Below are 102,022 nucleotides of genomic sequence, written 5' to 3'. Positions count from 1 at the left end.
TGAGTTCCTTGTATCGGTTGAAACATTTTATGAATGTTTTTACGAGCTTGTGATATAGAAAACCTTGATGTAGTCATTTCTCTGTTATATAAAGGTTCCTTTCGTTAAAATCCGAAACATTGTTACAAATACGAGCAAATCGAACCAACTGTGATATGATGGTGAAAAATATGATTGTATGTGCTAACAATTATATTAATAGTTGTTTTTTTTTTTTCAAGTTATTACAATAGACCATAGACAATTTAATTTGCACAAACACATTTACAGTAAATGATTATGGCATGAACAAAAACAGTACAATGTAATATACATTACATATAAACTAAATTTATGACCATGGTACGACAGTGGTGTAAATCTGATCAAAATAGATTAATCTATAGTTTGAACGTTATATATTAATATAGTTTCTGTTAAATTGAATTGACCTTCGATTCCAATATTCATTTATGAATTTGATAGTTATTTTTATCAATTTAGATCGAAGATATAACAGTCGCCAGAGCCTTTAGATTTGTTAAGCCTGTTAGCATCTGAAATTATCTTATACTGCCGCAGGAAAATAGTCCCAGTGGAATACCCAATTAAGGTTTAAATGCAGGTAGTTACGTTCACTTTTTAGGTATTTCCAATACATCATATTTAATTATAAGCTATTTACGTCAATAAACAACTTTTACTGCGAACTTAATATTTAATTTTGTGTGTATTAACAAAGATCCAGTTTTAAAAAAATCTCTAACCTCTACAGTATCATCCGTTCATTATATTATATTCAATACGTCGATATATTTAAGTTGCCTACAAATGCAATATTCTTAAACGCATAATAAATAATGATGTTTAGCTTGAAGTGAAAACCCTTCGAGATTATAAATAGTCATCGTTCGACCATAGAAATGAAAAAGAGCAATGCTGAGTGCCAAATTTAAGAGCCGTCTTCAGATATTTCTTGCAGGGCCTGGCGGATCCATATATTTACAAAACGGGACAGTGGTTCCAATCAAGAAACTTATATAAAGAAGGAGGTTCCAAGTTAATATGTTGCCGCTCATTTTTGCTAAACTTTTAAAAAAGGGTAACATAATCCCTGGAATCATCTATCACCCATTGTATCGTGTATTTTAATAACGTAAGCCCGAAAATGACACATAAAAATAAAAATTTGCTTATAGACGATGTCAGGAATTTCGATAATGGATTTCTAAGGAATGGTGTCAGTCTATGCTCTGGTGATATTGCTGTTTGTAATAATAATTCTATTTGGCTATTAGGCCATATGTTATAACGGTAGAGCCGTAGATGCTTCAGGGCCTTAAAAGTGCATGGCGAGTATTTCCTGCACAAGACATGCTTGTTGAAATTTGATTCTAAGACTGATGTTTACGTTAATGTAGGTATCTCTGGAATTAGGTGCCCAGAAACTAAGCGCTTTTACACGACACACAGGTGTCTATGTGATAACGTATACTTATCAACTGAGAAATGTAGTTAGTTGAGAGGGACATGCATCTAAGGGCAGGCTTTATTTCAATATAGACAGTTTCGACCTGAGATCTTTAAATTATACTTTGACTTGAAAATTTAGAAACTGGGAACTACAAACTAGTAGTTTGTAGTTCAATTATGCAGTATGTTGGATGTTTTATGTTATTAGTAATTCATATCTAGGTGTTCCATGGAAACCAACATCGAACCTGAATACTTCGCAAACTGGCGCACTGTATGCTACGATGTATCGCAAACTTTGTTGTGTGTTTATTAAATGTCCTTCGTAATCAAAATAGTGAATTTAAAAATTATCAGTAGAGTTCAATATTGACTAACGTTTGAAAATTAGCGTAAATATGATCAAAACTGCCAATACAAGACAAAAAAATCCAAATAAAACAAAAAATAAATGAATAAATAAAAGTGCGCCAATACGGGCTTTAGCCGTACATTGCGTCTTTACCCATCCAATACGGGATTTAGTCGCCTAATACGGCTTTTACCCTTCCAATAGGTCATATTGACCTGGTAAAGATCAATATTAGCCTAGGCCAATATGACGTACTGGACTAGTTAAAAGGTACAACTGCGTAAGGTTTTCTATATTAGCTGAGTTATTGATTCTCGGCTAGTCGTATTGGACTTCGTCTACGCCTCGGTACAATATTGTAACGTTTACCGGGCTTGATAATTTGGTGTACAGTTAATGTGCCGCCACCAGATGTGTTTAAAAGGTACACAGGGACCTCATAGTAAGCTAGTAAGCTAGTACTCACAGAAGAAACGATCACGGTTTCTCAGATTTGTAACAAAGTGAATCTGTTCAGTTTTCAGAGTGTAATTTAATAGGGAAATGATTGTATTATTGATAAATGATACTCTGTTTAACTACAAAAGAGCGTAAAGGCGATTTGCTTGCGGTTTGGATCTCTTTACTAGTAAGACTCTCGTGTAAGTGTCAACTCACCGGTATATACGTGTGTTTTGTGATGTACTACATTCACGAGGAAGCTAAATATGTATTCGGATCCATCTCACCAGCAAATGAATGTTATTTTCAGACGATTAGATAGATTTTTGTGTTCAGTTTGGGATGCTATTCTCTCGTGTGACGATTCCTAGGATTAACTACCATGGAACGACAAAGCCAGACCAACCAGACAACTGTATAGGGCAATATAAAATCTACATAAATATGGAGCAGAATATATCTATTAATTTGAGATCAATATTCAATAACAGGACAATACATTTTTCTACTATGTCTTCAATATATAAATGATAACAACACAATCTATGGTCAAAATACATGTATCATAGTGCCACGTGTTCAACCAGCCAACTTAACTGTAAAACCTACTTATAATGATTATTTAGTCATTTAATATCGTGTTACTCTTAATTAATTGTAATAAAGAATAAATAGTGATGAAATCAGTACTTCCTAGATTATCTTAGGAAATACAAGTTTTCCTTATTTATGATATGATTAATTTATCCCTAATATACCGGAGTTGGAATTCCTTATTTAAATGCACCTTTAATACTGTCAAAAGACAAATATCATCCAAGGTCACACAGTTGAACAACCCTTACTAGGACTGGACGGGGTAAGGTCAGGCATAATTGTAATTTATTTCAAGAGAATGGGTATTAGCAATTTAAGCATTTTACAACATGGAAACCCAATGTAATAGCATTAGCTAAACAAAGTTTGAGTCTGCATGTCTTAGAATCACCAGAAACATTTTATTTATGTTCTTTACTACAAGTATAGTCAAGAAACATCACAGTTCTAAACTGTAAAAGCGAGTGTAATTAAGTAAATCTGAATATAAATAAATAGCCAAAATATCTAACTATAGTTTCCACAATGTATGGAAAATCATTTCAAAAGGCAAGTTTAAACTAACCGAAAATATTAACTTCAGCACATCTAACCAGGAACTTCCACACTCAAAAGAAAAGGAAACCCCGGAATTCAGTCCGTGTTCAGTTATATACTATGATATCGGGACAACTACCGATTTCCAATAGGCCTATTGGAGAAACCCTATAAAGTGGAAAAATAATCCCCGATAGTCATAAATTATCGGTAAAAACTTCACAAAAATATGTTCACGGAACTATTATATCTTAGAAGTGCAGTGAAATAATAATATCTGATATTTTAGTACAACAATAAAGAGAAAGTCTATATGTAAAATTACTTTGTCATTCATACGCGCGTTCTCTATTTTATAGCTGACTTTATAGCTGATCTGATCAGAAAGAAAGAATATTGTTTGGCTAGATCCTTCAATCTCAGTTTCCGCTATATAGATGACGTATTATCTTTAAACAATCCTAATTTCGGGGATTTGATACATCGCATCTACCCAAAAGAACTTGAGAAAAAGGATACTACAGACACTGTGAAGTCAGCCTCATATCTTGACCTACACTTAGAAATCGATGGTATAGGAAAACTATTGACCAAACTTTACGACAAACGTGATGATTTTTCATTCAGAATTGTCAACTTTCCTTTCATCTGTGGCAACATCCCTTCGGCTCCTGCGTATGGAGTGTTCATATCACAACACGCAGACTTTTTGTATCACGCTAGAACTCTAACAAATAGGCTTCTGGAACAGGGTTATGTTGCTACAAGATTGAAGTCATCACTACAGAAGTTTTATGGTCGTCATCATGAACTCGTGGGTCGTTATGGTGTATCCATCAGCACCATGAAAACTGATTTATTCAACGGGTCGTAGTTTTCCTCTCCTCGTTTGTCTACCCCGGACTTGATTTTTTATGAGCAACTCGGCGGGTGTTTCTAGAAAAGCAGAGGACGCTTACCCTACCGGTGCACCTGGTCCTTGCTCCCAGTTTTTAGTGGAGTCCGAGTTGCTCATTTACTTTTGTTTTTTTTTGTATGTATAATTTTAGTTACTTTATGTTCTTTGTTGTGTATGTCTGTTTTCCATGTCTGGTCTTTGTCCCTGGATTACATTCCTTTGATTACCGCTATAACCTTGGTTCCCTTGATTACTCTTTATCTATGTTTGACTACAACAAAGTCAAGGTCACTCACTATCTCATAAATGTTCATAATGTTTACGCCGTCAAAACAAAAGGCGGCTCCACAATAGCTAAATTACACACAGACAAAAATGAAAGCGAACATGTGGTTTAACTACACGAGAAAACTACGGATGGTTGAACCATACTAGGATGATTTTAGTATTCGGGAGACACTGGACACAGTACCAGGACTTTAAATAAAAGGGTAAATAATCTGAAAAGATAATTCCAAGCGAGAAAACAACTTTGTTTCCCCTATTTCTGAACCGACAGGTGGCAGTAAAAATTCTAAAATTACGAGACATTTTGTCGCGGGTTGCAATATTACTAGCCTCAGACCAATAACTAAGCCAATATGGAAAACCTTACATGCACTGTAATATTGTAATATCAATCATTTACAACAAAAAGCTTGTGTTTAGATAAATACGTTTGAATTCGATCCCCGGTGTGTAGTGGGTGCACATCGAGAAGAAATGATATTCATTCTCTATATTCCCACTATCACATGATTTACAAATACGTTTTTTTCTCTATATATTTTTTGTACCGACCCCTTTCTATTTGTAGTGCATTAGCACTCAAACGAAATTTACTGATGATAGATCTTTCTATTTTAGATTTACATAAATCAGTATAGGGGGGTCTTTTAGACGGAATAAATATTATACGGAAAAATGACAGTTTATCACTCATAGCAAGTGAGCCTATTAAATTTTGCTTAAACTGATCGTGTAGTCGTTGTTCGATGCTTTTGATATAGAATTGAAAGTTATTGAGTTGTAAGTTAAGATGACAGAACCCCAATTTATTTAGTATATTTTTTTTACATGGAACATCCACAAGTTGTTTTTAACTTCTCTGAACATTTCGTCAACTAGTGTATCAGGGGAGTTAAGGATATGGTTTAAAAATTTAATCGTATTCAATTGAAGTTTTAGATGTAGAGATGTTCAGTTCAGTTCTGCTAAGCATGCAATGTTTGTAGTTTTACTATTTACTCCAAGGATTTCCTTTATGAATTTCAAAATGTAAGTTTTCATGTGGGTCAGAGTCACTGTTGAGTGATTGGTCCATTTATTATACCAAATATTCGTATGAAGGATAGCGAGTTTGAGTCTGATAGTTTAATCCAACATCTCGTGAAGGCGGTTACATTATTCATATCAGAGATTTATCTAATTTCTTAGAAGGCAATGGGGGTAAAGCTTGGTCGTAATTTCCGTGATTTTTTTCGACTTCGAATGGAATTAATCCGTTAAAATTCCATTTATAGAAAGGTCCAATCATGGCCTCACGAATGAACTAATGGACTGACAACAAAGTTTTTAATCCGTTTATGACACATGGGTTACACAAATTGCGGACCTTTGATTCAATAAAAAGTGTTTTATGGTAACAATCAGAAACCAAAATGTACAAAAATTGGTAATCGCATTTTAAAATATGAACTTCAAACACATAAACAATAACAATGACTTTATTTTCATTAAACATGATATACATGGAAAACAGAATTTTCCGGTTCTGAAATTCCGGTTAGGGTTTGGGCTACACCAATCTTAACTCCTCAGCCTTTCTTGCTACACCTTAGTCTCTCTAGTTACACAGAAAAAAAACATCGGAGGCACTAGGCGGAAAATCTGTCCGGAATTTGACCGATCCGATTCTAAAATTATAGTTTTACCGGTTGAAATTTTTACCATTACTTTTTTCTTAACTTCGCGTTCGCTTCGCGTTAAAATTCTTGGCAGGGTTATTGTTCTTTATTTCTAGTTATATCTAATTTTGCAGCGCCACCTGGCGGATAGAACTACTTTGAGTCGCGTATGACTACAATTCCGGCAATTTTTTGAAGAAGAAAATCTCCTTTCTGCATCCGAGGTTATTTTTTATTCTAACATGACGTCAAATCGCGAAACAGTATATGTCGGTACAATGCCACCCTTAGCACCTGCACATTGTCTCTTTTCTTTGGCTGTTGCTTCGAGACAAAACACTCATTTAAAAACGTTTACGCGGTGATTTAACGGCTGAGAGGTTATCTAATTGAAATCGATTATACACACATTTCTAATATGACGTCTTCATATCGTCAAACAGTATATGTCGGTACAACCCCACTTTTGGCACCTGCGCACTGTCTCTTTTCTTTCGCTGTCGCTTCATACAATACAATACAAAAGCTTTATTTAACGACGATATTTTAAACAATACCAGGGGCTTAGCTGCCTATACGCAGTTGCGTACTTCCGGAGTAACAAAAATAAAAACACATTTTAAAGATGAAATTACGGTTATTTATCACATATGCATACCATGAACGTAGTATAGGCTCTGAAAAACTGGCACCAAAATCACTAAAACAGGCCTAGCTACGCCCCTGAATACAACATAAGCTCCTTGGAGCTTTTAAAATCGACATACATGCACTACAATAGATAACATTTACATCACAAGTACAATACATGGTAACTATCTAGTCCTTTTCAAATCATTAGTCAATATAGAAGGCAAATAGTAGCAAATGTAAAATAGGATTAAAATGAAAGAGCAGCACTATAAATAGTCAACAATGTAAAAGCATAAAGCAGAGCTGTTATGAATAGCCAGCAGAACAATGACATGACCTGCCCTTCCATGAGTTTAGAAGATTCTTAAATTGAGTAAAAGATGATTCTTTACGAAAGTGGTCTGGCAGGTCATTCCAGATTTTTGCAGCAAAATATTTAAAGGAATTTAACCCATACCTTGATGTTCTGACGTTGGGTAGTTTTGCTGTGTTCTGATATCTGAAATTATATTTATTTTTCAATTTATATTTCGATTAAGTCATGTAGATGTACTGGGCTCTGTCCATTTATTATCTTGAAAGTTTCAACTGCAATACTACTAATTCTTCTTTCTTTCAGGGATGGCATTTTTGATTTTAACAAAAGCTCCTCATATGTGCTAGTATAGTCGTTATAGATATATATAAGAGCCTTTCTTGAATTTTTTCCATTTTATTAGTATTAGTCTCACTACAGAAGTGCCGAGTGACAGGACAATAGTTAAAATTGGACAAAATTAATAAAAGAGTGGGAAATTGTTAACCTTCCAAGTTTATTTAAGTGTTTCCCTATCCTTTTTAGAACATTTAACTGTTTTGAGGCCTTTTTGCAAATGTTGGCTGTATGAGTATCATATTTCAACTGGTAATCTATTGTTACTCCTTAAAGTTTTACTTCATCCTCACATTTTATAGTATTATCGCCAAGATCAAAATGAATGTTTTTATCATAAGTTTTTCGGCCAAAGGCAAGTGCCTGAAATTTACCAGGGTTTGCTTTAATCTAATTCACTGCAAACCAATCTATCTATTCGAGACAAAACACTCATTTAAAAACGTTCACGCGATAATTTAACGACCGAGATGTTATTGAAATACAAATTTAATCCAACTTCGATACGGGGGAGGTTAAACGGAACAGCCGTTATTTGGCTACGCGTAGGCAAATATTTATCACAAAAATTACAGAATTTGTCATATTAGAAAATAAATAATTCCTTCCGATTGTAGATTTGTACTCATTTTAACATGGGTACGGCATTTATATTCTCATTTAAATAATTGAATATAAATGCCACACCCACGTTTAAATGTACAAATCTACCCCCTCCACAAATTATTTCTTAATTGTAGCGGAAATTGTCGAGTAGTTCCGATTGGGCTACACAAAATATCGACACCAGGGCATTCGGAAACCACCAACCAACAGAAAATGGGTAACTTTCACTTTCATTTATACAATGTTGTCTACTGCCCACCTTTTCCATATTTATTACAGGATCAAGTGATTGCTGAGAGTAAATAGTGAACTTTTCGATTTATTTGAAAAAAATTGAGTGGAAGTTAGGCACCCCCAAATCTGGGATCATCCTTGTGTGGGTTCTGTATATGAAAATATCCGATGAAAACATGAAAGATCATAAACATAAAATGCGTGGTTTTATGTTTTAAGACTATGTATATATTAGTGGGGCAAAGGATTTGATTGTGGGAGCAAGCCCACGTGCTAATACTGTAACAGTACAGAACGATGTACTCAACATAACAGCTGGGAGTCGAAACCTGCACTTTCGACCATGTGCACCCTGGAACCGGTACTACGAATCACCGGAATGACCCGTAATCACCGAAATGCCCCTACAAATCACCGGAATGCCACCGAAATGCCCCTTATTTTGTTGTAAAACTATTAAAATTTTATAAATATTGATTCTATGAGATGTTATGAGGTATATCTACATAATAAAATTTTGATATTTTTACACGAAGATTTTTTATTGAAAGAAATAAATATTAGCATCAAAGAAAGATAACTCTCGCTTATTGAAACATGAATGTACTCTGCATAATAACCGATTACATACAGAAAACGATGCAAGTTTTTATCTGTTTAATAAATTATTTGCCAATCAATTGTATAACAAATAATAATTTATTTATTTTTTGTAAAAAAGGACAATTGAAAAATTGCCCTTTTTTTAATCTTGCCGATAATAAGTTCTACCGCTCGTCGTTCAAGGGTCATTTACATAATTATACAAGCTAATTATAAATCAGATCTGAGAATTTAATAATTATCACCAAAATGCAATCTTAATTAGTTAATTTCTAATGAAGAGACAATAATTGTTGACACTAGTTTTTTTTATGATCTTAAACTTGTATTTGATCTTCCGCTTCTCATCATTAAAAAATAAAAATGTATATAAGGTTAAATATATTTATGTTCTACAATCATACCACATTCTGATATTCAGTATGGCTGGGTTATACCCCTGCACTGAATGCAAAAATGAATGTGGTGAAGGCACCATACAATGTAATTTGTGCACCCGATGGTTGCATGTTCAATGTGTACCCATGTCCGATGTGCAGCTCAAGTCATGGTCGCAACCCATGCTGACCTTCCTCTGCCGCAAATGCTGCTTTGTGAATGGCGAGTTTGACCTGCAGAAATCCTTGCAAAGGTAAAATTTCATTTATATATTTTTTTTAAATCCGGGTTCATATATTTATTTATCAAGTCTATCATAATTAGTACCATACTGAATTTTTCCCCACGGAGAATTACACTGTACATAGCTTTAAAGCATAAAGTCTATTCAGTTCTAATTGCTATGAGTAATATTCACTCAGAGTGTCTGATTTTAGATGAATAATTGATGAGTTATGTTCAGCTAAATGTCAAATTATTAGTTAGGTAGGAGTGTAAATGTATCTGAACAACCGATTGTTACTCTCATGTGGACACAAATGATTTTTTCAGGTCATTCATTTTCTCATGGAAATTCTAAAAGAAAAACAGAGTATGTCCGAACGCCCGCCTTTGTTATGAACGAAATGTCCGATTTACTTAAAAACGGCAAACCAACCGAGGTTTATAACAAACTCTCCATTAAATACGACGAATTAAGTGGGCCAACAAGCAAACGACAGGTTTATGACAAAAAATTAAACGACTCAAAGAAAGACAGACGGAATGAGGACGGACATGTGGTTAATAGGCGAAATATAGCTGACCACATAAGCGAGATTGACAAATTAGTTGCAAATGGCACATCAATCGTGAAATCAATTGTTAGGGATCAGGGTAAGGCACCATGCCTTATCTTGTATACAGACGAACAGATGACGGACATTAAAAACTTGTGTTGTACAGGCCAATCAATTTTAGGAATTGATAAGACCTTCAATCTGTGTGATATGCATGTAACAGCCACATGCTACAAGCAAGTTAGCGTAGTTTCTGACAATACGGGGGATGCACCAATTTTTCTAGGCCCATTATTTATACATGACAATAGCGACTTTGAATCATATAGCAATTTCTTCAATCATCTTCGTACAAAACTAGCAGGGACAGACAAATCAAATCTTGTTTTTGGGTCAGACGAAGAACAAGCCCTTGTGAACGCAGTTATCACAGCATTTCCCGAATCTACACATCTGCTCTGCAAACGTCATCTATATCAAAATACAAAGCAGAAGCTGATTGATGACTGCGTTGACAAGGCCGATAGGCAAAGGATCTTAGACATGATTTTTGGAAATGACGGACTAATTAATGCTGACGAAAGTATCTGCTTCGACGCAAAATCTGATGACATAGAAGACGCATCTAGAGAGTTGTCAGGCAAATTTCACAGGTACTTTCAAAACAAATTGAAATCAAATTTGAAAGAAAAAGTCAACAAACCATTATGTACCGGGTTAGTAGAAAACGCATGGACTAACAATAATTCAGAATCTCTCAATCACATCTTAAAGCAAGCTATAAATTGGAAATCGAAACCCCTCTTAGACCTTGTCAACATCCTGACAACTCTCATAGAGGCCCAATTTAAAGACATTAGGAAGGCAATCGTTGGCACAGGACAGTTTAGGCTTGCAAAGACCTACGAACACTTTGGGGTGACAAGGACTGTTTGGGTATCAAAAACGACAGAGGAGCGTGACAGACACTACAAGCGTTTAAGACAATTTATTCCCAAAGACAAAATGACTGTTACTTCTACGGACGGTAAAATGACTGTAGTTCAGCCCAGGTCACTAGGCAAAAAGATTGGTCAGCACAAACGAAAAATTAACGAGAGGACAAAGACATTCAAAAAAACGAAAACAAAGTAAATGTTCAGCTAAGTGAATGTTCAGCTGTTTGATATTAACAGTGCGTACGCCGTATCTTGTTGTTGAGATGCCCAGAAATGGGTAGGACTCCACTGTTACTATTAAACCTCTTCGCATGGACATCTAAATTATTTTTTTCAGTTTATTGTTTGTTTGTATTATATTATATATTATATTATCGTCTTTATTATCAATCAGATGAATTTTAATCATGTTATGTGATTTAAAATAGTAGCTATATGTCATATGCCTGAGACGCTTCTTAAATAGTTGCTGAATGATTTTACATGCTTATTATCATTTATATTTTTATGATGTGTTAATCCTTACATTTTTTTAATAGTAGCTTCATATATTCTGTGTTTTGTAAGAATTTGCTATCTGCTTTGCTGACATATTATTGACTGTGTACCAATAAATAAATATTATGAACTAATTTCAGCATTTAGTTATCAATTAAAGTCTATGAAGTATAAATCATATTGAGTTTCCACCTGATTACTGGTAATTACTAGAGATTGCGCAACATAGTCTTTATCTCCAAGAGTTATCGCTCTTTGAACTAATTGACGCTTCGAGAAACAACACTTTAAAATTAAAATATTTAATTATGGTAGGAATTATGCATTTATGAAAATATTAAGCATTAATCTTTATGAAATTCATCATATAAAGTCATTTGAAGGGGCATTTCGGTGATTTCAATGGGCATTCCGGTGATTTGTAGGGGCATTTCGGTGATTACGGGGCATTCCGGTGATTCGTGTTACCCCCCTGGAACGGTTGGGTAACGATACAAGTCGTTTCGGTCATACTACCATCTCGGCTATAATTCATATTTCAGTTATGAATTATCTAGATCACATCTATTCTTCTGAAGGTACATTGCTATGTCAAATTTTCAATGTAACTAAAAATCACAATCCTTGTGTAAAAAACACTTAAGAATTACTAAATAGACTTTGATATTCATTTATTTTCACTAAGAATATGACTTTCGAAAAAGAAATTAAAAGTGTAAAACAAAGAATGATAAATCAAAATTTGCAAGTACAAAACTCTAAAATACTTCAATCTTCAAAATTAGACTTTTTCAGTACCACTTGTAAGATGAGACAAAGACCAACATATGTAGATACTGTTGTAAACGTTTCAGAATCTGCAGCCATTTAAAAAATGCAGAGAAGCTCCCATTATCTTATGATGGAAAATGGTCTCTGTTTGTACCTGTTTCAGAACGTTTGTGTAGGGTATGCAATTTAAGTCATGTTGAAAATGAAGAACATTTCTTACTTCATTGTCCTTATTATGAACAAGAAAGACAGAAATTAATCTGTAAAGTAAATACTTTGGTTCCTGGATTTACAGATTACAGATTACAATACTAAATCCGAATTCAATATTCCTTTAAATAGTAAAGCACAAAATATTTTGAGAATGTCCTCCATATTTATACTGAATTGCTTTAAAATTAGTGAAAATGACAGATATTTTAAGCAATTATAATGTTTTATCTTAAATTTATCATGTTTCATTGTAATGTACATTTATTGTTGTACATGTAATAGGCCATAACCATGTGCTGTAATTGAGTTGGTGTCAATAAATAATTGAGTTTGTGCCAATAAAGTATTTGTAGCCATAGTCATTTCAGCCATACTTATCTCGGCCACAGTATATTTCGTCCACGCATTTTAAATTATTGTCCCCTGTTTTAAATATTACAATTACAAGATACATGTATTGTGATTTTATTTTATATTAAGTATATGTTTTGTTGATGTTTTGATTTCGTAAACAATTTTTACATTGTGGTTTTAGAGTTATATATATTTATAGTTATATATAGTTATATTTATGAATGATCAATTATGTGACACTGTATAAACTAATTATTTATTTATTCATTATGACACCAATTTGAATATATAAACTCATTTAAGTAAAAAAAAAACAGTATAATAATAGATAATGAGCAGATTTATTATCACTAATTTTCATTTATGTCTTTGATGAACATTAACAAATAGTTAATGAATTATTATAAACTAATGTGGAAACACCAATTATATTAATGAAACAACACAGAAAATTTATGGAATAATAGGGTATGTAAGTCTCGTCACATGACTTCTTGATTTCATGAGGATGGGTCCTCATCATCTCCCATTCAAATGCATAGAGATTTGTCATTAACATAGCATTGAGTTTAATGTTAAAAGCAAAATATATTTTTTTGTGAAAAAATACTGATAAAAAATGACAAATATCTAGTTCTTCTGAATAAAAATGTCAAGAAAAGCATAGAAATAGAAGATTTTGCACAGTGATACAGTGTTTTCATTTCCCGGAAGTGAACAATAAAATGCAGACCGGCCTTCAGATTTCAATACATTCTACATCTAAAATTCTGGAAGGGAAACTGAAAGAGACTTACAAACCCTATAAAGGTTACAGACCACCAATTCAACCAATGAGCATTTGGAAAGTATGCAAATAGTCCTACGCAGAAATTACCCCTGTTCCTCATAGTGCTGTGAAAAAAGTTCTCATCTTATTTAAAAAAATTAAACAGTTCCTGAAAGGAAAAACATTTCTGTACAATTTATAGGTGCATTTTGCTTCTTGTGATGTGAAGCTTAATCTCCATAACGATTTCTATATATACCCCTATCTTGTGAAAACACTGGGATTTCCCATGCTATTTATAGACCCTTCACTTCCGGTGACCAGTACTGCACTGCAAGTCTGCTAACAACACATGCCATTCTGAGGATTTTGAGCTGACATATGTAGAATCATGCTGGTATATAGTTCTCTGCAGGTTAAAGTTAAGGTAAAGTCCACAGAAGCCATTGAATATTGTGAACTTAGCATAGAAGCCTATGGGAAGTTGAATTAGTGGTTTCTAGCCTAAATACCCAAGAAGTGTACCCAGCCTGATATCTAGATGACAAAAAGGGAGGCAAGATATGAAAATTATTGTTACTACACATGCTGCTTGAGTAATGCTTTATAGTTCTGACCAAGCAACATAAAAAGGATCCCAACAATCAATAAAAAATTAACATACAGTCCTAATAAGAATGTGCAATAGATATATTATTTTGCTCCACATATCATTCTTAATAAAGATTTGCCATTTGTATATCAGCCATTCTGTATAACACAAGACATTTTTAACTTTAATAAAACTACTTTACCACCCAAAAAAATGATGACAATGATAAATATATTACAAAGTGAAACCAATAAATTGTTAATTTACCTATGCTATATTAATTGTATACATAATGAAATCCACGGCCGAAACGACTATGGCCGAGATGAACTATGGCTGAAAAGTACTGTGGTCTATGGCCAAGATGACTAGAAAGCATTTTTTGGCTAACTCCGAAAACAGCGGCGATGCTGCAATGCAAACTTACATAAGTTGCACTTAGCCAAAGCATAAAAGATGTCACCACTGATTCGGAGTTTGCTCTTTTGGAAGGCTTTCTTGCAATCTGGGCCATAGAACGTTTTTGCCATAGTACTTTTCAACCATAGCCCATCTCCGCCATAGTCATTTTAGCCACAGTTTTCAACATGCAATCAATAAATAATTTATTTTGTAAAAAAAGTTGCATTTGATTCATCATTTAATTTATTAATCATTATCAGCACGCTTCTTTTGTGGTAAAACAGTTTTATTAGAGTAAAAAATGTTGTTTTGTGTTAGTTTAGCCATTCAAAGTGAATGAAAACACACAAATAACATGGATGAAAAATGGATTAGCATTTTGGGACTCTTCTTATGTTACTTGAAAGAAACTTAAAACAATTACTTCTAAGACAGCTTATAAAGAAGAAGAACAGCACAGAGCAAAAATGCATGTAATTCAGGTGTACTGTTAATAGTTATGATAGTATTATAAGTCCTAATAAAGTAATAGCAGTTTTCTGATCTTACCATCCATTCAGCTTGAGTATATGGCTTGGGTAATTGTTCAAGTTGTTCCATAAACTATCTTCGTTATTTCTTAAGTACAGCTGTGCCTAAAAACCAGGCAGAGGCTTAAAATGGGTGTTTTATGCATTTCTTAATCCCAATTATTTTTTATTCCAAGTCCTTCTGTAGGCCCAATAGAAACAGTATTAGGAAATAAAAGTGCAAATAAAAATTGCCCACTGGAGATATTAGCAGATAGATTTTTGTTATGTTCTTAGCTTCTTCTACAGAAAAGGTATGGGAAAACACCTGTCAGAACTTTTACACTATAACCAGTCAAAAATTGTTCATGATAAATAGCAGATCCAAGGACATGAACATAGGAGGAGTTGATTTTAGGACCTAACAAATGTATTATACAGTTTCAATGATTATTTTAAGGTATGATGAATCACCTTTGCCTGGTTTTTAGGCAGAACCATACTTAAATATAAACTGGTGTTTTCTCCCTCAGTAGTTTTTAACAATGAAGTATTTATGTTCATCAATTTATTTGTCATTTTTCCTTCTTTTGTAAATTTCACTTTTTTAAATAAATTGTTATTATCTTTCTTTTTTCTTTGTTGTTGTCAGAATTTACATACTTTGTTTCTATTATTTTTGTTATGACCATTTACTGTAAATGTGTTAGAACAAATAAAAATATTGAAAATATTGAAAAATATTTTTTCATAAGTTTACCACAGCCATCCATCTTTTTTAAAAATAAATACTAATTAATTTAATATTTATAACTGTATACAATATTTAAAAAATGTATTGGCAAAATATACTGTGGTCGTGATAACTATGGCTGAAGTGACTATGGCCAAGGTTGTAGTGTGACTGAAACAACTTGCATCTTTTGGAAGTCTGTGTTTGAGATATATTTGTGTGGGAAACAGACAAAAAATAAAAATATCTCCAGCTCCAAATCCCAAAAGGAATTATTTACACATCATAACAAAAAAATAAAATAAATATGATTAGTAGATTTTTTCCATTTTTAAACTCTAGTGGTCAACAAGTACCCTTGCTGGCAGATAATCATGTCTTTCACTGAGGAATTTTTAAAATCTTACATTTATGCAAAATTAGCCTCCTTGGACGGCATAATTATTTGGACAAACCAGCAAGTAATTCTCCCTATTGTTTGTATTCTATATCAATCTCAAGAGTTAAATCCCAATGCAACAGGTTTCTTACAGTTTATTTTATTGTTGTATTTTCCCACCACTGTACCTGGTTAGGGAGTCGGTTGTTTATTATGTCACTTGACTTCAGGACAGGATGTGATTTTCTGTTCTTTGCAAGTTCTAGATTCTGGGAAGTTAACATCTGAGATGATATAATATGACTTCAAATCCATAAATATTATTTAATATCACATCTATCTAATTTTAAGTGAATTTTCGACTTAATAATCTGAAGAACTCTCATTGAAAGCAATTTGTACCTGCTCTGCACATAAAAAAATGTCGGCTGAGATATTTTCAACTTCACAAAATGGTTTCAAGTTTATTGTCTCTTTACTGCATTGTAATGTGTAATTTTTGTTGTTGATATAACCACATATTTCCAATGATGTGTGATGCTGGGTGATTGTAGGGATTAGTAGGTGGATTTTAAACAGGATAGATTTCTATTAAAATAGTACATTGTACATACAAAATAAATCATTGTTCTGTCTTGTCCAAAATTTTGATGTTTAGTTGTAATATGGAACTCTTTTCTTATATTTGATTACCTGTAAATATGATTTGCATAATTCCTTCAACAATTTTCTTTTACCTATAATGATATGTACCTATATATATGTACTGTAAACATACTCAGTTTTGCGGTGTACCATACTAACTTCTGTATTTTCACAGTGGACAGAAAACTGCGAAAAATAGTACACACGAAACTGATTTTCAACACTATATAATGCTAATCATTTTTTTTGAAACTGCAAAAACTGATACCCAGTAATATGTTCACTTGACAGAATCTGCAAAAATTAGCAATCGGGGAAAATTAATACATTTATAGATATATATATATCATTTTAGCATTGCTAAGACAACTGTTGTGTAGAAAATCGACAATACAACATGGGTTTAGATGTATGTCATCAATGTTGGATGTTGGACTTGATCAGCAATCAGGTTAGTGATGGATGTCATTATGGTCAGATTTTGGATTTGATGAACAATCAGATAAGATGAATGTGTCATAAGGGTTTGATGTTGGACTTGATCAGCCATCAGGTGAGAGTTACAGTACAGAGACATGCCATGACTAATCACCATGATAGTGGTAACCACTAACAGAGTTGACATTGAATTACTATTTAACTATTAGAGATATTTTCATTTTTTTTCAGCATTAAGAGTGGTAGGGCATATTGATTTGAATGTTCATGTGTATCTTGGTGGATTTCATCAGGGTTTTATGTTTTACTTCAAGTAAGATAAATAAGTCATCAGGGTTCAATGTTGGTCTTTACTGGGTGGCATTTGGCCTTTTCACATAAATACAAGTAAGCTTTGTAAACTTCAAAGAGTACAAAATTTTGATATTTAAGGACATAAGAAAATGCAGAGAATTACAAAATATTAACCTTGACATTAACATAGTTTAAACAAGTGTCAAGAACAGTAAACAGAAATTGAAATACTTATGGTTTAATTACTATGCATATGTACATATAATTCCAAAATGTAAACAGAAACTTAGTGTGAAAATTTATTCTGTCACACATCTTTGATTGACCTCAAGGTTAAAAATCGACAAGGTATTGTTTGAATTTGTAAATTTTGGGATATAAGATAAAAGGAAACAAAATGATTTATAAAAAAAAACAAAAAACAATGGGATAGGTTATATCAATCATTTTTAACAAACAATGAGATTTTCTGAATTCTAGAATTATTCAAAATTTATTTTGTTGATGTAAAATTTTAAAGATTGTATTCTGAATGTTATCAGGTTTCTTTCATTGTTGTAGGAATTGCAGTATTAAAAATGAGACGACCACCAGTAAATAGTCTGACTTTAGAATTTTTACAAGAAATTAATCAGGCTTTGGTGACCTTAGAACAAGACAAGTCATGTAAAGGCCTTATCTTAACCTCGGTAAGAATAATGAATAATGTAGGAATAGTAAAGGCTTCATCTTAGCCTGAGCAAGGATAATAAATAATGTCAGAATAATCAAGGCTTCATCTAAACCTCTGTAAATCTTAGCCTCAGAAAGGAAAATGAATATTGTCAGGATAGTAAAGGCTTCATCTAATCCTCAGTAAATCTTAGCCTCAGTAAGGATAATGAATAATGTCAGGATAGTAAAGGTTTCATCTAAACCTCACTAAATCTTGGCATCAGTAAGGATAATGAATAATGTTAAGAAGCTTCATTGAGGTTCATGGATAATGTCAGGGTTGTTTAGGCTGTTCCTTAGATACATGTATGGTACAGATAATGTTAAAAGTCAAGTTTGATAAAAAAAAGGAAGGAAATAAAAATTAAAAAAAGACTATTCATAAAGCAAAATTAAAGCGTCACAATTCCCATTGTTTAGTTTTTGAAGGAAAAAAGAAAATTTTACCACAAATGATATTTTATTGAAGTACATTGTATTGTATAAGAAGTATAAATGTTTAGTATGAAAAACTGTATGTTTCAGGATGTTCCCAAAATATTTTCTGCTGGTTTAGATATCTTAGAGATGTTCCAGCCTAAGGAAGAGAGACTACATGATTTCTGGAGAACACTGCAGAACATGTGGCTACAATTATATATGTCACCTCTACCCATTGTAGCTGCTGTTAATGTAAATCTTCATTGTACAGCTTATATTGTAATCTAAAGAAACTTATTGTCCTATCTACATGTAACAAACTTTGTTGAAAGTACAGAGGAGATAAATTAGTTCTTATCCTTCTATCTGTCTATTAAACCAAACCAAAGATGTCTATGCTTCCATCTGTATATTAAACACTTCCCGGTCACGTCATTATGGGAGATTTGTCCATCATTGAAAACAAATCTCTGCGTAATATCCTTTCTAAAGGTCCCAAGTTCCATGAACCACGCTCCATAAATTGGTATTATATCTTTAAAGTTCTTATGGATGCGGTGGAGGACTATGCAAGAAAATGGATAAAACGAGAACAAGAAGACATTCATTCTCTGTCAGAGTGGTTAAAGGTGATGAGGTCCTTAATTTTGAAACAAATGAATGTTTTAAGTAGGTCAATGAGTGCCAATGCTACATCAGTTTTCAAGGACCCTGATGTAGCAAAAACATTGTCTACTGTACATGACAAATATGTTGTCGTATGGGCAGGCAAAGCCCAAAACAACATTGTTTTTGTCAGCAAAACGTTTTACATCCAATGTTTATTATCAGAGGTAGACATAGAAAATAATAGCAGTAGTAAGACCTATACTGCTACCACACTTTCCAAAGAAATTGTGGAAAACCATAAATCTGTGCTTTCCTCTTTTGGTCTCTCTACCAAGGACGATGACTGTGATTAACTGTCTATGGAATGGATTCCTAAACTCCACAAGAATCCATACAAACAATGTTACAAAGCTGGATCTGCAAAATGTACCACCAAACCTCCTTCAAAACTTTTGACTTCTATACTCACAGCTGTCAAAGATGGTTTGCAGTCCTACCACAACACTTGTTACTCCCGTAGTGGTATCAATTCAATGTGGATCCTAAAAAATTTGAAAGATCTTTGCAGACAATCAGTTCAAAGACTATTATCAGAATGTAATAGCATTAAAACCTATGATTTTTCAACACTGTATACTTCTATTCCACATACTCAGTTAAAATCCAGACTTAAAAACATTATACATCATTGTTTTTCCAAAAAAGATGGTACACCTAGATACAAATATATTTTTCTTGGTAGAGATTCCTCATACTTTGTAAGAAATCATTCCAAATCATCTTCCAAATATACAGAAGAAGATGTTTACAAAATGCTGGAATTTTTAATCGACAACATATTTGTCCAGTGTGATGGATGCGTTTTTCAACAAACGGTCAGCATTCCAATGGGAACAAATTGTGCTCCTCTACTTGCTGACCTTTTCCTTCACCATTATGAGGCTGACTTTATAGCTGATCTGATCCGAAAGAAAGAATATTGTTTAGCTAGATCCTTTAATCTCAGTTTTCGCTATATAGATGACGTATTATCTTTAAACAATCCTAATTTTGGGGATTTGATACATCACATCTATCTCAAAGAACTTGAGATAAAGGATACTACAGACACTGTGAGGTCAGCCTCATATCTTGACCTACACTTAGAAATCGATGGTAAAGGAAAACTATTGACCAAACTTTATGACAAACGTGATGACTTTTCATTCAAAATTGTCAACTTTCCTTTCATCTGTGGCAACATCCCTTCAGCACCTGCCTATGGAGTGTTCATATCACAACTCATACCTTATACCAGAGCTTGCTGAGACTACGCAGACTTTTTGTATCACGCTAGAATTCTAACAAATAGGCTTCTGGAGCAGGGTTATGTTGCTACAAGAATGAAGTCATCACTACAAAAGTTTTATGGTCATCATCATGGATCGTTACGGTGTGTCCATCTGCGCCATGAAAACTGATTTGTTCAACGTTACAGTTTTCCTTTCCTCTTTCGTCTACCCCAGGCTTGACGTTTTATGAGCAACTCGGTGGGTGTTCCTAGAAAAGCAGGGGATGCTTACCCTACTGGTGCATCTGGTCCATGCTTCCAGTTTTTAGTGGAGTCCGAGTTGCTCATTTGCTTTTGTTACTTTGTATGTATGATTTTAGTTACTCTATGTTCTTTGTTGTATATGTCTGTTTTCCATGTCTGGTCTCTGTCCCTGGATTACCATTATAACCTTGGTTCCCTTGATTACTCTTCTCCAACCAAAGATGTCTATCCTTCCGTCTGTGTATCAAACACTTCCATAACCAAAGATGTCTATCCTTCTGTCTTGTATATTAAACACTTCCCAAACCAAAGATGTCTATCGTTCCATCCATGTATTAAACACATCCCAAACCAAAGATGTCTATCCTTCTGTCTGTATATTAAACACTTCCAAAACTAAAGATGTCTACCCATCCATCTGTGTATTAAACACTTCCTTAACAAAAGATGTCAATCCATCCATCCATGTATTAAATATTTCCCAAACAAAGGATGTCAATCCATCCATCTGTGTATTAAGCACTTCCCCAACCAAAGATGTCTATCATTACAGTAGGTCTCAGGACTCCTGTGTCCACTTGTGTTCATTAGACCAACACACACATGTGGACACAGGAGCCCTGACATTGTGAGGATGAGTAGGTCTAGGACCTATAAATCCTTTGATATCTCAGTGAACACTCTGGATTCAACATACATGATTCACTTTAATTATTTTGTCCAAACATGGTGCATAGTCTTTATACAGATTTGGAACATTAATGGCTTTCAAGGTCAAGGGTCATGAAGTAAGACACCAGAGCCAGAGGTGTGAAACAAATAGTTGTTAACTTTTAATATTGATCCCATGTTCTGTTTAAAATATTTTTCAAGAGTAAAAGTAGGTCTTATATATATTAAAAATATTAAAAGTTCAATACACCACAGCTTCTACAAAATTGCTTTATAATAATGTGATCATATGTGGTCATATAAGCCCCTCAAACATGGCCAAAATTAGAAAAAAAAACTGAAAAAATGCTAAAAAATACCTAATTTTGTACAGTTTTAAGCTGCAACAGTGTACACTCTCAAGCTGCTTATATTTTGTGTATAATTGTTAATAACTCATGCAAATATATAGATTGAACGCATGTGTGGCTTCTTCCATTCCATATGAAAACCATCTTAAAAATTGCAGTTTAAAAGTTAAAATTTTTTAAAGTTTGGCTAAGAAAGTAGCTTGTATTTGGTATTTGCAACCTTTTTACTATATTACTACTACTAAAAATAGGCTTTATTCATATTTAAAAAAAATGCAAATAATTCGAGGCCATAAAAAGGTCCTTCCTCCTTTGGAAAACCTGATTTATCACATCTTATGCATGATTATCTGTAGGGCCATAGTCCAGCTGGAGGTTGTTTATTGGCTTTGTCCTGTGATTATAGAATCATGGCACCAAATTACACAATTGGTTTAAATGAGACATTACTGGTAAGTACTTAAAAGTTTTGTTGGAAAAAACTAATTGTTGATACAATTATGATGCTTTCTTACAATTATGTCTAACCCCATCAAACAGTGAAACTTCCATGACACTGAGAAGGTTGATAAACCAACAAGTTCATGAATTCAAAATTACACCAACTACATAGAAATGCAATGTTGACAAATCAAGGCAAAAATCTTTACCCTTAAAAATTAGACCCTTGAAGTTTAATAGTACAATTTTTTACCTAAATTAATCATTATTGACATTGTGTTTATTTATTTATTTTTTTTTTCATTGTTAAAATATTAAAAATGATATAGGCACATGAATCCACATTTAGAGAAAAGTAATGTTATCTAGTCATCATAACCTAAATCACAAAAACAATAACTTCAGTTTAATGATTAGATAATCCATCCTTGTCATGGTTGTCAGTCAATGGGAAAAAGCTTATATCCCCAAGTCAGTCAGTGGGAGAAAGCTAATATCCCATTGTCAGCATGGGAAAATCTTATATCTCATGGTCTCAGTGGGAAAAAGCTTAATTATATCATGGAAAGATGTACATCTTGTTATCATGGGGAAAAGCTCACACCCCTTTGTAACAGTGAGAGAAAGCTGATATACCTTTGTCATTGTGGGAGAAGGCTGATATCCTTTTGTCATCATGGGAGAAGGCTGATATACCTTTTGTTATCAGACTGAAGACTGACATACGTTTGTCACAGTGGGAGAAGGCTGATGTACCTTTGTCATCATGGGGAAAATGCTCATATCTCTTTGTCACAGTGAGAGAAAGCTAATGTATCTTTGTCATCGTGGAAGAAGGCAGATATACCTTTCTCATTGTGGGAAAATGCTCATATCTCTTTGTCACGGTAGGAGAAAACGCATATCTCTTGTCATCATTGAAAAAACTCATATTTCTTTGTCACGATGGGAGAAGGCTGATATCCCTTTGTTATCGTGGGAAAAATGCTCATATCTCTTTGTCACAGTAGGAGAAAGCTTATATCTCAATTTGATGGTGGGAGATAGCTCATACATCCTTGTAAAGTGTTTTAGATAGTTTGTATGCCCTGTGGGAGAAAGCTGAAACTCTTAGGTCCCATCTCATGGTTGGATTTAGCTCATACCTCCTTGTCACAACCTAAGAGGAAGCTGTTATCCCATTTCAGAGTGAGAGAAATTTTATATCCCTCTTAACTGGGAGAAATTTATATCTTCTTTTCACAGAGCGAGAAAACCTATACTGCCATGTCTATGTTGGAGATAGCTCTTACTCCCTGGTCACAATGGAGAAAACTTAAATCCCGTTTCCACTGTCGGAGAAAGCTTATATCCCCTTTTGATGTTTTGAGAATTGTTTATACCCCTTTTCATAGTTGAGAAAGTTTATGTCCATTTGTCACTATTTAAGAAAGCTTGTATCCCTTTGTCACAGTGGGAGAACACCTATCTATATACCTATGTCACATTGGGAGAACACCTATATACCTATCTTACAGTGAGAGAACACCTATATACCTATGTCACATTGGGAGAACACCTATATACCTATGTCACATTGGGAGAACACCTATATACCTATGTTACTGTGGGAGAACACCTATATACCTATGTAACAGTGGGAGAACACCTATATACCTATGTCACAGTGAGAGAACACCTATATACCTTTGTCACATTGAGAGAACACCTAAGTATCTATGTTACAGAGGGAGAACACCTATATACCTATGTTACTGTGAGAGAACACCTATATACCTATGTTACAGTGGGAGAACACCTATATACCTATGTCACAGTGTGAGAACACCCATATATCTATGTTACTGTGAGAGAACACCTATATACCTATATTACAGTGGGAGAACACCTATATACCTATGTCACAGTGAGAGAACACCCATATACCTATGTTACTGTGAGAGAACACCTACATACCTATGTCACATTGAGAGAAATATTTATACCCCTTGTCATAACACTGTCTGAGAAAGCTTATATCCTTTACCACAGTGTTTTTAGATTTAGATTTCCTTGTCACGGTAAAAGTATTATCTCTTTACTTTGTTTTGGAATTTAAGATTTAATAGTTAGGGGATGGCCATTTGATTCTGAGTGGGGGGCTGGCAAAATTTGTGGGATCAGAATATTTATTTTTGAAATTATATTGTTTCATAAACTTATTTTCAACTACATTTGGGCAAGATTATTTATTTCAATTTCAGTGTATGAAGCAGCTGGACTGGTTTCAGAAAATTTATTTCTAGGAGCTGGTGTAGACCAGAATATTTATTTTCAACTTTTCCATGGACAAAATATTTATTTCCAAAAACTGCCAGGCCCTTCAGAACCAAATGGTCGTCCTTTTAACGGAAGTATCAGAATTACCAATAACTTTTATCGTTATACTGATCTATGTTCACTCTGTATCACAATCTGGTACCCGACGAAATGCCAATATCTTATGTACATGGAATCTACATTTTTAACACTTGCTTTTTATATTTTAGGGCATAGTGGCACCATTCTGGTAAGATTAATCTGTGATATCTCAGCCTCCCTTTTATGATATTTTAACCTCCTCCTAAAGATAAACAAACCCACCTCCCCTCAGACCCCTGCTGCAATATTTTAGATCCCCTTTTCAATAAATTAACTGTCCCCTGCTGCAATAACCTCCTCCAATGATAAATCTATTCCTTCTAGGGGGTATGTTAGAACAACTTGGGGGTTAATATTTTATGCAATTTACTGACCTTGGGGTTTTACTGTTTCAGGTTCCATGAACTAATGTCTATCACTATAGGGCACAGAAATACGGAACTTGCCCTGTCATTAGGCACATTATTTTCCACAGAAGAGGCATTACAGACAGGACTTGTTGACCAGGTTGTAGCTAGGGATGAAATAATAACTGCAGCACAGACTCAGTTGACAAAGTTCATTAAAATTCCAAGTAAGATTAATGGTTTCTGTTGAGAATTTTTGTCAAAAAATTTGTAGTAGTCTTCACAGTTAAATATTCTATACCAGAAAGTTGTCCTAGTTGAGTATGGTCTCACTAACCACTTCTAACGTTTCCATTACTTTACATGTTAAAAAAGTAATTTTCAAAGTTTCACTGTGAATTCCCAGGACAAACGACATCTTAAAGTTGCATACTGTTGCAAAGCTTGGAAAATGAGGCTTCCAAAATCATTATGCTAATGGTACAATGATTGTAGAAATTCATCACAAAACTTACTTGAATAAATAATACAGAAAATCCTCATTTTTACCGGTTCTGCTAACTGACAGCATGGAGGCAAATTACTCGCAGATGTAAATATTATTCATACACTTTTGTAGTTAATTACATATATGATTTTAAAGTACACATTCTCAGCTTTATTTTGACTACTTTTAATCATAATACACACAAATAATGCACTTACAATGCATATGTCTAGGTTCAGTGTGTTTTTGGTACTACATAGGGTGTTGGCCATTTGACCCAGAAGTGGTTAGTGAGACCTTAAAAACATTTTATGAGTTTTTATGTTTTTCTTTTTTTTACATTTTATGAAAGATTGTGGTATTGTGAGCCTAATAAGACCAAAACTATCAAAATCAGGCATAGGACTACAATGAAATGGTCATTTTTATATCATGCCCCTTAGTGATATTTTGCCTAAATCACTAAAAAATTACAATTTTAACTAACTTGTCACCCCAAATTGATACCTATAATAATTCAAGAAGTTGTAATAGTAAATATCATTTATCATTATGAAAAAAGAAGAGATTTCAACAATTTATATCATACCTATTTCATTACTGTGTGATTCTAAGTCTGTGCTGTGTGACTATTTGAGTACTTTGAAAATCCCAAGCAGTGACGTTATGTATTTCATGGATGACGTCAAGTTATGAATCACTGTTATTGATAAAAATCTTGTTGCTATGTTGTTTTTTAAAATACCTTGCACAATGCACCTCTTAAAATATAGCCAGATTACCAATTTCACTATACTGATTTTATGGGAAAATGGAAATAATGACCGGGATAGGCAATTTTCCTCAAATTATGCATTTCTCTGAAATATGCCATAATTTAGTTTATGGTCTCACTAACCACTTCTAACGTTTCCATTACTTTACATGTTAAAAAAGTAATTTTCAAAGTTTCACTCTGAATTCCCAGGACAAACGACATCTTAAAGTTGCATACCATTGCAAAGCTTGGAAAATAAGGCTTCCAAAATCATTATGCTAATGGTACAATGATTGTAGAAATTCTTCACAAAATTTACTTGAATAAATAATACTGAAAATCCTCATTTTTACCGGTTCTGCTAACTGACAGCATGGAGGCAAATTACTCGCAGATGTAAACATTATTCATACACTTTTGTAGTTAATTACATATATGATTTTAAAGTACACATTCTCAGCTTTATTTTGACTATTTTTAATCATAATACACAAAAATTATGCACTTACAATGCATATGTCTAGGTTCAGTGTGTTTTTGGTACTACATAGGGTGTGGCCATTTGATCCGGAAGTGGTTAGTGAGACCTATGGTTCAGATGGTGTGATCCCCCTTCCCCACTTGAGTCCAGCGTACACTCTAAAAATGACAGTGAGTGTGTGTATATATATGGCCTTAATTTAAGAAATCTTTTGCGTCCGGTACTCGCATACAGGAGTACTGCATGCAGTTTAAAAATGTGGCCAATACTCGCATACGAAAAGGGGGGTTATACCCTCATGTTACTTTTGTATGTAATGGTTAGAGTATATTTTCTAAGTGAATTCCTAATGGTTTGGGTGGGGGAGAGGGGTGAGTGACAGAAGGTAGCTAGTCTCCCTCTGAGCCACTAAGAATATCTGACAAGACTTGATTTTTATACAGGTCTGTCCTTCTGTCCATCTGACCAAACTATTTTTGTAAGTAAGTTTGCAATATAGTTATCTAACTTTTTGGGATCTTACCACATGGAGATGTGCATATTGTCCGGAATTTATGTTTGGACGAAAGTTGAAGAATGACGGCTGTTGGACTGAAGCATTTTCTGGCAAAACTTGGTCTGATGTGTTACCCACAACTTCTCTTTTATGATCTGCAGGATTATTATGAAACTCAAAGGAGTGTTAGATTACCATATGGAGGTATGCATATTGTCAGGAATTTATAGTCATATTTGCTGTTGTGTTGTCAACAAAATTGTACTAATTGCTGTTTGGAGTAGGGTGTTTTAGAAATGGCAGAAAATTGTGTGTCAAAAGTGCTTAATCTGTCCACCATAAAAATTGTGTTCAATGTGAATGGTATTTCCATATTGGTCCCTAAATGTACAGGGTTCAACAGACTGTGGGGGGGGTTTAAGTCCAGTTAGGGGGAATGTCTAGTTTCAATTAAGCCTGTCTTGGATTTACCTTATTGTTCATCTTGGATGTTTTTAATCATAAATCATTGTCCCACCTTTTTATTCCAAATTTGATTCTAGCCGCCCCTCCCCTAAAAATCAAATGACTGTTCCCTTACGAGTAGAAATATTCATAAGAACTTTTTTTTCTAAAATCGTGCTGTATATTCCATTTAGAGGATATTGGCATTACTGCCATTTAATAATGTGGTGCACAGTTTTAGTTTTAACCATTACAAAACACATCCTATGATGTAACTAACATGTCTGACTGTTTCATCCAATGAAAAACTAGGCTATAATCTAAGCTGGTTTGAGAATATTAGGTGAATTATACCCAAAACAAATTTCAGGGCACAAAATTTGATCCTGCCCTCCCTCCTAGACACATACACCCCATAAAAATCAAATGGCTGCTCCCTAAGCCTGTAGTTTTGGACAAGTTCAGCCTCAATGGTATTTCAGAAGAAAAAGTTTTGTTCACCTATGAAGTAACTTGCCTCCATATTTCAACAAGATGATTAGCTGGGACAATTGTATTCTATTTGCCATGCAATTTGAGATTAAAGGAAGCATTGTGATCCAGAGAGAGGATCCAGAAATTGATAGCAGTCGGTTCGGTCATGATATTTATTTAAAGTGTAGGGAAGCTATCATTTGCTTATTTATTGTCTGAATTTGATTCTAAACAAACAAAATGTACAAGAAGATGGGGATTGGACCTATCCCATGGATCCATCATCAGTATGTTTGGTGTGGTTCTCTAAATTGTACACCTTGGGCCTATGTAACAATATTCTACAATTATGGGGAGAGCTTTGGGTTTTCATGGAGTTAACTTACAGAGCAGATCAAAATTGGATTTGATTAAATTTTTTTGCATGAAATTGGTTGGAATAAAAAGGTATATCGCTACTTTTGTCATTTTCTTGGCAATGTCAAAAAGTTTTCTGATTTTCTGTTTTTCATTTACAATGTCATGATTTTAATTTTAAGCAGCCAGTCACAGCGATCATGTGATGTCTGTCTGCTTAACCTCAAATTCAATGAATAAGTGAGTTTCTTAATGGTTTACTTATTGAACTCTGATTGGTAAATCAGACTTGGTTATAATCTAAATATATATTCATACTGTTGTGCGCTTATTCACATTGCCTACACTACTGGGCTCTGCTGGCACTGTTGTGCACTGATTCACAGTGCCTACACTACTGGGTTCTAGCTCTGCTGGAACTGTTGTTCACTGATTCACATTGCCTACACTACTGGGCTCTGCTGGTACTGTTGTGCATTGATTCACAGTGCCTATACTACTGGGTTCTAGCTCTGCTGGCACTGTTGTGCACTGATTTACAGTGCCTACACTACTGGGTTCTAGCTCTGCTGGAACTGTTGTGCACTGATTCACATTGCCTACACTACTGGTCTCTGCTGGTACTGTTGTGCATTGATTCAGAGTGCCTACACTACTGGGTTCTAGCTCTGCTGGAACTGTTGTGCACTGATTCACATTGCCTACACTACTGGGCTCTGCTGGTACTGTTGTGCATTGATTCACAGTGCCTATACTACTGGGTTCTAGCTCTGCTGGCACTGTTGTGCACTGATTCAAATTGCCTACACTACAGGGTTCTAGCTCTCATTGTTGTGAAATGAGTCATGGTGCCTGGGCTCATGGGCTCAGACTCTGCTGTAAGTGATATATGAAATGAGTCATGGTGCCTGGTCTCATGGGCTCAGACTCTGCGCTGTAAGTGATATGTGAAATGATTCTCAGTGCCAGGGCTTCTTGGTTCTAATTTCGTTGGTACTGTTTTACATGCAATAATTTATAGTGCCAGGGCTCAAAGATCCACACCTTCTTGGTACTGTTTTACATGCAATAATTCACAGTGCAAGCCTTCTAGATTCAAACCTTGTTGGGTCTCTTTTACATGCAATGATTCTCAGAGCCAGTACTTCTGGGTTCAAACCGTGTTGGTACTGTTTTACATGCAATGATTTACAGTGCCAGGGCTCCTAGGTTCAAACTTTTGTAATGATTTACAGTGCCAGGTCTTCTTGGTTTAGGCATTGCTAGTATTTTGTCAAGTGCATCATGGTCTGCTTTGTTAAATACATCTACAACTGGTACATGTATATGTATATTGAATTACACTGGTATTTTTCCTGTTTTAGAGTTTGCTCGAGTAGCTAGTAAACACCAGTCTCGACAGATGTATGCTGATAGACTGAAGAAACAACAGGACAGTGATATTCAGAACTTTGTTCAATTTATATGCCAAGATAAAGTCCAGGCTGCTCTTGGCTTTTACCTTGAACAGTTAAAGAAAAAGAAGTCAAAGTAGTTTGGATCTTTGAACCATGTTTAAATGAATATTTTTGTGCTATTATTTTTTGTTGAAATAAAGTAAATAGTATTTATTAACAGGAATTAACAATTTAGAGCAATTCCATTTGATAACCTCATTTAGCATACAATGTTGTCTGTTACATTATACAAAAACTTACTTCTCAGAAACTCTTTGTCTAGTGAAGCTGTTGTTTAATTACAATTATCTTTAATGTACATGTACATAGTTTCAAAATTGTATCTGTCAAAAACATAGTCTGAACAAAATGACCACTGTGGCTAATAAAATGCTCTGCAGGGCACAGCTTGATACAACTGTAGAGGTCAAACCCTGAACAGTTGGGTTAAGTATGGCCTCACCATTCAAACTTGATACAGCTTTGAATTTGGATTATTTTAGATATTTGTCAGGGGATAACAATATGACCTGAATCCTTTTACTCAAGTAATTATCCAGAAATCAGAAAAAAATACTTGTTTCTATTCCCTTTTTGGCCCCTTATTCTTACTTTTCTTACCTGGCCCAAGTCACAACCTAAAAATCAAACTCAGTCGTCCTTTTGTGGTATGATACCATGTAGTAAAATTTATATATACGATCCATACTAAAGTTATTAACCTGACAGCAGGAAAATGCTTGTTTCAGGACCCATTTTAGCCCCTTTATTCCAAAAAGGTTAAAGACTTAACCCTCAATATCAATCTGTGCCTTCCTTTGGTGGTATGGCACCTTGTAACACAAATTTCAATGAGATCCATTCACTAAAAGTCAAGTTATTGTCTTGACGTCAGGAAAATGAGTGTTTCTGCCCCCCCCCCCACCCTTTTGGACCGTAATTTCTAAAATGTCAAGTCTTAACCCCCAACATCAATATCAGTATGACCATTATGGTATTGAATATTATGAAACATTATCATAGACATTTTTAAGCTTTTACTGGGGTTATATAGTTGATTTCTATGCATTGCTTGTTTGTGGTCCCTTTTTGGTCCCTTATTCTAAAACGGTTGTGGCCACCCATAATTAAATACCATTGTGGTTTGAAACCTTGTTTCTTTATTTTTTTAATGATCAACCAACTAATATTCAAGATAGCACAAGAAAACTAAGTGCCTACAGACAACGACGACATTTGACTATGACGATAGCGTCATACCATTATACGACCGTATTTTTTTGTTGTTGAAAAAAATAAAACACAAGAAAAAATTTGGGTCAGCTATATTACTTAATCAATAGAATTGACTTTGTGCGTCACTATTTCTTTTTTCACATGATATAGACAAATTCTTTGATAGCTTTTTTTTCACATGACTTCATGTTTGATAGATCTTCTTTGGGGTATTTTGGGTAAAAAATGTGAAATCAGGGTAACAACAAAATTAATGAACACCACTCCAATCCATAATCAAAGTCCAATCTAAATTCAATCTGACAAAATAGATATAACACTACCAAAAGACAAGATTGAAACTCCCTTCTAACATTGATTTATTAGCATCATGTCCAGATTCGAGTTTTTTACTGTCATAGATATCGTATTAAAGCTTTTTGCAAATGAGAAATCCACTGAGGACCAGTTTAGAAATGAAACAATTTACCTTAACTGCCTGATTATGTAAATGCAATGCATGTTTATTTTTCGAAAAGTACTTGTATTATTATCATGCCGATTTCACCGACTTAAAAACACAAAAAAGTTAATACAGAAGTCAGATTGATTTATTGCTTGTTGGGGTTTAACGCCCGAGCAGCAATGTTTCAGCTATATTCAGGCGATGAACATGAAATGATGATGAAATGAAAAATGGGATGGTACACAGGGACAATAGGTTCGACGAATTTTGATTGCCACTCGAAATAGGGAGAGATGGGTAGGGTCGGGCAATTTAGCCTCCTGTGGCGGAGCCCTATGGTTCCTACTCCGGGAGAATACCACAGTAGGGTTTTTTAACGTGCGAGGAACGTGGCATCTTTTCCAAAACACTGCACCACTATGGTTTGCAGTCAGGTTTTCCGTATTACAGCCTGACAACCCCAGCATGTAACATACCAGGGGTACCCCATTCCACCACCTGGAGCACACAACCCAGTTGCTCTGTGGGCAGAGCGCCCAAGCCCCCGGCTAGGGTTCTGAACACTATTTAGTCACCTTTTACGACAATCTTAGCGCTGCTGCAGACCTACTCTTTTGACCTGCACGGGTCGAAAGGATATCGGAAAATGTCATAAATACACAGCACATCAACCATAGCAACAACATTCATCATTTAATGTTACTTGTTTTTTGGATAAAAAAAAACATATAAAACGCTGCTCTTGTTCTAATAAAGGTCGAAATGATTAAGAATACAATATTATCAAAAATATTTTGTGTGTTTCCTCCCGAGGCAAACTTTCAACAGCTGAAAGAATAAAGCAATGGAAATTAAAGAAAATGGAAAAGAGGAGAAACTCAAACAGAAAATATTATCAAAAAGAAAATGAATGGGACACCGACACGAATATCTTAAACCTGCCTTTAGAAAAAGAAGGGAAATAGGAATATATTACAAATACAAAAAGGCACTTACATTAATCATTAAATTAAATATATATATACAATAACAATAGCGTATAATGTTTATTTATTTCAAGAAGATTACTAATGATAACTTTGCTTTCTTGTGTATATATTTTTTTTTCGTGGTTATTTATCAGACAGTTGTTGTCAAAGAAAAATGACGTCCACATTTCCTCTGACCCCCCCCCCAAAAAAAAACAAAAAAAAAAAAAAAAAACACCGCGCGTAACGTCTTGGCAATTCTCTACCCTGACTTACATGTGGGACAATTAAGAAATAACCACGGAAACTCCATTTTATCATTGTGTTACCACAGGCTGACCATTTATGCCGCACTATTTTACCCCGAGCGAAAGCTGTCATACAGAATACTGTCATTTCCTTGGAACTACATTAAGGATTTCTATTTTATCTACCATTCCATGTACATATATGTGGGGTAATTAAAGTACAGAAAAAATAGGACTTGTTACCAAAGAACCAACAATTCATTAACTCGTACGTCGAACAGTTCTACTTCCACTTGTTCGGCATGCTTTAGTAGAGGTCGTTTCAGGGCCGGATCCAGACACTTTGAAAAGGAGGGGATGACAGCCGAGGTTCCTCGGAAAAAGAGGGTGCTAGAACGTTATTTGCCATTTTTTTTTGTTTTTCGACGGATCAAAAATCCTCACACCTGCTCTTTGAAGAATACCATAACGGCCTAAGAAACATTAATACCAAATTTGATTCCGATTGGTCAAGTAATGGCAGGGAGAAGACTTTTGAGAAAAAAACCATTAAAAAGAGCTAAAACAAAACAAACGTTGAAAAGGGACAATAACTCTAACATGGTTTAACAGATTAAATTGAAAAATTGACAACAGATAGATATCATTACACTGAGCTATTTTACCCTAGTCAGATTTTGTAAACTTAACGGTTTTGGAGATGTATGCGAAAAACTTCTTTTTTCTATTTTAAGTGTGGCCATGTTTTTTCGACGGGTCAAAAAAAACCACATCAGTTCTATGAAGAACACACTAAGGAACATTGATACCAAGTTATGTTCTGACTGGTCTAGTAGTTTCATAGAAAAGTCTTGAAATTCAGAAGTGTTTACGACGACGACGACGCCGCCAAGTGACGGCAATAGCTCGTCTACCCTGGACTTTACTTTAAATGAGCGGCTCGGCGGGTGTTTCTAGAAAAGTAGAGGACTCTAACCCTACAGGTGTACCTGGTCCATGCTCCCAGTATTTAGTGGAATCCGTGTTGCCTATTTATGTTACTTTATATTATTTTGGTTATATTATGTTAATTGTTGTGTATGTCTTTGTCCCTGAATTACATTCTTTTGATTTCCGTTAGAATCTTGGTTGCCTTGATTACTCTCACAAGACCCTTAAAATCCAGGAGAGCTAAAAGGTAGAATGTTGCTCATCAAGCCAGATGAGCGCTCCGGGCTCTTTGGATAATCTTGTTAATGAAGTCGCATAACTCACCAGGTTCCAAAAATTTTAAGACGAGCATTTATCAGAATAAATAAGCAATTCACCTAAGTTCCTTGCAGATTGCTGCCAGGAATTGTCTGAAAACCATACCATTTTTTTTCAGGAATCAAGTCCTACTGTTCAAAACGAAGATTGGATAAAAAAAAAACGATATTCACCAGTTTCACGAAAAGTTTGCAGCATTTTCGAGTTGTAGCCTGAACGACGTACCAACTCTGGTTAACCTGAATATTTTCAAGACAGAAGTACATAGTTGCTATTCTAACGCAAGGATTTGTTATGTTTCTGTGGAGTTCTTTTCAAGGTGCATTTATAATTTTACAGTTGACCGATTCCGCAAGAATAAGGTCGGGCATTTTCTAAAGGAACTTGAAGCAAATGCAAGGAGATATATTTGAAATATGAAGTTAAATGTTCAATTATCGCCTTTGGAGCCCTCCGACAACGCACATTTACATATGAATTTCAACCTTCCTACCGAAATTCTTGAAAATCCCTTGAGCAGCCAGGGTGTTTCACTATCAAGATTTAAGATGCAAAATCCTCAAGTGGGATTATCTCCCATCGCGTCATCGAAAGTTATCAACCTTCCTGTAAAAATTTCATCAATATCCCTTGTACAATTCAGGAGCTGTGCTTACAGGACATTTAGAGTGTTATTCCTGTGTGTGTGTGGGTATAATATAAGGACTTGTATTTTAGTATCCTCAAAACATTTCCTCTTTGTGTGTACAGTGTATCTTTTTGTTCAATGTCACATGTCATTCTCCACTTAGAACAGAAACATTATGTAAAGGAAATGGAGGCTTTGAGCCAAGACATCCGAAAAATGTCAACTCTAAATAACACTACATGATTTTTATTGAAATGTCTTTCTATCACATATGTATAAAAGTACATATTCCAAAGCAAGAGAAAGAGACAGTTCTGCCAATGTACAATTTTATTTGAAAAAGCTGACAATACTTTTTATCCATTAACCTTGAATTGATACACAACAACTGAATATTAGAAATAAAATTTGGAGAATGTCACAATCATTTTACATAAAATCTTGGACTAATCAAGCTAAACTGATCCTTAAGTTGTCCTTTCTGACTAATCTCTCCATATTTGGTCATAAAATATTAAGTAGTATTTACATTAAAACTGCACAGATAAAACACATAGGATTTCAGTATTTGGTTTGAACACACCTGCAATCAGAAATATCAGCAGCCAGAAACAGCACAAAAACCTCCAACCAGTTTTAATATTCTGGTAAAAATTTCAAACCAATGCCAACACAGACATTTATTCCAACCTAGTAACCCCTGAATCTAAAATTATATGGCAAGTAATTTTCATAGTTCAAAATGATTGCAATGTAACATGCCAAACATGTATTAGAAAATAAATATATAAATCACACACTTCTTTAAAATTACATTCAGTTGAGCACTTGAAATATTGACTATAGATCACAAAAAAAAAAAAAAAAACATTCAACTGAAAACTACCTGCCATACATTTAACAAAGACACACAGATAGCAACCATCATGACAAAAACTTAACAGTTAATGATCTTCAAAAGGTTATAAATATCAGAACGACTTGTCTTTTTCCTCCAATACACCCTACAACAGAACTTTGGGGTCAAAATACACACTGAACACAAAGAGATCGTGATTCTATACACTTCCAGCTGCAGGTGTGCGATTATGATGAACACAGTGGTCATGGAATGCTTAATATAACACGTCAGAAAGTCAAACTTCTTCAACAGAATCTCTAGCTTAGGCCAAATAAAAAACTTCAGTGTTTCTTTTTTAAGTACTGACCGATCTGCTCAAGGCAATTCCTTATTTTATTAACTAGTGCCATCAAACAAATCATTGTCGTCAGTAAGGAAAAATTTCCTAAATACAAAATTTTATGAAAAAGTAAGAAAATTTGACTAACTACAAACCTTTATTCTCAATATCATGATAACAAAAACACAAGATTTTTTATTTGGCCTTTTACAACTACAAATACTCATTTTGGATGATCAATTATTGTAATACATTTCAAAGCATGCTACGAGCACAAATATGTATGTCATGTCAAAAATGGATCACTTCATTGATAAAAGCTGCCCATCCTCTTACTACTACACTTTGGCAATCTTTAACATGATAATTGGTCAATTAAAAGCTGGAAAATATATAAATGGAATTACAAAGTGTTCACATGGTTAATCTGCTATCACTGTACCCTAGCTGGTACAATCACAATATGCTATAACACAACGTGTTGCCATTAATAAGATCCTTATCACAATGTACAAAATAGTTTTAAAATGCTGCGACAAATTTTCTGGCAGAGCTCCAGATCCTACATTTTGATATAATGCCTCAACAATTATGCTCAAGATATGGAAACGACCTGACAGCAGTTAGCGAGACTGATCCTCGTAAACTGAGGTAGGCACAGTGTCGTTAGGGAGTGGGCGTCTAGCACTACACGTGGAATCACAGTCACCCACTAAAAATAGAATGAATGGTGGACAATATCACAGTAGTTTGTTTACACATCTTAAAAATAAACATCAATATACTTATATCTATTTTCATTTTTATAATTTTTTTTGTGATTTTTTTTACATTTTAATATTACACATGGCATTTGAGAAGTTTGACATTAAATAAAACAATGAGGTTGTGTGCACACTGTTACACCCTTCAATAAATTAAGAGTTGTTAGGTGGAGGTTATCTAGACCAAGCCCACCTGACAAGAACAAGGAATTATGAAAGACTAAACATACTTCATTGGAAGTAATGAAAAAAAAAAAAAAAATAAAATGTGCTCTGCTTCTTGGAAGCATTGAGCACCAAAGTATTTGCATCATTGGGGGCTGGTCTGCATCTCTGACCTAACAACTCAGAACACATTGGTTAACAAATGGAATACTGAATCCGCCCCACAATTAACCCGCTTTAACATGGAGATCACGAGGAAGTCACATGGACTCTCCCATTATATTGCCGAGCAGAGAGTTGGCATTGTGGTCATCCCCACCCCCCCAAAGACCACTACCGCCATTCCCCCACATTCCCCCCGAATTGTAGTTATTGGCCATATGGTTAGCCTGAGCTGGTTGGTTCCATGAATCATTGCAAACACCCATGCTGTTTTGGCGATACGCAGAATTATTTGGCTGCTGCGACTGCCACTGACTAGATGATTGGGCGGTCATTGCAAATCTTGCCGCTTCATTGTCGGACACAAACTCAGCCACAATGGTTGTATTTCCAAGGACACACGTATTCAAAGATTTCTGCGCTTTAAATGCTTCCTCTTTGGAGTGGTATCTGACTAAGGCCTGACCATTGTTGAGACTCAGATAGAACCAAACAAGAGGACCATGCTGCATACATAGTGTTCTCAGAGTAGACCCATCAATCTAAAAAGATAAATCATTCACTCATTTCTAACACAAAAAAGCTAGTACAAAAATAAGCGCATGGTGTAAAAATATTGATTGCTTACAGCCTTTTAAATTTTTAAGTTTCCAGAAAATAATACTGAGATAATTAAACTTGGGTAAGGTTTTATTAATTTTTCTGTATAACCCTGAAAATTGACCAAGCTTCAAACTATAATTTATCAATTGGTTATCATGACATCCATCTTATAATCGAACTAGTGTTAAGCAATCCACTAAATTATGATTCTTCTTAACATCAAGAAAATACTGTATTTTGGTGTGTATAATACGCATTTATGTATTGTGCACAGTGCAATTTTGAAGGTCTAAATGTTTGAAAAAAGTTTTTTTAGACATATATTGCAGTAAAATTTTGTAAGACAAAAGATAGATATCTTGCTCTTCATCAGTCAATTAACCTTGATGCGATATTTCCTGCGAAAATGTGAAGGAAAGAAAGTTATATGCAGACTAAAACATCGTGTGAAGATCGGTAGCTACGTAAATTGGATAATTTTAATTTCAAAGCTTGATAAAATTCACACAGGTTGTATGAAATAGCTTATAAAACAAGATTGAAAGTCGAAAAATTTGGACATGTCAGGTTTCTGTTGTAACTTAAATTTCACAATTCTTCATTTAAAAACATACTTTTAAGAAAGAAAATTGCAAGAAACAATCAAAATAATCATATTACGCTGCAAAAGCATTTGATAAAGAGGGTTTGTCCAAAAAAAAAAAAAAATACATTGTTACTATTTGGTTTTTAGTTGTTTCATTTTAATCTCTAACCATGTTTTATAAGAAGGGAATATTGTACAACAGTTGTTTGAAACATGTTATTTAGAAATTTGCACATGATTTGATGAAAAAATCACTAAAAATTCAATACTCAAAGATGTATTTGATAATTAAATAGAATTTTTCTGTAAAATTTCGCTTCCAGTTTGTTTGTCAACATTATACAATGTCTTTTCTTGTACCAAAATCTTTTATTACTGACAAATCTTACATATTGATGCATAATACGTACGCCCCACCCTCCCAAGTCAGGGTTTCGAGTCCAGCCTCGAGTACACACCAAAATATAGTAAACAACATTATCTTAGATCTGGAAAAATCAACTAAGAACTCAACAACTGGCCTGTATATGGCATGCTCATAATCTTTGTGTCATTCTTGAATGGTTGTCAATTGAGAATTTCACCAGGAAAAACACACAGAATATCATTATTCATTCTAGTTATCTAACTATAGGCTCTAATGAGCCTGAATTGTTCAGCTCTTCAAAAACAGTCCTTAAAGCCTTCTCAAGCAACAACTCAAAATGGGACTCTTGACCCATCTGTACTTTTGTCATATGAATCATTAAAAAAATAATAAAAGCCTCCCTACGGCATCAATTTTTTTTTTAAAAGTGGCCCATGAACCTAGGCATTTTTTTTGTATAGCCTAACGGCAGCCACCTTTTTTTTTTAGATAAAAAAAAAACTAAGGACAGTGTGGGAGACCACTGCTCGCGAGCTCGCCAAATAAAGTTAACCAGCCAACAGGTTATTTAGTAAAATGTCCCTTAACATCATACATTAAAATTATGTTCCCTACATTTTAAGAAGTTTAGCTTGAATAGTCGAGTGAATTTTGGCATAAGGTCAATTTTATTGACTTGTAAATCAGTGTTTACGATCTGCCATTTTGATTTCCGGTAAACTGGATGTGCCAAAACCTAAGCGACAGTCCAGATCTTGTATTAGTATTCAAACGAAATTATCTTGGTAATTTAAGATATGTTACCTTAAAAATTACTTGTCAAAATGAACAGGAACAGGAAGTATATGATAAACATTTTCTTGTTTCATAATGATGAATCCGTTGAAATGTAATTTTATTTTTAAAATATGAGTTCAGAAATGGAGTACTTACTTTGTTTCTGTAAAAAGGGCATAACCTAAGCAGCGAAATGGAGATTTAAGTTGCCAAAAATTAAAAAAAAAAGTTATATGTCACCAGCTCGTATTCCTTTAAGTGATGTTGTTGTGAAATTTGACCAAAGAGAGATAACTCTAGCTCTTTCGGGTAATAAACAACCAAAATGGCCGCAATTTTTGTAATGAAGAGAAAACTTAAATTGGCAGCAGTTCACTTAATTTTCATCAGTTCTAAGCAATCCAGGGAATATTTCACCCCTTCTCGAGACTTGGATAATGGATAAAACCAGCTAAACTTATTTGAATGAAACATATTCAACTTATTGAGTTCAAAATCACAGGAAAACAATCACAAAAGGTAAGGTACATATATATTTCCTGTTCCTTGATTAAATATGTAATTTGATGACAACAATTAATTTATCTACTCTATCAGAGATTCTTACAGTGATTTTAATGGTTTTAAAAGACAATAGTTGGTAGGTTCAGCTTGGATAACAGTTATATGTATAAGTGCATGTGGGTTTGAAATGACATTTTGTTTTGATAAGGCAAAAATTAAGATAATTAAGCTAACTATTATCAATTATAAAAAAATCAGGGAAATTTATTAGATAATAGACTGCCATTATGGCATATCAAGATGCAGTCATTCATTTATCAATCTAAATTATAACTCAATTATTTAAAAAAAAATCCCACTAAACAATGTACATTACATGTAAGCACACATGTACATGCATGTCTGTACAGGTTGATTTGTGCCTTGTATCAAATACAATACAATTGTACTCATCATAATGTCCAACAGAGATGAATTTACATGAATTGTCTTTTTCTTTTTTCAGGAAGAGACCACATGAGGGCACAGTCCATTATTTGACTTAAAGAACATGTTATTAAAAGAAACAACTTCTCAATGACAACCTCATCACTTACAATATTCAATTAAAGTTATTTATCATGCATGTACTTATTCATTTGCAAGTGTAGAAAATGGAATTACAGTATTAAACTTCTCATTTGTTTATTATTTATTAGAATACATGTCCTTGAGATACAACTTCATATCAATGCGAAAAAAATATTCTAGCGGTGAAGTATGATTTCTCCCCATTCCAAACTCGCTTCTACCTATCACAACTGTAAGGGAGAAGTCACTTCTCCTATTCACTGAATCCTAGATTATGCCCTGGTAAAGTACATGGAAAACTTCAATGAGAGGGAATATTCGAAAATGGAAAAGTTTTTGATAAATTTAAAAACAAATGAAAAGACAGTTGAAGAAAGAAAAACAAAGGGAGAAGAGAGTCAAATCCAAGAGAAAACAGATGATAGTACAGAAAAAAAAAATATGAAGAGTGTTGAAATTTTTTGAATGAATGGAAAATAGAAAGTGGCTAGTTGAATTTCTATTTGGCTTGCAAGACCAATATTCCACTAGCCAGAATGGCATGTTTGTAAAAAAAATGGTTTCCCACACTGTAAGGAACAATCATGCCAACTTCCAGTAAATTTTGCTAAGAAGATTTTTAATATAAATATATTTGAAATAAAAAGACTAAGAAGAAAAAGGGCAATAACTCAAACAGATTTTCATGTAAATTGGTATATATGTAAATCTCACCATGCTGAACATTTTTAGCCTCTGTCAGAATCTGACTAACCTAACAGTTTTGGTGATAGTTGCAAAAAATATACGGACTCCTACATTCTACTTTCAGTAACTGCTACCATGCTTTTCCATAGATCAAAACACCCAACGGTCAATTCGTGCAATCATGCCAAGTTTGGTTCCAATCAGTCCAATAGTTTAAGAAGACAAGAATTTTGAAAACTATAACATCAAAGATTGAAAAATAATATGAAAAAAGAAAATTATACCTAAATCAGTCAATGGATATATCTCATCATGCTGTACAAATTCATCTGATTGGAATTTGGCTAAACCTTACGGTTTTGAAGATGTTTGCAGAAACTACTGTTTGACCCCATGTTCAATTTTTAGTAATGGCGACCATATTTTTTTCAGATTAAAAAACCCAATAGTCAATTTGTAAATAATACCCTAAGGAACGATCATACCAGTTTTGCTCCCAATCCGTCCAGTAGTTTCAGGACAAAATTTTTGAAAATGTGTCCACAGACGATGGATGCCAAGTGATGGCATTAGCTCACTTAGCCTTTGTAAACATACCTGAGGCGTGAGATTTTTCAGGATCAAACATGGAGTTATATTATTGGACATCCTTGAATCCCAGTTTGATATGTTCCCTGTAAAAAAGTTGTAGATAATTCAAGTCAACTTTCATAACATTCCTTGATTTTATATTCTACATTTTGGAATAATTAAAATAAAACAAAGCTGAGAACAGTTGTTGTAAGTCCATAGTTTCCCATCAAATGTTCAAATTGTTCTTTAACTGACCAAAATATTAAAAGACAAACATTTGCCCCACTTGTGTTACACTGAATCTTCATTACCAACTAAATACCCTCACATTTAAATACCTGAATTGAAAGAAGCAGGGTCAGTTCTGGTTCCTGCCCAGGAATGTTGACGATTAACACCAGACCAGTTGTTTGGCTTCAGACCTGGAGGTGGTCGTGAAGTTTGTTGCTGTATGGCACTGTTCTTCAATGGCACACCCCACACTTCATTTGAGAAAGATGTTGGTGTCATGGAATCACCAGCCATCCACGATTTCTGGGACATATTCTTAGTATTGTTGGCAGCCCATGAAAGGGACTCACTTGGACTGGTTTTGGTCATTAAAGACCCAAGAGAATCATCCTTAATTGTATTGACGCTCAGACTAAGTGATCGAGAAAAGCTTCCCGGCGTGATATGTGGGTCATCCTCAACACTCTTCTGTGTTATTCCTGGCCAAGGCTTTCCAGGCACAAATTCTGGTATTGCATCATTTATAGTAAGAGATGATGAAGTAGATGCAGGCTGAGATTCTTTGTTCTCCTTGCCATTTTCTTCATTTGAAATTGTAGAATTTCCAGTAGTAGTGGCTATTGTTGGCCAGTTTTGTCCACCAGACGTTGTTGCTGGCATGTTAGACCAAGTTGAATCCCCTCCTAACTGTGTCAAGCCAAGACCACCATACTGTAGACTGGATTGTGATGATGATGGCTGGCTTGCTTTTGATGAACCAGGAGCCTTGTTTAAAGCACTTGGATCAGAAATATTAGCACCAGATTCAGGACTTGATTCTTTCTCTGTGGACTTTTTCCACTGACTTAGTTTGGATTGTTGAGGTTGAGTGTTGGTTATATTGAGACTGGATAAACTGGACTCTATTGTGGAGATGGTCTCCTCTGTTGTCGATGATTGTGCAGTAGTTGTTGTAGGTTGAGGTTTTATCAAGTGACGTTGAGCATCATGGATTTGACGTTGGAAGTTGAGAATTTGTTGCTTTATGGTATTGATCTTTATGTTGACCTGTTCAAGTTGCTGGCGTTGTACCATTGGATTCATTGAGACACTATTTTTCTGTAGAACTTGTTGGGTAGTAATTAACTGTTGAAGACATTGTTGATGCTGTAGTAGTTGTTGTAGTAGAACTAAGACATATGGAGGGAGCTGCTGGTTTAGAAGCTGTGGGCTGATAAGCCCAGCCTTAACGGCAAGATGCAACTGCTGGAGGATTTGTTGTTGGGCCATTTGTTGTGTAACTGTGGCACGACCAGTGGCAGCGGGAGGCTTCTTGTTCTGTTGCGGTGGAATAATACTTGTTTGACTAGAGACTGGCTGACTAGGTCCCTTGAACGCTTGAGCATTTGGTGTTTGAAAAGGAGTATTTGGATTAGGCACAAATGGATTGTTTTCCTGCTGAGTATCTGATATGTCATTATCACCCATCATTTTGGACTTGGCACTATCAAGTAATACATCATCTCTGTAAGTAGCACCTTTTTGCTTGTAAAGTTCAGCTGTAAAGACAAACATCAACATATAGATGTCTTTCAAATTGGCATTTTCTAATGTTATAATTGAAACAAAAAAATTCCAATTTATACTGATAGACTTCCCTAAAAATTCAATTTTTTTCATAATGTTTACTTCTTGTTCCCAGAAGAGATCATTACAGTTAATCAGTGTCCAACACTACAGACTGCAATACGTCAATATCACCTAAGCATGTTTCTGTATAAGTTTTTTTTTTAAATACACAACATTAACATGTTGTTAAACATTCACCATGAAAATGTTTAAGATATTGTACATGTATTTAATTTGAAAGGTCTACTAAGGTAAGACATTTGATCAATTATTAAAACTGACTAGCATTTGCCAGTCTAGTAAATATGAGGATGGTATCAAGTTCACCATTCAACAATAACACTTCAACTCTTGTCTAAGTTTTGTGGCCTATATTGGAGTAGTTAACTCAGCACAGTAGATCATGTTGATGCTGCTTATCTCAATTCCAACAACTTAAAAATAAAAACCATTGCAAAGTACTTAATCCAAATATTTTATAAATAGGGTCACACAGTATAAAAACTTTCCAATTAGAAGCCATTCTTCTTTAACAAAACATACCGAGAGCACTTTGATAATTCATGTTGTTGTTAATCAATGCTTGACCAGCTTCATCTTTCTGAAATCAAATTAAAAAGCATGAATACTCAATTAAATAGATCAGTTCTGGTTCAATCCAATCTTCTTCAACCTCTATTCAAGTTTTTTTTATGCCTACCACATCTATTTTTAGTTTTCTTGAATTTACTGGCAGAATGCTTGATCCACTTAGGTTTTTAAACTCATGGTTATAAAAAATACTAAAATATGTAAATGATACACAACAAATAAAACATAGTTTAATTTAGAAAAAAAGGGTGGTAAACAAGAAAAGATCTCATTCAGAAATGTATTCCTTAAAAAAAGTTAAATGTTTATCAGCCATTCTAAAAGATTACTTAGATATATGTCATCATTTATTCTGCAGGTCATATCTGGCAGTAACCAGAATTTTGTTAATATAATGTTAATTAAACAAGCCTCCATTATAATCACCTTTGAACTAGAATGATTTTTTGTATTTGCTTTGAAGATGTTTTTACAGTAAGGTTTCATATCGAAGTTTCAGAATTAAAATTATCCAAAAATCCATGATTTAAGCAATCAGAGCTGAGGAAGTATTGAAGAAATTCTCTGATTATGTTCACACACACACAGTGGTTTCATTTAATTTCATGGGTTTCAATTTTCATGGCTTGAGGAAAGTACATTCCATTGAATACTTTAAATTGTGATTCATTAGTACATGAAATTAAAAAAAAAAATTCCATGAATTGTCTGCATTCCAGTAAAAGATCAATCAAGGCATAGCTTTTTTTTATATAAAGTTTAAAAAAGAAGAAAAAAAAACAGAATTATTGTAAGTTCCATCAAGCTTCCCCTGCAGATACATGTTTCTTAACATTTACAATTGAGACAGACTAAACTTTGATTACAAAAAGTTGTTACATATATGATAAATCCTGTTAGTAGTTTTCATTTCCGTAATTATGAGTTAAAAGTTCCGATCATTTAAAAACATTAATGAAAAATTTAGGGCAGCATTGCAACATCTTGATTGAAGAGAGATGGTTAGTTTACTGAATGCCACTTTTACAACAACCTGATGGATGTGGGAAGATGGTAAAATCCAAAAATAAAAAATGTAATACCAATGAAACATTCATGGCTAAACTCATGTAGCCCAAGGCTATTCAGCTCTAATAAACAATTGACTTTAAGGGATGACAGCATGATATGGCTTTGTTCTCTAAGACACATGAAACAATGTTGAAGCAAGAACATTTTAAATCTTTAGCAATTGGAAAAAGAGAGATTCACTTTGTCAAAAGACATTTTTTATATAGTCAAAGATGACTTCATTGATTAAGCAACACCTGCAGCCTGCCCCTTAAAGTTCAAACATCCACCTAAGACAAAATGTTTTTTGTATAAAGACATTGCTGATGCACTGTCCCTAGTAAGTTCATATTCCTGGCATTTAAAGTACAACATAGTTGTAACTAAGGAAACTTAAAATAGTAAATTTAACAGTAAAGATTTTGTCAAAAGAACTGTAGTGTATCATCTAGCCTTCAACATCTTCTATCTTACCTGAAAGCCAAGCTCCATCAACTGTTGAATCATTCGACTTCTCATCTGAGGCTGATTCCCACCAGGAAATCTGCTAGCACCCTAAAAATAGAACAACTATGTGTAACATTCACAGAAACACAGAACTTGACAACAAATTGACAAACAAGCTACAGATCTCATCCTTAACCTTTTCTTTACCTTGATTATGTTTTTCTTGCCTCTGTTCCATCCAGAGGCACTGCTCCATGTGGAGTTATTTTCCTGGGTCTCGTCCACCCATGTTCCCATATCTGTATCTTCCCAACTTGAGCTCTTGTCCTCATTCCAGAACATGTCATCCTGCAACAAGACACCAAGAGCCTGCAAGATAGGCTGTAAGTAAAAACCATCCCATCCCTTGGAACTGGAGACGTTGTGAGGAGGAAGATACCTGCAATAACACTTGACAATCCCTTCCCCCAAAAGACACAGGGCATTTTTATTTTATCTTTATCTCTTCCTCAATCGCTTGAAGATCTTCCAAATTTAGAGACAAAATAGTAGTAAATGAACATTTTATCTTTAATACATATGTATTCAGCTTTATAATTGATTCCTTTCATTAATTCAGAATCCTAGTAACATTTCTAGATCATTCTTTCTATCAGTTGACTTCTAAACAAAGCAGGTAAGAAATTCAATTACTTTGCTTAATACTTATATCATAAAAGGGCATAGTTGCAGCAACATGAAACCCAGATAATTTAGATAACTTTGTGCCAAAGAGAGAGGTGCTGAACATGTTAAAACTGTGGAATATTAAAAATGTGGTTTGAAGAGGACATCCATGGTTAGTGAAATTTCAATGCCATTCACATCACTCAAGAACTTTCACCTGTCTGAAACAAGTCAATAGCAATTACTTTGCTTTAACACGGCTTTCCTAAACCAGAAAAAAATGTAAGTTAGATCCATATATTATTACACATTAGAATAAAACATTGTGGAGACTGCAGCTTGTTTGTCAACATTTAAACAACAACAAACACAGAGATTAATGAGCATGCATCCTCCTCCCCAGGGCTTCTTTGGACAACTGTGGTGATTTCATGCAGCGAACGGCGGTGATCTTACCTTATTGTAATCTGAAGTATTCCAGACCATGTCGGCTTCACCCCAGTTGAAGGTACTTTTAGGGTTGGGTCCCTGGTCAGGTGGGTGATTCCAAAACTTGTCCCCAGCTGGCCCCATTTGGGAGGAGGAGACGGTACCCACACCAACAACAGGGTTTCCCAGCCTTACCTTAGTACTGGGGTCCTCAGACCATGATGGTGTCTTTGGTTTTTGTCCTATTGGTGGATTCCATTGGTTATTAGTTTCTCCCCAACCAGCTGCTTGAGCCTGCAACATTACAAAAACATAATAAATGTAATATAAATAATATACATTACTAACAGTCCATTGCAACTAAACAAGATAGTTAAATCAACTATTCACATTCAGCAATATCTTAATTCTAAAATCGTTTTGCAATATAACTATGAAATAGGTTTTTGTAGTCATGAATTTTTTTCTTAAATGTAATTAGTAGTTTTATCAAGTTTTTAAGTGTCTTTTTTCAGCACTATAATAACGGAACTTCACATGTTCACGAGTTGACAATCCTGAAATAATTGAGAAAAAATATTACACAATAAGCAGCTCAAAATACTGCTGAAATGAAACTAAAATTAATTGTTATGGCAGCTACTACAAAAGCACAAATGAAATATTTTCGAATGAAAACTCATTTAAAATTATAATTAATATATATAGTTAAGTTTAAGTATCTTACATATCAAGTATTCGTGTCTTCTTTCATGAAAGAAATCAATAAAGATATATAATCTGGCTCTAATATATTAGTTTAGCCAGAAACAAAACATAAGTTTAGGAGTTCAATACAGGATAAAAAAAGTTTACCTGTTTAGGGGATCCAGCAGCCCAAAGACAAGTTCCATCATCTACTTTAGATTGAGGAGGAGCAGGAGGTTGACCCCAACCAGCCGGCTGTGTTGGAGGTGGTGCTTGATTCCAGTTAGGTCGTTGTGGTGGGGCAGAAGTAGGTGGCTGGTTCCAGTTGGCAGGTTTCCCACCAGGATTGCCCCATAGAGCAGTACCATCATTAACTTCTTGTTTACCTGACTCACCCCACTGTCCTGGACGTTCACTGGGCCAAGACCCTGTTTCAGTCTTACCCCCCCACTGACTTGATGTAGTCCCCGGAGGATTTGTCCAAGTATTGGGATCTTTAGACTGAGAATCTTCCCACTGAGATGCATTACCTGCTGGAGCACTTGTCCAAGAAGTAGTTTGTTGAGGTTCCTTGGCAGACTCCCAGATCCCTGTTCCATTGTTATTGTTCCACATATTGCTATTCATATTTGGATTAGCAGCAGCAGCAGCTGCAGGTTTCTCTGGATTTGCTGCAGCACCTGGTGGGGGAAATTTCCTTTTAGCTTTAGGAGTAGTTTCCACATTCTCCCAGGCTGTGTCTTGTCTTATTGGTTTTTGACCCCAACCATCATGACTATCTATACACATGCGAAATTCACTAGGAACATCTGACTGTGATATGCTTTGAGATTGTGCATTTTGATTTGACACTGGATTGGAGGGACTAGTTGAAAGGCCTTTACCGGCCGCCTGAGCCCAGGATGTTGGTTGAGGTTGGAGGCCTTGTTTGGAATCAGTGGGCCATTGTTGCTTTGTAGAAGCCATGGATATTGGTGTAGCGCCATCTCCCCATTCAGAAGCACCAATAGCTGTGGTGGGTGGAGGATTTACAGGCCATCCAACTTCGGATGTCTGATCTGGTTTTACTTGAGCACTATTGCCATTGCCCTTGCCTGCTACATCACTGGGTATAGTACCAACGGCACCCCAAGAATCACCTACAGGCTTGAACGCTGAAGTATATGCACCATAAGAAGCCTGATTAGAGACGGAATTAGACGATTGCATACTTTCTGCTGCTGACTGTGGTATTTGCACTGAATTTTGTGGCCTATTCCCTCCCTGTACTTGTCCAAGTCCCTGGGGGAGGGTTCCAGGGACATTACCCCAACCTCTGGAAGGATCACTAGAACCAGCTACACTAGTTATTCCTTGCATATTATTTGAAAGACTTTGCGGATATGAGGAGCCCCAAGTGGAACTGCTGGGATTGGAATCCCAAGTGTTTGATTCAAGTCCATTGAGAGTGCTGCCCCAGAGGGCAGAATGGTCCTGACTGGACGTTGATATCACAGATCCTGATTTAACGGAGGCACTATCTTCACCATTGTCCGAAGTGGTCTCAGAATTGTCACCTCCAATAGAAGGCCAAGCCTCCTTATCATTTCGGTCGACTATTACATTCGGCTTCCAATCCCCTCCTGGTCCTTGCCAAGAAGGAGCTTCTCCATTGCTAGAGGAAAGACCACCTATAAAACACAAACTAAACAGTAAAATAAAATGAAGAGAGATATTTACAAAGAAAAGGACAGATGTTGATTCTATAAAACTTCCATTCAATTATCTAGAAATCATTACATCCACCAACTTTACATCCTAATGCTACATTATCATGATTTAACATGTAGAAAGAGAGCAACAAGAAAAAACAATACTGGAAACATTTTGAAGTTGACTCACTGTTCAATCATTGTTAAATTCAAGACATGATCTGAAAAAAATAGTTTAAGCAAGTAATAATTGTTTTCATTAATGACAGAAATGTACTACTTGCCCATCCATCCACTACCAACACCAGGTGGTCCCATTCCCCATCCACCATCATCTTCATCAACACTGGCGCCTCCAGTTGGAACACTACTGGCTCCCCAACCACTATTCAATTGATTATTTACTGGTTTTGCAGCTATCAATCAAAAGAAAAAATCCCAGTCTGACTTCATTGGTATTAATCCTTGTGAAAGAATTACTTTGAGAAAACAAAGATACACAAAAGTGAAATAGCTAAGCCTTGTTAAATGGTTTTTGATCCCACTCCCACCAGTAAGGTTATTATCTAAAAATCAAACAAACTCTTCTTTTGGTGGCATCTAATTAAGTGGCACACAACAGAAATCCATTAAATTTTATTCATGCCAGAAATAAATGGTCTCTAACTCATTAACAGGTCAGGTGACATACCTACATAGGTCAAACCTTTGTGGTAAAGAACAATGAGATGAAATTTTAAAGAGATCCATACACATATACTCGAGATACATACATAGAAGCCAAAATTTAATGCTAACCTTCTGAATGTGATATGGAACATTGTTAAATACTTTTTTGAAGATCCATTAATAATCTAAATACATGTATGACATAGATGACACCAGCAACTTACCATAAGTTTAATGAAAATATAACAACAAAATTGGAGTGGGTGTTTTAAACTGGATACCTATCATAATCAATTATAATCTCAAAACTCTTCCCGTATTTTTAAGCACTGGCATTAAAATTACCTTGCTGCATTTTGTCCTTTGGCACAGGTTATTTAAAACAAATGATATTTTCTTAAAACAGCACTTTTTTGTTCTGGATTAACCTGCAATAGTCAACAACATTCTTTATTAAAACATAGACACCATCAGAATACTATAAATATTAACAAAAAATATAAATGCAAGAGAGCTCACCCCCCCCCCCACAAAAAAACCTTATCACCCAACTCCAAAAAGCAATCAGTACTTTTTTGGTCAACAACATAATAACAGAATACAACTAATTCCTGAAAATATGCACATCTTTATATGGTAATCTAACACTCCATTGAGTTTCATAACAATCCTTTAAGTCTTTTAGGAAAAGTTGTGGACAATGCATCAGACCAAGTTTTGCTGAAAAATGTGCAAGTTCCAACTGTCATCATTTCTACATTTTTTGTTCTAACAAGAATTCATGACAATATGCACATCCCAATATGGTAATCTAACACCCCATTTAGTTTTATAACAATCCTGCAAGTCATTGAGGAGCAGTTGCAAACAATGTATCAGACCTTATTTTGCTGAAAAAATGCCAATTTCCATTTGTCACCTCTTTGAGGGTTGGTGTTTTTTTTTTTTAATCAACTTGCAAGGTTGGCTAGAAATATTGCTTAATCCTGAAAAAGACGAAAGCCCAAGTGTTCAATGAAAATATTATTTAGAAAACTGATCACGAAAAGTAATAAACTAGAGGCTCAAGAGAGCCTGAATCGCTCAACTGGTTAACCATATGCTTATTTGAAAAACTTTAGGAATGAGACACACTAAGTTAAAATCAACTAAATTGTCAAATGCAAGAAATGCTTTTCATAGCATATTCATGACCTGAACCAGAATTTTGCTAAAGGCAACAATTTTTTATTTTTTTTTTTCAAAAACCTGCCTTATGACCCCCAAATTCCAGTTATAGTATAGGCAGCCATATCTATTCATGAATTAAAAATCACAAGTCATTTTGAGAACAACACACTGAAGAACCATTATGCTTATTTCATTCAATGATCTTAAATGGTTTTAGAGAAGAAGATTTTCAAAGTTGTACATGTGAAAAAAAAAACTGTTTCAGGAGTGGCAACTCCTACATCAGTCGACCAATCATTTTGAAAATTTTAGCATAGGTCCATCTCATGATGCTGAACATTATTACCAAATGGCAGAAATTTGCTTAAGGCAACGGTTTTTGAGTTATTTGCAAAAAACTGCAATCTGACCCCTATGTTCTATTTTTAGTAACTGCGACCATGTTTTTTTTTTTCATGGATAAAAAATCCTTACGGTCATTTTTTGCAGAAAATCCTAAGGAACAATCATGCCAAGTTTAAAACCTGTCAGTCCAGTAGTTTCAGAGGAGAAGATCTTTTAAAATTTGTCCACGACGACGACAACGGAAGCCAAGTGATGGCATAAGCTCACTTGGCCTTTGGACAGGTGAGATAAAAAAAAATCAATGAAGCACAATAGGCTGTAAATTTACGGCTTTCAGTTGTCTCATGGCTTCAGCTTGCAATGCGCAGCCATTGTTGTTTACTATCGTAAATTCCGAATCCGTTCCAGTGATGTAACAAAAAAATTCTAATTACCAGAAGAGGGTTGGATCTGTCATTTTTTTTAAAATTTCATTTTGGCAAAAAAGTCCTTGTTGGTCAGGCAGGAACCACACATACCTTTTTATTACCTAAAAAACTTAATTGCCGACTTGATTAACTCTAGGCAATAGGCAAAAAAGAAAAGACTCTGTCAAAAATGGAAATGTCAAAGTAAAAGCAAGAAATATAAATACAACCGCCATAGTACTGACTTGGTACAGGCATTTCAAACAGAAATTATGTTTGAAGATTCCCATAAATTTTATTTAAACCATCTGAGCAGTTTAGAAGATACAAATGTATCTACAGCATTTATACAAAACTGATGTCATTTTCTGGCTCTATCAGAACTAAAAATACATATTTGAATCACACTTACCAATAAAAGAACATCAACATTTAACAAATAAATACATGGCAGCACAACCAACATAACAACAACAGTCTGAAAGATAAAAAATTATAGTTATATGCCATTTCTCCATTTCTCATCAGGTCAAATAACAAGAGGCTCCCAGGAGCCTGAATCGCTCACCTTTTTGAATTTTGCCTTTCAAAGGCAATAAATTAAACAAGAAGTTGTTGAACAATTTTGACTAAAGTCTTAAGTAGGACTATCACAAGATCTTTTCAACAATTGAAAGTTTCTTTTAATCCATCATAGTTATCAAGATATTGACTGAAAACTATAAAAAAAAAAATCATTTTTCCCCTTTCAAGGGCAATAACTCTTACAAAGAGTCTGAAGACTTTTGTATTTCTAATAATATGGATCATTTCAGCTATTGAAAGAATTTGGATAACGGATTAGGAGATATATGTGAAAAACTACTGCCTGACCCCTGTGTTCTATTTTTACAAACGGCAGCAATGTTTTTTTCCGACAAATCAAAAATCCCCACATCAGTTCTAAGCAGTATACCCAAAGGAACATTCATACCAAGTTTGGTTTCAATTGGTGAAGTAGTGTCCACGGAGAAGAGTTTGGAAAGAAATAACATTAAAAATAGCAAAAATTGTTGAAAAAGGGCAATAACTCCAAAATGGCTTAAAGGATTAAAACCAAAATTTGACCAGAGATAGACCTCATCATGCTGAACACTTTTACCCAAGTCAGAATTTGGCTAAACGTAACGGTTTTGGAGATATATGCGAAAAACTACTGTCTGACCCCTATGTTTTATTTTTAGTAACGGCGACCATGTTTTTTGACGAATCAAGAATCCCCACATCAGTTCTATGCAGGATACCCCAAGGAACATTCATACCAAGTTTGGTTCTAATTAGTCAAGCAGTTTCAGAGGAGAAGAGTATTTTTTTAAAGGCAAATTGCCGACCCTAGCATTTTTTTCTGCAAAGATTGGAAATTCCGGAGTTACTCAGATCTTGTTCTGGCATTTTTATACATGGACTGCGCTGGGCTTCACCAATATTTACCCGAATAATCAAGTCATTATATTACATTCCATACGATTACTCTATTGGCATTGAAACGGATACAGAGAAGGGTTATGCCGATGTTGCAATCTGCGATTTTTATTAGATCTGGTCACAAAAATAACCTGTTGGCAATTTCCTCTATGCCTAGGTTTTGTATATTAAAAATAAAACCAACAGAAAGTTTGACAGCAAGGGATATTCTCTCTAATTAAACAATTGTGTTGACACCTGGTACAAGTTGAATGACCATAAAAAATTTACGACTGAAACCAATCAAATGTAATTAGACCAGGAGATCCTGACTCACAATATCATCATGGGAGATGTCAATCAGAAGTAAATATATCATTGAGCCAATCAAAACTTATAATCTGGTCTAAGGTAAACACAATCATGACCATGTGCACATGGCTACATACAGGCGTCACAGCCCTTTTAAACCGTACAATACAATCAGAATCAAATTTATCTTATAACAGAATAAATTAAATCCAAATAACAATAACTATCCTATCAGGAAGTGTGTAAAACACTTCGAAACGAAACGCAAGAATTGATAAAAGAAAATGGATGACATTTGTTTACATTTTTATGGTGGGAAAATCGGTAAACAAACTGAATAGGGATTCCCAAAATTTATTTAAAGAAATACTGGCGGCATTCAGTAATAATGATTCTAGAATCTAGTAGGAGTACAAGGGTTAATTTAAAAGGAACATAATGGCCCATAGTAGCTTGCTAGAAATTTTATCACTTGAAAAAAGAATCCCGTTTGTTGAAAATTTATAGATAAAAAATCAAAACATAATTTTAGATAATTTTAATTAGCCCACAAAGGATAAGGGTCAACATGTCTATATGTGCATAGTAATAAAAAGTCCTTGATAGAAACAAACCACCTGTTTCTGGAGTAGCACTTCATCATTTTGCATGTAAAAAGTGACTAATGGCTTTAGATCCTGACTAAGAGTAGAGCTAAAAACCTGCTTAAAACATGCATCAAGAGCGAATCTTGGGTATATGTATGACATGAATGAAGGGGATATTATGTACATGAATACATGTAGACAAAAATAACTCACCAGTGGAATAACTAAGTGTCATATCTTAAAAAATACAACCAATTTTTTTTGTCAATGGGGTCGACAAACCGTGATTGCCACTGGAAATAGGGAGAAGTGGGGAGGGTCTGGTAATTAGGCCTCCTGTGGTGGAGCCCTATGGTTCCTACTCCGGGAGAATACCACAGCAGGGTTCTTTATCGTGTGATTAACGTGGCATCTTTCCCAACACAGTGCACCACTATGGTTTGCAGTCAGGTTTTCTGTATTATAGCCTGACAACCCCAGCATGTAACATGCCAGTGGTACCCCATTCCACCACCTGGGGCACACAACCAAGATGCTCTGTGGGCAGAGCGCCTAGCCCCTGGCTAGGTTTCTGAGCACTATTTAGTCGCCTCATACAACAAGCTTAGCGCTGCTGCTGGCCTATTCTTTTAACACCCAGACCTGTAAAGGGCTTTTGCCACTGGAAATACACTTACTTTGGATTAAAAGCAGATCAGGCAGTGAGTCAGATTTGGTCAAGTACTAACATGGAACTATCCTGAAATTGAAGAACATTTTTATTACATTAATATTGCATATGCATACATCAAGGTGTATACATTAATCAAGTGCATTAATTATACTAGTTTGTCATAATGTCACCAAATTTTCAGTTAAGACTGAAATACATAACAGAAAATATGTAGTAAGCAAACATAATTTTTATCAAATCTGCCTATTCCATGCCATTGCATGACAGTTTACCCTCTCACTTACTCACTTATTTGATTTCAAGGTAGGATGTAACAGCCTGCCCAAAGGAACCCCAAATGCTGAGTGATCAAAATTTAAATCGAAGTAATCAGCAGTCAACATTTTGCTGATTTAGGAATTTCCCAGTAATTTTTTATCAAGTTCTAGGTTCTTACTTATTCCTAATGGAACAGTGATCACAGCAATTAATTTTCCTGTGTATTTTATAATTTGCTTGAGCTTTTTCACTATGGAATATGGTAAGTTGATGTTTTGCAAATCTTATTTTGAAATACATTTTTGTGTATTATATGCACTACAACTAAAAATAAAAAGTGTATTTCATCTTCAATGTTTTCACAATTACAAACTGGACGTAATCTATTATTTCTAGGAATGTCTTCCTTTTTCAATCATTAAATGACGTGCACTAATTCTACGTTAGCATAGATGGGTCTTATACCCATTTCATCGACTCTTTGGAAAAATGACAATTTGGAAGAGCTCTATATTCCGGAATTTTGTTCTTGGGTACACAGGTCAATAATTGTACGAAAAGTAAAAGATTTTGATACCCAATTTTAATATACATTTCACTTCTACAATTATTAAGACTGCTTCATACTGTTTTCACAAGGAAACAGAGAATACAAAGAAGATGTATGAAATTTTATTGATGTGTAAATACATTTGTACTCCTTCCAAAGTTTTTGGCTACATTTCCAAAGTCTTTTGAATGTGTACTTCAAATCATTTGTGAACATTTCAAACCTTCTGACAATATATTTTTGCCTAGGTAAATACATCAGAACCCATGCCACATTTGATCTTATTGTCACTGATCAGTTGGGGTTATTAGTTGGAGAATCACATTTGTATTGTGTCCTACGTATGACTGGATGTCAGCATCTTATTGTTATAATGTGTTTTAATAATGGTTTCATTGGTAGGTGAAATGATCTTGTTAAAAAGCTGCAGCTGAGATGTGCAGTGTTGTCCATCAATCTTTGATTAATGTAATTTGATAGTTAAATTTAAAAAAGGTCTGTGTTGTTTACAATAATGACATGTACATTTACTAAAATGACCAGTAACCATTAGCTTAGCTGTCCATGCCAGATAAAATAGTAATTTATAGGCAAGATGTTTACCCACAGTATATACATGTGATTCCTTTAATTTATCCATCGAGGATAATCTTATCTCTTGGTTGTTAGATAGGAGCGTTTTCATAATAAGATGATTATTTTGAATTTGCAATTGGTATTGAAATGGTTGGTTACATCAGTATCAATTGCAGGTGTTATGTTGGATGACTCTTGCTTTGCAAAATGAAAATAATTTATGTGCAGAACGTTTTTACTGTGTTACGAGATATACTGAGATTCAGACTTAACTTTCAAGCTAATAATGCCCCCTTGTGTGTTGGGCAGTATGGGAGAATATTGTTTGGTTAATAAGCATTTAATTCATACTAATGGAGTTAAATATATCATTAATCCTTGTATAATAAAAATGTTCGTGGGACCATGGCAGGACACCTTTGTTATGACAACTGCAGCTTTCTCATCGACAATCTCATCAATTATTTTGTTGATGGATAGATTCACCTTTCTGTATTCCCCAAAAATAATGAGTTTGAAATAATTGTAGGCCGACCCTCCATCCATCGTGTCGTTGTTGTGGTCGGCCATTGACTTTCAGTGTTTTTCATTAATTAATGATAAATGCCGAGAGCTTCCTGATTGGTTGCTTCCTTTTTACTCGTCCAATGAAAACTTGCGATCTAATTTCTTTTATTTTTAGCATGGGATTTTCTCACAAATATTTCAACAGTCGGCGAAATTTACAAAAATACAAGGACATTCACACTTTTTTTTTGTGTGGCTAAAATAGGGTTGGCGGTCACGTAAACAGATTATTAAAAAAATGTTGGCCTTAGGCATTTTTTTAAAACTTGAGCCAAATCATCCAAAATAAACAGGATAATTTCATTCATACTCCTATCATATTAACTCCTCCAAAATGGCAAATATTTTAATTTCAAAAGGAATTTTACCTGAATTTAACTATAATATGTTAAAGACTGGACAGCAAAATGTAAAAAATTCACTAATGTATCACAATGCTGTAGATCCTGAAGTTGATTCAAGAAATGAACGAACAATTCTGACCCGAACAAAAAATAATATGAGAAGAAACACTAACAGAAATAAACCATATTTATCGTATTATTGGCGGTCAGGTTTCCTGTATTATGACCTGATGATCCCAGCATGTAACATGCCAGGGTTACCCCATTCCACCACCTGGAACCTGTGGGCAGAACGACTTAACCCCATTTTCCATAACCAATCATTTTAACTACAAATCCATGGTTTTATACAATTATTCCAAATTTCCCAATAAAAAAAGGACGAGGTGTTTTGAAAAAGGCAAACAATATCATCGCTTGTACATATGAAAATAAAAATTTGCCTAATCTTAAAAGCAGTGAACTAAAGGAACCCATGTCTTCCAGGCCTATGTTTTGAATGTCACATCCGCTGTATAATTAAAGTAAAATTTGGGTCAATTCAGAGAAAACTTGCTAAGTCACTACGGAAAAATCAACTGGTAAAGACATTTTCTTATAACTTTATTGATAAAAATACTTTGATTTTTAATTTGAACAAAATGAACTATTGAAATAATTCTTTTATTCATGTCTGCATATAATTTAAGTGCGGAATCATTGGATACTTCTGAAGTTAACGAAACAAGGTCATGGCTTAGTAAATAATAAATAAACTGGCTTCGTTCTGTATGTTTATGGAACTAAACACATTAATGTACCATATCTCAACTTTAATTTGATGTTTCAAATTTAAAGTCCTTTATCTGTAACACTATTCTGTTAAGCATTTATGACAAAACTGCATGGACACCCCATCCAGGTCTTTAACATTACTGATATTCAAACCTACTAAACAGAAAGTGCACCTCATTTGTATCCAATCATCAAGCAGATCTTTACACTGCTACAAGGCAGTTCTAGCTTCTGTACTAATTGACATAAAAATTAAATCAGTTCCCATTCAATGTCTTTTATGTTCCTATTGTGCTCTTAAAATTGTTTTTTCTGCTCAAGGGTACAATATAGGAAAATTAATGGGTACAGCTCATCCTTAGTTAAACATACTAACAAAAACCTAAATAACACACCCCCCCCAAAGAATAAACAATAATAAAGGACATCCATAGCCTACAAGGAAACTCTAACCAACCTTGTAACCATTTGCAAGATATTAATGTATCAAGACAATGTCATCCAAGTATTTCTCTGCTTTATTTTAAATAATAGAACTATAGGGTGAATATGGTCTATTTCTGGCAACAATATTTATCACTCGTCATCAGGATATGGAAAATCGCCAAGTTGGGTCTATGCAAGGACAAGCCACCATTTTGAATTTATAATGTCGCCGGCAGCCATTCCACAGATTCATACAAGATGGCCGACGTCTGCTTTGCGATTCTAACAGACGCGAACTGAACCACAGTTTCTACGCAGCCATAAATACTGCGATAAATACGTGAAAATAAAAAGTTGAACGCTAATTACCAATGGGCACAAATTCAATTTGCATTCCATGTATCCAAGATGAACAAATCAATATTTAAAAATTACCCCTTGACCACAACCCCACTATTACCGTCTGCAAACATTTCGACCAACTTCACGTTCTCATAACGACATTAACATTTCATTATCCTAGATTTTTTTCGGCTCACATCATACCAAAATTACCTATACACAATAACTCCGTGATACAAACTAACCAACATACCTTGTATGGAATGAATATGTGAAGGCGACTTCTTCAAATACCCTGTCGAGATTGCACAAATATCACAGAAATTCGAGGAAATTACAAATCAAATGTCACGAATTTTTATACACATAAATAGCACCGGTAATGAGACATAATTATTGCTAAGGAAAAGTCAATAATATCCTAGTAAAATTTGTTTTCGCTCGACAAGGGCAATCTGTCTCGCAGCCCCATGGCGAGCTACATTAAGTTGATACACAATACGCATGCGCTGAAATCACATGACAAACAACACAGTGCCCCACACAAAAAATAAAACCTGAAAGAATATAATTCCACTTAGTAAAGTTTATGAAAATAACTTCTAATAAGTAAAATAAATCTGGTCAATAATCTAAATATATGTCAACATATAATACAATATATATGTACATCAAAACATCACGATTTACGTGAGGCTCAAAACAGGTAAAATACAGTATGCACAAACATACACAGAACATATAAAAGGGGCCCTTTACTGGGACTTCCCAATAAATGGTTCACTTAAAGCAGGATTCCTCCCATTCTATCATAAATAGAATCACCTCATAAATTAACAGTGCACCATGATACAGAGCTTGTGTGTAAAATTAATCTTATATGACCTTTAATATACTCTGTGTGTGTATATATATATTCCCAACAATGTTAGAACTGCCAAAAATTTTTTGGTCGTTCTTTTATATAGCCTAGCTGGCCGATATGAAAAATATGAAAAGTCCCATAACTCTGAAACCAACAATAAAATTTTCACCAAAAAATATACTGACCATTATAATAACAAACAGTAGTGTACAGTTTGTTGTTTATTGTACCAGGGGTACTCAAGGTGCAACAAATGAAAAAAAAACTACAAAATTTGAAAGAATCAATAGCTGCAAAAAAAGGAAATAATGAATTTCACCAAAACATAATACAGACCTTCAAGCCATTGCAACAAATAACAGTGAATAGTTAGAAGTAGTATTGGATGACTTAAATCTTGTCCCCCTCTTTTTAAACAAAAATCTCAAAGTTGGAAACTAAATCTGGAATTTTCTCTAAAAAGTATACAGACCATAAGACCACCAAGTTATCAATTCCACAATATGGGATGATACAATTTTTATTGCAATTAAATATTAGGATAACAGGATAAGAATTTAACCAGATTTTTGGCTTCTTATTCATAAACAGTTCAAGTCAATCCCAGCCTTCCTTCCAAGGTACGGCCTTTGTGGTACAACTTTAAAGATCCAATCATCCAATCACTGAAAGTCAAGTTATTGTCCAGAAAACATAAAATAAACTTGTACTTTATCCTTTTTGGATCCTTATTCCTCATTTAGTCCCCAAAACAGTTCCAGCCTTCATTTTGTAGTATGGCACTTTGTGGTACAATTTCTAAGAGATTCATTCATTTACAGACAAATTGTTGTCTGCACATCACAGAAATGGCCAAAAGTTTCATTGAAATTGCAGAACAGACATTTGAGTTATAACTGAAAAACAGATAATTACCCAATTTCTGAATGTATAAAGTTCAATAATTCAGATACAATAAAAGTGCTGTTGCACTGGAGGTTTTTTAATCTTCTCAAAGATTATATGACATAAAACAAGAAAAACTGTAAACAAAGGTAACTTGGTAATACCCTGGGCAACCCTCCCCAGAAACCATATACTGACTGAAGGCATTCAGATGGAAACTAGGAAAACAGTGAGCAATGATCACTAACTTGATACCACTCATCCTCATTAGATAACATGCACCTTTCCACCTCCATATTGATTTGGATCAAAATCTAAAATAGGAGGTGCACAATCGTAATATGTAATAAAGATTCTGTGAAAGTTTCATTCAATTCCATTCAATGCAATTGAAAGACAAGATGGCAGCTGATATTGATGGTCGGGATGTGTTGACCGGAGTGAATAGTTTAGATTTATATGATTTAAGCCAGTTGACTGGACATGGAAATGTAGTAAATGGAAACGATAGCATTTATACACTCAATGAAGACATTTTCACGGAGTATTCCCCGAAAATAGCCAAATAATTGGCATTCTAACTGAACTGAATACCCTGGGCCGAAATGTAAACAATGACAAAAACAGAACCTATGGAGGTCCAAGTTCTCCTGATATGCATTCTTCCTAATTGTCTGATTGTGTCCCAAACCAAGAGTTCATGTCAACGCTTGATAAAGAATTAGATCAATTGCCAAAAGATTCCTACATTGAGAAACTTGCTGAATTAACTCGCAATTCAGAAAATTTAATAACATGGTATCGAACTGTTTTGGTCAATAGATATAACAGTGTCAATGGGTGTCCTCTGGGTAGACTGTATACATGTAAAAATACTGGTAGAGGTTCCGCTACAACGATGTACGCTCAAGATTGCTACATGGTATATATGTTCCTAAATGGAGACAACAGTTCTATTGATGAGGTTTTCAGAAAGGATGACAAATCTACTAGTGAGCCCCCCAATATGTTGTCAGGTGTTGGTATGACAGACCTTAGAGTGACATTACAGTCCGCAATTGAAAGGATTACTGAACTTGAGAAAAACGACCAAGAAAATTCTAAGATTATAATTAGTCTTAAACCAGAAAACACAAAAAAACTTAGGATGTTAAAATTCGCCCAATATGACTCGTCACATAAATTAACAAATCAAAAAACAAAAGCTATTGGTGAATTTTACTTCAACATCTATAGGGAATGTATGCATAACATATTAAATGAAGTTGACTGTCATAATAAACTTCTTAATGCAATGCAGAAAAATGTAAATGACATTAAAACAAATTGTATGAAATCAAATGCCGAAAAAGCTTCCCCTGATAGAGCCTCACAGGGTCCATCCAACACAACTAGTGTTCACAACAATCAAAGCCTGCAGTCAAGTATTAGTACCTCGTGTGAAGTGAATAACGGTACAAGTGAAGGTCAATCAGAACAATCTAACGGAACTAACAATAGCAGTAACAATAAAAAACAATCGGTTGATGCTGGTAATGCAATTACGAAAAATGAAACTGTTCATACAATACCAGTGTGTGTTACGAGCGGTACAACCCCTAATACATCAAATAAGCATAACAATGACAATTATGATGAGGGAGGGTTCTGCGGCGTCTATAGACAGAAAACCTCTTGCTATTACTTAGCAGGAATAGACCCTAAATCTTCACAAGAGGCAATCATTCACTATTTATAGAATAAAGGTGTACACGCTACATATATTAGACTATTCCACAAAGAAAATGCTCGATGCATGCCTGCAAAACTGAATATCAAGTGACTGTGCATCGCTTGTTGAACAAGAGGGTTCTGGCCTAAAAGAGTGTATTGTCGCCAATGGTGAAGCAACAGAAAGTGGTATGAGGGTTTCCCCAGTGAACCAGAGAATCAAACAATCATTATCATGATTAACATTGCTAATATTTATAATATCATTTTTACAATACCTGTACTTTTTATGGTATTAGCCGGTAGTTATAATTTTAAGATTGTTATCTCCTCCACAGTTTGTATAAATGACTTGATTGGTAAAACCAAATGTGACATTTCTGTAATTTCGGAACACAAACTGAAACCAGAATCTCTATCGCCTCAGTCAAGCTTAGAATCTGGTTATAACTGTATAGCAAAAGCTGACAAATTAGCTCATAATTATAAGGCTTTTCATGGCAAAGGGGGTGTATGCATTCTATGTAAATCATCTCTACAATTTGAATTAAAAGAAATATATAATATGAATTCTGATAGAATTGTTGGCATCGAGATAAAAGATCAGTCAGTTGGGTCTATCTTTATTTTTGGTGTTTATTTACATTTTGACAAAAATATTGAATTGTACAGGGATGAGATAAATGCATTAGATGTTTTGTGTAGTTATTATGAGAATTACAGCCATGTTATAGTCGCCGGTGATATGAACGCAAGTTGTTTATAAAATGATATAAATTTTTTCGAATAAATATAAATCTAAAGAATTAAAGAGATTTTGTCAAAAGGTGTAATTTAGTGGTTACAAATGTAAATTTTTGTAATAAAGGTCCTAATTATACTTTTGTTCCCAAACGAAGTATGTAAGATTATATCATATTTAATGAGTGTTTATATAGACAAATGTTGTCCTATTAAATCCTTGCTGAAGGGTCTGTAAGTTCAATCTCAGACCATCTCCCTATTTTTGTCACAATTAAATTAAAACAAAATCCCCATACTACTATTTCACCTGATCATAAACCTCCAGCGTGAACAACATTTACAAGATAATCAGAATAGCATCCAGAAGCCTATTATAGACAATATGAACAATGGTTTAAGTGACATTGATGAATTATTATTATTGTTTCAGCAGATAAGACTATTCCAAAGTGTAGTTATAACACCCATACAAAACAATATTGGACTGCGAATGTGAAAAGTGCCCATGAACTACAACGTGCTATGCACAAATTGTGGATTCAAAATGGACAACCTAGAGGAATGAATCATGAGTCTTACCACAATTATAAGCGGGAAAAATATGCCTTTAGAGACACTCAGCAGGCAGCTTTCGAATCTTGTATCCAGAAAAGTTATGATGACATAAACAATGCATCTGAATGTGACATTCGGTTGTTCTGGAAGCTAATCAAGCAATTTAAACCTACTGAAAGAGTAATCAAGGGAACCAAGGCTATAGTGGTAATCAAAAGAATGTAATCTAGGGACAAAGACCAGACATGGAAAACAGACATACACTACAAAGAACATAAAGTAACCAAAACCATACATACAAAGCAACAAAAGTAAATGAGCAACTCGGACTCCACTAAAAACTAGGAGCATGGACCAGGAGCACCTGAAGGTAGAATACATCCAGAAACAGTGTATAATAATGTAACATGTAATTCGCCTGAATCGGTTGCTAATGCATTCTCAAGCTTTTATAGTGAAATGTACATAGTGAAAATCCATTGTCCAAACAAAGATAAAAAAGAACAGGTTGACAGTTGCTATAACGAAATACTAAGAAACTGTTTTGAAAAAGACAACAACTTACCTGGAGTGAAATAACCGAGATGGAGTTACGTGAAGCTTATAAACAATTAAAGAAATGTAAAGATGGTGGTCATGATAAAGTCATAAATGAACATTTATTGTATGGCAGTAACGTTCTGAAGAAGTGCTTGACTAAATTTTTTAATTTAGTGGTTGACGTTGGACGTTGCCTGGAAGCTGGAAATATGGACTTATCCTGCCTTTGTACAAAGGAAACAACAAACCTAAAACATCAACAGACAGCTATCGTCCATTTAGTCTTCTTTCGTGTATATTAAAACTTTTTGAACATTTAGTAAAATCCAGATTAATGTCACATGTATCAGATTCTGAAAAATTTCCCAATAGACAACAGCAAGAATTTCAGAGGCATTTAGGTTGTACCACTGCTTCTTTCAACTTACATGAATCAATATATCTAGCAATGAGTATGTAGCTTTCCTTGATAGTCGTAAGGCATTTGATATGGTCTGGAGAAGGGGTCTCATGGTTAAATTGCATAAATTGGGTGTTAAAGGGAAAATATGGTCTTTCATCAATGACTACTATATTGATACAAAGAGTGCAGTAATTGTTAATCCATATAAATCTGACTTCCTCCGTAGATGAAGGAATTTGTCAAGGGGTATTTTATCAGGGTTATTGTATATTGTATTTATAAATGACCTTATTTGTGAGTTAGAAAATGTATGTTGAAACAGTGGCAGGTTCAACGTGACCAGTTGTGCCCCTCCCCCCCTGCAAACGATATAGCATGTATTAGCACATCTCCTTTGCATCTGCAAATGATGCTTGATATCTGTTATGAATACCCTGAACTTTAATGCAAGCAAATCGAATATTATGCAATTTTCACATAATTTGTCTAAAGGATTGGTGCAGTTTTCATGGCGTATAGGTGAAGAACTTGTACCTTTTGCAGAAAGTTATACTCACTTAGGGATTGGCATAAACTCAAAATTCAAATTGATTGATAGAACACAGAATGCATGTGGGAAGGGAAGAAACGCATACTTTACCTTGCCTTATCAGCTAAAACTACGAATCCGTATGTACTTATAAATTTATATAAAACTGTTGTTCTGTCGACTGTATTGTGTGGCTGCGAAATGTGGTCTAAAATGAGATTTAATGATGTTTCTGAACTAAACAGGTTTCGACACTTCATAGTAAAACGTATTCTGAATCTTTCCACATTAACTCGTTCTGATATGTGTCAAAGTATTCTAGAAATATAGGCAATAGAGACGTACATACATAAGCAGAAATTAATGTTCTTTCAAAAACTCTGTAATATGGATACAACTTATTTATCAAAAATAATATTCATGACAAAACTTTTGGTTTCTAGATGATAATAAGCATAGACAATTTTGGATTTATACCAGACATTGTAGACATACTGTCGAAATATGATCTAAAGCAGAATCTCCTGGACTACATTTCAGATGGACACTTTCCAAAGCTATATGGAAATCGTTAGTTCAAAATGCATAAACATGAAACAATCCTCCGAATGGCATGATTGTATGAGTAACGATAGTGACTGACAGATTTTGGTGTTTGCATAAATCAATACAAATAGCCTCTTTCTGGAAGTTTTCCAAAAATTTTACTGAAATTAACAGATCATTTTTCATTACAAAACTATGAACAGTTACACCATACTCTACACCTGGTGCTTGTACTATATGTGATAGACCATTTACTGATGTGTATGTTCATGCATGCTGCTCTTGTACATTAAGAGAAAATTTATGTAATGCATTATGGAACATTATGATAGAAAATTATGATTTGTACTTATATTGTGAACTCTTGCAGTATGATGATGAAATTCTTTATCAGACATTATTTGGACATGAACAGACAACCGCTCTGGAAGCTAGAGAGCAAGTTGTACTTATGAAACTGTGCCATGCACATATTATTCAATGTCTTTCTACTTATAACAGATTCCTGTTGTAGATGTGGCAATACATGCTATGTCGTGTGCAAGCAACCTTGCTATATTTGACGGTATTTATTGATAGTATTTATTAATGTATATTGATGTATATACTTTTTGTATTCAGTTCGTATACTTATATGTTGTATTTAATGTAATTTAACCAATATAATTGTATTCATAAATCTCTTCATAAGGAAATAAAGATATGAATGAATGAATGGTAGGGAAATTATTTTTACATTCAGTGACTGTGGAAGCAATCCAGATTTTAACAGTGCTGGTGCCAAAATGGTCTAAAATGATTAGGTAGACCAAAAAAAAAGGGTAGCAGAAAATCGATATCTTATTATCTTTTTGGCCTTATAAAGAATCTGTGAAAGTTTCATTAAATTCTGTTCGGCAGTTTCAAAGGAGTTGCAGATTAGAACTGGGGACAGACAATGGACAAATGAACAGACATCATGGTCAATATATATCTCACACTTTTCAAGTGGGAGGTATGATATAACTATAACCATAAATTTGCATTTTCCATATATTTTTTTCTTAAATGTTTATACTGAATGTTAATCTTAATACTGATTTCAGAAATATGATCTACACAGTATCCAACTTCGTATCATTTCACCTTTTTCACAAATTTTTACAGCTGCCCAATAATCAATTTTCAATTACATTCAAAAACTGTTTTAATAAAGTATTAATTCCTATACTGTAATTTTACTCAAGTAAAATTTCAGCCTAAGAAAATGTACATTAAATTTTACTAGGTAAAAATTACTACTCTTCACGTCCCGTATATTAATCATAAAATATTAATGAAATGATGGAGAATTTACCTTGAGGCCTACACACACAAAACTATAACTACTAAAACACACATACAATTAAAGAAAAGCTGATTTGACAATATCAAAGCACTTTAAGATAATTTACAATATAGAACATTAAAAACAGTGAAAGCAGCAACAATTTTCGCTGTTATGATACCAGTACTCTATTCAGAATTCTTAAGGTATTTATTTATACTGATAATGAATGAGATATCTGTGGCTTGATTACATAAATGTTTGGGTATCTTATTCCACAAGATCATTTCATCAATTGGAAGTTTCTTTCTATCTACTATAGTTTTCAAGATATTGGCTGGAAACTGCTAAAAACATCATTTTTTGCCTTTCATGGGTAATAACTCTAACAAGGAGTCAACTGAAAACTTGGACCCCACAGATTTTTGTAGGCCTTATCATAAGGATCATTTCAGTAACTGAAAGTTTCCCTCTATCTATCATAGTTTTCAAGACACCAGCTGAAAACTGTGAAAAAAAAACATCATTTTTCACCTTTCAAGGGCAATAACTCAAACAATGAGTTGTCCGACAACTTTAATCCCTTGCAGACTTTTGTACACCTAAAAAAATAAGATCATTTCAGCAATTGAAAGAATTTGGCTTAATCTAACGGTTTTGGAGATATCTGAGAAAAACTTTTGACTGACCTCTTTGTTCTATTTTTAGTAACAGTGACCATGTTTTTTCTACAGATAAAAAATCCCCACATCAGATCAATGTAGAATACCTCCAAGCCAGCACTCCACCGTATTGTAGAACTGCCTAATTTTGGTCTTGTAATCTGATGCTTTGTAACATTTATCACTTTAAAAAATTGTCAAGCGTCTGTAAGTCTATATATCTAGAAATAGCTCAAACCAAGGCCTTCAGGGTCCAGTAAAAATTTTCTGGAAAAAAATTTACCACAGCAAATTGGGTTACCATAGAAACCATGCAAAAATATGCGAAAATTTGCAAAAAAGTTCATAAAATCAGGTTTAAAAATCTCAAATTTCCCGCAAAATATCTTAAATTTTTATTTGATGCCCTGAAACTGTCCAAACTTTTTCCTTCGAAAACCCCTTTCTCATATGGGCATCGCCGGTTAGATTTTGAGCTATTTCACTTTGTAATCCACTTATTAAATTTAGCATGGAATAAAAATGACTTACTTTCACTTTCACAATGAAGTCAAATTGTCATTGAAAAAAAGCCCCTTCAACATTCAAAATATATAAAACATTGCAAAATACTTTGAAAAGTCCCCTTTTTCAGAAAATGTTTTATCAACAATAGATTCTTCGTTTTTAATCACTATAGCAACCACCAGTTTCCATTAATGTCACTTTTCATCCCAAGCCAAAAGTGCAAAACTAAACTAAACTGTGGAGTGCTAGCCAAGAAATAGTAAAACATTTAAAAGAGCAAAAAAAACAACAAAACGTCTAAAAAGGGCAATAACTCAAACATTACACAACAGATTAACCCTTGCCATGCTGCACCTGGACCTGTTTGGGATTGGCCCTAGTACCGCTTTATTGGTTATGGCAGTATTAATCTTAGTTTAGGAAAGCACAATTTGTATCCATCTGCGAGCAGCATGAGTGTGCTTTAAAATTAGGCTATCTGATACAGAATTTGTTAAAAGATAATGACTTGAAAGCTGAAAGAAGAGGTCATGAGTTTCTGCTGCTAAAAAAAATGAAATTTTTTAGGGAGTACGGTTCACTTCTCGGCCCGTCACCAGAGCAGATTTAATCTGTAGTGCTCTACTTCGCCTGGAATCTAAATAAGAATGATGTCTGTCACCACCATTTCTATGTCCACCCCTTGTATTGACTACACTCAGTTTAAGGTAAAACAGGCCAAAAATTGGGAAAAAATCCTCATTTTTTCACACGAGTAACCCATCAGGAGAATCCTGACCCCCCCCCACTCGTGACTGTAACAAACTTTATTTGGCTTCAGTGGCCTTCAAGGGGTACAGGCTGTAGGATGAATGTGCTTTGGTTCCTGTTTTGCTCCTGTTAAATCCCAAATGTAGCAAAAAATGGCCAGAAATGGACAAAAATGACCATTTGTGAGTGACAGACTCATTTTATCGCATTTGCCCATCCACCCTCCCAGACAGATCATGTCATGCTGAACACTTTTACCCGCATCAGTATTTGGCTAAACCATATGGTTTTGGAGATATGTGTGAAAAACTTCTGTCTGACCCCTACATTTGTATGTTCTACTTTTAGTAACTGCAAACATGTTTTTTGATGGATCAAAACACCCCACATCAGTTCTATGCAGGATACCCGAAGGAACATTCATACTAAGTTTGGTTCTAATTGATCAAGTAGTGTCAGGGGAGAAGATTTTTGAAAGAAAAATTGTTGACAACGACGACGACAGTCACCAAGTCATGGCAATAGCTCACATGGCCCTCAGCCAGGTGAGCTGAAAACTAAGTAATTTTTTAGTATTGCACTGCATCAAATTTTGCCTACATAGTACTTGATGTTACTACCCCAAAACAAGTCCACTGGAATTGTAGTGACTGGTAGTTTTGAAGATATTGTCATACTAAAAAAAATTAAAACTAGATCTTGTAATTTGTTTCCTATGTTCCTGAATGTGGGAAGGAAGTGAACAAATTACAAGAGTTAGTTTAAATTAGATTGTGTCATTCTTTATATGTCTGAGCTAGCTTACAATAACTGAAAGAATTCCTTAAGTTTTGTCTATATGGTATATGTTGAGGTATCCAATGGAGAGAATTGGATGGAACATTTATTTACCTTCAAAAATTCAGCAATAAGATATAACATTGATGAAGTTTATACAACAAAAATACAATCATTCAAAAGGACATTGCTACCTTCATAATAGGAAATTCAGATGGAAGTTTTTTTATCACACAAAACTTATTACAGCACAGACACAAAACAGATTTCTTTTTCAGTTATGCAGAAATCATTAATTTGACATCAAGGTCAGAATTTAAGGTCAAATGTCATCAACTATGGTATGCAACACACTGTCTTGAGCTTATCTACCCTCATGCCCAATATCAAAAGCCTGCATTGAAAACAAAAGTAAAGCTTGGACACAAATTTGTATGCAAAAATTGATTCCACCTTGAGGTCAAATTTCAAGGTCAAAAGTCACCAACCAAAGTAAATGACACATCATCTAGAACTGACCTTCCAAAATGCTAAATATCAAAAACCTACACCGAAAGATATTGAAGTTATAGCCTGGACACAATTATTTATAGATGGACAGACAGACTGATTACTTTAGGATATACACCAGTTTACATGGCAGGGCAATAATTATAACATTAAAGTATTCAATCATGTGACTTCATAGCACTGCAGATTAATTGAAACATCTGATCAGTTTGATAATGGGTATAATGGTTATCGTAAGAAAGCTTTGTAAGATACCATACTGTTACTTACATCTGAATGACACAAAATTATAGATAAGTTGAAGATGACACCATCAGATCTGAAAGATAAAGTTTTTGTAGTCACAAATACAATAAAAAAATTCTTCATTAGGTACACAAGAATGCAATGTGTCTTTTTAGTTTTCCAATTTTGATTTTGTGGCAGCTTATAACAACTTATGTATTGAACAATATATAACTTCTGTATTGTAAAATATATGAACTCTTGTTTCCTGAAAAGTTTTAGCCCTGTGCAGGTCTGGGTGTCAAAAGAATAGGCCTACAGCAGCGCTATGCTTGTCATAAAAGGTGACTAAATAGTGCTCAGAACCCTAGCCGAGGGCTAAGGTGCTCTGCCCACAGAGCCACTGGGTTGTGTGCCCAAGGACTTGAAGGTGATGGAATGGGGAACCCCTGGCGTGTTACATGCTGGCTATAATATGGAAAACCTGACTGCAAACCATAGTGGTGCACCATGTTTGGAAAGATGCCACGTTCCCCGCGTTAACGAATTCTGCTGTGGTATTCGATAGGAGTAGGAACCTTTACACTCTGCCATGGGAGGCTAAAATTGCCCGACCCTACCCATCCCTCCCTTTTTCTTGTGGCAAACCACTTGACTACAAGTTCCTGGCTTAGGACAAGCACTTTATGTATTTGGCGAGGTTAAACATGTTTGTGAGGGCTCAAACCTCCCTCTGATGTCGTAAGTTCTTTTGTAAAAGTTTAGGTCATAGTTTTGCAAAATTATCCACAAAAGCCTTAATTTTTTTTCCATAGTGGGAACACTGTATCTATTCTACCTGAAGACTACTAGTATTGTTGTAAACTGTTGATAAGTGATAGTGTAGCAGCACTGGAAACTGTCACAGTTGTTTATAAGATGTAAACATCAGAATGCAATCGAAACTCATCAGCCTTTCTAACATACAGAAGAAAAACCTCCGAGACACAAGGTGGAAGAATCTGTCAGATTTTGTCCAATCTGAATCTAAAATTCTAATTAAACTGGTTGAACTTTTTCCCCATTTCCTTTTTTCTGAATTCCATGCTTCCAAGCACTATCAGAAATAGTCTGAGATTGCTCTGACCTCCAATGGCTTTTTTTCCAGACAAGCTGGAGCCATTGGATATCAGGAAATCTCAGAGAGTACACATTGTTAGAGTACTGGAATACTAACAGTGGCATAGCTCGAGTTAATCAATGTGTGTGCCTATCTTACGGCAAGGGGTCTGGGGCCGCTTAAGGCCCCAGCGGGTCCAAATGGGCAACCCCCCCCCCCCCCAAGCTCCTGGGATTTAGGAAACGTAGACGATGTTTGTAATTGAAAAAATACTGCAAAAAGCAATGCCTAATCGCAGTGAAGATCTTTAAAATTAATCATAAGATATTGAAATTTTACAATTTTGGCGATTCTTGTATGTTTGCCAGAGGGATTATTGTCTTATTGTTTCTATGTTGTATTTTGTCATTTTAGGGTATCCTTTCATTATCAGTGATTTGCTTATATTAGCAAGATAAGTTGAAATTCATTAAATAGCAAAATGTTTAAATTTGTGTATTATATAGATCAACTACAAGTATCAAAACATGCAAAAAAAAAAACACATCATGCAGATATCAATCAACCTCTTCACTGGTTTCAGATGAGTTTACAGTTCTAGCCAGTCTTCCCATTTTTTTGTGATGCAAAATTGTCAATTACTTTCTCTACATTTCTAGGAGCTTCCCAGTGAATGTGCAACAACCCTAATGATTTTTTTTTCTTGATGTGTATGCCTGGGCGTTTTGACGTAAACGTAGCTACAGCCTGGTTAGGTAGCAAAAAGAAAAGTTACACCAAATGAGGATTGAGGATTGCAGGACCAGAAGAAATTCCAACTACACAACCTTATTAAGAATATATAGCCTCTAAGATAAAACCAATTAAAACATATCAATATAAACATATGGAGATGTTGACAGTTTGTTGGGTCAGGGAAACGTTGAATTTACTCTGATACTTTCAATCAGTCGTGTACAGTGTCATAAAATGAATAAAATATGTTAAAAATTGAAATAAAATACAAAATAATTTAAGTAAAACAGGGTACTTTATCAGTCAATTAGATAAACGAAAGAATGATAATATTTAAGAGGGACATCGTTACTTTTACATGCTGAACTTTGTAACTATTTTTTTTTTCAATTTCTTTAAAAAGTTCTTTATTATCATTTGAAACTGTTGTTTTTTCATCTTACTTGATTACATCGTCTCGTTTGTTTGTAAACAAACAAGTGGTCGCACAATTTACATTTCTGCAAACAATATGGCTTCCGTCTGGACTATGGAGTTATCGTTCTTAATATGCACTTTAAAGGTCTGGAAAAGGTACTTGAAGAGGCCCTGAGTTGGGGACATGGCTTATATATTTAATTTTTACATCTTAATGACAAGAAAATGGTCTAATGTCATTTCGGGACACTTAAGCTTTTTTTTTTTTTTTTTTAAAGCGGAGGATTCCAGGGACTAACATAGACCTGTAAGTGAATCAGCGCAGAGACTATAAGAAAGAAAGAAAGATGTTTATTCCAATTAAAGGAGCATAAAATTTAATTTAATTTACGCCCCCTCCCCCTAATCCTGGATCCGCCCCTGAATTCTAATCATAAATGGATGGATATATATATATAACTGATATCCTTCCTCAGCATAAAACTCACAACACTTCACGAGCATAAAACTCACAAAATTCAAGATCAAAACAGATTCAGAAGCCGTTTGTTTGTTGGGGTTTAACGTCCGAGCAGCAATATTTCAGCTATATTCAGACAATGAACATGAAATTGATGATAAAATGAACATGAAATGATGATGAAACGAAAAAGGGATGGGACACAAGGACAATGGGGTCGACAAATTTTGATTGCCACTGGAAATAGGGAGAGGTGGGTAGGGTCGGGCAATTTAGCCTCCTGTGGCGGAGCCCTATGGTTCCTACTCCGGGAGAATACCACAGTAGGGTTCTTTAACGTGCCGGCTATGGTTCTGAGCACTATTTAGTCGCCTTTTACGACAAGCTTAGCGCTGCTGCAGTCCTATTCTTTTAACACCCGGACCTGCACGGGCTTGGCGACTTAGAGGGAGGTCTGGTTTGCATTTGTAGTCACTGCGATGACCATTCATACGCCTGTTGAAAGGTTGTTCTGTTTCGCCAACGTACTGCATACCACATCGGCAATGGAGAAGGTATATGATATTTTCGGTTTTGCAAGTCACGTCGCAAAAAATGGCAAATTCCTTTCCAGTGCAGTAGCTTTTAAACGTTTTGGTGTGCAGCATCTGGGTACAGATCTTACACCCCTAATCTCCACATGGTCGATACTGGCCCGTTGTATTTTGTTTTGGCTGAGATGAAATCTCTGCTCTTTCTAGAGCATCTCTTAGGCTCCTAGGTCTACGGAATGCCAGGACCGGGGCCCTAGGAAAGAGCTTGGGGAGCTTGGGATCTTTTTGAATGTCTTTCCAATTTGAATGCAGTAACTGCGAGAGTTTCCCAAAGGCTGGATGGTATGTAAGCACAAAAGGGAGCCTTTTGTTCTTTTTCTTAGGTTTGTACTCGAGGAGATCTTTCCGGCTGATTTTGTTAGCACGTTCAAATCCCCGATCTATATCTGTTGATTCATAGCCACGCGATAATAAATGACCACGGAGTTCATCTAGACGTTTGTTGGTGGTATCGTCAGAAGAACAAATACACCGAATTCGAAGTGCCTGACTGTATGTTATGCTTTTAGTACAATGTTTTGGATGACAACTATTGGGAGATAAGTATTGGTGACTATCAGTTGGTTTGCTGTGAAGATCCATGGACATTTCCCCGTCTTCTACTACAGAGGTTTTATGGTCGTTATCATGAACTCGTGCCCCGTGCAGGTCCGGGCGTTAAAAGAATAGGCCTGCTGCAGCGCTAAGCTTGTCGTAAAAGGCGACTAAATAGTGCTCAGAAACCTAACCGGGGGCTAGGCGCTCTGCCCACAGAGCAACTGGGATGTGTGCCCCAGGAGGTGGAATGGGGTACCCCTGGCGTGTTACATGCTGGGGTTGTCAGGCTATAATACGGAAAACCTGACCGCAAACCATAGTGGTGCACCGTGTTGGGAAAGATGCGACGTTCCTCGCACGTTAAAGAACCCAGCTGTGATATTCGATAGGAGTAGGAACCTTTGCGCTCCGCCACAGGAGGCTAAATTGCCCGACCTTACCCATCCCTCTTTTTCCAGTGGCAATCAAAATTTGTCGACCCTATTATCCTTGTGACCCATCCTTTTTTTTTCATTTCATGTTCATTTTATCATCCATTTCATGTTCATTGTCTGAATATAGCTGAAATATTGCTGCTCGGACGTTAAACCCCAACAAACAAACATCATGAACTCGTGGATCGTTATGGTGTATCCATCAGCACCATGAAAACTGATTTATTCAACGGGTCATAGTTTTCCTTCCCTCGTTTGTCTACCCCGGACTTGACTTTTTATGAGCAACTCGGCGGGTGTTTCTAGAAAAGCAGAGGACGCTTACCCTACCGGTGCACCTGGTCCATGCTCCCAGTTTTTAGTGGAGTCCGAGTTGCTCATTTACTTTTGTTACTTTGTATGTATTATTTTAGTTACTTTATGTTCTTTGTTGTGTATGTCTGTTTTCCATGTCTGGTCTTTGTCCCTGGATTACATTCTTTTGATTACCGCTATAACCTTGGTTCCCTTGAAAGTGAAGTTGTTACACTTCAAACTAAAGTGAGTAAATTAACTATGCAGTCGGTAGGGGGGTCCAAAATATCTCCTGATTCCCAGCCCCGTGCAGGTCCGGGTGTTAAAAGAATAGGCCTCCAGCAGCGCTAAGCTTGTCGTAAAAGGCGACTAAATAGTGCTCAGAACCCTAGCCGGGGGCTAGGGCGCTCTGCCCACAGAGCTTGTTTGTTTGTTGGGGTTTAACGTCCGAGCAGCAATATTTCAGCTATATTCAGACAATGAACATGAAATGATAAAAAAAAAAGGATGGGTCACAAGGACAACACGGTCGACAAATTTTGATTGCCACTAGAAAAAGGGGGGATGGGTAAGGTCGGGCAATTTAGCCTCCTGTGGCGGAGCGCAAAGGTTCCTACTCCTATCGAATACCACAGCAGGGTTCTTTAACGTGCGAGGAACGTGGCATCTTTCCTAACACGGTGCACCACTATGGTTTGCGGTCAGGTTTTCCGTATTAGCCTGACAACTCCAGCATGTAACACGCCAGGGGTACCCCATTCCACCACCTGGGGCACACATCCCAGTCGCTCTGTGTGCAGGGCGCCTAGCCCCCGGCTAGGTTTCTGAGCACTATTTAGTCGCCTTTTACGACAAGCTTAGCGCTGCTGCAGGCCTATTCTTTTAACACCCGGACCTGCACGGGGCTAATAAAATGTGATAAAATGTCCCAATTATTTGAGTATTCCAAGTCTTCCAAAAATGACGGTACACCTAGATACAAATATATTGTTCTTGGTAGAGATTCCTCATACTTTGTAAGAAATAATTCCAAATCGTCTTCCAAATCGTCTTCCAAATATACAGAGGAATATGTTTACAAAATGCTGGATATTTTAATCGACAACGTATTTGTTCAGTGTGGTGGACGTGTTTTTCAACAAACGGTCGGCATTCGAATGGGAACAAATTGTGCTCCTTTACTTGCTGACGTATTCTTTCACTGTTATGAGGCTGACTTTATAGCTGATTTGATCCGAAAGAAAGAATATCGTTTGGCTAGATTCTTTAATCTCTGTTTCTGCTATATAAGTAGTGTCAAAAGGCCGATTCTGCCGCACTCTCCATTTTCAAGGGGAAATCCTGCATAGGACCCCCAACCCCGACGGCCAGATGCAAACGGACGACATTCCTATTGAGCATAGGGTACATACAAGAATTATGGCTTTCATACAGAGAATAAGTCAGGTCGCCCCAGAGGATAGTGGGGACGTGGATAGGAACACCTTAAAGAGAGATGTGCCCCAGATTGAAATAAATAAAAGGATGGCATCCCGTAGTGTAGACATGAATCGCTATTCTGACTTTTTCGCAGAAAACCAGACTGACCTGGATCAGTCTTTCCCTAGTCACACCCAGCCCAGATCGATTCTCAAGAGTGCCGCCTCCACACCTTCGTCCAAGGCGGTCACTTTCGCGGACAAACCATCCATCAAGATTTTTACGATAGATGAAATCATCAAACAACCACCCCAAAGGCAGCAGCAGTGCTGCAATGCCCACAACGTGACGCAGATGGATGAGCATACCCAGCTGCGCCAAAATTGCGTTGCACAGTCAATGAAGCTGCGATTTGAGCATCAACCAGGGGAGCAGACCACTTGCGGTGTCCCACTCAAGAGGAAGAAGGGGCGGTTCTGCAAGAGCAAGCCCGGGAAGGATGGCCTTTGCTGGAGGCATAGGAGACAACCACGACAGCGGGAGGAGGTCATCCCAGTCGAGGGTAAGATGGTGGTAAAAGAGATTATGACGACCCTCCGTCAAATAGCTAAGAATGAGGGTCTGAGGGGGTCAGTAGGAAGAACAAAGAGGTCTTGGTGAAACTCATCGAGGAGAAAACCACCCGTAAATTTGCCCGCCAGAAAGTCTTTAGCAAGAAGCAACTCAAAGCGCTAGCAAAGAATCGTGGCCTCACCAAATACTCCCAGCTCAAGAGAGACGATCTGCTCCATTTGGTGGAAGAGGATATCAAAAGTGCACCGGTCGAGGATGAGATCAAGGTCACCGATAAGCGGCAAACTCTGAATGGCGTATTTGGCAGGATCGTCATCGAACCCGCGAAGCCGCACGACATGCTCATTTTTCTGAAGGTAAGTCAGAGCACCATCACCAGAACCACCTTTCCCAAAGAAGGGATTGAAGGTGCACTTATTGTTCTAGCAGAGCTGGCGAAGACCAACCACGCGACTGGGGAAAACACCTACATCACCTCTACTTCCGATGAGCCCTTGCTACCCTCACCCAGTCATCAGAGCTCGATTTGGAGATCGCATTCATGATGAAGGTCAAGGGAAATATGGCAAAGTACATGCGTGAAGGGAGCGGGTGGACCTTCGGCCACATCGAAAAGCTAGAAATCAACCTGAACCAATACAAGCCGCTCAAGGGTAGCTCCACACCACTCCCATCAGCTCTCGTGAAAAAGAAGGCGATCGTCAATGTGAAAAATGAGGATGATCGCTGCTTCCAGTGGGCGCTGCTATCAGCGCTTCACAATACCGAGGTTGATCAGAAGTCAGCAAACCACGTAGCTCAGTACAAGAGATGGGGGATGAGCTAAAATTCAAAGGCATCGACTTCCCAGTCTCGCTCAAGGCGATCGATAAATTCGAGAGGCAGAATGTCTCCATCAACATCAACGTATTTGGCTTCGACGGCGTAAAGAACGATGAGGATGACGAAGAGGATCTCCAGGTTTACCCCCTCAGGATATCTAAGAATACGGGCCCCACCCATGTAGATCTCTTCCTGACCCACGAACCCAAGCAGTATTACTGTTGGATCAAGAGCTTATCACGCCTTTTCCTCGATGAGCATATGGAATATTGCAATCAGAAGGATGCCGTCAGGATCGAGATGCCAGAAGAAGGATCCGCCATAGCCTTCCATAACCACAAGAAGCAGATGAGAATCCCTTTCGCAATCTATGCGGAGTGCTTCACGGAGAAGCTCAACACTTCAGGGATATCTTCATGGCTAACTATAGGCTCGATCCTGCCCACTTCTTCACATCCTCCGGGCTAGCCTATGACGCCGCCCTCAAAACCACCGGGGTCAGATTGGAGCTGCTCTTCAATCCGGATATGCTAATGATGTTCGAGAGGGCAACCAGAGGGGGCGTCGCCATGATCTCTCACCGCCACGGCAAGGCCAACAATCCCTCCATGGCCGACTACGATAGCTCCCAGCCCACCAAATATTTCACCTATCTCGATGCCAACAATCTCTACGGTTGGGTGATGGTGCAGCCCCTTCCAACGGGAGATTTCGAGTGGGTGGAGCCGGAGATCGACGAGATCCTGAAGTATCATGACTACCACGAATATGGCGCCATGGTAGAATGCGACCTCGAATAACCGCAGGATCTTCACGACGCCCATAATGACTACCCTCTCGCGCCCGAGAACGTGGAGATCGGCAAGGTGCGCAAGCTCGTGCCTCATCTAGGCGAGTGCAAAAAATATGCTCTCCACTACCGAAATTTCAAGCTCTACCTATCAATGGGCATGAAGCTTTTCAAAGTCTACCGCATCATATGGTTCAGGCAATGGCTCAAGCCATATATCGAGCTAAACACCAATCTTCGCGCCGCGGCCAGGATCGACTCCGAAAAAGAATTTTTCAAGCTCAGGAATAATTTGGTCTTTGGCAAGACGATGGAAAATATCTGGAAGCGCGTCGAAGTCCGACTGGTCATCACCGAGAAGCAGGCCCTAAAGCTCGTGGCCAAGCCTAACTTTGATCGCCGAGTGATCTTCACTGAGAATCTGGCAGCCGTCCATATGAAGAAGACCAAGCTGAAGTTCGATAAGCCCGTCTACCTGGGAGCGTGCATTTTGGATATTTCGAAGCTCCTGATGTACGACTTCCACTACGATTTCGTGAAGAAGACGTATGGCGACAAGGCCTGCCTGCTTTTCACTGACACCGACAGCTTGGCCTACAAGATCGAGACCGCCGATTTCTACCAGGATATCGCGCCACACTTTTAGGAAAAATTCGATACGTCCAACTACCCCACCGAGCATCCCTCCGGCATCCCCACCAGCGTGAATAAGATCATCGGAATGTTCAATGATGAATGCAGCGGCAAGGCTATGACAAAATTCATGGGGATCCGGGCGAAGCTGTACGCCTTCAAGATGGACGACGGTAAATCCACCAAGAAGGCGAAGGGCGTCAGCAAGAGCGTCAGCAAGCGCAGCATCGCCTTCGAGGACTACAAGCGATGCCTCAACACCCAGCTTGGTGTCATGCTTTTTCTGGCTGGCGGCCGTAGGGGTCATCTTGATGGATCGATGCTTGGTCCGGAGGAAGTCCGGTCATATCAGCAGGCATGAGTACGAGAAGCTGCATCAAAAGCTCCTCTAAATAAATTTACGATGCCTTTAGTAGTGAATCACGATTATCGCCAGAAGTATGCCGTCAGTGGACGAGGCCTTTTCGATACCATTGCCAATCTTGCCGGATGGGTGCTTACCTCCTCCACCGCCAAAACGTTGGGTAGCAATGCCGTGAGCGCCATCTCCAATGCAGCCGTGAAAGGCGTGAAGAAAGGTGGGAGCAAGGCGGTGGACCATGTCGTCGGTCAAGTGACCCACAAGAAGACTCCTCCAGCACCACCCACCAAGTCCAAGAGGACTTCGCAGCAGCAAGCCCGTCTCAATAATCTTATCTCGGGCGGGGACATTGCCACCATCCACGACTTCATCCAGCGCTATAAATATATGATGGCCGATATGCTCACTATCAGCAAAGGACTGACTTTCGATGAAAGTCTCCAGGAATATCAGGTTCACGAATACGAACCTCAAGCCGGGGCGCAGCTAAATGATGCCGGCGTAGAGATACTCATCAATATCGAGACCCAGGATCTCTTCCTCCACCCCGCCGAAAGCTATCTCTTGATTGAAGGCCAACTTCAGAGAATGATTGTACCACGTATGGTGACGGCGATCTGGTATCGCTCGTCCATAACGGGCCCCGTGCAGGTTCGGGTGTTAAAAGAATAGGCCTGCAGCAGCGCTAAGTTTGTCGTATAAGGCGACTAAATGGTGCTCAGAAACCTAGCCGGGGGCTAGGCGCTCTGCCCACAGAGCAACTGGGATGTGTGCCCCAGGTGGTGGAATGGGGTACCCCTGGCGTGTTACATGCTGGGGTTGTCAGGCTATAATACGGAAAACCTGACCGCAAACCATAGTGGTGCACCATGTTGGGAAAGATGCCACGTTCCTTGCACGTTAAAGAACCCTGCTGTGGTATTCGATAGGAGTAGGAACCTCTACGCTCCGCCACAGGAGGCTAAATTGCCCGACCTTACCCATCCCCCCTTTTTCCAGTGGCTATCAAAATTTGTCGACCCTATTGTCCTTATGTCCCATCCCCTTATCATTTCATGTTCATTTTATCATCCATTTCATGTTCATCGTCTGAATATAGGTGAAATATTGCTGCTCGGACGTTAAACCCCAACAAACAAACAAACAAAACGTCCATAACGGTGCCATGTATCTCTTTTGTAGCATTAGCTACCGACTCTCCGGCCAGCAGATTGAGCACCTCAATGACCCTGGCATCGCAACAACCATGCTAGGAATGCTGACGTACCCCGACCACTTCTCAAAATTGCAAGGCCTTAACCAACTATGGTTCAAAGACTCCACGACCAATGCCGAGGCAGATAACGTTGGATTCGCAGCACGGGTGTATTATCACCAAGCCAGCCAATAAGGGATCCTTGTCCTCCATCCCGCTCAAGCACGAGCTCTCCCTGGTGCGCGATTTGGATGCCAATACCATCCTCCGAGCCGCTGCCGTCAGACGTGGCCAAAGTAGTCTTGAGCAAGGTCTCCCGGTTTGTCCCCCACGCCATCCCCTCCGTCGAAAAGAAGCTGCGTCTCTATAAGACCATCCAGAGCAAGACCAACATCGATTGTGGATTTTGCATGAGGCCGTGTGACTCCACCACAGTGCCCCAGACTTTGCAATTTCACTGGCATCTAGCCGCTAAAAGCGGGCGAGAAAAATTGCGATGGATCATCGTCGCCTTTCAGATCGAATGGGACAACAACCAGCTGCATAATGCCGCTGTCTTTGACCACTGTCGATTGCGAAATATCCACATGACCCTCAATGCGGAGCGCTATCCCACCGTGGACTTCAATGCTGGCTTCACCCAATGCAGGTTCGCCAGGATCTATAAGGAGGCTGCCGATTTTCCGCAAGAAATTCTATAGCATGGAAAGTCTGCTGAGCAATGGCGGCATCAATCCCTCTGACTTGATCAATCTCTATCAACTATTCGTCATCGACGTCAGCCATCAGTGCGAGCGGTTGAAAAAGTCGACGGTGGATATCCAGATCCGTGCCGAGCGCAACGTCCCTGCCAATACCCAAGCCTTCACCCTGGTCATCTCCGATCGAATCATCCAATTCGAATCCGATGGCCAGAAGATGAGCGTCGTCTTCTGAGGAGGGTTAGATAAATGGACCCTTCACTTTTGCGGAAAATCGCCACCAATAACGAACCCAAGTATGGGTTTTCCTTCATCGTCTCTGGGAACGATAGCCAGATCTTGACTTGCTTCAACCCACCCCTCCAACTACGCAAGGAGAAATCTTACGAGATGACCCTCGTGAATGTGGAGACCTACTACTGCATCCCCAATATTCATGCAGGTAATAATGCCTTCCGCTACTCTCCCGATGATGGGGCTAACTGGTTTCCCGTCGAGCTGAGCACCGGCTCCTACGGTATCGACGATATCAACGATGAGATCCAGCGGCAGCTGTGGCTCAAAAGCACAAGGTTGAGGTCCTTATAGATGCCAATCGTGCGACCCTGAGAGCAACGTTGACCATTGCCCGGCACTACCAAGTGAACTTCAACGTCCTAAATAGCATCGGCAGCGTGTTGGGATTTGGGCGTCAGACGTATGCCTACGACCGTGACACTAACGGTTACGCGGAGGGTGAGAATATCGTCAATATCATCAACATCAATAGCATCCTGGTGAATAGTGATATCATCCACGGAAGTTACGTCAACGACACCCAGCAGTCCACCATCTATAGCTTCTTTTCTGCAGTCGATCCTGGCATGAAGATCATCCAGACCCCCAAGAATCTAGTCTACTTACCCGTGACCCTAAGAACCATTGACCGCATGCAGACGTATCTGACCAATCAAGACGGTCGCCCCATCGATCTGCCAGGGGAGCATCTCACCGTCCGCTTCCATCTGCGTGAGGTATAAATAAATGGATTATGAAGAGTACGGTATCAACTTGACGAAGGGTCAGGCAGAGAAGATCCAGCGTGCGGCAAAGAAGGGTTGCCCCGTGAGCGTCTGATTGCTGCATGCAAACCTATCCGGTGAGCATAAGATGCTCCTCACTCACTGCCAGATCCAGCGCATCACCATGCTGTTGCAGAGTGGTAAGGGTGGTATGGTCTTGGAGATGAGTCCGAAGCAGGTGAGGCATAACTTGCAGAAAGAAGGTGGATTCCTCCCCATGCTCGCAAGTCTCGCCTCTGCTGCGCTACCCATGCTAGCCAAAACCAAGCTACCTGCTTTGGGCGTTGGTGCATTGAGCGGTTTGGGTAGTGCAGCCATAAAAAAGACCGTGGGTTCCGGATTGTACCTCAAGAAGGGTGGAAAAGTGTGCTGCGTGAAACCTCAGGGTCGTGGTTTGTATCTCAGCCCGGGCACTTTGCCCAATACCTACGGCGATGGATTGTACTTGAAGAGTGGACGTCGATTCTACGATGGTAAGGGACTGATCCTAGGCCCTAATAGGCCCTTCAAAAGCATTCCCATCTTGGGCATGCTCCTCTAGGTATAAATAAATGGACTCCGTAGACTCTGGGAAGCAATCCTACCGAGAAGCTAGGATTGAATCGATCGAGCGAGAGCTCAAATCCGAAATGCGTAAGTACGTCCGACTATCGAAGACCTATAAACGAGCGGATAAAGCGGTGTCTTTTGCTTTGGGTGCGTGTGCCGTACTCAACGTCATTTGCACCACCGGCACCCTCAGCACCGCCGCCACGGGAATAGGCGCCGTGGCATGCATTCCGTTGAGCTCACCAGCTGTCATGAATTCCATCGCGGTGGTGGTATTGACGGTGCATGTCAAGCACATCCGCAAAAAGCGTAAAAAGCATGAAGATACCGTGCGTATCGTCAGATCCTACCAATCCAAGATCGAAGATGCAGTGAGCAAAGCCCTGGAGGAGGAGGATATAGGTGAATCTGAATTTGCAGGGGTTGTGAAATGTCTTGGCTTCTACTACGACGAAAAGCAGCAGCTGCGAAAAACTTCATCCACCACTTTAAGTGAAGACCTTACTACGCATGCGCCATATGGAAGATTCTTCCAATCGCGCCTCGCTCGACTACGCCTCGCTCCCCGCTCATTCCAGAATCCTTCAGATCAAAGTCTCAAGGGACCGAAAATTCGAACCCCATACCCCTAGCCCTTGGTTATTTTTTTTTAACTTCCTCACCAGATCGTAGGAGAGGTATTCCTGTTTGGACTTTTTGCATTTGCCCCGTGCAGGCCCGGGTGTTAAAAGAATAGGCCTGCAGCAGCGCTAAGCTTGTCGTATAAGGCGACTAAATAGTGCTCAGAAACCTAGCCGGGGGCTAGGCGCTCTACCCACAGAGCAACTGGGATGTGCGCCCCAGGTGGTGGAATGGGGTACCCCTGGCGTGTTGCATGCTGGGGTTGTCAGGCTATAATACGGAAAACCTGACCGCAAACTATAGTGGTGCACCGTGTTGGGAAAGATGCCACGTTCCTCGCACGTTAAAGAACCCTGCTGTGGTATTCGGTAGGAGTAGGAACCTTTGCGCTCCGCCACAGGAGGCTAAATTGCCCGATCTTACCCACCCCCTCCCTTTTTCCAGCGGCAATCAAAATTTGTCGACCCTATTATCCTTGTGACCCATCCTTTATTTTTCATTTCATGTTCATTTTATCATCCATTTCATGTTCATTGTCTAAATATAGCTGAAATATTGCTGCTCGGACGTTAAACCCCAACAAACAAACAAAAACAAACTCACTTTGAAACCCGTGCTCCGAACGTATGCTCCTTGCAAGGGATCTTTTTCTTTGTTGAGCGTAGGGCAAGCCCATACTTTGGTGCTCTCTCATTGTCTGTCCTTCAAGGTGAGGATCTTTGACTTACCAAACTTTCCATCCACCTCTATCACCTCCATATTCTTGAAGATTACCCCGATGGGTAAGTCCTTCTATTTCAGAGCTTCCTAACTCTGCTCTTCAACCTTTTCCTGGAAGAAATCTTCACTGATGAAGTCGTCTCCACTTGGTACGAAAGCCATAATTCTTGTATTTACCCAATACTCAATAGGAATGGCCCCGTGCAGGCCCGGGTGTCAAAAGAATAGGCCTGCAGCAGCGCTAAGCTTGTCGTAAAAGGCGACTAAATAGTGCTCAGAACCTTAGCCGGGGGCTAGGGCGCTCTGCCCACATAGCAACTGGGATGTGTGCCCCAGGTGGTGGAATGGGGTACCCCTGGCGTGTTACATGCTAGGGTTGTCACTCTATAATACGGAAAAGCTGACCGCAAACCATAGTGGTGCACTGTGTTGGGAAAGATGCCACGTTCCTCGCACGTTAAAGAACCCTGCTGTGGTATTCGATAGGAGTAGGAACCTTTGCGCTCCGCCACAGGAGGCTAAATTGCCCGACCTTACCCACCTTCCCTCCCTTTTTCCAGTGGCAATCAAAATTTGTCGACCCTATTATCCTTGTGACCCATCCTTTTCATTTCATGTTCATTTTATCATCCATTTCATGTTCATTGTCTGAATATAGCTGAAATATTGCTGCTCGGACGTTAAACCCCAACAAACAAACAAACAAACTGGATTGCATTCTTTTGATTACCGCTATAACCTTGGTTCCCTTGATTACTCCTTCATTAAAGCTGCATTAGCTGCTGAATTTGTTCAATTCTGGTTCTACTTAATATTGCTGATTCAATGAAGTAAGTTTGTAGTAATGCAATTGAAGCAATAAATGTCAATAATACCTACAGAATATTTTGAAAACCACATTTTTGTAATCAAAGATAGCTCTGATCTAATTATTTTTCGCCATTTATTCCGAAGATTGCCGACAGGACATTCACCTGGGTTAAAAATACTTTAACCTTGGTAAAAAAAAATAACAACGAATACACAGGAAAGCGCGTGTCTTGTTTACATTTCATTTCATCTATTTCTTTATTAATGAAATATTGCTGCTCGGACGTTAAACCCCAACAAACAAACAAACAATTAAATAAATAATGACAATTACCGTGTCACAACTTTGGTTTTACTTATATTTTCCGTATTTTTGGATTGGGAACTAGCTCTACAAAAACCACGTTTTATCTTAACGACTTTTTTTTATTCGAACTCTCCAAAACGAGACTGTACATGTATATTATGTTATGCGATTCCGGACATCACTGAAGTATAAATCCGTAATCATATGAAATAATTATAATATAAGAGCCCCGTGCAGGTCCGGGTGTTAAAAGAATATGCCTGCAGCAGCGCTAAGCTTGTCGTAAAAGGCGACTAAATAGTGCTCAGAACGCTAGACGGGGGCTACGGCGCTCTGCCCACAGAGCAACTGGGATGTGTGCCCCAGGTGGTGGAATGGGGTACCCCTGGCGTGTTGCATGCTGGGGTTGTCAGGCTATAATACGGAAAACCTGACCGCAAACCGTAGTGGTGCACCGTGTCGGGAAAGATGCCACGTTCCTCGCACGTTAAGGAACCCTGCTGTGGTATTCGGTAGGAGTAGGAACCTTTGCGCTCCGCCACAGGAGGCTAAATTGCCCGATCTTACCCACCCCCCTCCCTTTTTCCAGCGGCAATCAAAATTTGTCGACCCTATTATCCTTGTGACCCATCCTTTATTTTTCATTTCATGTTCATTTTATCATCCATTTCATGTTCATTGTCTGAATATAGCTGAAATATTGCTGCTCGGACGTTAAACCCCAACAAACAAACAAAAACAAACTCACTTTGAAACCCGTGCTCCGAACGTATGCTCCTTGCAAGGGATCTTTTTCTTTGTTGAGCGTAGGGCAAGCCCATACTTTGGTGCTCTCTCATTGTCTGTCCTTCAAGGTGAGGATCTTTGACTTACCAAACTTTCCATCCACCTCTATCACCTCCATATTCTTGAAGATTACCCCGATGGGTAAGTCCTTCTATTTCAGAGCTTCCTAACTCTGCTCTTCAACCTTTTCCTGGAAGAAATCTTCACTGATGAAGTCGTCTCCACTTGGTACGAAAGCCATAATTCTTGTATTTACCCAATACTCAATAGGAATGGCCCCGTGCAGGCCCGGGTGTCAAAAGAATAGGCCTGCAGCAGCGCTAAGCTTGTCGTAAAAGGCGACTAAATAGTGCTCAGAACCTTAGCCGGGGGCTAGGGCGCTCTGCCCACATAGCAACTGGGATGTGTGCCCCAGGTGGTGGAATGGGGTACCCCTGGCGTGTTACATGCTAGGGTTGTCACTCTATAATACGGAAAAGCTGACCGCAAACCATAGTGGTGCACTGTGTTGGGAAAGATGCCACGTTCCTCGCACGTTAAAGAACCCTGCTGTGGTATTCGATAGGAGTAGGAACCTTTGCGCTCCGCCACAGGAGGCTAAATTGCCCGACCTTACCCACCTTCCCTCCCTTTTTCCAGTGGCAATCAAAATTTGTCGACCCTATTATCCTTGTGACCCATCCTTTTCATTTCATGTTCATTTTATCATCCATTTCATGTTCATTGTCTGAATATAGCTGAAATATTGCTGCTCGGACGTTAAACCCCAACAAACAAACAAACAAACTGGATTGCATTCTTTTGATTACCGCTATAACCTTGGTTCCCTTGATTACTCCTTCATTAAAGCTGCATTAGCTGCTGAATTTGTTCAATTCTGGTTCTACTTAATATTGCTGATTCAATGAAGTAAGTTTGTAGTAATGCAATTGAAGCAATAAATGTCAATAATACCTACAGAATATTTTGAAAACCACATTTTTTTAATCAAAGATAGCTCTGATCTAATTATTTTTCGCCATTTATTCCGAAGATTGCCGACAGGACATTCACCTGGGTTAAAAATACTTTAACCTTGGTAAAAAAAATAACAACGAATACACAGGAAAGCGCGTGTCTTGTTTACATTTCATTTCATCTATTTCTTTATTAATGAAATATTGCTGCTCGGACGTTAAACCCCAACAAACAAACAAACAATTAAATAAATAATGACAATTACCGTGTCACAACTTTGGTTTTACTTATATTTTCCGTATTTTTGGATTGGGAACTAGCTCTACAAAAACAACGTTTTATCTTAACGACTTTTTTTTATTCGAACTCTCCAAAACGAGACTGTACATGTATATTATGTTATGCGATTCCGGACATCACTGAAGTATAAATCCGTAATCATATGAAATAATTATAATATAAGAGCCCCGTGCAGGTCCGGGTGTTAAAAGAATATGCCTGCAGCAGCGCTAAGCTTGTCGTAAAAGGCGACTAAATAGTGCTCAGAACGCTAGACGGGGGCTACGGCGCTCTGCCCACAGAGCAACTGGGATGTGTGCCCCAGGTGGTGGAATGGGGTACCCCTGGCGTGTTACATGCTGGGGTTGTCAGGCAATAATACGGAAAACCTGACCGCAAACCGTAGTGGTGCACCGTGTCGGGAAAGATGCCACGTTCCTCGCACGTTAAAGAACCCTTTTGTGGTATTCTCCCGGAGTAGGAACCATAGGGCTCCGCCACAGGAGGCTAAATTGCCCGTCCCTAACCATCTCTTCCAATTTCCAGTGGCAATCAAAATTTGTCGACCCCATTGTCCTTGTGTCCCATCCCCTTATCATTTCATCATCATTTCATGTTCATGGTCTGAATATAGCTGAAATATTGCTGCTCGGACGTTTAACCCGAACAAACAAACAAACAATATAATATAAGAAAACTTATTATTAGAAAAATATGAGAAGAACTACAAATTGACAGATATCTGAAAACCGTGTTCTGAAATAATTGAATTACACATCAATATCATAATATCCCCCACCAGAAGAAAATTCCCCGGAATTTTACATGTGGAATTCAGTTTTAAACTCAATTCACACGCCAACAAAAAAAAACTATTTTCCACTGTACTCTTATCCACTGAGCAATTACCTGATACACACTACTATAACACTAAAATCAAAACCACTTTCAAGTCAAATCTTAAGATCATAGCGATAATATTCTCGGTAAGCTTTTTGTATAACACATATTAGAGTGAAACATGTATGATAATCCTATGCGTCAAAAGAATGGCAAGTTAAATATAACAAATTATGTGGAATCACTAGAGACCTTAAAACTCTTATTTAGTAGAATATGCGTATAGTGATGACCACTTCAAACAGCTTCACTCTCTCTCACTCTCTTTTAAACATAAATTACATGTACCAGACACGAATTTCGCATTTTCACACACACATTCCCGGTAGTCTAATTGTTCGTTTAGGTCTTCCTCTATCTCATTGACTGACTTGTCCGTCTGTTCGTGTTCACTTTCATTACTATTATTTTGAGCATTTGGTGATTTATCTGATTCCGACTGATGCTCAATGTCACTAGATATATGTTCCACGGGTTGTTGTGTGATAACTTGATCAAAAAAATAATTTGAAGGATTAGGAACACGCACATAAGCAGATTTTATTCTATTAACAAGAATAGGTTGTGAAAATAATTTTCCTGTACAAGGATCCTTCAATTTATACATATGTGGGCTGTGAATATCTGATACTACATATGGACCAGCAAATTTATTTTTAAACTTCTGTCCTTGGCCCGTCGGCTCCTTCAAAAAATATACATAATCACTCACATTAAAATTTGTTGGTATTTTGTCACTATTTACTCTTGCTTTGAGATGTTACAATATTTGTCTCAACTTGTCTGCGAATTATGTTCAGCTTTTCGACATGTTGACGTATATATTCATGACAGTCTTTCGATAAGGACGTGAAATCAGTGTCTTTAATGTGGACAGATAATGGAAATTTAGGCCTTTTCCCGTACACCACTTCAAACGGAGAAAACTTAGTTGTTGAATTCGGGGTATTATTTATTGAAAACACTACTCCATATAGAATATCTTCCCATGGTTTGCCTTTAATTAGATACGGAGTTATTCTTTCTGATAAAGTTCGATGTGGTCTTTCACATGCTCCCAGGCAATGGTGTGTGAAACTGGGTGTATATTCCTGTACAATGTCAAGTAATCGACAAACGTCCTTGAAACATTTTCCAATAAATTCCGAGCCTTGGTCGGTCACAATAGTTTTACACACTCCAAATTGAGTAACTAATTTAAATAAGGCATTTGCTACTGTTAGTGGGTCCGTATTTGGAAGAGCCTCTGCAAACATATTTACTGTGTAAATCTATCGCCGTAAAAATATAGGCGTTTCCAGAACGAGACATTGGAACGGGACCATATTGTAAATCCATTTCCCATACTTCAAATGGAGCACACGGTGTAGGGAAAGCAGTAACATTTCCTTTTGTTTTCAAAGTAGTATTTTTCCTGCTCTGACATTCATGACAAGAACGGACAAAATTTGTAACTTTTTGACTCATTTGAGGAAAGAAATATTGCTCACTAACTAAATCCAAAGTATTTTGTACGCCACTATGCCCAGCTAATGTAGATTCATGGTACAAAGAAAGACACTTTTAATCAAAATTTCAGGTAGGACAAGTTGGTAGTTATTCATTATTTTAGTACGAGCTGATTTTTTCGTTCGACAATGAAACAATAATCCATCAATATAGTGAAAATTTGGAATCACAAGTAAAAGTTTTCTTGAATCCTTTTGTGATTTTGGAAGTCTGTCTTTATTTAGGTACTCAATAATTGGTTTACAACATTGATCTTGACTCTGAAGCTTAATTATTGACTCGCGTACTAACCCTTGTTCACGTAACACTTTTATTGAGTTCAAATTAGCATCATTAATTTGTTTGTCATTTTCTCGAACTTCTGTTGATAGCAAATTTTTCGATTCCTGATTAACAGTTTCAATATCAGTTGTTTGATCGAACACATTTCCAACTGCTGAGTTATCAGCGCTCTCTGTACTTTGATCAAAATGTTGAACCTGGATCGGTTCTGTAGATGCATCCTGAATATCGGAAGAACTATTCAATTTATTTTCAATCGTCTCATTGAGTATGTCTATATCATTTCTAGCTTCGGAAGATTCTGTTTGTCCGACTTCGTTTGAATTTATAGGTTTTTGAACTTCTTTTATTTGAACACTCGTTTCAACGGGATGCGCTTTCAGCTTTGATCTCAATTTTTGTTTTACTCGCCATGTTTTAAAAATTGGTTCAACATCCTCGGTATCAGCATCATATTCATTAGAGTATTTAAAATCAAGTCGTTTGTGAGGAAAATTTGCCGTAAAATCAATTTTCGGCATTGTATGTGGCAAACAAATGTTATTTATTTGCGGAATTTCATCATCACTTGATGTCCCATTTCTTACTATGGATGGAAATAGCTTTCCCTCCGGGACAATTATGTTTCCTGCTGTCTCCTGATGATAAGGAAAGAATGGATCTTCCTCTTCTGGACTGTCGAATGTATTTGTTGAATTTCGCACACATCTTGACAGTGCATCCGGAACTTGCATTTCTTTAGCAGCTTTGCATTTAATTTCAAAATTATACTGCTGGAGAATTGCTATTCAGCGCTCGTATATCGCACCCTTAAGACGATTATTGAACAGAGGCTTTAAAGCTTGATGGTCGCATTCAATTATGAATGGTTTAGTCCGGAGATAAGATGAACATTCGAGCACAGCCGTTACCATTCCAAGCATTTCCAGCTTTGTTGGTCCATAGGCCTTTTGCCATCTACTCAACGCTTTTGATCCGAATCTTGCAACTCGCACTTCACTGTTGTCGTCAATTTGATATCATAAATAACCAATTCCCTTACTTGACGAATAAACTGCAATGCGAAATTGTAGGTTATAATCAGGAAAAGCCAAGACAGGTGAATTAATCAATAATGATTTTACTCTCTCAAATGCTCGTTGTTGTTCAATTTTCCACTCGAAACGGACGAATTTTTTGTTAGGGGTTCCATTTCTGCACTATAGTTGGGTATGTACTTGCGGAACCAGTTGAGAAGACCAATCAAACGGCGCAATTCCTTAACACTTTTTGGCGCCGGATAATCCTCGAGTGCCCTAATACGATCAGGGGGTGGCTCAATTCCTCTACTTGAAATTTTATGTCCCAAATAAATACAAGATTCTTGAGCAAACGCACATTTCTTGGGGCCTAGTTTTAAACCCGCAGTTTTTAATCTAGTAAAACTTCATTCAAATCACTGATGTGCTCCTCAAAAGTTTCCGACTATATATTAGTACATCATGGAGATAACACAGGCATGACTTAAAAGTAAGTCCCTTCAAAACTTTGTCCATTAAAAGTTGGAAAGAGGGTGGCGATGAACTGAGTCCCATCGGTTATCTCAAATATTTGAACGTCCCGAAGCACGTGTTAAATGCAGTGTACTTTTGACTGTCATTTACAATTGGAAGCTGGAAAATTCCAGAAGAGAGATCAATGGAAGTTAGAAAATTTGGCTTTTTTTGTTGAAAAAGACTCTGTCAAGTCTTGCAAATCAGGAATACTGTAACTAAAATGTTGAGTTTGGCTATTCAAATATCGAAAATCACAGCAAAAACGAAATTTAGATAAACTATTTTCCTTGGAAATTTTTTTCTGAAGAATTATTTACACGAACTCTTTTTGAAACGAGTACTATGGGACTTGTAATAGGGATGTCCTCACATTCATCAACCGGAGATATTACTCCCTGGTGCATAAGTTCATCTAGATGGTGCCTTAAAATTTCTTTCTTTTCCGGAGTCAATCGGTACGATCGCTGATGTTTAGGTTGGAAATTAGGCTTATGGCAAATATTATGTTTCACAATGTCTGTGTATCCCAAATTAGGATTCTCGTCGGTTACAAAAATCTCCTTGTGAGATTGTAATAATTGAACTATACAGGCCTTTTGTTGTTCCGATAATCGATCAGGCAAATTAAAATATGACAAAAATTTAGAGTCAGCTGTCTCACATTTTATATCTAATTTGTCCTTCGCTATTTGAATATTTTGCATAAAATGAGTGTCACTATCGTCACTTACTGATACACATATATGTTCTTTAGATAGTAATTCTAAATCAGCTAAAATCTGTCCTTTATTCACATGGACAATCTCATTTGTAAAATTTAAAATTTTAACAGGTACAAGTTTATCATTATTTACAGTAACTATTGCCTTTGAGATGATAACGCCTCGGTCTTGATTTATTTTACTAACACACAGGCCTTGCATTCCAAACCGGGCTTTTCCACCAACTTTTTCCCCCTTACTAATATTTCGGTGTTGGGAGGAATAGATACTTCATGTTGTGTTTTTACCTTTAAATGCTTAGATCCAACGCTTAAATCAGTAAAGTCTAGAATAACCTTGTGTGAAATTAGATAACTTGTTCCTAAAATCAATGGATGAGAAGTTTGTGCTAATATATACACATTTATCCAATTTTTTCCATTCGGCGTAGAAACTTTAATATCGGCAGTACCGTAGTTTTGAACCCTTTGGTTATTTGCTAAAATAATATATTCATTTGTGGCAGTAAATTTAGTTTTGAAGGAGTCTGGTATTGAATTATAAAGTTGAACTGAAATTACATTTATAGAACTTCCTGTGTCTATCAGTGCTGAAATCCCGTGATTAGAAATTCTAACAGGCAAATAAAGAAATTTAAATTCACTACTTTTATCATCGCTACCAAAATGTGAAGTTGTTGAATTAATATTTTCTGGTTCTGGTGACGTTAAAATAGACTTTGATTCACGGCTTCTATTTCTATGTCATTTTCACTTAACGTCCCTCCCGGGGGTTTTGCCCCGTGAACCCCGGGGTCTTCCTGTTTCCCGAACGATATTTAACACACTGTGGCGCTTTATGGCCAGATTGTCCACAAATATTACATTGAGCTTTGGGATATATATTGCCCTGTTCATTCCAGTTGCACGCGCGTGCAAAATGACCCGGTGAATTACACTTTCGGCACAAATTATGAGCTGTTGGTGTCATGTTGCCTCTATCTCGAGGGCGAGAAATACGATTCTCTATATTTTCACCTTTTTGACGTGACAAATCTGTACTCAAATTAGAAATTGCTTGTGTAACGAGTTAATTTGCCCCTGAAATTCATCAAGAACACTAGCTTTTAAATTTTGCAAATCTTGAACACTTGCAAACTGATTTTCATTTGTGACCGGTTTAGCTGCGGCCACTAGCGGAATATTGCTTGACCGGTACCCATAGGCCTCGCCCATTTTGGCTGCAGATAGTGCGCTTGAACTGTCAGTGTGGTTACCTGCTCTTACGAAAAAGGCTAGCTGATCCGGTAGCCCTTTGATAAATTTTATCAAAATTTCATTATCATTCTTATGCAATATTGTAGCTTTTTTCTAAAAGCTGAGAATAAAAATCATCAATGGTTTGTCCTCGTGTCAACCTTATAGATTCGAATGCGCCACTTTCAAGCAATAAACTTGGGCTGTTTAGATCTACTTCTATGTACTTTTGTTTGAATATGCGTAGGGAATTTCGCCAAAAAGATTTGTTATCAAACCCTAACGAGTGAAACCATGTAAGGGCTGGTCCACACAGATGTAAATGAAGGGTTGCTATTTTTCTTGCATCTTCATCAGGCATAATATTATGAAGAATTGCATATGATTCGAATTAGGCTAAAAATTGAGATGCCTTTTCATGAGGATAGCCACCAAATTTTCTACAACTTGCTAATTTTTCCATAATTTTATGATTTTGTAAGTTATCTGGACCTACATGTAATTGTAACCTAGCTGTAGTTGCAGGTGTATTTACCTCAGGTAAATAAAAAAAATCGTTTAAATTTCTTGTAGGATCGTGCGAAAAATAATCTATGTCCTGTTCATCTTGTTCTGAAATTTGGCCAAAATCGAAAGGATCGTGTGAATTTCTTGAAGAATTTTGTAATAGATAACCAATATCTTGTTCAACTTGTTCAGAAATTTGGTTATGTAAAAGAAAATCGTCTGATAAAATTAATTCGTTCTCACCATCTGATTCGGGCGACGACATAGATTCATGTACATATATGCATGGAACAATAACACAAAATAAATGGGTAAAATTACCTACATTGCAGAGTCTGAGAGATGAGATCAATCTCACACTCTTATAAGTAATGCTAGGAAAAATGTCACTACAGTGTATTAAATGAGATAAATCTCACCTTCCCTATATACTATATAGACAGGCATAAAATAGAGACGATCAAAATTGGAATTATAACAAATTTGTATTTTTACAGTCCTCAACAATTCGTGTCATAATTCTGATCAACCAGAGACGTGCTAAGTCCGGGTGAGGGTGAATTCCATCTATATACAGTCCGTAATTATTTGAGTAAACTGGTGCACAGTTTGCATGTTTCCTTACTCTTTGAAAATCAAGTCCAAAGTTCGGTGAATTTCCTCTGAGAAGTAAGTTAGTTTCCCTAATAAATTTATTAACTTGAGAAACTTGTCCTTCAAGGATCTTATCTGTTTCCCGGAATTCTTCTGGTTGCGGGTGTCCCCTTGACAAGTTCCACAAAAACACAGAATAAAACGGAATTTCGAGGAAAACTAATTTAACTGTTGGGAAATCAGCTAAATATTTGTATATTTTCTTATAGTTATCGCAGATTTGCTGTACTTGTTCATTCCCTGTAGACACTAAATGTACATATTTCCCACGTTTCTCAGTTAAATCGCATGTCCCTAACCAAATATATATAGTGAGATGTCTAGATGAAAGTTCCTGGAATTTTTGTTCTAAATTCTGTTGTAGCCACAAATATTTGGTCCCTGTATCTGCCCCTTTTGTCCACCAAAAGAATATCTTGTTTTCTGGATGTTTTGTTGGATCGACAACTTGCTCCAAATACTTGGCTTTGCTATCGGATATAATAACAGGGATAGTCCTCAAAAGCGGAGCATTTTCTAAAGTTTTTGACAAATTATTTACGTGTTTTCTTACTCTCTGAAGACTCATGTGTTATGTATCGGCATAAATATTTTGTAAACGGGTAAAAATGAGCGGCCAGATATGTATCGAACAGATACCACAACACTTCTTCAGTTACCAACATGCTAGAAGATCTAAAATGGCCAACACTAGAAGAACGTAGGAGGAGAGCTAGACTCGTACTAATGTACAAGCTGGCAAATGGTCTGGTGAAAATCGACGCGACCAACAGATTGAGCAGTCCAGCCAGACTCAGTCGAAATATGGGCCTACACTCCTACCAATTACCATCATGTAACACAGTACTGAGGAAAGAGTCATTCTACCCAAGAACCATCCGGGATTGAAATGCTCTGCCCACTGACATTGCCTCTGCCAAGAGTCTTGAATCTTTCAAGGCTCATTTACTTGATTAAATTAATCAAGTTGTTTTTACTTGCACAGTTAATTGTACAGCACACTTTGTTGTTTTTTCTTTTAATGGCTACTAAAGGTAAAATAGGGCATTGCGCACTAAAAGTGACAGTGACAGTATCATCAGTAATTGATGGCGGTCGCGAACTGGTAGAAGTAGAAATGAGATAAATCTCACATTCTAAAACAAAATTATTCAATCAATATCAATGTCATACCATGTGTACATTCATCCATCGTTTTGTACGTAAAGGGGGGAGTTCGGCAGACGACAGTTGAAAAGTCAAAATTATATCGAAATACAGGTTGAATCACACAAAAGCGTCTATATACTTTCCTTTTATGGTATATTTTAGGTTCTCCACCATGTCACAACTTTGGTTTTACTTATATTTTCCGTATTTTTGGATTGGGAACTAGTTCTACAAAAACCACGTTTTATCTTAACGACATTTTTATTCGAACTCTCCAAAACGAGACTGTACATGTATATTATGTTATGCGATTCTGGACATATAGGCTAAAAACCACTAATTCCACTTCCCATAGGCTTCTATGCTAATTTCACAATATTCAATGGCCTCTCTGGACTTTACCTTAACTTTAACCTGCAGAGGACTATATATCAGCATGATTCTACATATGTCAGCTCACAATCCTCAGAATGGCATGTGGGGTTAGCAGACTTGCAGTGAAGTACTGGTCACCGGAAGTGAAGGGTCTATAAATAGCATGGGAAATCCCAGTGTTTTCACAAGATAGGGGTATATTTAAAAATCATTGTGGAGATTAGGCTTCACATCACAAGAAGCAAAATGCACCTATAAAATGTACAGAAATGTTTTTCCTGTCAGAAACTGTTTAAATTTTTTAAATAAGATGAGAACTTTTTTCACAGCACTATGAGGAACAGGAGTAATTTCTGCGTAGGACTATTTTTGCGTACGTTCCAAATGCTCATTGGTTGAATTGGTGGTCTGTAACCTAAAGAGTCACTTTTTGTCTTAGAAAAAATAAATCACTATACAGGTATCTTTCTACACACATACTGAATGCATTTGCAAAGTTTCAGTGAAATGTGACGAGCACTTTTTTAAATATTTGATTTTTAAATATAGGGTAACCAACTTGTGCGAGCAAAAAAGTGACAATATTTTACCATACTTAAATGCATTAAATATTTGCAAAGAACTTTTTCTGACTTTTCAAATAAAAAATATCAATCACAACTTGTTTTTTTAACAATATTAATGAAGAAGTAGTTTTAACAGTAATCATTTTCTGAGAAATTGGTCTATTTTTAAAAATTTATTTCTGACATGCCTCCCCCTTTTTCTTGATCACATGTCAAAAATCCTAAATCTTTAAATTTTCACAAAAGGTGATATATTTGGCTTTAAATTTGTAAATACAGTGTTTTTACATTACAACATGACCAGTAAAGGGTACCTAAAGCAAAAAAAGTGCTCAATAATGGATTTTCCATGTTGCCATAGGGGAATGCTTATATGGCCTTAACCGCAGTAATGAAAGTGAGTTTTTCCTCATTTCTAACCTAATTTTTGCTCAAATCTACACAAAACTTGATTTCAAGTGCTTATTACCACCATATTTAGGTAAATATAGCCCTCAAAGTTTAATATTTGATATTTTTACTAAATTTTCTACACTTTTTACAAGATAGGACATAAAAATCAGGCAAAAAGACCAATTTTCCATAATTTGGACCTATAACTTAAAAAAATGCATATTTTGAAGGATTTTTGTAGTGTATTCCTCTCATGGCAAAGTTAACAAGATCTTCAAGTAGTTTAAAGCTATTTCAAGAAACTTTTCATTTTGCCATGGCTTCAGCTTAAGGCTAAAAACCACTAATTCCACTTCCCATAGGCTTCTATGCTAATTTCACAATATTCAATGGCCTCTCTGGACTTTACCTTAACTTTAACCTGCAGAGGACTATATATCAGCATGATTCTACATATGTCAGCTCACAATCCTCAGAATGGCATGTGGGGTTAGCAGACTTGCAGTGAAGTACTGGTCACCGGAAGTGAAGGGTCTATAAATAGCATGGGAAATCCCAGTGTTTTCACAAGATAGGGGTATATTTAAAAATCATTGTGGAGATTAGGCTTCACATCACAAGAAGCAAAATGCACCTATAAAATGTACAGAAATGTTTTTCCTGTCAGAAACTGTTTAAATTTTTTAAATAAGATGAGAACTTTTTTCACAGCACTATGAGGAACAGGAGTAATTTCTGCGTAGGACTATTTTTGCGTACGTTCCAAATGCTCATTGGTTGAATTGGTGGTCTGTAACCTAAAGAGTCACTTTTTGTCTTAGAAAAAATAAATCACTATACAGGTATCTTTCTACACACATACTGAATGCATTTGCAAAGTTTCAGTGAAATGTGACGAGCACTTTTTTAAATATTTGATTTTTAAATATAGGGTAACCAACTTGTGCGAGCAAAAAAGTGACAATATTTTACCATACTTAAATGCATTAAATATTTGCAAAGAACTTTTTCTGACTTTTCAAATAAAAAATATCAATCACAACTTGTTTTTTAACAATATTAATGAAGAAGTAGTTTTAACAGTAATCATTTTCTGAGAAATTGGTCTATTTTTAAAAATTTATTTCTGACATGCCTCCCCCTTTTTTTGATCACATGTCAAAAATCCTAAATCTTTAAATTTTCACAAAAGGTGATATATTTGGCTTTAAATTTGTAAATACAGTGTTTTTACATTACAACATGACCAGTAAAGGGTACCTAAAGCAAAAAAAGTGCTCAATAATGGATTTTCCATGTTGCCATAGGGGAATGCTTATATGGCCTTAACCGCAGTAATGAAAGTGAGTTTTTCCTCATTTCTAACCTAATTTTTGCTCAAATCTACACAAAACTTGATTTCAAGTGCTTATTACCACCATATTTAGGTAAATATAGCCCTCAAAGTTTAATATTTGATATTTTTACTAAATTTTCTACACTTTTTACAAGATAGGACATAAAAATCAGGCAAAAAGACCAATTTTCCATAATTTGGACCTATAACTTAAAAAAATGCATATTTTGAAGGATTTTTGTAGTGTATTCCTCTCATGGCAAAGTTAACAAGATCTTCAAGTAGTTTAAAGCTATTTCAAGAAACTTTTCATTTTGCCATGGCTTCAGCTTAAGGCTAAAAACCACTAATTCCACTTCCCATAGGCTTCTATGCTAATTTCACAATATTCAATGGCTTCTCTGGACTTTACCTTAACTTTAACCTGCAGAGGACTATATATCAGCATGATTCTACATATGTCAGCTCACAATCCTCAGAATGGCATGTGGGGTTAGCAGACTTGCAGTGAAGTACTGGTCACCGGAAGTGAAGGGTCTATAAATAGCATGGGAAATCCCAGTGTTTTCACAAGATAGGGGTATATTTAAAAATCATTGTGGAGATTAGGCTTCACATCACAAGAAGCAAAATGCACCTATAAAATATACAGAAATGTTTTTCCTGTCAGAAACTGTTTAAATTTTTTAAATAAGATGAGAACTTTTTTCACAGCACTATGAGGAACAGGAGTAATTTCTGCGTAGGACTATTTTTGCGTACGTTCCAAATGCTCATTGGTTGAATTGGTGGTCTGTAACCTAAAGAGTCACTTTTTGTCTTAGAAAAAATAAATCACTATACAGGTATCTTTCTACACACATACTGAATGCATTTGCAAAGTTTCAGTGAAATGTGACGAGCACTTTTTTAAATATTTGATTTTTAAATATAGGGTAACCAACTTGTGCGAGCAAAAAAGTGACAATATTTTACCATACTTAAATGCATTAAATATTTGCAAAGAACTTTTTCTGACTTTTCAAATAAAAAATATCAATCACAACTTGTTTTTTAACAATATTAATGAAGAAGTAGTTTTAACAATAATCATTTTCTGAGAAATTGGTCTATTTTTAAAAATTTATTTCTGACATGCCTCCCCCTTTTTCTTGATCACATGTCAAAAATCCTAAATCTTTAAATTTTCACAAAAGGTGATATATTTGGCTTTAAATTTGTAAATACAGTGTTTTTACATTACAACATGACCAGTAAAGGGTACCTAAAGCAAAAAAAGTGCTCAATAATGGATTTTCCATGTTGCCATAGGGGAATGCTTATATGGCCTTAACCGCAGTAATGAAAGTGAGTTTTTCCTCATTTCTAACCTAATTTTTGCTCAAATCTACACAAAACTTGATTTCAAGTGCTTATTACCACCATATTTAGGTAAATATAGCCCTCAAAGTTTAATATTTGATATTTTTACTAAATTTTCTACACTTTTTACAAGATAGGACATAAAAATCAGGCAAAAAGACCAATTTTCCATAATTTGGACCTATAACTTAAAAAAATGCATATTTTGAAGGATTTTTGTAGTGTATTCCTCTCATGGCAAAGTTAACAAGATCTTCAAGTAGTTTAAAGCTATTTCAAGAAACTTTTCATTTTGCCATGGCTTCAGCTTAAGGCTAAAAACCACTAATTCCACTTCCCATAGGCTTCTATGCTAATTTCACAATATTCAATGGCCTCTCTGGACTTTACCTTAACTTTAACCTGCAGAGGACTATATATCAGCATGATTCTACATATGTCAGCTCACAATCCTCAGAATGGCATGTGGGGTTAGCAGACTTGCAGTGAAGTACTGGTCACCGGAAGTGAAGGGTCTATAAATAGCATGGGAAATCCCAGTGTTTTCACAAGATAGGGGTATATTTAAAAATCATTGTGGAGATTAGGCTTCACATCACAAGAAGCAAAATGCACCTATAAAATGTACAGAAATGTTTTTCCTGTCAGAAACTGTTTAAATTTTTTAAATAAGATGAGAACTTTTTTCACAGCACTATGAGGAACAGGAGTAATTTCTGCGTAGGACTATTTTTGCGTACGTTCCAAATGCTCATTGGTTGAATTGGTGGTCTGTAACCTAAAGAGTCACTTTTTGTCTTAGAAAAAATAAATCACTATACAGGTATCTTTCTACACACATACTGAATGCATTTGCAAAGTTTCAGTGAAATGTGACGAGCACTTTTTTAAATATTTGATTTTTAAATATAGGGTAACCAACTTGTGCGAGCAAAAAAGTGACAATATTTTACCATACTTAAATGCATTAAATATTTGCAAAGAACTTTTTCTGACTTTTCAAATAAAAAATATCAATCACAACTTGTTTTTTTAACAATATTAATGAAGAAGTAGTTTTAACAGTAATCATTTTCTGAGAAATTGGTCTATTTTTAAAAATTTATTTCTGACATGCCTCCCCCTTTTTCTTGATCACATGTCAAAAATCCTAAATCTTTAAATTTTCACAAAAGGTGATATATTTGGCTTTAAATTTGTAAATACAGTGTTTTTACATTACAACATGACCAGTAAAGGGTACCTAAAGCAAAAAAAGTGCTCAATAATGGATTTTCCATGTTGCCATAGGGGAATGCTTATATGGCCTTAACCGCAGTAATGAAAGTGAGTTTTTCCTCATTTCTAACCTAATTTTTGCTCAAATCTACACAAAACTTGATTTCAAGTGCTTATTACCACCATATTTAGGTAAATATAGCCCTCAAAGTTTAATATTTGATATTTTTACTAAATTTTCTACACTTTTTACAAGATAGGACATAAAAATCAGGCAAAAAGACCAATTTTCCATAATTTGGACCTATAACTTAAAAAAATGCATATTTTGAAGGATTTTTGTAGTGTATTCCTCTCATGGCAAAGTTAACAAGATCTTCAAGTAGTTTAAAGCTATTTCAAGAAACTTTTCATTTTGCCATGGCTTCAGCTTAAGGCTAAAAACCACTAATTCCACTTCCCATAGGCTTCTATGCTAATTTCACAATATTCAATGGCCTCTCTGGACTTTACCTTAACTTTAACCTGCAGAGGACTATATATCAGCATGATTCTACATATGTCAGCTCACAATCCTCAGAATGGCATGTGGGGTTAGCAGACTTGCAGTGAAGTACTGGTCACCGGAAGTGAAGGGTCTATAAATAGCATGGGAAATCCCAGTGTTTTCACAAGATAGGGGTATATTTAAAAATCATTGTGGAGATTAGGCTTCACATCACAAGAAGCAAAATGCACCTATAAAATGTACAGAAATGTTTTTCCTGTCAGAAACTGTTTAAATTTTTTAAATAAGATGAGAACTTTTTTCACAGCACTATGAGGAACAGGAGTAATTTCTGCGTAGGACTATTTTTGCGTACGTTCCAAATGCTCATTGGTTGAATTGGTGGTCTGTAACCTAAAGAGTCACTTTTTGTCTTAGAAAAAATAAATCACTATACAGGTATCTTTCTACACACATACTGAATGCATTTGCAAAGTTTCAGTGAAAT

The 102,022-nt window shown here is 36.5% G+C and overlaps 2 protein-coding genes across 7 annotated transcripts; one reads left to right on the top strand and one right to left on the bottom strand.

Moving 5' to 3' along the window:
- The first annotated feature begins 8,178 nt into the window (after nt 1–8,178).
- Nucleotides 8,179–30,240, top strand: LOC148618345 (enoyl-CoA delta isomerase 1, mitochondrial-like). 3 transcript variants are annotated; one of them, XR_015921356.1, is made up of 9 exons: nt 8,179–8,331; nt 17,267–17,362; nt 18,205–18,332; nt 18,883–19,029; nt 22,299–22,394; nt 24,912–24,931; nt 25,179–25,357; nt 27,299–27,555; nt 29,991–30,120. XR_015921356.1 is itself a non-coding variant. In XM_088577132.1 (8 exons), exons 1-8 carry the CDS (start codon nt 8,187–8,189, stop codon nt 30,158–30,160), a joined length of 981 nt encoding a protein of 326 aa, XP_088433258.1. In that variant the 5' UTR covers nt 8,181–8,186; the 3' UTR covers nt 30,161–30,240. The 3 variants fall into 3 exon arrangements, 2 of the variants coding, with proteins under 2 accessions (XP_088433258.1, XP_088433259.1); XM_088577132.1 differs by lacking the exon at nt 27,299–27,555 and having other exon boundaries at nt 8,181–8,331; nt 29,991–30,240; XM_088577133.1 differs by lacking the exons at nt 8,179–8,331; nt 27,299–27,555 and adding an exon at nt 12,021–12,122 and having other exon boundaries at nt 29,991–30,240.
- Nucleotides 30,241–35,065: 4,825 nt separating this feature from the next.
- Nucleotides 35,066–72,516, bottom strand: LOC148618344 (trinucleotide repeat-containing gene 6C protein-like). Of its 4 annotated transcripts, XM_088577128.1 has the most exons (14): nt 72,409–72,516; nt 70,177–70,225; nt 54,785–54,846; nt 52,178–52,243; nt 50,189–50,271; nt 49,459–49,590; nt 47,652–49,153; nt 46,824–47,090; nt 45,909–46,049; nt 45,729–45,809; nt 44,157–44,214; nt 42,113–43,543; nt 41,799–41,875; nt 35,066–37,649 (listed from the first exon to the last, which is right to left on the bottom strand). In XM_088577128.1, exons 5-14 carry the CDS (start codon nt 50,196–50,198, stop codon nt 37,206–37,208), a joined length of 4,143 nt encoding a protein of 1,380 aa, XP_088433254.1. In that variant the 5' UTR covers nt 50,199–50,271; nt 52,178–52,243; nt 54,785–54,846; nt 70,177–70,225; nt 72,409–72,516; the 3' UTR covers nt 35,066–37,205. The 4 variants fall into 4 exon arrangements, with proteins under 4 accessions (XP_088433254.1, XP_088433253.1, XP_088433256.1 ...); XM_088577127.1 differs by lacking the exons at nt 70,177–70,225; nt 72,409–72,516 and adding an exon at nt 58,871–59,126; XM_088577130.1 differs by lacking the exons at nt 70,177–70,225; nt 72,409–72,516 and adding an exon at nt 58,871–59,125 and having other exon boundaries at nt 46,992–47,090.
- Between the last annotated feature and the right edge of the window lie 29,506 nt (nt 72,517–102,022).

The sequence above is a fragment of the Perna viridis genome, chromosome 4 (genome assembly GCF_037379345.1).
Source record: "Perna viridis isolate PV_CMFRI_1.1 ecotype Kerala chromosome 4, ASM3737934v1, whole genome shotgun sequence".
NCBI classification, from domain to species: domain Eukaryota; kingdom Metazoa; phylum Mollusca; class Bivalvia; order Mytilida; family Mytilidae; genus Perna; species Perna viridis.
The sequence above is the reverse complement of the archived record's forward strand: the minus strand, read 5'-3'. Positions and strand labels throughout refer to the sequence as shown.

Bases quoted from the DNA above. Each gene is read 5' to 3' on its own strand.
- LOC148618345 (XM_088577132.1), top strand. From the start codon at position 8,187: ATGCCACACCCACGTTTAAATGTACAAATCTACCCCCTCCACAAATTA. The intron at 19,030-22,298 runs GTAAATCTTCAT...GATTATCTGTAG, and splicing joins CCATTGTAGCTGCTGTTAAT to GGCCATAGTCCAGCTGGAGG. The intron at 25,358-29,990 runs GTAAGATTAATG...TTCCTGTTTTAG, and splicing joins AAAGTTCATTAAAATTCCAA to AGTTTGCTCGAGTAGCTAGT.
- LOC148618344 (XM_088577128.1), bottom strand. The intron at 43,544-44,156 runs GTATGTTTTGTT...TTGTCTTTACAG, and splicing joins GAATTATCAAAGTGCTCTCG to CTGAACTTTACAAGCAAAAA. The intron at 37,650-41,798 runs GTATGTTTACAA...TTATCTTTTTAG, and splicing joins TGAAAAATCTCACGCCTCAG to ATTGATGGGTCTACTCTGAG.